The 144,179-nt window shown below is 40.1% G+C and overlaps 2 protein-coding genes across 7 annotated transcripts; one reads left to right on the forward strand and one right to left on the reverse strand.

The window, feature by feature from the left end:
* Window positions 1-36,100: 36,100 nt before the first annotated feature.
* On the reverse strand, window positions 36,101-92,790 carry LOC124284696. Of its 4 annotated transcripts, XM_046720800.1 has the most exons (4): window positions 67,343-67,353; window positions 65,080-65,084; window positions 49,916-50,545; window positions 36,101-37,359 (listed from the first exon to the last, which is right to left on the reverse strand). In XM_046720800.1, exon 4 carries the CDS (start codon window positions 37,317-37,319, stop codon window positions 36,291-36,293), a length of 1,029 nt encoding a protein of 342 aa, XP_046576756.1. In that variant the 5' UTR covers window positions 37,320-37,359; window positions 49,916-50,545; window positions 65,080-65,084; window positions 67,343-67,353; the 3' UTR covers window positions 36,101-36,290. The 4 variants fall into 4 exon arrangements, with proteins under 4 accessions (XP_046576756.1, XP_046576755.1, XP_046576757.1 ...); XM_046720799.1 differs by lacking the exons at window positions 65,080-65,084; window positions 67,343-67,353 and adding an exon at window positions 92,686-92,790; XM_046720801.1 differs by lacking the exons at window positions 49,916-50,545; window positions 65,080-65,084; window positions 67,343-67,353 and adding an exon at window positions 92,686-92,790.
* On the forward strand, window positions 68,732-70,983 carry LOC124284697. 3 transcript variants are annotated; one of them, XM_046720803.1, is made up of 3 exons: window positions 68,732-69,310; window positions 69,998-70,136; window positions 70,578-70,983. In XM_046720803.1, the coding sequence occupies exons 1-3, from the start codon at window positions 69,019-69,021 to the stop codon at window positions 70,771-70,773; spliced, it is 627 nt and encodes a 208-aa protein (XP_046576759.1). In that variant the 5' UTR covers window positions 68,732-69,018; the 3' UTR covers window positions 70,774-70,983. The 3 variants fall into 3 exon arrangements, with proteins under 3 accessions (XP_046576759.1, XP_046576760.1, XP_046576761.1); XM_046720804.1 differs by having other exon boundaries at window positions 70,001-70,136; XM_046720805.1 differs by lacking the exon at window positions 69,998-70,136.
* Window positions 92,791-144,179: the final 51,389 nt, after the last annotated feature.

The raw sequence follows: 144,179 nt of genomic DNA on the forward strand, positions 1-144,179 counted from the left end.
GAAAGGCGGACATTATGCAATTAGTTGCCAGGTGTGCTATCTTGGGTGACCAATGAGACTATACACCAGTACCTGAAAAGATTTATCACTTTTTCGTATATTAAACTGTTAAAAGACACATCATTTGGAACAGTTTTGTGGATATTGATGGATACATTCCTCGAACAAGGTAATGGCCTGATATTGTTCCTATAACTTTAATCTGTTTTAATTTTAATATTTGCATTTTGTTTATATTCATTTGTCGTAGCATTCAACAGAATCATTGTTTTCGCCGTGAAGTGTAATGAGACAGACAACATGCACTAGGGTGTGTGTGCGAATTATGATTCACATTGGCAAACTATAAAATGTCTAGATATTACAGTTCTGTTATAAATTCACTATAAGTATCAGCAGATCGTCTGCTTTTTATTTAGTTTCAAAATGCATACAAGTATGATAATAAACTAATTAGGATTATAAGACCAAATATAAAGACGCACATTGACTAATATCTACATACTGGTGAGTGGACATTAACCATGTGAATGTAGCAAGAAATTTATCGCGCAGTATTGTGACTTCGACCCCCACCTCGCTTCCATGGAAGAAATCGTTATGTTATAAGGTGTGTCATGCAAAATCCGTTTGGTTATGATTCCAATACATAGTTAACTACGAGTAAAAAGTAGTCTTGATTTTCTAACTTGATGAAAACTAACTATAATCTCATTAATTCTAACAGACTTTACGATTTTCAAAAATGGCGGCGCCCTGTCGGGAACAACCGCCAGTCTGAGGATAAATGGTATTTAGGTTTGTTTTCACCGAGTTACAAAATCAAAACTACTTTCTACTGGTAGTAAAATATGTATTTTATTGATGGTCAATAGGATTTTGCATGACATAGCATATAACATAACAATTTCTCTCCTGGCAGCGAGGTGGGTGTCAATATAATACTACTTACAATATTATTGTTACTTCGACCACAACCTCACTTCCGAGGAAGAAATCGTTATGTTACAAGTTGTGTCGTGGAAAATCTTTATGGTCATCAATCATATACATATTTTACTACAACTAGTAAGTAGTTTTGATTCTTTAACTTCCGTGAAGCCATCTGAACACAAGTAAGATATGTTTCAGGCTTCCACAACGCTCGCTTGGCACTCACAAACATAACCCATTTAGCACGAACTGCGGGATCCTGTGGAAATCTGTGCATGGTGACACCATCGCCCGACCCCTAGGAGCAATTGACGACAAAGCAACGATTCGGCATGTCGTCGTTGATGTCGAGAAATCATCAAAATGATGAGCGTGCTACACACTTTCTATACAACTAACTGAAAATCGTTCCTCATATGACGTCACTGCAGTGCTCTGGCGACAGAGTTACGTAACCTGTCTGTGGTTTCGTTGGCGGGCGAGAGGGAAGCAGGCGACTTTTTGGCCACTTTTAATCACTCGGTATTAATTAACCACAAGTTTTTAAAGAATAATTTTGGTGTTCCGCATAAGACTAACCACAAATCTTTCATATGTAATGGTTAAAAGAGTAACAAAAAACAAAGTTTATTGGTTCTTTAACACAATCTGGTACACCTCACAAATTCCTACTTCGTGGAAACAAGCACTTGTCATTCCAATAAGGAAACCAAAGAAACCACCACAGCACCCAGACTCATACAGACCCATATCACTCACATCAAACATATGCAAAATCATGGAAACAATCATCAAAAAAAGACTTCAACATTACATAAACACAAACAATCTCATACATGCAGACCAGAGCGGGTTCACGCCAAACCCAAACAGAGCAACCCTAGATCACATCATCCGAATAGAGCACGCCATCAGAGTAGCCCAAGCAAACAAACACTACCTTCTGGCCATATTTATCGACTTTTCAAAAGCCTTTGACATGATTTGGAATGGCGGGCTAATAACAAAATTGATGCATAAAAATATAAACGGACTAATATATATGCTAAACTTTATACACAGCTTAATTCCTGAACAATCGCACCATAACTGTAAAAGTAAACAATGCACTCTCAGATCCGCACCACATCCAAAATGGCACACCCCAAGGTAGTGTCTTATCTCCAACACTCTTTAATCTTATGATCAACGACATATTTACTGACATCCGCTCAACAATCAAAACAGCCAAATTTGCAGACGACGCATCCCTTTGGACATCACATAAAACACTAGGCACAGCCCAGGAACACATCCAACAAGCACTAAATCATATCGACAAATGGGCAAATACTTGGTGTTTCAAATCAACACTGACAAAACAGTAGCTTTACTCTTCAAAACACCCTATATGCAAAACTATTCACTATCCCTTATGTTAAACAACATCCAAATTAACTACAGCACACAAACAAAATGCCTCGGCCTCATACTAGATCAACACCTAACATACACACCCCATATCAAGCACATCATCACCAAATGCAACCAAGATCTCAACCTAATGCGAAGCATACGAGGTACAAGCTGGGGAGAAGACCAACTCACGCTTCTCACTGTCTATACATGGAAAGCAATGGCCTTTTACATGATAATCAAAACGGGTTTAGAAAGGGCAGATCTACCATAGATCATGTATATAGTGTTACATCTATTATAGAAACAAGAAAAAGTATGAAAAAATCCACGTTTGCTGCTTTTATAGATTTTAGAAAAGCATATGATTGTATTGATCGGAATATTTTATGGGGAAAACTCTCACAAAATGTTAGGGGTAGGATTTTTAATGCAATTATGTCAATCTATGATAACGTCAAATGTTGTATCCGTTTGAATGGTTTTAATACCCCATGGTTTGATGTTAATTGCGGTCTTAAACAAGGATGTTTACTTTCACCATTGTTATTCAATATGTATATTAATGATCTGTTGTTAGTTTTAGATAATATGAATATAGGTGTGAATGTTGATGGTTTAAAGGTAGGTGTTTTAGCATATGCTGATGATCTTATTTTATTAGCGGAGAGTGAAACAGATCTTAATATTTTATTGGATTGTCTGAACACATGGTGTGATACGAACAAAATGTCTGTCAATGATAGTAAATCAAAAGTTATACATTTTAGGAATCAGTCCGTTGACAGAACCAGCTGTACATTTACTTGTGGAAATCTAAATCTTGAAGTTGTTGATTCTTATTGTTATTTGGGCCTGTTACTTAATGAACATCTAGATTATTCTAGAATGGCAAAGGCCTCGGCAAGTTCAGCCAGCAGAGCCCTAGGTTTGTTAATCTCCAAGTTTAAGCTCATTGGTGGTATGGAGTACCGATTGTTTACCAAACTTTATGATTCCATGGTGTGGTCTGTTTTAGATTATGGCGCATGTATATGGGGAACACAAAACATGTCATGTGTGAACGCTGTGCAAAACCGTGCATTTGGGTGTGAAAAAGTTTGCACCCAACGCAGCTGTGAGCGGTGACATGGGTTGGACTCCCCTATCGTGCGCCAGTGGAGCAGTGTTGTCAGATTTTATAAACGTCTTTGTAACCTGGATCAATATCGACTAACGAGCAAAATTTTTCCTTGGGGTAACCTCTGGGCTTTTAGAAGAAAAAGAAACCTTAATTTTAAAATTCATAAAAAGTTAGCCAATGTTGATCTTGAGCACTTTATTTCCCCCACTAATAGTTTTAACTCCAGGTTTATTGTACAAAGTGTTATGCAGAAATTATTTGATACTTATAGACATACAAAAAAATGCTTTTATCCTGTCCAATAGCAATATCTGTTTTATAGCTGCCAAAACCTGCCATGTTGTTTTAAAAAGGAGAAAATCCGTATTATATAACTTTTAATTATTGTTATTCATAATACATGTACATGCAAATTTTAAAGAATTTTAGTCTCTCATAATTCCGTATGGAATGGCCCTATGTAAATATATGTTTAATTAGTTTGTATATATGTATAACAGGGGTGAGACTTTAATAAATAATCTGTCTGTCTGTCTATAAAACACTTATACGACCCAAGCTGGAATACACTGCACCTGCATACGACGCACTGACACAAAAAGACTCCAAGCAGCTAGACTCAATACAATACAAGGCACTAACAATCTCACTAGGCACAGCATCAGGTACTGCACTTTCGACTCTCTTAAAGTTATCTGGAGAAATAGCCCTTCCCTTAAACGCCAACACATTACACTCAACTATTGGGCTAACGCATGCACAAACCCATTACTTAACAATCTCATAACCACAACTGAAAATCTACCACCAAGACAGAAAGTCAAGCTGATTAAAAAAAGACGAAGACTCCCATACACTATTCGACTAAACAACCTTCTGAAAGCATATAAGCTTAGAAACATAAAACTCACCCCAGTCATACATGACTACACTTATCACCTCCCACCTCCTCACACGGACACTGCTCTAACAAACGTCACAAAAATATCAACAAACAAAAATCAACAAAAAATACTGGTAATGGATTACATACAACAACACTGGCCAGACTGGACACACATCTACACAGACGGATCACACAACCCGTATAACCACACAGTAGCATTCGCAATACACACAACACAACCAGACATAACTACAACATCAGCACGCATCCCAAACAATCTTTCTATATATACCGCAGAAAAAACGGCAATATATCTAGCCTTCAAAATGGCAGAAACAACTAATCACAACAAACTCCTAATCATCACAGACATCAGTGCAATACAATCTATTAGAAATAGAAATTACACAAACAGACCAAATCTACTACATCGAATACTGCACTCAACCAGCACACTAACAAATCAAAATGAAGAAATCAATATAGTATGGGTACCCTCACACATTGGGATCACGAGCAACGAAAACGCAGACAAAGCAGCCAAACAAGCAACAAAAAACTCAAGCATCAAATACCCACTAACATACAGCAAACAAGAGTATAGATCCATTGTGAAAAAAACTAATAATACGGGAAAACTTCAAACAACTACATACTTCCCCTGCCACGTGGACATATAAAACAATCGGCAAACACATCTCCTCAGTTAATCTCTTCAGCAACTCACATCAGATACAGTCTACACTAAATACACTATATGTAGGCATCACAAAATTAAACTATCGCCACTCCAATGGGCTCTGCACCACATGTAAAGTCCCCACAAACGATACAACACCTATTCTTCACATGCGCACTCTACGTACCATATAGAATTCAGTACATCAACACACTCGACACAAAATACACAAAAACATCCACAGTCTCCTATCCCCCCACAACCCCCCACAAATACAAAAAGCAATCAGAAATTATATCACAAAAACAAACCTTATAAAACTACTCTAACCCACCCTAATCAGCAACACATGCATTTTCCCAAACGTCCAAAACCTACCCACAGCAATCGCCCCCACCCTCTCCAGGCAACAGCTCAAATTGCTAACCTATTTTCAAAGCCGCTTTAATCTCTAACTATCCTGATTCCCTCTCAGCTCTACCAACAAAGTGCAAAAAGCAAAACGGCCTAAGGGCAGCAGCAACACCAACCCCATAGCCCCATGCTAGCAAACAACCTTATCCCACTTCTTCCTCCTGCCCCATAAAACCTTACCATTTTTTTGGGTCGTTATCCTTTAACCACCCCTATATGACTATGTCTCTTTTTTTTTCAAACTATATCTACTAGCATGGAGCGACCCCGACCCCGAAATTAGCTCTGCTAGAAGGGGTCGTAAAAAACCAAGATACCGACCGACCCAACAACTACTGTCTCCTCCGAGGTCTGCGCGCCTCCAAATCACCAACCATAACAAACTCCACGGTCAAGGCCGCCCATAGCCCCCCATTCAAGGCCACTCAACCAAGCTTACTACTGCCTCTCAATTACTGCACTCGCTCAGCCTGCCTTGCCCCCCTCAATGCTCCCATACCACCCCCTCACCCCACCCCCGTTTAACCCCTTTTTCTTTCTTTACCCATTATTTAATTATAAACAGCTTAACTGTTTCCAAAACAAGCTCCCCCCACTATGCTATACAAATCAACCTCCCCAACACACACACACCACCCCTAACCAGCCCCACTCTATATCTATCAGTTTAATTCTATTTCTCATCTCTTCTCATCTAATTAAATCAGACTACATTATTTTTTATTTTCCCTTCATAATCACGGCTTTTTATTAATTTATTATCATGTTTGTAGCGGTTTTCATTCCAAATTCACTTAAGTTAACACCCCATCATTTACATTATGGGGGTATGGTGGTTTATCCCTAATTATAAACATATTAATTATTACTCTAGCTCCACCTACCCCGTTGGGGTACATGTCATACCATCTAATTCATTTTAGATATCATCTGTTCTTGTCATGATACTGTTTCATTATCTATGTATACTGGAGCGGTCTTCATATAAGTTCTTTTAAGCTTGTTGACCAATCCAGTTCATGACAATTCTGTCGTTGCTTTTTCATGAAATAAATATGTTTAAACCACCTACCCCGTCGGCGACATTGGCTACAGCCAGAAGCCCACGTTAAACTCATAATCATCATCATAATTATGTAGTCACTAGGCACTTAAAACATTAGAAGCAATGCCTTGGAACAAGTTACCTAACTACAGTATGACGTGATATTGTATAGTAGATGATTTGAGAATACAGAAGCACTGAAAAAGCATCGTTTTTTACCACCAAGGGCATAACACTGGTGACCCAGTTCAGGATCGAGTGATGACTGAAAATGTCAAAAAATGCCGCTTCGCAACAATCTGCGAATGATCCAGAGTACTACCTTGTGTTGGAAACTGTATCTGACATACTGCTTCAATGATACATTGAGTCATGAAACAGAACAGAAATCACAGCAAGATAAGCCTCAGTACAGGAGCTTATTTATTAATTTATTAACGTACAACATGCGAAATGTGGCTCGTCAGTGGTATGCGTGTTCGCACAGATAATATCAAAACATACACGTCGGAACAGTCAAAATTAAGAAATTGTTAAATATGAAATATTACTTTCTAATTCTTGTAACATAAACAGAATTGTGAGAGCTTTAACGGTATTGAAATATGTCTTGTCAATCCTATTGACATTCGCCAATAACCACTTCCAAATAAAATAAATAGTCTATGCTGCTTCAGAACAAATAAAGGTTAATTAGGGAGCCCCAAATGGGTAATTAAGGAAAGAAGTCAATACACTGTCACTTCCTGCCCATGACGACACACGTGGTGTCGTCCCACGAGGCCTAAAGTTATTCAATTAGGTAGGTACAGTTCATTAGGCTATGTGGGACTTCATGCCTCACTGGTTTTATTGGATTAAGGTGGATTATTGCTGAACTGGTCCATTATTGAACACAGAAGGGGTGAATCATTAGAAACAACACAAATCAAATATGATAGTGAAATATTTATTTTAACAGTGATTTATCACATCTGTATCACTGGTTTATTGGATAAGGGTGGACTGACCACAGGAGTCATAACGCGCAGCCAAATATCGCACATTCTAAGGAAATCTCGAATTGATTGTTTTAGAAGGTGTCGAGCTGACCAATTGGAATTCTGTTTGGGGTTACTCACTCTATCAGGACCAAGATTTTTGTTATGTGTATAAACTTCCTTTGTCATGTGAAATTAGGGTGTAAATATATTGTTGTTTACATTGGTGATGGTGGTTAGGTGCTTTGGAGGTCGTCTTCGCTTGTTGGCATTTTGGCAGTGATGCATTGCAAAACCTTATATACCAAGATATGCACATGAATAATCTTGAATTTCAACCTTTTGTTAAATTCTCTTTTGTGCATTCACTTATTTGTCATGCAAAATTTGTGTGTATATACGTGTGATTGAACAACCCTGTTTACTGAGATAGGAATAGGAACTTTGACCTTTCTCAAGACGTGCACATATTAGTCTGTAAAAGACACTGACATTTATGTGTATATGCTCTTGAAAACCTTGTTTGGCAAGATGTGCCTTTCAATTTAGCTATTGTGTGCATGTTCATATTGTATTTCAGTTTTGACAAGTACAAGTAGTTGGATTGACAAATTGAATGTATCTATACAACATCCCTCTGTATGTCTTGGGTGGCGATAGGGAATGTTCATAGCTGTTGACACATTTCTGGACGTGAAATCTGTGTTACACAATCAGAAGTATCGGAATTTATTTATTTCAGTTGATATTCAGGCCAACGGCCCATTACAACATAGAATGCATATACAATATAATAGCCTAATGCGCATGCGTAAAATATGCATATTAATATGTGTAGTAACATATTGGTACAATGATTCATATCTGTGGGGATAATATAGAAGTTCTCAAATTCATTGCATGATGTAAATACATTGATACATTTCTAATAATGCTTTCATTTTTATTTGACATTAGGTAAATAAACTGATCTATAGAAATCGTCCCGACATCGATATATTGTTTTCTAATGTGTGAAAGTGATCGGCAACCCAAAAGAAAATGGTATTCATCCTCTATATCTCCCGATTTACATAATTTACACAATCTGTTTTTCGCTCGATACCGTTCATCCTACCAATTTCTATTTCTAGTGGGAGTGTACCGCAACGAAAGTTTGCCAAAATACTCCTGAATTTATTTATTTGTATTGAATTGATATACTCTTCAGTTTCAAATTATACTTAAACAATTTGTATCTATGTAGTTTAGATGTACCATTTATTGAATTAAACCACTCTGATATGAATACATCTTTCATTCTTTGTTTGAATTTCTGGAGAAATAAGTTTATGTTTTGCACCCCTTGATTTACCCATACATACATAAATCCATTAGAGCATAAAATGTTTCTTACCTTGGTAACCCAGTTTACTTTTCCGTTAGTATCATAAAGAAGTGACATTCTGTAACATTTTTTGGCATATCTATGGTCAGGCATCCTGTTTATTTTAAGCCAGTATTTAATGACTCTTACTAAAGTGTTAACAAATAGAGGGAAGCGGCCACATTCACCAAGGACAGCATAATTTGGCGTCTTAACTGCCAGTTGTAAATATCTCTTACAAGCTGTTAACTGAATTCTTTCTAGTTCATCGTATTGCTTATATCCCCAAATTTCACATCCGTATGTTAGGATTGGTAATATTTTGGTATCAAAAATATGGAAGAATATCTTGCTATTTATAGTGCAGTTCATATTCAATGTCTGTAGAACACTATTTAAAGCTCGCTTCCCTTCCTGGGCTCTTCTACTAATAGCATATTTCCATGATAACTGAGGAGGAAAATATATACCAAGGTATTTATAATTATTCACAACTTTTAACTCGACTCCTTCAAAGTTCCATTTCTCATTTGTACCTAACACACCTCCCTTTCTGAATACCATTATATTTGATTTTGCCATATTAACTTTCAATCCAAATTCGATCGAAAATGAAGAAAGAATGTTTAACTGTTTTTGGAGGTCCTTACCCACATTAGAAAACAGCACAATGTCGTCAGCAAAAAGAAGTAAATATATATGTACAAGATCAGGCATAAGTTGTAGCCCATAGCAGTCTGAACATTCAATACTAGTTGCTAATTCGTTTATGTTATTGAAAATATCAAAGGGCTCATAATGCATCGCTGTTTTAAACCGACATGACATTTGAAGAATTCTGAATACGTGCTGTTATTTCTTACACAAGCAGAGACATCATTATACAGATTATGTATTATTTGAAATAACTTGCCTTTTATTCCGATGCGATTGAATAATTTCCACAGTTTTGGTCTCCTTACCGTATCAAAGGCCTTCTTAAAGTCTACGAATGCTGCATATAATTTCCCTCTTTTCTTCGTTATTTGTTTCTCTATCAATGCAATCAAAATACATATGTTCTCAATAGTAGAATACTCATGTCTAAATCCACCAATTTCAGAAGTATCAATACAAACAGTTTGCGCCAAGTCTACTGAGTGTTGTAACTGTGTCGTGTCGATTCAGAGCTATATTTCTTAAGAATACTAAAAGCATTTGTTCCTTACATGAGCATAACAGCTCACATATTTGTGTTGTCGTAAGTTTATGATGTACTGAATATAAACATTGAGTCATGCAGGTGGAATGTTGCTTGACGGGTGCAGTCAAGAGTGCACAATGTTAAATGCGGTGAAATCTTTAGTTATCGAGTAAAAAAATGTTAAATGACTGCGCAATATTTCATTTTATGCGAGAGAAAGTCTCATGTTTTAAACTTCAACAGATAAATATTGTGGTCGCCCATGTACGTAAAACGGGGTCTGAAACGTTCTGAGTTTTAGTGCGGTTGACTGCATCGGTTACTAAATATACTGGACAACAATAGTTAGGGATAAATGTAAATTTTGAAATTATGAATAACGATCTATATATTCATTGACACACTGATAAAATATCAATCATAAAAATACCAATATCCCTAACTTATTTTGTCCAGTATATTTCAAGCATAAATCCCATCCGAGTTCCACAAACTTCTCAAGAAGATGCTTAACTGAATGAATGTAACTGGTGTAGAATGTCTCTCCCAGGATTTGTACCAATGTCCGTTTGTTTGTTGCTGTTGTTTTGTTTGATTTGGTTTGGGTGTGTGTTTTGTTTTTGTTTTTTGGGTTTTTTTGGGGGATTATATAGATATAAATGCATACAGAGGTTGTTTTACTAGTAAATGGTCTGGTATATATTTCTGCCTTAATTCCTGATAACAGTGTAAAATGAATTTCATTTTCTATTCCAACGTTACATAAAGGACAATAAAGGTTTTTCTACCCTCATCAATCATTAAAAATAACAAACCTGAACCATGTGTAGAATACATACAATTTATACTTTCGTATTTGTGCTCTTCCTTTCTTGAGTTACATGTTAATATAAATGAGTCATTTATGTTTTTAATTTTGCAGCAAAAGTATATTTCATGTTTGGGTGCAGCTCAGCATGACAACACGTCGGAGCGTAAAGTATGCTTTCATATAGATATAATGCTTTAAACAACGTTGAAAAATCTGTCTGTCTACTCTACACAAAACAGGTCAGGAACAAAAATAGATAATCCACGTTCTCCGTGGGAAAGCAATTCTGTTTAACCACGTTAAAAATGTGTTTTGTCAAGAATTGCATGCAATACAGCACACATCTAAATACTGATAACCTCTGCTGAAGTATATTTAAAAGACACCATTTATTACATAACATCAATATTGTATTTCAGATTTCCGCGCAATACTATGATAACGTTTGACTAAACAATATGACACAGAGAAGTAAGAGCTTTTGAATTTTATGCAAAAAGTACAATGTCACAATCAAGTACATATTAAATGCTGTAACCGAATGCAAGAGTGAGTGAGTCTCTCTCTCTCTCTCTCTCTCTCTCTCTCTCTCTCTCTCTGAGCGTGTGCGAGAGAGTGTGTGTGTGTGACTGAGAGAGTTTCCGTGTCGTCGTGTGTGTGTGCGTGCGTGCGTGCGTGCGTGCGTGCGTGCGTGCGTGCGTGCCTATCTCCGTGTCACATGTTTACCCTGAACACCACATTAACAGTGTAACCTATGTACAGAAATACCAGTTGACAAGATAAGGCCATTCAATCGACATTAAATCACCTCATTGTGGCCTGAAAGGAAAGGCGCATAAAGATATTGTGGGAGGGTTGAGGTTTATACGAGATAAGAGATAAGACAGCACAAGAGGTTGCCAATGTGAAACCGATATTCTCCAGCCGTGTCATGCGTCAAACTTGGAAATGCCGTATTGTATTTCAATTTTGAACATATGGTTTAAACATATTTATATTCTCAGAGAACCTGGTTTGGTAAACAAGCAAAACATTGCTTTTATTAATACTTCACCAGTACATATGTAATATAACAGAATACACAAGAACTGGATACACGTAAACGTCAAATTAATTCCTATCATAAGTAGTAGCAAACTGTCGCTACCCTTCGGCTAGGTGGATACACCGGGACGCAAAAATCCCCGTACACCCCGCATCACAATAGTAAACAGAATTTATCTTAACGAATGTTTAAAGAAAGACAGACAGACAGACAGACAGACAGACATAGTTTATTAAAGTGACCCATGTATGCAAACAAGATATAAAATACATATAAAATAAACACATAATGTTTTACATACATCCAACCTTAACAGGCTTATGAGACACTGTTATCTAGAGGGTCAAAATATACACCATAGAAAGATTTTTATAAAACTACATAAATACATAACCTTAGGTAAAAATATCTTAAATCTCTCTTCATGTAAATATAGCATCAAAACAAGCTGAAATTCAGTCATATATTTCACTAACATGGTACTGACTAGTCGATTTGAACCACTGCTTCACGGTTCACTGACTGCCGTGGATGCATGTTTTTTTTCCATGGGGCGGGGTATAAATGATATATTCTGCCTGATGATTTGTACTACTGTTGCAGCCATGAAATAGTGGTGCTCTGGTAATAACCACAGGCTACGGGTTGTGAGGTCAATATCGTTTATTCCGTCGTGGAAGAAGTTGTAGGAGTAGACACTCCTGTGGGTGACACGGGAGTGTTCTTAAGCACCCAGCAGCCGGGCAGCCAACACGTGCAATAATCCTTAGATCAAAACTCAATCTTTAGAACAGTCCTCATGTAGAGACAGTGTGGTGCAAAACTGATTAGTAACATGGCGGTGAGAAGTATATTTGAACTTACACCAATCAACTGAGAAGCTGAGCCTGGGCTATTGTTAAAACAACTAAAGACAATGACATAAAAGTAGATCGACCCAGATACCCTTAAATACACAATGAACCAGCCCTGTAACACAGAACTGAACAGTTAAGGCCAAGACAAGATGCGACTGGATTGACAACATATAATATATCTATACTGTATAGAGAAGTCGTCTGTCGGATCACCTGAAATAAGAATAAAATGAAAATGATTAATTATAAATGTATGTACACAATATACAATCCCTGGATTTATCCCTGTTACAGGCTGCAACACTACACCACCCAAGCAGTGTACGACCGTGCACCCGGCATACATGGTAATTTGTTCAAGGTAGCGTGAATCAATCAGAGATAGACATTACATGAGGTGAATAAATGTGCATTGTACGAGCTTAGGAACCATGAACTTGCAGTTACATTATTTGTGTACAGATATTGGGCTAGAATAATTTATCAATTCGTTTAGTCTTGAAGATGTATTGATGCAGGGACACCATTATGTTCTTGTGTCAACCAAGCCAGCGAGCCCGACCACCCGATCCCGTTAGTCGCCTCTTACGATGAGTATGGGTTACTGAAGACCAATTCTAACCCGGATCTTCACGGGTTTCACAGTTTTGTCTTCTTGAGAGGGTACGTAAGTCTCAAAACATTTGAAGTAAATTTAGATATACCAGGTTTATAATAGTAGGATACTTGTGTTTTTAAGTGATGGCTAAATTTGTGCACAATCGCCAACGTATGAAGGGACCATGTAAGTCCTTCTAGGGTTCTCGCAGGTAGCTAAAGTCGAAATGTTGATCTAAATTCAGTTGCTGGCTGTCTATAACCTGTTTTCATTTTGTGTATTGTCCAAATAGTGCTATTATATAAATATTAAATGCCAGGTTTAAATCTGATTGATATTCTGGATATTTCACTGTCCCTTGACGACAGGTTATATACTATACATTTATTCCTCATCAATGTTTAATTGGTTCAAGTCAAAATATGGCTGAAATATTGCCGATGTGACGATATACTGGAGTATATTAACTCACTCACACTCAAATCGTTTTCATCAGTGATATGTCTTTATTACATTTGTGTTCAAACAACCCTGATCAAAAGGATAAAATGAAGCAATTCGCATTCTGTTTTCATAAATAGTAGAAATAATTTTGTTATGAAACGCCACCATGTTTTTGTACCCACCGTGGAATTTATCCTATCATCAATTTTGGAATCACATTTTCTTTTGGAAACGCGTATTAAGTTGACAACTTTGTTTCTGACTAATCGAAAATTAGCCCAGTCGGAACGACGGTTTCGATTTTTAGCTTTTTTATGAAAACGATTTCGCTTCCGTATTGCAGAACGGATTTCGCTATTCATCCATATGGGATCTTTAGCTCTAACATTGACCAGTCTGTTTGGTGTACTGATGTTTAATATGTACTTTATCTTTTCCGTTAGGATTTCTACTGCAGTGTCAATGTTACCAGAGGAAAATATTTCTTTTTGATCAATTTCGTTAAGATGTCTTTGAACACACTCTTTATCCATAGATTTAAAATCGTACACAAGACTTTTAATAACAACATCAGTTTTGGACATTTTATCTTTTACCGTTACGAAAATTGGACAATGATCACTGCATATAGGATCGAGTACGCCTGAGCTAAGCACGCTATTTTCATGGGTAACAAAAATCAAATCAATTAAAGTGCTAGAGCTATGCGTAATTCGTGTTGGTGCATTTATGATCTGGTTTATCCCACACAAACGTTTTAGCGTTTCAATTTTAATGTTGCTTTCATTTTGAATATCTATATTAAAGTCACCGGCAATAACAGTGAACATGTTTAAATCAATCGCCATATCAATTGATTGAACAATCAAATCCCAGTATTGTTCACTTTTGTCCGCGCGGTAAAATGTACCAATGAGATAATTTCTAGCTTTGCATTTAATTTTTACCCATAACGCTTCAAGACCCGCAATGTCTAAAGCTTCCATACTCTCTACACATAAGTATTCTTTGACATAAATGGCCACGCCGCCGCCGCCTCGTGTTAAACGGTCTTTTCTAAATGGAATGTGAAAACCTGGAATTAGTATATCATTGCTATTAATATTATCATTCAGCCAGGTTTCTGTTAAACATATCACATCAAAGTCTAAAAATTCTGCATGAATGATGTCAATTTTATCTTTAAGACTTCTGACATTGAGATGTAGTATCTCTAGGTTTCTATCATTATTTGGTCCCAGAAGTAGATCGCCGCACAAATCTTACAAGGCATATTTTAACATCTTATCAAGACGAAATGAAATAAAAATAATTTGATGATTTCTTTATACATCGTTTATTCACACTCTGTATTACATGAGTTTCATTGCGCTAAGTTGCAGTCATTTCATCTCTGACATGAGTCCCGTTGATGATGATGATTTGGAGTTTTACGTCGGCTTTTAGCTGTAGCCAATGTCGCCGACGGGGTAGGTGGTGGGTAAGATAATAATAAATAGGTTTGAATAAGGAGTAAACCACCGTACCCAAAAAAATATAAATAATGGGGCATTAACCTAGGCGTGATTTTGAAATGAAAAACGTTAAAAACATGGGGAAAATAAATAAATAAAAAGCCGGTATTAGGAATGGAAAGGGGGAGAGAAAGAAAAAACAGTACAATTGAATTTATAGGGATAAGAGGTAGAGTAATAGCTGAATAGTAGTAGTGAAAATGTTGGACCTATGGTGTTTGGTAGGGGTAGTGGAGGGGGGGGGGGAGATGATAAGGGAGTATAGCATAGTGGGGCATGAATATGAATGCAGGTGAGCTGCATAATTAATATATGGGGATTTAATAAAGAAAGAAAAATGGATTAAATTGGTAGGGGTGGGGAATGGGGTGAGGGAGCGAAGAAGGCTGTGGGTAAGGGCCGTGGCTATAAGTGAAGGTTGGAGGTGAGCTGGCTTGGGTGAATGGCATTGACCTTACGTAAGAGAGGTTGGGCTGGTTTGTTTACATTTTAGTGGACTGTGATTGGCTAGGGGATGGGCGCGGACCTCGCAGCGGATTTAGGGCACTATTGATGAATGAAATTTACTCCCGGGTCTAAATGTGTAGGCATGTGCTGGTGATAATATGGGTAAATTGAATTTTGACGCCTGATCTGAATATATAGGCTAGAAGTGAGTGGTAATGAGAGGGTTTGTTTGGGAGGTTCTAAATTTTTTGAAGTAAGTTGGAGTTTTCAAGGAAGGTGGCTATGGCTTGGAATATATTGGGCGGGTTGTGGGGGTTGAGAAGGAGATGAATGTTGTTGTGGTATTTGGTGGGAATGTTGTTGTGTAATTGCTTAATGTTTGTTTGTTGCAGCTGGCAGTGTGTGAATATGTGGTTTATGTCTTCATGGGTGTTGCAGTGAGTGCATAATCCGTCCGGGTGTCTGTTTTGTTTGTACAGTGTGTAGTTTAAGTTAGTGATGCCTGTAGTTAATCTGGTAATTGCCCTGTCGATGATTTTGATGTTAGAATATGTGGGAATTTTTCTTATTGGGGATTTGATAATGGATGTGACCCAGGTTGATTTGTTTGTGTTGATGTTGTGTTGAAAGTTGGTATTTGATATGTTTGTTTTAATGAGTTTTTTAATTTCTGATTTGGATGTGTGGAAGTTGAGGTTTGGTGATGTGTGGGATGTGGCGAGTTTGGCTGCTGTGTCGGCGGTGACATTTCCTGTGATGTTTGAGTGACTGGGTATCCATGTGAATGTGATGTTTTTGTTTGAGCGTGTGAGTGAGTCTGTTTGAATAATTATATTGTGAATTAGGTCTGGGCGCGATTTAGAATGCATGTTGTGAAGTTGTTTGATAGAATTGAGTGAATCGGATAGTATAAGGAAGTTTGTTTGGGGAAGGGAGGGTATTAGGTGTAATGCAGTGAGAATGGCAGTGAGTTCGGCAGTGTTTATTGTGGTATAGTTGGTATAGTGAAAATTTGTTGTGATGGGAGGGGTTTGTTGAACGTGAATGCCTAGGCCTGTGGGTTTGTTAGAGCTGACTGATGCATCTGTATATATGTGTGTATGATTGGGGTAGGTTGTATTTAAGTAGTTGTTTGTGATATTAGTTATGGTGGATTGACGGGTGTTTTTAGGTAGTTGTTTGAGGATTGTGTCAAGGGACATGTCTGTGATGGGAGGGGGTTTGTCGTGAATGTAGCTTGTAATGGGAGGTGTGTGTTGTAAGGTGTTTAGCTGTTGTGCGTGTAGCAGACTGTATAGGTGGGTAAGGCATGATGCTTTAAGTGGGTTTGATTTGAATTTTTTAAGTGTAGATTTTTAATGTTATTATATTTGTTTGTGATTAATTTAAATGTGGGGTGTGTGTTGGGCCCCAGCCCAGTAAGTGAGTGTGGTTTGGTTTATTCTTTGTGTGATTGAAGAGGTGCCTGTGAGAAGAAGTAGTGTGTTAAGAGAGGTACCACTCCTCGCGCCGAGGGCTAGTTTAAGGGCTTTGAATTGGATGGAATTAAGTTTTTGAAGATTATGGGAGGGGAGGTAGTGGAGAACCGGTGCGGCGTAGTCCAATCTCGATAATATGAGAGTTTTGTATATATTAATGAGGGTATGTTTGTCGGCACCCCAATTTGTGCCGCTGATGGCTCGCATTAAGTTGAGATCTTTTTGACATGAATTGACCAAGTTATTAATATGGGGTGTCCATGTCATGTGGTGGTCGAAAGTTACTCCTAGAAATTTCGCTTCTTTTTTGAATTCGATTTCTTGGTTGTTTAAGTGTAGTTTGGGGGTATAATTTTGCATATGCTGTCGTTTGAATAATATGCCCACGGTTTTTAACGTTGATGTGGAACCCCATTTTGGGCCCAATTTTGAATGGAATTTAGCATTTTTGAATTTTGAGTGATGCCTGTTTAACTGAGGTTGAGGAAGTCCAAAATGAAATATCGTCTGCGAATTTGGCTGTAGTGATTTCAGGCCATTTATCTGGGAAAATGTCGTTAATCATAAAGTTGAATAAAGTTGGGGATAATATGCTCCCCTGTGGGGTTCCATTTTCTAGAGGATATATGGGTCCGAGATGGTGTTGTGAGATTTGATTGTTATTTGTCTATCGTTTAAAAAAGAGTGAATGAAATTTAGTATTCGACCGTGTAAGGCATGTTTTGAAGTTTTTGTAGAAGGCCGTTATGCCAAACCATGTCGAATGCCTTGCTGAAGTCAATGAAAATGGCCATAGTGTATTGTTTCTGAGCTTGTGCTACTTTAACATCTTGTTCTAAATGTAAAATGTGGTCTAAAGTTTGTCGATTTGGAGTAAAGCCGCTCTGGTCCTCCTTAAGTAAGTTGTTGGTTAGAATAAGGTGTTTGAGCCTGTTGTTTATAATTGTTTCAAGGGTTTTACAGAGGTGGGAGGTAAGTGAGATGGGTCGGTATGAATCAGGCTCGTTCTTGGGTTTCCCTGGTTTGAGGATTGGTACCACTCTGGCTGTTTTCCAGCTGTTGGGGATAGTTCCTGAGGTCCAGATATGGTTGAAGAGGGTGAGTGTGAGGTTAAGCATGTTGGGAGGTAGTTTATTTAGTATTGTGTATGTGATGGTATCTGGACCTGGGGCTGAGGCTGATTGTTTGTTTTTGAGTGCAGATTTGAGTTCATGTATGTTGATTATTTTATTTATGGGTTTGTCTGTGTGGGGGGGTTGTGGGGTGTAGGGGTGGTGGTTTTTAATAGTGTTTTGGAAGGAGGGTGGGTAGTTGGTGGAGCTGCTTGTAGCCGAGAAGTGGGCAGCAAATGTATTTGCTTTGTCTTTGTTTGTGGGTTGGTCCGGAAAGTTAGGTGAAATGGTTTTTGGAAATGCCCTTTATGGCTTTAAATTTATTCCACAAGGTCCGTGGTCTCGATGAGATTGCCTGAGGGTGGAACAGAAATTTCTCCAATGGGTGATTTTGCTGCCTTGATAATTTGTTTGGTTTTATTACGTAGTTGTTTAGCTAAATGTAATTTTGAGCGGTCCCTTTGATTGATTTAGGGCCTTTTTCTAGCCTTTCTGGCGTTTATAATTTCATGGCTCCACCACGGGACTGTTTTTGTGCGGGTTGGGCCGAAAAGTAGGGATGCATTTGTCTGTGATATTTAGAATTATGTTTGTAAGATTGCTGTTAAATGTGTTTATGTCGGGGCTGTAGATGGTTGAGGTATTAACTTGCTTGCATAATGTTTTGAATTTTTCCCAGTCTGCTTTGTTGATGTTGTATCTGGTTTCTGTGGGTATGGGTGGGGAGTGGTGGCTGCACGGGTGGGAATGTGTGAGGTAATGGTGATTTTGATGGGGCAGTGGTCGCTGCCCCAGGTGTCGGTGTGTACCTCCCAGATACAAGCTTGTGTTAGGTTGGGGTGGTGAATGTGAGGTCTATGGCTGTGGGTGTTTGAAGGTGGGAGAGGGGTAACGGGTGGGTTGATTGTCATTTAGGCAAGTTAGGGAATGTTGGTCTAGCCAGTCGGTGAGGCGGGTACCGTTAATATCAGTGTGGGTCTTGTGCCCCACAGTGGGTGATGTGCGTTAAAGTCTCCGAGTAAAATGGTGCTGGGAGCTATGAATTTAGACAATGTTTCCAAATCTTGGGGGTGATTTTGATAGTAGGGCTTCTGTAGACGTTAATAATTGTGGTTTCTTTGTTATTTAGTTTAGTGTTGATAGCCAGGACTCTAGATTGGTTACGGAATTTGCAAAATGGTATAATTTAACTTCTCTGCGATGTAAATGCCCACCGCCCGGGGCCTGGGTGATTATGTGGCCGAGGTCTATCTTCCGAATGAAATTGTAGCCTGGTATTTTGAAGGCGTTTTTGGTGATAATCTAGTTTCTTGCAGAGCCATAATGTCGGGGCAACTTTGTTATGGGCGATGAGTGCCTTGAGCTCATGCCCATGCGCTCGGAGACTGTTGCAATTCCACCGTATAAGTGCCATGGTTACTGTAATTTGAAATAAGAGTGTACTAAATGCCATGGCGTGGGGCATGAATTTGGAAGAAAAGTAGATTTGGTGCTTTAGTGGTTTAGTGATTGGTGTTTAAAAAGGGTTTTGATGGCTATGAGAAGACTGGCTAGACTTTTTGCGGTATAGTTTGGATTTGTGTGCTAGTGTATGTAGTTTTTGCTGTGGGTTTGTCCATGAGTGTGGCCATGATGATAAATTCCACTAGCTTGTTTAGGGTTATGGCTGAGTTTTTGTGGCGTGAGTGTTAGGGTGGGATTATGGGCTGGTGATGTGTTTTATTAAGCGGGGGTTGTGTTTTGTTTGTGGGAAGTGGGATTGGTGGCTTGTGTTGGGAGGGGGTTGGGGTGGGGAGGGCTGGTGGGTTTGGATGGGGGCAGTTTTGGGGCGTGTTTGTTTGGGTGGGGCAGTTGGGATGGGTGTGGGGAGGAGGGGTTGTTTGGGCGGAGGGGGTTTAGGGCGGGATTGGGGTGGGTGTGGTTTGGGTGGGTTGGTGGAGCGTGGAGGTTTGGTGGTTGGCTGGGGGCGGTGTTTGCTGGGTTTAGGTGAAGGTGGGGTGAGTAGAGCGATGAGTTGGGGTAGAGGAGGTGTAGGGGAAGATGAGGTAGCTGAGAGGAGGGAGTGGTATGCGAGTAGTGGGCGCAGGTTTGGGCAGGTCGGTGTTTTAATGTGTTTGTTTAGCCTGAGTATGTGTTTTGTTTAATGGGACATGTGTTTTGTGTAGCGGTGTGGCCGGTTGTGTTGCAATGTATGCAATATTTTGTTGGCGACATTCGTCTATTGTATGAGTGTCCGACCCGCATTTGGGACATAGCATGGGGAGTTTACAAGCGTCGGATATGTGTGTGTATGAAAAGCAGTATTTACATTGTTGTGGGTTTTTACGTGTAGGGTGAACTTTGTAGGTGAGGGCGCCAAATGTAATGTGGGTTGGGAGAGTGGTAGTGTCGAACGTGAGAAAGGTTGTTTGTGTGTTAGGATTGTAGGTGGTGGGTTGTCTGTTATTGATGGCTCTGAAGTTTGTGATTTTAGGTTGATTGGGGATGGTGTTAGCGATGTCGATGTAATGTTTGATGTCTGTTTCAGTTTCTCTTGTGTCAATGTATATTACTCCTTGTATAGATGTCTGCCAGCGTGGGTATTGCCAATTTATCTGTTTGCCGTCAATGAGGGTGTGATTAAGGGTGTGTTTTAATGATTGTTGGTCAGTGAATGTGATTTTAAAGCCTCGTCCGCAATTGTTTATGTATTTGTATTTAATTTTGTGTTGTTGGAGGCAAAGGGCGAATTTGTTAATGGAGTATGTGTGATTGAGCGGCGTGTGAGTGTTGGTGGCGAAGGCTAATAGTATGAGCTTGGGTTCTTGGGCTTGGGGTGGGGTGGCTTGGTCGCATGGTTTTTTGTTAGATTGTGTGTTTTCAGAGGGAGAGATGTGTGGGCGTTTAGTGGATTTGGTTTTGGTGCTTGGGGTTGTGGCGCTGGGGTGGTGGTTTGATGGTTGTTGAGTTTGAGTAGGGAATCAATATCGATACCGAAATTGATGGGGATGGGGTCGATTTGGTTTGGGGAGGTGAGGGGTGGGAAGTCTTTGGTGGGAGTAGAGAATAGCGAGGCCGAGGGGCTGGGGAGGCCATGGTGTGATGAGGGGGGCGGGGAGGGAGAGTGGGCTGGGGTAGAATATACAATACACAAATGATAATACAAACAAATTTAAGAAAGAGAGCATATATACAAATGAAATGAAAGAAAAAGTATGATATAGTAGCGAGCTACAGTTCGAATGATTTGTTTTTTTGAGTCAATGATGGTAGCACAAGTAACACTTGCGTGTATTCCAGACCCCGGGGGGCCACGGTGCGGCGACCAGCAGGGAGAGTTGGGTTGATTTGTGGTCAGTGGCTGGTGTCGGTAGAGAGGAGGAGGATAGATAGGGCGAAGCCAGCTTTGTGGTGTGAGTTTGGGATGGCGATCGGTGCGAGGCGTCAGATAAGTCCAGCTCCAAGCGCAGATGTCATGGTATGGTTTATGTATCTCTATTGTTTGTAGAGTCAGTCGAACTGTACAATGGAACATTAAATTGTATATGGCAGATGTGTAATCTTGAAACCACAATGAAGCTGTTTTTCAAACAGTCTTGCAATAATCGAATCAGGATTAGGTGTCTTCCCCTTAAGACGACATTTGGTATTAAAGTGAAAATCCTTTGATGTTTCGCCGAGGTAGACTCGTGTTGTTTTAATGGATTAGTGAGGTGAGTTATACTATAAACTGAACTGCATAACGAAATCGGTGTTCATTTTCATGATATCAACTCACATTGTAATATGAACATGATATCAACTCACTGGTTGTTGATTTCCATTGGTATCAACTCACTGCTTATTGACTGACATTGATTGATTTCAGCTCACTGCTTATTGACTGACATTGATTGATTTCAACTCACGACTAACTGATTGCCTTTGACACTGATTTTAAATCACTAATGATTTGTTTGCTTATTGATTGACATTGATTTATTTCAACTCACTACTACTGATTGCCTTTGACACTGATTTCAATTCACTATATTATTTGTTGATATTTACTCACTAGTTATTATTGGTATATATCCTGCTTATCCGCAATCCAATGCATCACTTTCGAAATGGCAAATCAGCAGTTAGAGTGCAAGTTCATTCCAACTTCACGTGGAGGAAGGTGTCTCTGTATAGATAGGATACATGTTTAGAGTGAGCCGCAAACACAATGCTGCATCGCGGATATCATGGATGTGCCTAGATAAGAACTGCACTTAAACTGTTTCTACAGTTGAATGATGACATTCAAATGTATATAAATTATTTGTTATCGATAAACTTGTCACGGATAAAAATGTCATATGTATTTTAAGGTGTAAATAATGGTTCGTGGGAGTATTTCATTTATTTACCGGTTAACAATTTAGTATCATCCATCTGCTTAAAATCACACAGAACCTCCGTGTTCTCCAGAGGCAGTCGACTTGAAAATCCTTGCATGCTTCACTGATTTGTTGTTTTAAACATCACAGTTGTCGTCTTCCCGGAATGAACTAACAGAACGAATCTTCCATAGGTAGTAGGTGAGTGTTTAGGTCAAGGGTTCTGATTACAGTATTATAATGTTGTGAACTGAGACAGGAATGTATGTATATACATATTGTATAAAACTTGAAATGTTTCACTTCTTCAAATCCTGCATTATGTTGTGTAATAACGTAATGCGGGTAGAAAACATGTGTTTTAGACAGCAGTAATAAACGATCCCGACAAATACCATCCTGTGTAAATACTCGTAATGGCTAATTATTTGGGAGAGTGTGTATTTGACCGTCCTTTCACCTGTATCAGATAATTTATGAGACACCTGCGTGTGGGCCACTTCTTGTTTATTCTAGGTAATTAGCAATCAGTGTGATCAACTGATCTGGATCTGATCTTGTTGGGTTTGGGGTATTTGCATCAGAATGACAATAACTGATTCATGATCAGGAAACTAAAACTATATACACTTCTGTTATTACCTCAAAGACCGGTTTGAGGAATTTAAGCAATTCATATCATCATGACATTAGATGTTTTGGTTCAGTTCTGTGTTGGACCTATTCGATACACTATGTTTCAGGTGTACGAGGTCAGATAAAGTAGGTTGTATATATATATACAAATTATACAACAACGTCATGAACAGCAATTATGATTGTATGTTTCATTGGCATTCTAGCATGCGGCTTCTTAATAGCAACTTCTTGTTCTTTGCATAAAGCAACGTGTGACGAGTAGTGACTGACGAAGGGTACTACATACCATAGCCTACGAAGAGCTGACCAAGCTATAGACTTCAATCAGCACCCGTTTTTATGACTGTTTTACAACTTAATCCGTCCTGCTTATCGGCTTCATGGCTGTGCTATTTATTGTTCTTACTTCCCACCTGGCCTCGTCCAATTATCTACCCCTTTGTTATTCAAGTACACGATGTTTGTCACAGCATTCGATCATTCTAATCACTTGGTTTTGTCACCGTTAGCTTGAACATGGTGTGAGAACCTACAAAGAAACGTTGCTCTATGCAATTAACAAGAAGTTGCTATCAAAAGACCGTATGCTTTTATTAGCAATTTTGCTGTCGCATTCCTGGGAAATTAGAGACAATTGTGAATGTCGAGTCACCACTGATTTTTAAATGATGTTAGTCACCCAGGATTCCTACAAAAATATCGTGTTAAATTGTTTGAAAATATACCACTCTTAATGATTCATTCATCCACATCTCTTGTTTACCTAACACTGCCGTTGCAATAAACAACCTATACATTGGATCAGTAAAGAGCAAAACTTGCTTATGAAAATATCTCTTCAGGTAATGTGTTGAAACGGCTGGTTTGTGCACATAGATAGTGCTAAACATAATGTACCATTGCACAATTGAAATGCATAAAGTCGGTATTTTGAAGTCAGTGGTCCAACAAACTATAATGTCTACGTTCTATCGAAAAGGTATCAAAATTTTCTTAGATAAAATGGTGAATGAAACTTGATGAATACGTTTGGAAAGAGCTACGATATATACCTGCAAAACGCAGAGGTTGTTCGAGATTTATGCAGTATTGTGATTTAAACAGTATTTTTAAAATTTCCATTAATGTTTACATTTTCATAATACACGACATGACATGACAAAATGGAAATAGGATTAGCAAACAGGCCATATGGCCTATGTCAATGCTTCTCCGCATATAGTTCGTTATTATCTTGACTTAATTCTATGGAGCAGACATTAGGACATTAATGAATGAATCAAAACAAAAGAAAATAAAGAAAAGAAAATAAAGAACAAGACACCAAGTGCATTTTATGTTTATAGGTTGTTACTTGAATTCCGTAAAGCGGTTAGTTTCAGTTATATAATTCTGAACGGATTTTATAAGGTTTTCATTGTCTAAAGGAGATAAATCGTCATTGCCGTGAAGTATAGTATATAAGCTGAGGTGGTTAAGGACAAAGTATCTCCTCGATGAATTTTCACATTGTTTTGTCACTGAACAACACGCTCCATGCTGTTGCTACCGAGATCATAATATATAGATCTTATCTATTTTATGATTTGTGTTGTAATACGAGTGTGAAAGGAAACGATTATTCATACAATAATATCATGAGAAAATATACCAATCACGAATTAAACGCATATGATTTGCACACCGACATATGATTTTAGAGCCTCACGTTAGTGACTTAAATTCATATCGTTCTTTCAACACATTTTCGCTTCATGGATGACAACGTCTATATTATATAGGATGCGGCGTTTCAGTATAGATTATTGTACCGTTGTCAAGCGAGACTGAGGTGCTGTAGCAGACTTATATATACATCAACATGGATTAAGCAGTTCAAATCCGCGGACACAAGCCCTCCATCAACAGAGATGAAGGATATCTCATCCCATCTGCATACAATGAACTGATAGTAACAACTTAGCAGAGCATTCCAGCCATGTATATTTTCTACTTCTTGGACATTTGACTTCCTCCTGTTGTCACTGCTTTATTACCACTATCCTATAGTTGTTGCTGTTAATCCCTTTGATGCACGCCTACATGTTGTTTTACTTATTCCCTGTAAAGTCTGATCTGTGCAAAGAGGGCACCTGCTCCTTTGATAATTATGATTACCCCTCTCTAATAGAGTTTTGTCATTTGCAATGAATTATAGTAACCCTTATCGTAGATTACCCAGCAACATATGTTTGCTTGGACACTGAGCCGTTGCCTACCTTTTCCTGTACCACATAAAATCTGCATGGTATGCCGGTTGACATTGTTATTTGAAATCGGCAGACAATGCACACCTGTTGTTGCTGCAGGACAATGAATATTTCCGATACGACATTGTAAGTACTTGGGGGTGCAGACATATGACTTAAATATGTTTGCGCATGCTGCTTAATAGCATATTTGTGTAATACCACAATATACATGGATAAACTATCAAACTATGCATCGTTTAGAAAAAAAGTATTTTGAATACATGAAAGAGAATATTTATAAAGTTATAACTTGTGAAATTTAATTGTGCGGACCAAATGTATGTTTCATTACAAAGTTCTCTGTTAATGTCTTCCTACAATCAACAAAATATCATCATCTGGTGTTTAACTGAACCGATAAAACCTACTGGATAGAACCCGACATTGTTTTGGTGTTTTCCCCTGAGTGGCCGCTCTCTGGATTACGCAATTGTTAATTGCTGTGGCCACCAGGGACAACCGAACCGGGACGGTGGCCGCTTGTAGGGACAGCCCCATAAACAACAAATTATCAGGTGTGAAAACAATTAGATTTTCTCGGGTATTGTCACTTTGAACAGTGATACATTGTCGCTTAGGTATTGTTTATCATCTCAGTTCGGTACGCTGGTTATGTTGAGCGTGTTGATGGAGGCATTTCTAGGAATATGTAAATGATCAAATATTGTTATTATGTATCTAGTATGTGTCCAAACATATTGAATGCATTTATATTTATAGGAAAAGACTGAGGGTTTTCATGTTGTTCAGAATATATGCTAATAATAAGCGTTCAATGATTTGAATACATGAATTCATTCACCTAAACTATATACAATGTATATATAGAGAGATGATATATATGCCAGGGTAGAGATTGCAAGCGGAGTCAGTACTGGTAGAAACTTATTATATAGAATAACCTATGCAATTGCAATCTCTACCAGTGGAAGCTCCATTCTGATCCTACATATGATTTTTTCATATGTGAAACCATAGTTTGTATCAACAAAATGGTCATGATTAGGACATTATCTATTAATGCAATTTGTATTAAAGCGAGATACATTGATATGGAATTATTTGAATTTCTTTACATTTTCACATATTAAAATAACATGCATAACAAATGAATATTATTGTTCAGCAAATAAAGTGCTGTTTGCCTACAGAACAATCAGGGTTTCTACCAGTTGAATTGGAAATTGTACTGGTAGAATCGGATCTGACAGGTAGGATCCGATTTCAATCTCTACTAGTAGGATACTGGTAAAGACTGCGAAGTCTCTACTGGTAGAATCTCCGATCAGATCGCAATCTCAACCCTGACAAATATTTATATATATATATAGGACACATATTTCTCCGAGAGGATCCATCTCTGAAACATTTGGCAACAGGGCTCATGTCTAACATGAAATGACTGTAACTTCGTCCAGTGAAACTCATGTTATACAGAACGTGAATAAAAGATGTATAAAAAAATCACCATATTATTTTTATTTTCATTTCGTCTTGATAAGATGTTAAAATATGCCTTGTAAGATTTGTGCGGCGATCTACTTCTGGGAACCATTATCCCCTCAAACTTGAAGTTGTTTACAGGAGAAAGTAACATCATTTAAATAAAGACCATATTGAATTATCCTAAAATGGTGTCTAATATTTTTCAATTAAGACAATTCTGGTAGTGAAATAAAAATTTCTGCCAGAAATTTCTGCGGGAAAAAAAAATTCTGCCAGAAATTTCTGCGGTAAAAAAAAAATCTGCCAGAAATTTCTGCGGAAAAAATTAATTCTGCCAGTAATTTCTGCAGAAATGCATTTTCAGAGCCCATTTGTGAGCTTATGAACACGTGCGCGCACTGGCACATGAACTTTTTGAGTTCATCTCCCCGACATCTTTCCAATGATATAAAATATGTCTTTGTAGCTCGCTTCCTTCTATGTGTCAAGTTAGGACTCGCTGGCCATTCCCAAGTTGTCCCACCCGGCCTTTATGGATTCATCTACATTGATGAGTTTAAGGAAAACATTCCATACTCACTGCTATTTATTCCCATATTGCTTTTAATTATACTCATGCCAATAATGGTTGTCACCCTCCCAACCCCACCCACACCCCTCTCAATTAAAAAAATTGAAGGGGGTGACAACCATTATTGGCATGAGTATATTTATGCATTTTGAAAATGTGAATTTATTAATGTGAACATTCCAAATATCATTTGTTTATCAGCAAATTGTTGAATGTAAATATATAATAAATAATATCATGAAGTCTGCAAAATGTTGATTCAGATAATTGGCTTAAATAGGTCACTTCCTCTTATGTTTGATTTTGTTTAAAACTTATATTATAATAAAACTTATATTCATGTGCTGCGAAAAGATTTGTTGGTATTCTATTACATCTTTACATTGAAGACCTTTTTTCCTACCCATTGAGTTTTTTTTGTCATGGGCTCATTTATCCTAGTGGTGTTTTTGTCTGGGGGCTTTATGTCCTTGTGGGTCTATTGTAATGCTAATAACAACTGGATTTCCAACTTGCAGCACCAGAGATGATACACTCCGGCAGAAAAACTAAAAGATTAATAATTCCGGATTGGCCCATGAGCCACCGCCTTCTGGGCAATCAACTCTATATATGCTGCTCCTCCTATAATCTCACATTTCGACGAACTATTTGCATAATGGGATACATGACAAAACAGGTGTTAAGAGTGTAAGGACCTAAATCTCGCTCGCTGATCGGATTTACATGAAGCCTGGTCGCAACTCATTTGTTTTGTCTATATGTGTGTCCTTTTCTCAAACACTTAGAACACATAAGCAACCTTGAATATCAGGACTATTGCATGTGAATTACATTGTAGGAAGTGAGAGTTTACATATTTACCCTCTATAAGCAAAACATGACGTATTTCAATTTTCTATAATTGGTATAAAGGCCAACGGCCAATGTACAACATAAGACAAAATAATCATTATAATGACAGATGGGAATTTCTGAGAAATAGAGCTTCCTTAATAAACTTTGCAACATCAAAGAAAATAAATTTATAAATAAAACATGACGTATGTTACATTATGATTATAAATGTTCATCGAATGGTAAGCCAGATGTATGTTTTCCAATGGCCGTGTGGCTGACTGATAAGATGACTACCAGTCTTTAAACGACCGTTAAATTGTATTTCTTAACTTAATGTTCCAACATACCCACCAGGACGCCCAGGACCTGTAATGATCCGGGATAGAATTGGCCTTCAGCAACCTATGCTTGTCGTAAGACGCGACTAACGGGATCGGGTGGTGAGGTTCGCTGACTTGGTTGACACATGTCATCGGTTCCCAATTGCGTAGATTGATGCTCATGCTGTTGATCACTAGATTGCCTGGTCGAAACTTGAATCATTACCGACCGGCGCCATATCGCTGGAATATTGTCCAGTGCGGTTTTAAACAACAAACCAACGAACCAACGAGCCGATGAACCAACGAAACAGGATGCTCAGGATTATACATTTCTTACTGGGTCATCTTTTAACAGATGACCAATGTATATTCAGGTCAAGACCATTAGGTTACTATACCAAACATAGGAGACTGTGGGGATCCTCTAGACCTATCTTCTGACCCATTTGGTATATATAAATGTAAATGATTAGAGTGTATTTGCTTGGGTGTAAGCCTTCAGATCTGATAGATTCTAAAGGATTGAGGGGGGGCGGTGGGGTAGGCTAATGGTTAAAGCGTCCGCTCGTCACGCTGAGGACCCGGGTTCAATTCCTCACATGGGTACCATGTGTGAAGCCCATTTCTGGTGTCCCCTGCCGTGATATTGCTGAAATATTGCTAAAGATGGGTAAAACTATACTCACTCACTCACTCACTAATGGATTGTGTGATTTGCATTTTGCAGCCAAAATGGCAAATATTGAGTAAGTCACACTGTCGACCATCCATGAACGAACGTACATGGTACTGATGAGCCGACCGATGTCATTTTGAATCATGCTGTTCTCATCGATCTGTCCGAGCCGCACCGAATTCACTGATAGTGGTGACGTTTCAGACGTGTTCATTGGGCCAAACTTCAGACTTCAGAGTGCTGACAATGGCATGGCAGAGAGGGTATACGTTTGTAGGAATTGGGTCGCTCGTACATTATCATCTTTAACAATTTAATGATGCCCGATGTTGTGTAAATGGAAACATGACTTATGCAACAATGCTGTCCCGATGGTGGTGGCATGTGACTGCCACAGACAATATTGAACGCAGATCGGTCTGCCATCCACCCTATACTAGTGTGTGACTGCCACAGACAATATTGAACGCAGATCGGTCTGCGAACCTCCCTATACTAGTATGAACCCGCCCCTAAAACGATCGTGCTGTATCACGTTACCGTTTTCAACAAGCGCATTAGGACAAACGTCAGGTGATCGATGCTGTCTCTTAAACGTGTGTTTGGTGCCATGGAATCAATATGCCTTTGTTCACATCAGCGTCTGAATTTCAATAGATACACTGGCATACAAACCCTTGCACGACGTACCTGTCCTAGGGCATACGCCCAATAACTGCCACAATGCTGTGTTTGCAGGCCTGATTTCTTCGAATCTGACCTGGCCATAGAAATCCCTTATATTTAGGTGAATGTGCATGTTGTTTCACCTCAATACGTTATATCCCCTACTCTTTTGCATCGTATGTTTATAGACAATATGCATTTATGCAGAAAATACATGCTTATTTAATTGCTACCCGTTGTTCTCCCGCCATATCTCACCCATGCAACAGCTACCCGTTGTTCTCCGGCCATATCTCACCCATGCAACAGCTACCCGTTGCTCTCCCCCATATCTCACCCATGCAACAGCTACTCGTTGTTCTCTCGCCATATCTCACCCGTGCAACCACTACTCGTTGTTCTCCCGCCATATCTCACCCATGCAACCACTACTCGTTCTCCCGCCATATCTCAGCCGTGCAACCACTACTCGTTGTTCTCTCGCCATATCTCACCCGTGCAACATCTACTCGTTGTTCTCTCGCCATATCTCACCCATGCAACAGCTACTCGTTCTCCCGCCATATCTCAGCCGTGCAACCGCTACTCGTTGTTCTCTCGCCATATCTCACCCGTGCAACAGCAACTCGTTGTTCTCTCGCCATATCTCACCCATGCAACAGCTACTCGTTCTCCCACCATATCTCACCCGTGCAACCACTACTCGTTGTTCTCCCGCCATATCTCACCCATGCAGCAGCTACTCGTTCTCCCGCCATATCTCACCCGTGCAACCACTACCCGTTGTTCTCCAGCCATATCTCACCCATGCAACAGCTACGCGTTGTTCTCTCGCCATATCTCACCCATGCAACCACTACTCGTTGTTCTCCCGCCATATCTCACCCATGCAACAGCTACTCGTTGTTCTCCCGCTATATCTCACCCATGCAACAGCTACCCGTTGTTCTCTCGCCATATCTCACCCATGCAACAGCTACGCGTTGTTCTCTCGCCATATCTCACCCATGCAACCACTACTCGTTGTTCTCTCGCCATATCTCACCCATTCAACAGCTACTCGTTCTCCCGCCATATCTCACCCGTGCAACCGCTACCCGTTGTTCTCTCGCCATATCTCACCCATGCAACCACTACTCGTTGTTCTCTCGCCATATCTCACCCATGCAACAGCTACTAGTTCTTCCGCCATATCTCACCCGTGCAACCGCTACCCGTTGTTCTCTCGCCATATCTCACCCATGCAACCACTTCTCGTTGTTTTCCCGCCATATCTCAGCCGGGCAACAGCTACTCGTTGTTCTCCCGCCATATCTCACCCATGCAACAGCTACTCGTTCTCCCGCCATATCTCACCCGTGCAACCGCTACCCGTTGTTCTCTCGCCATATCTCACCCACGCAACCACTACTCGTTGGTCTCCCGCCATATCTGAGCCGGGCAACAGCTACTCGTTGCTCTCCCGCTATATCTCACCCATGCAACAGCTACGCGTTGTTCTCTCGCCATATCTCACCCATGCAACCACTACTCGTTGTTCTCTCGCCATATCTCACCCATACAACAGCTACTCGTTGTTCTCTCGCCATATCTCACCCATGCAACAGCTACTCGTTGTTCTGCCACCATATCTCACCCATGCAACAGCTACTCGTTGTTGTCCCGCTATATTTCACCCATGCAACAGCTACTCGTTGTTCTCCCGCATTATCTCACCCATCCAACCACTACTCGTTGTTCTCTCGCCATATCTCACCCATGCAACAGCTACTCGTTGTTCTCCCGCCATATCTCAGCCGGGCAACCGCTACTCGTTGTTGTCCCGCCATATCTCACCCATGCAACAGCTACGCGTTCTCCCGCAATATCTCACCCGTGCAACCGCTACCCGTTGTTCTCCCGCCATATCTCACCCGTGCAACCACTACTCGTTGTTCTCTCGTCATATCTCACCCATGCAACAGCAACTCGTTGTTCTCTCGCCATATCTCACCCACGCAACAGCTACTCGTTGTCCCGCCATATCTCAGCCGTGCAACCACTACTCGTTATTCTCTCGCCATATCTCACCCATGCAACAGCTACTCGTTGTTCTCTCGCCATATCTCACCCGTGTAACAGCTACTCGTTGTTCTCTCGCCATATCTCACCCATGCAACAGCTACTCGTTCTCCCGCCATATCTAACCCGTGCAACCGCTACCCGTTGTTCTCTCGCCATATCTCAGCCGGGCAACAGCTACTCGTTGTTCTCCCGCTATATCTCACCCATGCAACAGCTACCCGTTGTTTTCTCGCCATATCTCACCCATGCAACCACTACTCGTTGTTCTCTCGCCATATCTCACCCATGCAACAGCTACTCGTTCTCCCACCATATCTCACCCGTGTAACAGCTACTCGTTGTTCTCTCGCCATATCTCACCCATGCAACAGCTACTCGTTCTCCCGCCATATCTCACCCGTGCAACCACTACCCGTTGTTCTCCCGCCATACCTCAGCCGTGCAACCACTACTCGTTCTCTCGCCATATCTCACCCGTGCAACAGCAACTCGTTGTTCTCTCGCCATATCTCACCCATGCAACAGCTACTCGTTCTCCCACCATATCTCACCCGTGCAACCACTACTCGTTGTTCTCCCGCCATATCTCACCCATGCAACAGCTACTCGTTCTCCCGCCATATCTCAGCCGTGAAACCGCTACCCGTTGTTCTCTCGCCATATCTCACCCATGCAACCACTACTCGTTGTTCTCCCGCCATATCTCAGCCGGGCAACAGCTACTCGTTGTTCTCCCGCCATATCTCACCCATGCAACAGCTACTCGTTGTTCTCCCGCTATATCTCACCCATGCAACAGCTACCCGTTGTTCTCTCGCCATATCTCACCCATGCAACAGCTACGCGTTGTTCTCTCGCCATATCTCACCCATGCAACCACTACTCGTTGTTCTCCCGCCATATCTCACCCATGCAACAGCTACTCGTTGTTCTCCCGCTATATCTCACCCATGCAACAGCTACCCGTTGTTCTCCCGCCACCATATCTCACCCATGCAACAGCTACGCGTTGTTCTCTCGCCATATCTCACCCATGCAACCACTAGTCGTTGTTCTCTCGCCATATCTCACCCATGCAACAGCTACTCGTTCTCCCGCCATATCTCACCCGTGCAACCGCTACCCGTTGTTCTCTCGCCATATCTCACCCATGCAACCACTACTCGTTGTTCTCCCGCCATATCTCAGCCGGGCAACAGCTACTCGTTGTTCTCCCGCCATATCTCACCCATGCAACAGCTACACGTTGTTCTCCCGCCATATCTCACCCATGCAACAGCTACCAGTTGTTCTCCCGCCATATCTCACCCATGCAACAGCTACGCGTTGTTCTCTCGCCATATCTCACCCATGCAACCACTACTCGTTGTTCTCCCCCCATGCCATATGTTCTCCCGCCATATCTCACCTGTGTAACAGCTACTCGTTGTTCTCTCGCCATATCTCACCCATGCAACAGCTACTCGTTCTCCCGCCATATCTCACCCGTGCAACCGCTACCCGTTGTTCTCTCGCCATATCTCAGCCGTGCAACCACTACTCCTTGTTCTCTCGCCATATCTCACCTGTGCAACAGCAACTCTTTGTTCTCTCTCCATATCTCACCCCTGCAACAGCTACTCGTTCTCCCGCCATACCTCACCCGTGCAACCACTACTCGTTGTTCTCCCGCCATATCTCACCCATGCAACAGCTACTCGTTCTCCCGCCATATCTCACCCGTGCAACCGCTACCCGTTGTTCTCTCGCCATATCTCACCCATGCAACCACTTCTCGTTGTTCTCCCGCCATATCTCAGCCGGGCAACAGCTACTCGTTGTTCTCCCGCCATATCTCACCCATGCAACAGCTACTCGTTCTCCCGCCATATCTCACCCGTGCAACCGCTACCCGTTGTTCTCCCGCATTATCTCATCCATGCAACCACTACTCGTTGTTCTCTCGCCATATCTCAGCCGGGCAACAGCTACTCGTTGTTCTCCCGCCATATCTCACCCATGCAACAGCTACTCGTTGCTCTCCCGCTATATCTCACCCATGCAACAGCTACCCGTTGTTCTCCCGCCATATCTCACCCATGCAACAGCTACGCGTTGTTCTCTCGCCATATCTCACCCATGCAACCACTACTCGTTGTTCTCTCGCCATATCTCACCCATACAACAGCTACTCGTTGTTCTCTCGCCATATCTCACCCATGCAACAGCTACTCGTTGTTCTGCCACCATATCTCACCCATGCAACAGCTACTCGTTGTTGTCCCGCTATATTTCACCCATGCAACAGCTACTCGTTGTTCTCCCGCATTATCTCACCCATGCAACCACTACTCGTTGTTCTCTCGCCATATCTCACCCATGCAACAGCTACTCGTTGTTCTCCCGCCATATCTCAGCCGGGCAACCGCTACTCGTTGTTGTCCCGCCATATCTCACCCATGCAACAGCTACTCGTTCTCCCGCCATATCTCACCCGTGCAACCGCTACCCGTTGTTCTCCCGCCATATCTCACCCGTGCAACCACTACTCGTTGTTCTCTCGCCATATCTCACCCATGCAACAGCACCTCGTTGTTCTCTCGCCATATCTCACCCACGCAACAGCTACTCGTTGTCCCGCCATATCTCAGCCGTGCAACCACTACTCGTTGTTCACCCATGCAACAGCACCTCATTGTTCTCTCGCCATATCTCACCCACGCAACAGCTACTCGTTGTCCCGCCATATCTCAGCCGTGCAACCACTACTCGTTGTTCTCGTGCCATATCTCACCCATGCAACAGCTACTCGTTTTTCTCTCGCCATATCTCACCCGTGCAACAGCTACTCGTTATTCTCTCGCCATATCTCACCCATGCAACAGCTACTCGTTGTTCTCTCGCCATATCTCACCCATGCAGCAGCTACTCGTTGTTCACTCGCCATATCTCAGATGTGCAGAGGCTACCCGTTGATCTTTCGCCACATCTCAGACGTGCACTGGCTGTCCGTTGTCCTCTCTCTGTCTCACATTACTACACACGCTCCCTGTTCTCATCCTATCTGACTGATCAGTACACCCTCCCACTGTTCTCATCCGATCTCATGTCAGTATACATTCTGCCAGTTTTATCGCTACTTCACCAGTACATCCGCTCCCTGTTCTCACCTTAACTCACATCAGTACATCCTCTCCCTGTTATCTCGCTATCTCACCGACAGTGCAATCAAACTATGTGAGTCACAGAGAAGAACGGAAGCACCTGAATTCATTTCTATATTTGAAAACGACGGATGTGACATGTATATAAATGTAAAAGCCTTTCTGATATGTGACGTAAAGCGTCTTTTCATTTCTATTTTCCTGTTTCAAACAGACTAGCATATTGACAAGAGACGAACATGTGACACAAACATGACTCAATCCGTAATCTAACAGAAAGCCGACAGTCGACAGCACCTCAGTTCTCTTATGCCATTATTGTCCGACCCATCTTGCTTTGGCATGCGTTAGGAAGGATGCAAACCATCAACCAAGAAATGTGAATCCAAACCAGAATGGGTGGTTTGTACGATCAGAATATTATATGTACACTTTGACCATGTACAAACATTCATTTTAATGGCAATTATTTTTTTGTTTTTGAAGATATTCATCTGGTTCTAACAAACGTTTTGGACGTATAAGATTAAGCATCATCACAAATGTTTGTTTATGTTGACAAAGGTTAAGAAAATGATTTTATTAAGACTGGTCTGTGGGCAACAGCAATCACATTATAGAACATGTATTGATATTAATCTCATCTCAATTAGCAATGCAGGTCTCTCGCTTAGTGAAAATCAGAATGTTTTTAAATCTGTACATATCTACATCCATAACACTTACACGATTTAAATAACTCTGTCTGTACATATCTATACCCTTTGTCTGTCTCTTGTTGAACTTTTTTGTAATATACACTTGTAACTATGTAGAGAGGGCTTATGTAAGTTGGATAACTTGGGCCCAATCCGTTTCTTAATTGAATAAAATATGTTTCAATCAATCAACACCACAGAGACAAAACGCAATCTCTGCTAAATTCCAGCAATTCCGTTACACCATCAGTATGTCAACAGCGTTGCAACGACATTGTTCCTATTTCTTCCATATCACATCATATGGCCAGGATTTGTACTGACTTGGGTCCAGTTTCGCGCCGCCAATACTTGGAGCGTATGCTGAGTACTTCATTCCCACTAAGAGTTTTACCAGTTTTTCACCATTAACGTCTGTTTTCATAAGTACCCACTCCATCAGAATTGCAGGAACCTCTATCTCTTGGAAAAACCTCTTTGCACCACTCAGAACATAATACTCAAACTCTTGGATGTCCATTTTTAAAACGGCTTTCTTGAATGGCAGGAAGGGTAATGTATCGTCAAGGGTTATTGTATACGAGTCAGCGGGTTCCTCGCACGGGGATTTAGTAGAAGACCCAGAAGATGCTACAACGCTTGTACCTCCAACGTTGCCAAATTCACGCTTGAAATTTACGAAGGAGTGATTGAATCCTAGTGGATTAAATATGATTGTCATCCTGTCAGTGAAACCACCTTTCTGAATGGACTTACACAGTCTCTTGACATTCTCTATGAGCGGATCCACAGATATCACCTTCCTCCCAAACTTGGCCACAGACAGAGAGAAGGCGCCAACGTGAGACCCTAAATCCATGAAGCCAAGTTCAGGATCCTTTTTTAATTCTGTCAAAATGAGATTGACGTTTACGGGCTCCCACGATCCCGTCACTTTAATGGTCTTAGAAACATACTTGTCAATCACGATGTCGTGTATATGGATCGGTGTCTCTCCAGATGTTGTCTTCAGAGAAACACAGTCAACGTGAACTGTCCATGTGCAGAACTCGTAAAGCTGCTGCATCTCACTTCCGTTGAATCTGTACACTAAAGTTTTACCAGGGCTGGGGGCGGATCTGAGCGACTTAGTCCCGCTGTTATCGTTTGCAACGTCTACTGGTGTTCCCTGAGACATTGAAGCGACGGAGCCGCTGTTTTCAACCACCTTGTATGAGAAGTAAGGCAGAACTATGTGTTCAAAAGAGAGCATGGTGAAAGCGCCAGCGACCACCAGCAGAAACACATAAGACTGACGGATTGATGCCATAGTGCCCTCTGATCACCTGCTGAATCTCTGCTGGTGAAAACTGAAATGTGACGAAAACGAATTAGTGTAAAATGCATAACCTTTAATAAGAGTAAACCAAATGTTATAAATATGAATGCAATGACAGAAACATACATGTTATCAGTGTATAAGTGTGTAAAAATAATACCGACAAAACCCATTAAAAATCCACATCTGGCAATAGTAGAGTGGAATGTACGATTTCGACTTCATCGTGAGCATGTGTTTAGGAATCACTATCAAATAGCGGGGATAATGTGTGTGCGAAAACGTCAGCGTATCCTGCCTTTAAGATGACCACTCTCGTAACCTAAAGAAGATCAGTTACTGTACTGATAAAACACGGTACAAACATATGGAGCAGTAAAATCAGAGAATTACATCGATTTAAATAGGGAACCTCTGAAATGGAATCACAGTTCTCCGATATTTGGTGTCTTGGTAGGTAAATTGGGGGAAGGGGATTGGCGTTGTGATGGTTATTCAACGATATAAGACCATTGATGTAGCTTGAGCTTAAGTTCAACTTCTTGGCCAAATTAGATTTTACAGCCCGAGCTGTAATTCCGATTCATATGCCTGGAGAAACAGAGGAGGGGAGCATAACTGGTGCCCATGGGGATGCCTATTTCTTGTCTACGAGATGTCATTCAGGAAGTTAGAGATTGTTTTCACAGTAAATTTTAGATTTCAGTTCTGACAAATTGTCCTGAACGTCTAAAGACAGACATGTACCCATATAAATGTTAAGAAATTTACGCACACAAACAATTGTTATAAATATTATATTTAGAATGTACTAGAGGTTGTAGTTGATTAGTGTTATCTGAAACAGTAAAGTTTTGTAAAGCCATAAGAAAACCTAAGTTCAATCAGGTGTTATTTAGGTAAACATAAGTCTCTAAAGCCAAATTATGTGCATGCCATTTTCTATCAGTCTGTTTACGCCACATACTATTTCCTACAATAACATTATTTTACTGATCGCGCACTATTTATCTTAGCAAAGCAGCGCCACAATCTGAAGTGCATTTTATGTCCAATGCATTTTACACTACTGAGTATGATCAATCTTTGCACCTACATGTATATAAGGCTGAAGTGCCTTTAAATATCATCTGCAGATATAGGATAACTACAAACATACCAAAAATACCACTCCTACCTATATTATTATTTCACTCACTCACTTTATAAATATATGCAAACCTCCACAAGGGACCTCTACAAGAGAAGAGTCGATTGCACGCTTACGAATACATCATGAACATGTGAATAGGGATCGCTATCAAATGGTCATGATACACGGTGTTAGTCATAAAAGAATTCAGAATCTGGCATGATGAAGAGAAACATGTTTTAGGGACTGGCGACTTCTTCATTGCAATAGATGCGACGTTCATTGTAGCTGCTGACACCGTTATCAAGCTTGTGCTGCACCACAATGAGTATATGTATACGACTGAGGAAGCTGATGTCCAGTGTGATGAACTAAACAATCCCCACCATAGCCAGTAGAGCAAAGAACATCAGCTCCATAACCCAAGCCCTTGAAACCTTCGTCATGTCTTCATAAAACGTTAATCAGTATCCAACCAACCTAGCCAACAAAACCACCAAGACCACCCTCAACGCAAGAGACAAACCACTGCGCCAGCAATCTGCACCATTCGTCATAATGGCTGAAATATTGCCGAGGCGACGTTAAATTTTAACTCACTCACTCACTGAGCACACCATACATCGATATACTCATCTTAAGACCGACTGACTGACTGAGTTTGGTTTTACGCCGCTTTTAAAAATATTCCAGCAACATCACGACGGGGGACACCGGAAATGGGCTTCACACATTGTACCCATGTGGGGATTCGAACCCGGGTCTCCGGTGTGACAAGCCAATGCTTTAACCACTAGGCTACCCCACCGCCCCTCATCTTAAGAAGCAAACCAATATAGACATTGTGTAAACATTCTACAAGCCACCTGTAAAATGACCGACAGTTTCGCTGTACTCAGCGGTGTGAAACAGGGCTGCGTTTTGTTACCGACACTGTTTTCGGTATTTATAAATGACCAGATACAAGAAGTCAATATGCTGAATGTGGTATTGATGTCTATAACACTATATGTAGTATTTTACTGTATGCCGATAATGCTGCTTCCTGGCACCTGATGAAATTTCACGTCAGTTGGTGTTAAACCGTGTTGCCAACTGGCAACAAGAAATGGCATTTACAAATTAATAGTAAAAAATCCAAAGATTGTCCATTACCGTAATCCCCCATCTGCACAGCCAACTTTTAATTTCACATGTGGGGATGAAAATGAAGAAATAGTACAGGCGTACAAATATTTTGGTCTTTGGTTAACAGGAACATTTAGATTTGAATTCTACAGCTACGGAAATCGCTATGTCGCCAGTAGGACCCTTGGGGTTAGTGTAAGTAAATTTAAACTTTTAGGGGGAATGAATTATGAGGTTTTTAATATTTTGCATGATAATCTGGTTCAGCCTATCATATGGTTCGCCGATTTGGGTACGAAAGAATTCAGTTGCATTTATGCCATACAAAACAAAGCGTGTCGTTTCTTTTTTGGAGTGGATAATAAAACACAAAATTTGGCAATAAGGGGTGAAATGGAATGGGTATCAAAGGTTACAAAACAAAGAATTGAAATTGTTCGTCTTTGGAAAAGGCCCTGTTCCAATCACGAAAATAGGCTAACTAAATTTGTACAAAGATGGTCATTTAAAGTTTCGAAATGTTTGGGACTGCACAATTGTAAAAATGTTTGGATAATTGCAGTTATCACTTCTAGACTTAGACAATACTCCGTCATTTAGTTTTCACTAGAGTGCATGTATGTAAAAAATAGACTTCTTTGTGTTGACAAAGAATCATGGCCCAGAAAGTAGCAGAGTAACGGAAATAAGTTAAAGACATATCGCTTGTTTAAACCTTCACTGAACGTGTCTGTAATATCAGAGACAGGACAAGACATAGCATTAATAATGATCTACGTAAAATTTCTGATGGGACTGACGAATGGCAAGTTACAATTAATCCTAATAAAACGGATTCTATACAATTTTCTCTTAAAGTACAGCCATGCCCAAAACTCAAATCAAATAATGAAGGATAGTAATATTAATGACAATAATAGTCATAAACATTTGGAACTTTGGAACTCTACAGCATGATTGTTCCTGGACTGACCATGTTATTTGTATCGCTGAAAAGGTTGCACCCATGGTAAACTGTCTTAGAGGTTTTAAATATCGTCTCTCACGTAAAACCCTACAAACAATGTACAATTTATGTTGCCTAATTTCGATTATTGTCGTCACAGTTGGGACAATTGTACCAAACAGCAAGCACTTACACTTGAAAAACTTAATCTTGATGCACTTAGAACTATTTGCGGTGCTGTTCGCGGTACGAGTCATAAACAAAATTAACTTCCAACCACTGTACATTCAAAGATACTAAAATATGTTAGATACACCCCAAAACGAATAAAGTTTTATAAAATGAATAACAGTTTAACTCAAAAATATTGAGTAATCTCGTGCCCCCCTAAGGTATCTGACACTACAAACTACAATTTCCGAGACTTCAAACTATCGATTGTAAAAGTACAAATTATGCCAAGTCATTTCTCCCAGATACAATAAAATTGTGGAAGTCTTTGGCTCCCGATCACAGAGAATCGACTTATTAGGGTAGTTTTAAGAAACAAATTAATGTGTCAAATAATAATATTCACAACTACTTAAATTTAAATTTTGGTTCAAGGCTTTGTCAGATTATCCATTCACGCCTCAGGCTCGGTTGCAACAATCTAAACGCACATGAATATAAACGATTTATATCTTCAAATCCCTCTTGTTCTTGTGGTTATTGCTATGAAGATATAATTCACTATTTCCTTCCATGCGTTAATTATACTGATAAAAGAAATAAAATGTACTTCTATGCTAAAGGATATGACATTAATTCATTACTCTACGGCCACTCTAATGGATCATCTTAAAATACTATAATTTATCCATTCTTTCATTGTATTGTCAGGCAGATTTGCGTTATAAATACATGTAGTTAAAACGAAATTGCACTGACTTTCCGACACTAATAGGTATAAAGTTATAAGAAGAAAACTATTGTTTGTTACATATTTTTCCTCATGATTGTTATATTTATACCGTATTTATATCCTTGTAAGCGGTATTCAGATTAGCAACATATGCATATTGCTTGTTTACCAATCCGGTTCCACTTTTGGAAATAAATATGTTTAAACCAGACGTAAGCATTTTTGCAGAATTTAGATGTGATACACTCCCCCTTGGAATCGAGATTGGCCGTTTCTCAAAACGTAAAACTCCTTTGGAAAGCCGCATTTGTAAACATCGTAAAGCTAACAGTATTTGATGGGAATTATGGAAGTCGATTTTGTCAAATTATTCATTGTAGGCTTCGTTTAGGCTGTAGTGATCTAAATTATCATAAATTTGAAAGATATATCTCAAACGATCCTTCCTGTTCGTGCGGCGTTTATCGTGAAGATACACAACACTATCTACTTGCCTGTCCAAACTACGCTATGTTAAGAAATGATGCGTTATATTACAAAAATGGGTACAGCTTAAAGACAATTGCATATGAAATTAGTGAAATATCTGATCTCGATAACCTAGCTATCTTAAAATCTGTTTACCTCTTCATCACTGCTACTTGTAGATTTGGTACCAAATATGGTTGAAGAATTATTAGCTTTAAGAAATATATCAGTAATGAAGTTGCTGTTGAAATATTAACTATCATCTGACTGTACATTAACCTTGTGGTTTCTCATGTGATTATCTTGTATGTTAATTTTGGTTTATTTACCTGTGTAAATGGTATTGGAGCGGCATTAATATAACCTTGTAGCTTGTTTGCCAATCCATTTGTTTTCACGAATACATATGTTTCAACCAATAGGCCCTTGTCGGCCGGGCGTTGTATAACTGTGTGATGCATGTGTCTTTATGGTTTAATGTTTACATCTAGACAAGCTAGTCACTCTGTTCTATTCTATGCGCTACAAGTAACATAAGAAGATGCCGCAGGGATTGTCTGCTACATCCAATGTGACACGTCCCGGCCCCTAACCATGCTAATCATGGAACAGTAGACCTTTGTGGAGAATAAACACTCAAATTCAGCCATTGCCGACCACACCCAAGCCCATTGTAATCATACCATCTTTTGAAACAACATCAACTTCATTGAAGCCAACCGGTTCGCCCACACGATAAGAACGTTCTTAGAGGCAATTAACATAAAACAACAATCAACGGAGATCAAGCTTAGGTTATTACATCCCTTCAGCTAACTATCATCTAATCAAGGTCAGTCCAGACTAACTCTCGCCTCCCCTTTGTCTATCTGGCTTCATAGCTATTGTCTAAAGCCACAACAACTATCAGCAATGCCATCACACTTTACATCAACTTCCTCAATTGTATAAACTCAATTATGCTTCATGTATATATTCTCCTTGTGCATCATGCAGTGTCACTTGCTTGATAACAGTGTTAGGATCTGCTACACCCTAACGTCGCAGATACTGCAATGAAACGATTGTTGATGCATACAAATTGACCCAATTCGGCTGGTCAGTCGTTCATCCGAAATAAATCAATAATGTCCTTCACATGTCTGCCATGACACAAAGCTTTATAGAGGCATTGTAACCTGTAACCATGGTTGCAAAGATGAGGCACAAACACCTACGAGATGAATGCCGAGGCACAAAAGCTTTCAGAGGTACTACCAGCGATCAACGAAACCCGACTTCACAGCTTATCCTTGTGTTCAACTTTAAATGCTGGTTTTATAACATGTCTGATGCTGATCAGTTGGCTTTTATTATGTCAAGCCCATATAATTGTAGAATTTCTGCCAAAACCTGCATGGATTTTTTAGATGTTAGAAAAACTCTTTATATACCTAATACCTTACAATGCTTTTATAACACATGTTTAGACTATATGCTTTTTACTAATGTATACATCTTTGTAAAGGATATTTTATGTTCATGTTTATAGTTTTTTTTATAGTCTCTCATAATCCCATAAGGGATGGCTCATCACATGTATTTTATTATTTGATTTGTATATATGTTTTAACTTGTATGAGGTGAGACTAAAATAAAATATCTGTCTGTATGTGTGTCTGTGAAGACACTCAGCCATCATCAGGAAAAATGGTTGCATTTTTTAGTCCTGCTTTACCGGTAGCAGTCGCCATTCACACAATGTGTCTAGACAAATCGTTTAGTTGCAGTCCGACGACGCCTAGCATTACTCCTGCCATGCTGGCCTGGAAATATACAAGACAATCAAATGATCGATGAACCAGAAAATCCTGTTGTTAATTTTTAATTAAGACAACTTTAGTATCTTTTGAAGATAACCTCCCAAACTTAGAAGAAGAAGAAGAAGAAATATTTTTTACCCGTGTGTCACATGTTATATATAAAACATACATAGACACTATAAAACACTCAATAAAATATAACATCCGGCCATATGACTTATGAGACACAAGACACTACATTATACCTAAAACAGATAGCAGTGAATGCAATATCACAGCTTTGTAAGCAACAGTGGAGTGTGGTATATTTAATTCCATGACTACAAATTGTGTTTACGTATAGTTACGGAGAAGAAAGAAGAAACTTTTTTGTGTGTGTGTCACATGTTTTTATACCACACACATAGACACTTTAAAACACACAATAAAAGATATAGCTTCAGGCCATATGGCCTATGAGACACAAACCACTACATTATACCTAAAACAGATAGTAGTGAATAAAATGTCACAGCTTTATAAGCAACAGTGAAGTGTGGTATATTTAATTACTAGGACTACAGAGTGCGTTTACGTGTATTAAACATTTTAGTAACCAATGCAGCTATGGGTTTCATTAATTTAACATTACCTAGAATAAATACGGCCTGGTCAGTAGGCGACAAGAGAAACAAAAGGGTTATTCAATACATTTTTCCACAAGTCATATCGTAAAGAAAGAAAGTGAACTTCGTCCTCAAAAGTATTGCCATCACATCATTTAAAAATTCTATCATCTAAAGGTGGTTTAGGGCGTGTAAATCTACCGACCTCTATTTCCAGAGGTAGGGTGCCACATCGTAACTTACTAAGTATACTGCGATGAGATCTAGACATTATTTCAGTGACATATGGCTCAGCTGTTAATAATTTAGACTTAGACACCCATCTCTTAGACACTTTAAAACAACTTTTCTGGCTGAGTACACAACTAATCCTCAAGCTAATACCTAGTCTTATAATGGATCAGTCCAGTAGAATCAATAAGAAAAGATTATATTTTGATTCAGCATATTTATTGAGTTCAACATGTATAATATATACTTTAGCGTAAGGAGTTGGTTATGCCTATTGCATGCAGCTGCAAATCAAAATATAAAACATACAAATGAGGTTTATTTGGTATATATGTTGTGGTGATATTCACAGGAGGTGCATACTTTTATTAATAAACGGCTGTAATGGGTTTAGGTTATTACTGTTAATTGATTTACTCAGTGAGTTATTACCGTATAATACTGTTTTAATATCGTATCCTTGAATATAAGAAAACATAGTTGTTCTTACGTTTTGATAACTTCGACATGAGAAAAGGTAGTGAACAGTGTCTTCGCTATCGTGACCAGATGAACATCTGGATTTTTCCGATATGTGTCGATTAGACATGCCACGTTTTAGGTCCGGTCTGAATCTTTTGACAAATCATTATTTATAATTGCGACTGCTGTAATATGATCACCTATTATAACATATATCGATGTATCGTCCACAAAAAGGCGCAGATGTTGCTATTTATACAATCAACAATATCATTAACATAGATGATGAACAGAAGAGGTCCTAAAACGGAACCTTGGGGCACGCCAGCTTCCACAGATTTAATATCTGAACAGTAGCCATGTACCTTCAAGTACAATGTGTGAAGCCCATTTCTGGTGTCTCCCGTGATATTGCTGGAATATTGCTAGAAGCGGCGTAAAATTAAACTCACTCACTTATGTACCTTCAAACTTAATCCTTCTTGTAGAGTTGATATCATTTGTTGATTAATACAAGCTAGGCCTAGGAAGCAGGGAGCACTAATTAGGACTGTTCCATTTCAGCCATGGGTGTTGTCTTAATTAATTTCCCTCATTAGTGCCTAAGATATGGGTGTCTAAGTTTTGGGAGATAACCCTTTTGGAAATAGATATGTTTTACAACATAGTGTCAGTCAGTTTTAATGACTCTGACCAAATGTTTCTCTTCTGGTTGACACAGTGCAGATACTAACTTATGTGTTTATAATGCAACTCGGGAACTTCACTCCAACAGCAGAACAAACCTGCACCTAATTCAAAAACCAAACATGTCTATAATGAAGTCACTGGAAAAACTGAATGATCAACAAATCCTGCCAACACGACATGTGTATATAATAGTGATTAGTTTCAGTTCATCAGCAAGTTCATTTACGCGTTAGTCCATTAAATGAATTTAATTCCTGCTTAGACATGTAAACATATTTTTGGGATCCATTGTTTCAATTGTATCGCATGGTGAAAACCACTGGATTGTCTGGTCCAGACTCGATTTGTTAACTTACAACGTCGTACAGCTGTAATACTGCTGAGACAAATATATTTTCGTGCCGTAGTCACAATTGTACAATCGACTCTGCTTTTAGCAGAGATTTCTTATGGGTGTGGAAAGGACTTTGCCGCTTCTATACACAAACCAGTTTAATACCCATTGGTTGTCCAGTCATTAACGGGGAGAGTTCTATGGATAGAATGCCTCTTCCGTGGAAGCCTCGGTAGCGGAGTGGGTCAGATCACTGAGTTTGTTTGCTGACGATTAGGAGCTTTGCGTTGAGAGTGTGGTTTCGAATCCCGGGTGGTACTCACCCCCCAATAAAGCACTAGCATCTGTTTTGCCCTTTACGCCCACTGGAAGCAATTTGGGAGTATTGTTGTGTGAAGTATAAGGAACTGACACATGCCTTTATTGGTAACTGTGGTTATCTGTATTATATGGTAGTGTCCTGGAACTGGCCGGTAATTCTTTAAGTACGGAGAAGATAAATAGTCCAACAGTATGTAAGGATACAAGGGTCCAGTCAATATACAGGCCCCTCCTATAGGGAAACCATCGCCCGGGTGTGAGTGATACAAAACTGATACACAGATGTAGTGGCTTCAACTGGAGGATAACTTATCAGTGCGCTGGCATTGACTCACATGGCAAACAACAAAATATATTTGTTCATTGTGTTTCATCTGAAAGACAATGGAGTGGTGTTTTCCTTGTTGTGTTTGTTTCATTTTCATGGAATATTTCTGCGAAAGTGTAATTTAGCTCCTAAACTTATGACTGACAGAGTTTGGTTTTACGCCGCTTTTAGCAATATTCCAGCAATATCACGGAGGGGGACACCAGAAATGGGCTTCACGCATTGTACCCATGTGGGGATTCGAACCCGGGTCTTTGGCGTGACGAGCCAACGCTTTAACCACTAGACTACCCCACCGCCCCCTTAAACTTATGATGTTGATTTTAAACCCTGACACGAGCAAACAGTTGTTGCTCGGCATGTCTACATGTCGTCATTTAAAATGAAGTCAGTGAGACATCTTTTAATTTGTTAATATATTGATGTTGGTAGGTGGGGGAATCCTGTATTATTTTAGAAACCGGAAGCATTATGCATATTCCCGCATATACGCTCGTTTAATTCCTTTGTCCAAGGTATTAGGAATGTGCTGCAACTGATATATTTTTGGAGAATCCAATCTGGTTTTTCTTTACACTCCACAACATTCACACCCGAGAAACATAGAACAGTCAATCCCTACGCTTCAACATGTGTAGTGTACCTCAAGGCCGCAATTACGTGGGAGTGTATTATTCAAGTCATTTTCAACAATTCTCTTTTCATGCTTTAGCGTCTAAAGTAATATGGACTTTTGAAACAGTTGATTGGTCATAGTTAAACCAAACTTCAAATAAAGCAACTAATATCTTGAAATCTAAACGATTTATTACATCTACCTGGAAAACATGGCAAAAAGACCACAATTAAATACAGCACATGAGGATGTGGTAATATCACACACTCCTAACGAATGGTAGACTATTTACAGTGAAGAGTACCAAACTTGTACACACGTAAGACAATCATCACTGAGTGACCACACTCGAAATTGCCCAGTAACGAGCACAGAGGTTGTTTAACTAAAGGTTTCAATGAAAATGGGTTCCTCCGAGCAAGTATTGTCCAGCGTGATGAAAAATGTAAACCTCAATGTAAACGCCACATCAGTGACTTTCTTCTATTGTGAATCGAGTTCAAGATGTTTACTAACAAACAATGTCGTGTTTGTATCACGCAGGTCAAGCCAGCTATGACATCGTACGTTCATGTTTCTGACGTTTCGTTATGTAAGGTCTTTGAATGGCATTTAGAAGTATTACACATATTTTGAATGCGTAGTTGTCAGATATCTCGCAACTGAAGGTGATGATTACTTTGTCCATACACTTGAGGTAACCTTATTGTCTACATAACGAAGGGGAAGAGAGTTTTTTATTGGTTGTCAACTTCTTTATCATGAGGGACACAACGTTTCGGAATAAATCCTTACTCCTTCATCAGGTGAATGAATGGTATCAGACCGAGAGCATAGATATGTATCTGTAAGAACTCATACCATTTATACTCCGAAACGTGAATGTGTTCCTCATAATAAAGAAGTTGACATCCATAAAAACTATCTTCCTTTTCGTTATGCTGACGTTAAAGTTACCTCAAGTGTATGGGCAAATTAATCATCACCTTCAGTTGCAAAATATATCTGAAAACTAACTTCTTGATATTCGAATGATGTATTCAATCTACTAAGTATTAAATATGGAGGCAAGGAAAGGTGATATCAATATATACACACACATGTTCAAACTCCCCATAGGTTATTTGCAACAAAATATGATTTTGACTGAAAAATGATGTTGAATAAGAACCCTCTGTTCGGGCACTCCCCAGTAGGACACCACTTGACCTACGGCGTTACTGTCCATGGCTGCCAACATATGTGTTCACGGTGTTAACAGAATGCATGAATCCAGAGGGCTACTCCAAATTAATAATTTACTGGTGGAGACCAGCCCCCTTGCTCAGCTACCAACTGAACCACCCTGAAGCTTGGCTGAATACTGCCCTTCTCAACCGCAAAAGAGAGGGCTTTGTGAGACACAATAGACTTCTGTGTTTTTTTACCAACTTTTGCGACACATCTATTAGTTCGTTTTACGTTTGTGCTGTGTGTGCAAAGATATAGGTGTAACATACCTTATTTGGATAATATATTACTAAGAAACGCGAATTCTTCAGTTCTACGGTAGAATACTCAATAACATCTATTTAGAAAATATCAGTATTACCTCATCTACCATGTAGGAGGAAATTGCCCGATAGACAGCATTGAGGTTGTTTGACTAACGTATGAGTGATCCCAACGTGTTTTCACTAAGAAAGTAATCTCCATAAGATAACGTCAAACAACACGTCAAATCTCTATAGCGATAAAACGAGGCTGATGTTTTCTAAACCGTTACATTAAAAATGTACATGTATTGCATTTTAAGATTTCATTAACCCTTGATATACCAGTCTATGTATCCAAGACTAAGAGGGTGCAAATATGGTCGCACATTCTGCCTTCTACACTCATTTGTAGAATCATTGGCGCCTTGAGATAATGGTTGAACTATGTATTTCGAAGATGGTTATATATGTACCCCTCATTCAAACTAGCACGTTTGAAATTCTTCTCTTTGAGAACTAAAACATACAAACAGGGACTCTTTCAGCACTCATCAACCTAAATGGTCGATGATACATCAATCAGGCATATGGCGAGATGGAATTGAGTATTTCAAACTATTTGTCTGACTCACTGCGTAAGGCATGTTGCACCGAAAGTTTACACTGCTTCTATTTTTTCCATATTACATCATATGGCCAGGATTTGTACTGACTTGGGTCCAGTTTCGCGCCGCCAATACTTGGAGCGTATGCTGAGTACTTCATTTCCACTAAGAGTTTTACCAGTTTTTCACCATTAACGTCTGTTTTCATAAGTACCCACTCCATCAGAATTGCAGGAACCTCTATCTCTTGGAAAAACCTCTTTGCACCACTCAGAACATAATACTCAAACTCTTGCATGTCCATTTTTAAAACGGCTTTCTTGAATGGCAGGAAGGGTAATGTATCGTCAAGGGTTATTGTATACGAGTCAGCGGGTTCCTCGCACGGGGATTTAGTAGAAGACCCAGAAGATGCTATAACGCTTGTCCCTCCAACGTTGCCAAATTCACGCTTGAAATTAACGAAGGAGTGATTGAATCCTAGTGGATTAAATATGATTGTCATCCTGTCAGTGAAACCACCTTTCTGAATGGACTTACACAGTCTCTTGACATTCTCTATGAGCGGATCCACAGATATCACCTTCCTCCCAAACTTGGCCACAGACAGAGAGAAGGCGCCAACGTGAGACCCTAAATCCATGAAGCCAAGTTCAGGATCCTTTTTTAATTCTGTCAAAATGAGATTGACGTTTACGGGCTCCCACGATCCCGTCTCTTTAATGGTCTTAGAAACATACTTATCAATCACGATGTCGTGTACATGGATCGGTGTCTCTCCAGATGTTGTCTTCAGAGTAACACAGTCAACGTGAACTGTCCATGTGCAGAACTCGTGAAGCTGCTGCATCTCTCTTCCGTTGAATCTGTACACTAAAGTTTTACCAGGACTAGAAGCGGATCTAGATGACGGTCTATCGATCGGACGTTTATCGGACTGAAACGGTATGTTAGGATCTACATTTACGTGTACTGGAGGTCCCTCAGCATTGATAGCAGACATTGAAACGACGGTCCTGCTGTCATCAACCACCCTGTATGAGAAATGAGGCAGGAAAACGTGTTCCACGACCAGCATGCAGAGAGCACCAGCACCCATGAGAAACACCATAGACGTTTGACGAAAGGATGGCATTGTGGTTTTGGATGACAGTTGGCGCCAGGGGAAATCTGAAATCGGGATGAATAAAAGAAAATTCAGTTTCGTAGCAGACTGTAATTTTTTTTCCAGAAATTTCCATTAATTTTTTTAAATGATCTGCAAAGATGACTTTAACCGTGTCAAAAGTCAGGATGAACCTGTTGACTCTCTTACAGATGCACAAACTGAAAATGAGGAAACAGGGCGGCACTGCTCCTTGAACAGTGTATGTCTATTGCTATCCTGTCAACAAGGCAACTAACCTCTGATTGCCCATTTTCCAGCCACAAGATATGACTTGTTCCTGGATTTAGTTATTCACCCATAACGCTGTAACATGTCCCAAGAAGTCTGCCAAATCCAACCGTCAGTGCCATCAACTTTTGATCCATATTTAGTTCCTCATTTCAACAGGAAAACAAAACTTCAAAAAATCCTTACCAAGAAATAGAAATTCTAGAAATGTTTACAAACCCCTATATCTTAAACATAATACTGAATACAATCATGGAAGGACTTTCTAAATATTCATTTTATTCGAATAAAGTGAAATGAGTACCATATTGATCTCATAAAAGAGCCAACTTCAATGTTGTCAAGATATCTGATTTTAAACTTAGTCCTTCATTTCCACACTGCAACCCAAACGAAATGACTACATGTTGAATGTAGATATACCGCTAGATTAATTTCTATCTCCAAAAATACAACCAAATGTCGGTTGAAATGTACGTCCTGTTCTGCATAATTGCCACCTTGAACTGCTTCGATATTGTATTTGGGTAAATACATGAACGTTCTGGAATATTCAGAATGGTTCGAACGTTTCCGTTATTTATGGGTATATGGGTGCTGGTTGTCTTCTTTACTATGTTTTGCACTTAAAGTTTGTTTGAGTAGCAACTACATGTAAAGAATAACCTCAGCTTTGTAAACAAAGTGATCATGGCCAAAGCTCTCAAAGGGAATGCTTAAATACAGGTATCAGTTCATTGTCAAAATCCAAACGTGTTAACAGTTGATAAAATGTAAACTTGTAGATCAGATTGTTAAGGTGCAATCACTATATCATATCATGAAGGCCTGAATTTATCTGCTTGTTAAAATGCTCATCCGTGGTATCAAATGTTTGTTGAAGAACACTCTCAACAGCCTTTGCCACCTCCTCATGGTGATGGGTACAATGTGTGAAGCCCATTTCTGGTGTCCCCCGCCGTGATGTTGCTAGAATATTGCTAAAAGCGGCGTAAACCCAAACTCAGTCAGTCAGTCAGTCCTCATGGTGATGGGTACAATGTGTGAAGCCCATTTCTGGTGTCCCCCGCCATGATGTTGCTGGAATATTGCTAAAAGCGGCGTAAACCCAAACTCAGTCAGTCAGTCAGTCCTCACGGTGAACCGCCATATAGCTGGAATATTGCTGAGTGCGGCGTAAAACTAAACTCACTCTCTCACTCCTCTTGGTGAAAATTTGCATGCGAGAAGATGTTCTAGTCCGAGGCCCAGGCGTTATCCTTCTTCAAGTATACAAACGGACGAAATACATGATTAGGTAAAGTCGAATGAGTAGACAGTCAATGCCAATTCTGACGACCCATCTTCTCCGAAAGCATGTATAAGACATAAGTGCAATAGAATTCCCAGTCTTGACAATTATAAGAAGCAAATAATGAATGTACGTATGTAAAAACCTGTGAAAATCATATGAACGGATCATTGGAAATCAGTGATGAAAAGCACCTTCTGCTCCTAATTTTCCCATATGTAAGTATTTACAGCCCGGCGGCAATTGACGTCCATAAACACCCTGTAGTATGCGAAATCCTCGACGATAAGTGATCCCTTCCTCCAACCGCACTAAGTATGAGACATTCTATTCAACGGTATCAGTCGCTTGGCAATACCCTCTTATGTCTGGGTGGACAATGTCAGTCAGCAAAGTGCTAATTATTTATGGACGTATTTTGTTAACGTGTAGTCTGGCAAACAACACGACGGGTATTTGGTGATGGCTATGAACACCCGGCCAGACTACAGTCCGTTTGATTTCATTTGAGACCGATGAATGCTCACTTACACAAAATCTAACAATTGCAACACAACCAAATTTTGCACAGTCACATGAAATCGACAGACCAACTTTAACGACTGTCGCATAATTTTGGACACCCGAATAAAAAAGTTGATAATCGTTTGTTAAACAACTTTTTTATTCGGGTGTCCAAAATTATGCAGTTGGTCTGTCGATTTCATATGACTGTGCAAAATTTGCGTTTGTTGCAAATGTTAGATTTTATGTTAGTGAGCAATTCATCGGTCTCAAATGAAATCAAACGGACTGTATGTGGACACTGACAGTATCCCGTCAAACAACATCAACGAAGCCATGGTCATCAATACTGTTCCATGAAGTATGCAGATAAAGTGTAACTCGGTCGCTCTTTGTCAACGACAAATTTATCTGGTGTACAAGTTGTATCATGTTTTCTTTCATCTTTACAACTTCTAAAATGCCTCTCAAAGAAGTTATCATGTTTCGCTGTAAGTTGTGACAGTTACAAATGGCGTTAACCCTCAAATTGTAGCATGTTGGCTATTACCATGTTTCGCTGTAAGACAGTTAAAAATGACGCAATCTTACCCACACACCTACTGAGGTCATATTCAATACACACTGTGATTCGGATATTTGAGTGTTTGATGATGCCGGTAGATCATGACATGCTTACTCATATATTTTACGTCCCATTCGAGTATTAAAAAAACATAAAACCAACATGTTCAACAAGGCTATCGGTTTGGTTTGTGTCTTATAACACATTACTTTTAGAGGGTATGCTAGTTTTGTTTATCGGGAGTACCTGTAACTTGCAATAAATGTCCTAAGACGATTAATACGGATATGCCCGATATACTCCCCAACCAGTATGGGTTACATTTTCTCAAGTTTGGGTTGGTTACATTTGTTTCTGATTATCAAGACTTCGGCATGCGTCCTGAGACCCAACCTCGGGGGTTGGTTTGGTGGTGATGGCGGCCTTTCCATATTTGACATACCAGGGACAACCACCATGTTGTCCCATACAAATCTCCTTTTGGGGTTGAACCAATGTCCACGTGGTTGTGTTACCCGGTATACGATTGTATTGACATTGATAAGTTTGTTCTTAGTCACGTAGGTTGGTGATTGCGAACTTCATTCCGGAGAGGTTGAAAGCGTGCAGTCTGTCAGATATCTGATATGGCTCTGTTATAGATAGGGCTCTGTCGCTTTAGTTACTGCACATTGCCTGAGATATTATCATGTGACACCATTGCCCTTTCAGGGCGAAACCATTAGACCTGTGCAAAGCCATGGAGGAGCATGAAACAGTGAAGTAATGTTGTTTACCGGTGTGGAACGCCATAAGGCCCTGGTGACTTTTTAAATGTGGAGTTTTTAATAACACATCTCAAGCACCTGTGATGAAGCAATTAAGGTACTCAATAGATAATGTTACTGTATCCCAATGCCAACAGTGAACATTTCACAGACATTGAAAACCAATCATCGTTACTGCAACATAAGCCGGGTATGTAGTAGAGGATAAGAGAATATCATATTCTGTGATTCACATGAATGAGACAAGAAAAGACCAGAATGTCAATGTACATGCGACAAGAACTTGAAAACTACAGATAAACATTACCCAGAAAACACGTGTGTGCCACAGCCAGCGGGGTGAATACAATGGCATAATTGTTTTGAATGGGATCCGAGTCTTAAGGTGGGTCGGGGGCAATTCTCATTTTGATCCAGCTAGAGGAATAGATTGAAACATCACTTATGATATTCTTATGGCGAGACACAGCTTACAAGTTGACTTTTAAGAGTATATTCTTCTTTTACGAATATATGGCCCCCCCCGGATATCGCCCGATTCTAATATAACGACAACAATAATATTTTATTACAACTAATTTGCTGTGGTGATGATGAACTGGGACAAGTGAAGCAACTGGTCAAGGTGTTTGATAGCTAGCTTCAGCATTGCTCCAATGCATTATGTAATAAGCATGAATCATAAATGTCTATAGCAACAATATCGGCTTTTCAGGAATAGTTAAACCCACTAGTAGTATGCTACTATACAATGGACATGGACACGCGATCATTAACAGTTAAACCCACTAGTTGTATGCTACTATACAATGGACATGTACATGGACACGCGATAACAAGTACAACAAGTACAACAAGTATCTCACTGTGTGATTTATTATATACCCAAGTAAACTTAGGATAATAATACAGGGTTGCAATACGGATGACGTGGTCAAATTCCGTATTGCACTCCAGATTCTGTATTGAATAATAATAATAATAATAATAATAATAGTTCATTTATAAAGCGCATATTTCCATGCACAATGCATGCTCAAAGCGCTGATGTCAGGACTAAAAGGCTTTTTGGAAAAGGTGGGTCTTTAGCGATGTTCGAAATGTTGAAAGTTCTGTCATTTCTCTCAAATGTTGTGGGAGATGATTCCATTCTGAGGCTGCAGCATAAGAGAAAGTTCTTTGACCAAATTTAACTGTTCTGACTTTAGGAATACACAGAAGATTATGTTTCTCGGAGCGGAGGGATCTTGTTGGTTTGTATGGAGAAAGGAGGTCGGACAGATATTGAGGTGCCGGTTCTACACTGCTACGCTATGATTTGTTTTATTAAGTAACATATTAATGCAAGATAACAGGGTATATAATAAACATACTAGTGCATTTGGATGTTTTGTATCAAAGGAGAAGATGTCATGGGAGCAGAGAAACAAAACAGTTTCGAACCAGTTGTTTCTCTGCTCCCATGACATCTTCTCGTTCAATACAAGACATCCAAATGCACTAGTATGACGTTCTATATATGTGTTTAACTGGATCAGCAGTAATATGTCATCTCCCATCTTTTCTGGTTGGTTTATCCATACATTCGACAGCTAATTATGAAATGTAGAGTGAATTCATACACAGGGGTCCAAATTCATCCTTCTGTTACAGCTGTTGCTCCTTGTGTCAGCTGGCGTTTGGTTTTATCATGTAACATGGACAGTGAATTGTTTAACTAAACAAGAACTTAGTCAGTGAGTGGTCCTTCGTAATCGCTGTTTACTCGCTATGTTGGAAGGTGTGCCGCAAAAAAATTATTTTTTTGTTTTGTGTCGCGTACAGTACAGTACAGTGTCGCACATATACAGTTAATCACCTATCTGGAGCTCGGATTGCAGATCGTACAGAGATAGACATGATATATGTCCCCACGACAGCAGAGTATGTATACTAATTTTCCCAGTTATACATCACGAAAGTATGTGAATAGAAAAGCAACACATTTTCTTTCGGATAAATACTTCTGCAATATAGGTAAACTTCATGGATAACAATCTCGTTATTTCGTGAGTGCGACGTTTCGATACAGATTCTTGTACCGATGTCAAGCAAGAGTGACAACGGTACAAGAATGTGTTTTGTACTATATTGCACTTCCCAGCGTCTAAAATGCAACTCAAAAAGTTGAATAGATATGACAAACTCTCTCAAAATAACACACCAGAACACGCAACCCCCTGTTTTTCTTAACCTAGGTAATGTTTATATCAATTTTAACTGGTTCTCTCAAAAAGAAACGCAACCCCTTTTTTGGTACATTTGGTTATTTTTTTTTAAAGATAATGCCATGAAATTTGACATGGTGAACCTTAGGTCAGCACGGTATAAGGTAACAGTTAATGCAGGTCAGTATCGAACTCTCAATTTACGCTAGGGGGCGTTGTCTTCAGTATCTCGTTGTAGAGCCACGAGCTCTAATCACAGCAGTGCACCTCCTCGGAACAGAACGAATCAGACGGCGGATGTTTTCCTGGGGATTGCTCTCCACTCTTCCTGGAGTGCTGCGGCCAGTTCAACCAACGTGTGCGGTTGTGGTGTACGTGCACGAACACGACGATCCAGCTGGTCCCACAGATGTTCGATAGGATTGATGTCTGGCGATCTGGAGGGCCACGGCATCACGTTGACGTTTGAATTCTGTAGGAATGCCACTGTTGCACGAGCTGTATGAGGGCGGGCATTGTCATGTTGAAACAACTCCCTCTGTTGGTCGATTATCGGCAGAAGATGTGGCTGTAAGACGTCATCAATGTACCGTTGTGCCGTCAAATTGCCACGAATGATGACCAAGTCTGACCGTTGGTTGTAAGACATGGCTCCCCATACCATGATGCTTCCTCCTCCAAATCTGTCGACCTGTCGAACGCAGTTCGGTGCAAAACGTTCATTTGCTCGTCTATAGACACGTTGTCTACCGTCACGTCGTTGAAGAAGAAAACGAGACTCGTCACTAAACCAGACTCTTCTCCAGTTTCTTAGGGTCCATCTCCTTACGTTAGTACACCACCTGAGACGTTGGCGTCGATGTTGGCGTTTCAAGACGGGCCCAACAACTGGTCTTCTTGCACGTAAATTTGCCTCATGTAAACGGTTCCTGATGGTTTGGGCCGATACTCTCCTCAAACCTGGCACCTGTGTTGCAGTGATGGTGGGTGTGGCATGCCGATTACGTAGGTGGCTGAGTCGAATAAAGCGATCCTGAGCCGGTGTGGTGATCCTAGGTCTACCGCTCCTGGGACGATCTTCAATTGCATGGAACTGTGTGTAACGATTCCAAAGTCGTGAGATTGTTGTTTTGTGTACGTTTAGATGACGGGCAACTGTTCCAAAGCTTTCCCCGGCCTCAATGCGACCAATGGCAATATTTCGATTTGCTGTACTCAAACGGGGCATTTTCGAACTTGATTTGCAGAGCAAATTATGAGAGGAAATTACAAACTACGCGTGCTTTTAAAACCCTCTACATGAACTGTGTTTTCAACGATTTGCACGTGCAACAGGCTTTTAGCATTTTGTACATGACAATTTCGCACTTTCTCAAATAACACGGATACAAAGGTCATCATGTGTGAAAATGGTTCCGTTTGGGAGCTTATACTGATCAGATGGGAACGTATTAACAGTATTTTGAAGAAAATTCTAATTTACATTCACCATCTTTATTCTAGAAATGATGTCAGATATTTAGATAGGGGTTGCGTTTCTTTTTTGAGAGAGTGTATATGACGCCTGTGGACTCGATGTTTGTAAAAAGAAGGCAACCGTGCACCTGGGATGCAATGTTGATGGGGTTTTTTCAGTGTGTTTTTGTTTTTCTCCTGATAACTGTGTTTGTTTATACACTGTAACTATTACTCAGTTACAGAGCAGTATCAAGTGACGTAAGTCGCCATAACTACGTACATACAAAGGCTTAATAACAACAAGGTTTGATCTGCTCAAATATTGATATATATGGAAATGTGCTCATATATCACTCGGGATGTTCATTTAGCTTTATTTACAATGACAACAAATCAGGTTGCTACAATAAAGCAACTGTCATTCATAAAGGATTTTCTTAAATTACCAAACTATAAATCATGGAACAAGCAGACCTAACAAACATATATATATTGTCTAAAGATGCATTTTTAGGTGTAAATCTGTGACAGGCATTTAGCATTAATTTTTTAAAGAACCCGAAAACTTGAAAGCAGTTTCCACGCTGCTACTTACCCTGTGACTGGTGAATGATGATATGAGAAAGTACTGTGTCTAACCGACGGAGTAGTGCTAGTGTCCTACAGAGACATACATACATACATACACACTCAATACAGCACATGTCAGTCGAGAATATTTGGCCAGCCTAGATTACCACAGTTTAGAAAATGAAGAAAGTCCCTGGCCTCCTTTTTATTGTTTTATGAACATAATTTAAGAACCGTTTTTCCGTAACGTATTGTTCATTTCAGAGACTTGATTTTAGTCTATGTTAGCGTTCCTCAGGTTATCAGGGTTGGTAAACAATCACTGGTCCGCTTGCCTTGGGTGGGGCGTTACTCTGCCCAAGGCGGCGCAACCGTTTGATAAGCGACTCTAGAAAGCCGGATAAAGTGAAAACATTTATTCGGTCATATATCATACTGGGCCATATTTCATGAGCAGTTATATCGATGAAAATGCAAACACGTCCTGGGATAAATAAGTCTGCTGGCAGGCACATGTTTGTTCACGTGTCAACATGTCCAGCCCTGAATCTAGATAAGCTGAACCACTTAATTTCCAAACAGCCATCCTCCTAAATGAATTATCCACTCACAGTGCAACACGACAAAACCACCATTATTTAACTCGAAAGGAACATTTGAATCCACACAGCGAATTCACCGTGCGATAAAGATCTCCTTGTCCAAGTGCGTCGACATAACGCAGTTGTGTGCGGGTATGCACTGTCAACAACAGTTGTTAATCTGTCACTTTCTAGCTCTACTTAACCCAAATACTTTATATATAATGCTAATTTATAAACGTTTTAGTCAAGGAAACGTATTTAGTGTAACGGCCAAATATACACACTGATAGTGGTTGTAGTTTTACATTCAGCCTATGTGATGCCCATTTCTGGTGTTCCCCGCTGTGATATTGCAAGAATATTGCTAAAAGCGGCGTAAAACCATACTCACTCACTCACATTCACCCTATCAATACACACTTGTGGTGGTAGTGTAACATTCACCCTAACAATACACTCTTGTGGTGGTAGTTTTACATTCACCCTAACAATACACACTGGTGGTGGTAGTTTTACATTCACCCTAACAATACACACTGGTGGTGGTAGCTTTACATTCACCCTAACAATACACAGTGGTTGTGGTAGTTTTACATTCACCCTATCAATACACACTAGTGGTGGTAGTTTTACATTCACCCTAACAATACACACTGGTGGTGGAGGTTTTACTTTCATTCTAACAGTACACACTTGGGGTGGTAGTTTTACATTCACCTAAACAGTACACACTGATGATGGTAGTTTTATAGTCACCCTATGTGAAGCCCATTTCTGGTATTCCCCGTTGTGATAGTGCAGGAATATTGCTCATTCACTCACATTCACCCTATCAATAAACACTTGTACTTGGGACGTGTGCGGACGTAGTGCAGTCGGGCATCAACTGCAATACGTTTGTACACAGTTTCCACCACATCCATCCCGGTCGCAGACAGACCTAACTCGACCGCATTACGTCCTTAGTTGCTACTCCGTGCAAATATGTTCAAAACTAAATTAATTGCTCTGAAGAACTTCGTAGTACGTTTCTACACGGTTCTAAAAGCTAGCAATGGGTTCTCATTATGTTCTACTTGTTCTCACGCAGTTCTTACTACGCCAACACGGCGTGCAGTACGATAGAACAAGATAGGGTATAAATACATGCGTTTTTAACACGTTCGTCATTAGGGGTACAGATTTCAACCTGTTTGCAGCTGTAAACATGTCTAATGCTGGTTTCCACAATTTTCATTGGAAGCAGAGTTACAATGAGTAGTTAGAGCAAGAAAGGAGGAAAAGAACGAGAACCTGTTGGATGAGGAACTGGCATAAACCTGAACAGGGGCGGATAGAGCGTTTTGAGAAAGGGTGTGTGTGAGTGTGTGTGTGTGTGTGTGTGAGTGTGTGTGTGTGTGTGTGTGTGTGTGTGTGTGTGTGTGTGTGTGTGTGTGTGTGTGTGTGTGCACTTCATTTTTACCCGTTTTCACGAGAGTTTCAATGGTCATTAAACTTTCAAGACAAAAGAGGGAGTGCTGGAATATTCTTCAAACGTATCGGAATATTTCGATTGCACTTGGAATACAGCTTGAATGTACATCGAACACACCTCGATTACAGTCAGAACAACCCAAATGCTCTTCAAATGAGCCCAGGCGTCATCAGAACACCGTCGAATTGCATAAAAACGTCAGTGATGCCCTTCACAACGGAAGACCTTGGCAGCATGGTGGTGAGGAGGATTTGCCAACTCTGAGACATGATTCCAAATGCATTTTCCACTACCCGTCGGCCCCTGCTGATCCTGTAGTTGTTGATTCCCTCGTCTCTCTCGAGAGAGTCCTATGACCATACGGTTTCATCAAGAAGGCCATTATTCCAAAGGCATCATCTCCCAGAATAAAGCACGGCATACGCTCGTCATCTTGGGGTAAGGGGAACGGATCAGAGAATCCCATGCTCCCGTCTTCAATGCAATCCTTGAGCTTGCACTCGTTGAAGATCTGAGCATAAGAAATACTTCTGTAAGCACCAACGTCCACCCACCCCATTCTTCTAGGGTGGTAGGGCAGATGATAACCTGATCCTTGTATTCCTCCACAATGACCTTACATATTTCTGGGATGATCAGGCTGATTGTGTTCCCTGCCACGCGGAAGCTGTACATGATGCTGGGGTACCTATCACCTGAAGCCAGGAACCTCAATGTGATGTCTAGCTTCAAGCCTGGAGGTAGCGCCTTTCTCATATATGCATCCTGCTTCTGTATTCTTGGTCCCACTTTCTGCACCAACTCATCAACCATGGCAGGCTCCATCCTATGGTAGTTGAAAAAGACTGCGTGTCCTCAACTCTGAGCTCCTCCATCAGTCTTGTGTAGTGTTCATACAGCCTCCTCCTTTCCTCTGTCAGGAATCTCCTGGATCTTCTCCTGGCCCGTGTTTCACAAAAGCCTCATAAATTTAGGAGGTCGTAGCCCATACGACCTTGTTTACGACCCTCTTCCGACCTCCTTTACGACCTTTTCACAAAGACGTCGTATCCATGTCGTACGACGCGTCCTAAATCCATGTCGTACATTGTATAAGGGGTACTTTGTTGCATAGCAACGCATAAAGCGAGACCGAACGGGCACCTGCTTATCTTGTTATTCCCAAAGTATTTCAAAAAGAAATACAGTTTGAATAACAATGCAAATGTTATGTTTTTAATTCAATGTACAGGTAATCTTATCGTAAAAAAATATCAATAAATGAATTATTTTGGATTCTCTCACTAAATTCCATTGAAAATAAATCATTTCCATTAATATTATCAGTTTTACTTCTAAGGTTTGAATTAAATCGCTGTCCATTAACTTGTTCATATGAAACTGCAATATTAGTCCCAATGTATTGAATATTGCACACTATGGGACCTAATGTCAATGTTGCAGTTATGGCTACGCTTGATCTAATAACACTTGTGTAAAGGTTTAAAATATGGTGTGATACTCTAAATGTGTCAATTTCTTTTGTAACTTTTATTCAAACAATCAAAAACTTCCAAAGAATAAAAATGTATACCCAATATCCACGTATGATATGATATTGAACAAGGCTAAATGTAGGTACTGAAATTGGTTTCATGAAAAAATAAATCTGAATGATACGCAAAATATACATCATAGTACTGAAAGTGTAATCAGAAGGATAGGACGATTGTGTTTACTTTTTTTTTCATCCGACCTTCACCTCAAAGATATTGCCTAATATGTATTACTACAACAATTTTGACGTGAGACATCACAACCGATGACCGATTTCTTACAAAATGGCGGCTTCGCTGACAAGGGTACACAGGATTTTGCGAGGACTCTTCCCTTGATTCAGGGATCGTTTGTACATAAATATGAAATGTAAGTAATCAGAGTGACTCTGACTATCTGTGTATTGTTATATGTTTTCTTTGTAAGTAAGAGAAGAAGCCAAAAATGCTGATAATTACCGTTGTCATTCTGCGTGATTTTGCGTCTGCTACGTATACGCAGTATTAATCGGAATTTGTCTTTGTTTACATTTCAGTAGCGCAGTCTTTCGAGCACAGCGTTTGTTTTCACACCCAATATCCAGTTGGTATTGGTAACAAAGATCAACTTTGATTTGATTTAAAAAATGTATGGGGAATTCAGTGATGCATTTGTCGCAGCTGACTTATGAAATATACGTGATTAGGCAACTCAATACCGGCCTTTGCGAGACGTGATTTTGTAAACACTATCCAATATGGCGGAAAGCGCACTTCGGCGTTCGTGTTAATATATTTTCGAAAACATCCAAACCGATTCTAGGTTCATCGGCAGCGTTTCAGATTATCATTAGTGATATCATGAAAAACTGATTTCCGTGATCATTAATATGTTATTTCTGAAATTCAGTACTCCCGGTAATTATCCGATTTTCACATTTGAAAACATACTGTCTACACTGTACAGCAAATACTGCTGTGAATCGTGACTTCGTATTGTGTATGAAATGGCGACATTTACGACGAAGCCTATTTTGAAAGGTTATTTAAGCACTTAAGCTTTGTCTGAGATTTTAGTGGATGGTATCAAGAAACAGGGAATTTCCCCGCAGAATACAAAATTGTGAAGTATATTTGTGTGCGTGACATATTATAGAATTTTATTGGACTTCAAAGTGAGGGTTGAAGAGGAAGGACATATGTCCCTGTGGCACCCAGGTTTTTTTAATCAAGTCTAGATACACGGCCAAAGCACTAGCGGTGTCGCGGAGTATTCTTGACACACTAGCTCGGGATACTCCATGGAGATCCCCGATTTCACTGAGGAAAACCCCTTTTGCCAAATACCTCTGTGTACACAACACTTGCAGGGAGGTCGGAATAGTATGTGAACGCCTTGTAGGTTTGTTCAGTTGGGGCTGTAACTTTCTGCACAGTTAGAAAACAACATGAGTGTCGAGCACGTTCGACCTGTCTAAAAATTTCTCAGGTCTTCTTTGTTAGCGCGTTTTAATCACTTGCAGTGCCATAATGGTTGACGCCATCTTTGTAGTGTTTACGACCTCCTAAAGCATTTACGACAGGTCAATCGGGGTCCTAAATTTTGGGCTGTTTACGGCACAGTGTAAATATACGAGGTCTTTGTGAAACAGGGTAAAAAAGTAAGAGGTGGTCTACGACCTGCTTTACGAGGTCGTACCGGTAAGAGGGCTTTGTGAAACGGGCCCCTGGTCTCCTCCACATCTCTTTCAATCAGGGTTTTCTGGAGGACAGCAATCTGGAGCAACGCAACATGGTCCAAGTGGTCCATACTCTATGGGAGTTGGGCAGTGACTGATGAATAGTCCAGATTCAACAGGTTTTTATACCCATCGTGGAACATTCCGGCAGCATTCTTGATGCATTTCGGACATTCGTGTTACATTCTAAGTGCATTTGATGGACATTTAAAATATTCGAGCTGTATTCTGTTTTAATTCTTTAACATTCGATCCATATTCAGGGGTCATTCCAAGTGGGTTCTGAAGGCATTCTATGTAAATTCGTACAGCATTCGAGGTACGTTCCAACTGAAATTCGAGTGCTGTTCACGCAGCAATCGAACCGGCCTCGGACGACAGTCGAAATTCATTTTAAGTATTATTTGTGCATTCTAACGGCATTCTAATTATTCCTACTGTATTCCGATTCATTCGAGCTGCATTCGTGATTGAATACATTTGGGATGAATAAGAATCATTCGAGGCGGGTTCGAAGTGCGTTCTAAGTATTCCAACAGCATTCTTACAAAGCTTGAAAAAAATGTTTACTTTGAGAATACGGTACGAATGTCACTGTCAGTTGAAAAGTATATCGGCCAGGCATTGAACTTGGGCGCCGTGTGAGACGTCAGTTGAATCCTCCCAAAACTGTAGCTGAGTTGACACAAGCTTTGCAGATTCACTGGAGAGCCGTTCCACAAGCTTTGATTCGGAGATTGTGCTTGACAATGCCTGGCCGACTCCGGGCTTTGTCATCACTACAAAGAGAGTGTCCAGACTACCATCAATCCGTTTCATTGTTTTAATGTGTTTGTACTATGTCTCCAACATTGCATATGGCATTGATGATTCTCCCGATGCAATGTGCACAGCTTTATTGTTTCAAAATAAAACTTAAGAATGTGCATTATTCATTCGGTTTAATGTTGATAATTGGAAATGCTATATGTTGTGATTTGCCCGATACCCCTTTTACCAGTACAAACTTTCTTTGTGGGATTCGGTTCTTGGTTACGAAATTACATTTACCCCATGACACGCTCTGTGGGCTGGAAACCATTAATCTTTGTAGTTAAAAATCGAAATTCGAGAAAACAAAACATGAGTGTTTTAAAGCAAAGGTATTGCATGTCTCGCCTATTGACAAAACTTTGTTCACGTGGCAAAGTAGAGACCAGAATGATTATTACCATGCAACCTGCAAATGTTCATTCAAACAACGTCACGCGTCTGGAAAATGGCCTTGGCTTGAAAAGTGTTTACATCACTGTATAGATGCTTTGTAAAGATTAATATATTTGAAATTATATGTAAAGGTGCCACTGGAGGGACAGACCTTCTGGAGGGCAAGACCTTTTATATGGGTGGGAATGGTTTAACGAGCTGGGAACAGTATTTCTGTTTTCTATATGTGAAAAGGAAGCCCGAAAGTGATGCCTGTTGTCAACTGAAGCATGACACTGTGGATCCAGCTGAGGTATGGGGTACTGCAGGATAACTAGACATCTGTCGCAAATGTCTGACCCTTAGGGTATAAATAGAGAATGTTTTGTGTCAGTTGGACAGTGGCTAGGCAGGTTGGCTGACGATCGCCTATTCATTGCTGTAATTCACTGTAGCTATACAGTAACACTCATTCCTCCGGTTTGGTTTTGCAACGTTTTCGCACCCCTATCTCTAACCCTGTGTTGGCCTGTCAGGGTTTATAGCAAATGTAACTTTGGCGTCTGACTTTGTGTGCTGGCGATTAGGTGCCTGACTCTGAGGGTGTGGGTTCGAATCCCGGTTGGGACTCAACCCCCCAAAAGCTACTAGAATCTGTACTTTACTGAGAAAGTGTAATCCCAAATATAACATATGTTACATTTGACCACTTTCTAAAATGGCATTGTGTATTTCATTGTGTACATTGCCTGATTAATTAACTCAATTATTGTACAGATTAACTGATTATTGAACAGGGATTATTGGGAAGACAAGATTAGCATGGGTTTCGTTCTGTGATCACTGAGGCTTCTTTAAATAAAGTAATGTTTATAGTTTAGATTAATCCAATTTCCCTTAAAGCAAAGTCTTCCCTAGAAATGATTCTTCCTTAGAGCACAGGCTTCCTTAGAAATGCTATAAAATGCAAGCATTTTCTTACTAGACTTGACATTCATTCTTGTTATCATCATGGAGTCTGCATTTCGTGAACATCTGAGGAGACGATAGTCCGTTTCAAAGTCAATGTTTGTTACTGTTCTAAAAGTGGGAAGCAGTGTGCCACACGTGTGTTACAAGTTGGGTTTATTGTGTAACAGCAGATGTTACTATTTCATGTATGTAATTTACATCAATATTGATTTGTATTTTTGTGTTACGTAGCTGATACAATTTCTTTTACATCAGAACATCATGTGTTTTAATGCTGTTTGAAATAAAGTTATTTGTGCTTCAATTAATGAATTTGTTAGATATTCGCCACTTATTCATTCAAACAGAACGAAACCCATGCTAATCTTGTCTTCTCAGTAATCCCTGTTCAACAATCGGTCAATCTGTACAATAATTGGGTTAATAAATCAGGAAATGTACACAATGCCTTGAAATTTTAGACAATGTACATAATGACTGAGTGAATCAGGCAATGTACACATTGACTGGTTATTTCAGTCATTGTACACATTACCTGTAACATTGCCTGTAACATATATATATATATATATTTGATTCTCTACATGTCAATACATTCTCCCAGTAACCTGCACTACTAAGCCGTGCATAGGACGCGGTGTATCGGGTAGATCACTTGCCCGGTCGGTAGATCGATCGAGTTGTGTACCTTTTAGTACCTCCGAATAACATTTCATAGAAACGACAGAATGATCACCGCTATCAAACATGCTGCAGATATGGCTAATAAAGCCTCAATGTCTTCATGAAAACGAGAGAGAAATTTACATTTACCTTTGGATTGTCTTATCTCTTCATTCGATAGGTTGTTCTTCCGGTCCTACTTTACACCGTTAAAACACTGTCCTTGTACATGTTATCCTCCCTGGTAGTCCTCATTTAGGACATAAAACCACTACTTGTCAACTCGAGGTGTGCGTAGGGCGGTACGGTATCGGCTGACACTATCTACCGATATAGGTATAGGTGTATGTAAGTGGATATCGATTCTTGAACGCAACTTCAATGTCGATTTAACCACACTGACAAAATGACTGTTGTAAAGATTAACGTGACGATATTTCATAAGTGCGTAACTCCGACTGATAATGACTCGTGTCATTCTGAGTTGTTCTTGGCCCTGATCTTAGATACCATGTCAGTCATATGTTCAATGTCTACAGAACTATTTGTCAGATCAGATAATAGATCGGACTGCTTTCACCATAAGTTTCGACTTCACTCACCAGAGAAGTATCAGATAAATAGATAAGTGCAAAGGCATTAGTAAAATTATGAAGAGCCTCCGTATCATCAAACCTCCCGAACTAATTGGCATATATAAACGATTTAGGGAGGAACGAGGGTGGTGGGCTCATGCTCAGGGCGGTAGGGTTGTCATCAGGTTCAGGTTTCCAAGCCCTGCTACACCGGGACGACGTACTTAAGTGAGTGGTGCAGTCCAGGGAATCTGTAGTCTCAGATTACCTTACCCATTGGGTATACCTCCGCGTCGAAACCCAGACCCAGGCAGTCAGTATACGTGACATGTTTCGAAACTGTGGTATATTTGTATGCTGTAGTTAGTATCCAATATAAAACATCGCCCTGTATATGACAAACCTTCATGTGACCACCACCATCCTCAATACATCAGACATGTAGAATGTTTTATTAGGGGTGTGGTTTTGGGGAGATGGGGCACTATTATTGCTAGGGTAACTGAAGTAATACATCATCTGGCAGCTTGACGACACCACAACACGGACGTCTCTTGTTTATCAGAAACTTTAATATAACTATTGCGTGAATGTTTAATAATCCATGTGTGTTTATGACAGGCACGGGCATAACTCACCGAGCACAAAGCACATGGGTGTCGCATGCAAGGCACATCTCCAGCCATCACGTGACCTGGATGCATATCCCACGTGCCCTGCATCACGTGTACTAATGGTGATAGAGTGTATATCTAAATCGTTGTTTTAGACATTAGTTTGGTTTTTGTAGATCTCACCACAGAAGTCTCGAATTTATGATGCCATGGGCACTGAGTGTTTGTCTCAGTATCTTGATGTCATCCTCAACCAGTTGATCATCAATGATCATAACATTCTCCTCTTTGGGGACTTCAACGCACGCATAAGTGACTTCTCGGAATTTATACCAGACAAAAATCGATACTTATGTTCCTGTGTTGTGTACACAGCTGATAAGTTCAATCTAACAACGAAGAACAGAGACAACTCGTTTATAACTCAAGCGGTGGAAAATTGGCAAACCTATGTCTATTAGTAAATCTAAGACATGGCTTTATATCGTTCTGGAAAATCCTTACCCGAGGAAGAAAAACAAAACATTATCTAGAACTACAGCACGGGAACAGGTGTATACATTTTGGAAAGATGTTCAACATGTTCAGCCTATTCTACACTGCGTGATAAATATCGAGACGTGCTTGCAAACACTGTAACATTAGACAGTGACTCATTTAAACTAACATACCTTTTGAAAGGATGAAATTTATTCAGGATAAAAACCACTAAAACAGGAAAATCCACCTGAACTTGAAGTTCTTACAAAGTAACTGTACAGCTACTACTGGCAATACCCGTGACCTTGATAACTATAGGCAAATATACCTGTCGTTTTTGTCTGGGACTTTGTGCTGCTTTGAATTAAAAGTTACAAAATGGCTCTGAACAAAACTGCATTATACCTGTAACTCAGGTTGGCTTCAGACAGAATTACTCTACTATAGATCAGATTTTCTGTCTGCAAGCGATAATACACAAATATATGTAACAGCTATTGTGCCTATACTTATAATGGGTCTGACATTTGGGGTACAAGGCATTGTAAATTTATGTTCAAACATATCTTTATAAATGTTTCTGAAATTTAGCAATAACATAGTTATGACACTTGGTGAGTGTGGGGGATGCCCAGTGTCAAGAACTGGTGTAGACTTGGTGAGTGTGGGGGATGCCCAGTGTCAAGAACTGGTGTAGACTTGGTGAGTGTGGGGGATGCCCAGTGTCAAGAACTGGTGTAGACTTGGTGAGTGTGGGGGATGCCCAGTGTCAAGAACTGGGGCCGTATTTATAAAATTCTCAGAAATTTCTTAAGAATACTCTTAAGTCGCTAAGAAAATTCTCAGCTAAGAGTTACACTTAAAAGTGTAGTTATAATGACTCTGAGCGTAACTCTTAGCTAAGAGGAAAAGGAAACTCTGAGCGTAACTCTTAGAGCTGACATTGGTCGTAACCAGGGGATTCCCTGTGCTATATTTAGAATTTAAAGCACTCTTCCGGTTTGGAGGCGAAAATTTATACCACGTGACAGTCACATGATGTAAACAAGCAGACGTGAATCTGACATCTGTCAAAACTTCGCGCGATGGATTCATCACACATTGTTTCGATGAAACGCAAGCCTAATTGGACATCTGACCAGTCATTGCTGTTGGTCCAACTTGTTGATGAGCGGAAATCAATCATCAAGGGCAAGTTTGGACCGGGAGTAACATCCAGAATGAAGAAGGAGGCATGGGGGGAGGTGGCAGCCAATATCAACGCTGCATTTCCTAACGTTGTTAGGTCAAGCGATGACTGCGAGAAAAGATGGTACAACATCCAGTCCAAGTCAAGGCAAGAAATATCTGCTTTCAAGAGACAGCTCAGTGGCACTGGTAAGTAATTACATTTCTAAGTATTTTGATCACAGATATCTTGGAATATAATAATATTATTCAATTTCAATTTTTTTTATGCACAGTGCTCAAACCTCAATTATTTGATGCAGTACACAAATTCCTTGTACACAAAGTTAGAGTTGGATACAAATATATAGGAGATGTGAACTCACATGTATAAACCTATATGACAAAGAGCAATGTTGATAAAATATAGTTATGTTGATACATTGGCCAGTGTATGAACTGAAAAACATTGCTTGATACATATGTTGTATTTCTACTTGAGAGATGTGTTCTCATTTATACAAAATATCTACATGGGTATATTCCTAGAAGATTAATAAAAAAAGGTGTGAAATTAAAAGAATAAAACATATTACTTTTAATGCATTTCAGTGTATCTTTTATCATAACTATCTTGTAAACTCAAACATGAAAAATATTAAGCTACATAATTGAGTAATATGAACCATAAGACAGTAGACATGAGCCACTAGTATAGAACCAGTGTTAAGAAGAATGTTCACATTTCACATGTTTCCTACACCTGACCAAAAGACAGACCAATGCAAAATTAATAAGAGAAAAAAACAACTTATTTCTTTATCCCCATTTATTGGGTCTTGGTTATTAAATGCATCAAGAAGTATATAAGCATTCAAAAGTTTGAAATGATTGCAGGAGGAGGACCTGGTCCAAGCAAGTTGAGTGCTGTTTCTGAAGCAGTATATGATGTTCTTGGCCAATCCAATGTCAGTATAAGTGGAATTGAGGGGAGCTTCGATTCAACCCTTTTGCAAGTCATGGACATATCAAACAGGTAAACATTTTTTTTCCATTCCGGCAAATCAGGTTACAAGCATGGTTGCATTCAAAGACAATGGTTAATAACTATACAGATAGAGCATATAGACGCAAAGTTTATGCATAAATAATCAAACCAAGAAATAGTGTTTTTGAAAAACATGAAGTCAAGTGACATCTTTATAAATATATGACAGAGGAACCATTTTTTCAAACGCAGCCCATTTATTATTCCTGTGGGCAATGCATTTTTCTATAGAATATATTTGTTTGAAGATTTTTATCACTCTATCAACTGAAACAGTTGTCCCTTTAAGACTGCTTAGTATATATGCTTTTTGCATAACAAGAGTAAGTGGTTAATTAACTGAAATTTGGCTGGGAAAAGGTAAACAATCTTTCCTTTTGTTTGATAAGACATTAAGTTTTACATTCAAAAATTGATATTTCTTTTCAGAAGTCAGGAAGCTGCTGTCGTTGAAGCTGAGGCCCACTTGCCCCTGGATGTGCTATCTTCACCCCAGCCCAGCTGTGCAGCATTCACCACTCCAGTTCTACCCTGCACAAGCAATGGACACCTCAGTGACAGAGAACTTTCAAGGAAAAAAAATTGTTACAGATTGATGTGCTTCAGCTCCAGAAAGAACTGTTAATGCTTAAATTGGAAAAGATGAAGACAGATCAATCTAATATGTAAATGCAAGAACCATGTCTGTACATGCTTACCAATATCATAATTGTTTTAATTTCTATAGGGTAAACATGGTTGCAGTAGAGATATTGAAGGTGCTGTTTCAAAATCATTATTGTATTGATTTGCATGCATTTTCTAAATAAATGTTGCTACATACTCTGAAAGTGAACATTTGTGAAGTGCTGTCTGTATCGCTGTCCATCAACGGTGGAAATTTGTTGTGGAGGAAGGCAACCATCAACACTATCTCCACCATCATCACTGTCCCCATCCTCATCACCCTCATCATCAGTGTCTTCATCAGGAGGTATATGAAGATTCCTCTGCTTGCATATGTTGTGCAGTATGGCACAAGCAATGATTATCCTACATGCTTTCTTTGGGCATACCCTCACTTCACCATGCAAAACATGAAACCTTCGCTTCAGCTGACCAATCCCCCTTTCTACAACAGATCTTGTGCGCTTGTGTGCTCTGAAATAAAATCAAAACAAAAAAAATAATTTTCTATTGACAGTATCTGTCCCTTAAAAGAAACATGAAATTTGAACATATGTCATTATCAAAGAGCAGTTGGAACTTACATTGTGCAGTGTCTTGTCATAAAATATTTTCCCAAACAAATATACATGACATATGTAACAATGGATATAAACTAGAAAGTCTTTTTTTACCTTAGAGCTATAAGCATCTTGTATATTTAGTAAATTATCTATTCATTAAATGCAGGTGTCATTTTTCTACAATATAATCAATATCATGAATCATTGCATCTATTAACTGTTTCTTTTCACAAATATCATACATACAGAATGTATTTAGAATCATATTTCATCTGCCATTAAAATAACTATGTAAAAACTGAAATAAGATTGGTAGGGACTATTTGCATAAAGTCTTCTCAATTGAATTTTTTTTCTAAAATATATTTATTTCAGATGAATGGCTTCAAAATATCTTTTTTTGCTAATTTGATGTCGGTGAAGTGATGTATTTTAAAAAAAATGTTCTGATAACTGGATCGCAGAGATGTGTATTTACAAAAATATCATTTTGTTTTAATTTGATGGGAGTAAAGGTATGTATTTAAAATTATACATATTGATAACTGGATTGTAGTGAAGTCATGTATACTTTTGTGATGATGCAGGGTAAAGTAATAACAGCTTGTGTTACAATGTGATTAATATCCAAGGAATAATGATCCTTTTTCTGGGATTGCCCTGCATGATTTTAGTGAAAACCCACAAGGAAAGGGAAATTACTCTAACCAAAAAAAAGTTAAAGGGGATGTTGCAGACCATGCCACTTTTATGACAGGCTGAACATGTGTGCATATCCGTCAGAACTCTCTGTGGGTAGGTAAAATGTAGTTTTTATGAATGCAAGTTCGTAATAATGTTTTTTTGAGCACACGTATCTATCGTTTATAGGTCACGAGGTAAACAAAACAAGGAAACATATCATACCTGTTGTAATCCGTCTGGGGGGCCGGGTAGAGGTCTCAAATATGGCGTTAGTAACCAGCGTTTGCAGGGGTAGCCACTGTCTCCGAGTAGATGGCAACTTGTGGGCATGTAGTTCCTCTCAAACAGCACTTTTAAACCACTCTCGTTTAGTATGCGAGCGTCATGGGTAGAACCAGGCCACTTCGCGATCACATCCAAAATGTAATAATCGGCATCGAATACAACCTGTGTGTTGATGCTGTGATAATGTTTTCGGTTCACGTATTCTGCCTCATGATCTCGCGGTGCAATAATGCGAACATGTGTACCGTCAATGACACCAATGACGCCTGGGAAACCTGCTATGTTCATGAACGCTGCTTGTTTTCTTTGTATTTCACGTACATGAACTGGGAATTTTATGAACTGCTTCACGATAGATGGCGATGTTAAAGCATTCAATGTATCATTGATGACACAGCTGACCGTGGACTGTGACGGTCCCAAGTCATCTCCATTGCACATTTGCATTTTACCTGTGGCTAAATAGCGTAAGGTGATGGCAATTTTCAGTTCAGGTGCGATAGAGTAATTTCTGTCCGTGGGTGATTGCAAAGATTCTCTCACCAAATCTGTCAAAAATATGATTCCCGCTCGATCAAAACGGAATCTTTGACTAATTCATTGTCATTGTAAAAGTTAAAACGTCCTTACGTTCTTGAAAATGTCTGAGGTGACGGCTGCGTTGTCTAGCGGCCGCCATTTTGTTGAGTTAAGAAAATTCTTAGGTCGACTTAGGAGTCCTCTGTGAGGACTCCTAACATTTCCTCACTCTAAGAGTACTCTTAAGAGTAAAGAGGCTTTATAAATAGGTCTTGAGAAAATTCTTAAAATTAAGAGTAACTCTCACAAAATTCTCAGTATTTTCTACACTTAGGAGTAACTTTTAATTCTTAGAATTTTTATAAATACCGCCCTGGTGTAGACTTGGTGAGTGTGGGGATGCCCAGTGTCAAGAACTGGTGTAGACTTGGTGAGTGTGGGGATGCCTAGTGTCAAGAACTGGTGTAGACTTGGTGAGTGTTGGGGATGCCCAGTGTCAAGAACTGGTGTAGACTTGGTGAGTGTTGGGGATGCCCAGTGTCAAGAACTGGTGTAGACTTGGTGAGTGTGGGGGATGCCCAGTGTCAAGAACTGATGTAGACTTGGTGAGTGTGGGGATGCCCAGTGTCAAGAACTGGTGTGTAGACTTGGTGAGTGTGGGGGGGGATGCCCAGTGTCAAGAACTGGTGTAGACTTGGTGAGTGTCGGGGATGCCCAGTGTCAAGAACTGGTGTAGAATGCTTCAGTTAGATACATGTTGGCTCATCAGTGATTTCAGACGCAATTTGATTTCCTCACAGCCGAATTGAATTTGTCACTGCTGATGTTCACGCCTATAGACGTCGATGGGACTGTTGTTTGTTTACGTCCACCATGTGACCAGTACCGTGACGCTATCTCCTACTGTTTTGCCCCGTCCGTTAAGGATGTCAACTTGTTCACATAACACAAACATAGTTTCTTAAACATCTGTTTCCAGCGGTGGATAAACAACCAGAGACATTGTTCGTTACAGGGTACTCCTTGCCATGAAGAGTATTCCCAATTGGTTTGCAGTCCACCTATCTCATTTGGAAACGGACTGTAGATTGCACGTTCAGAATTGATTTTGAATCCCTGGACCCAGAACAACTGCATCAATAATAGTTTGACGTCAGAATAAAAGTTTAATTCAAGTAAGATTTGTAACAGTTTTGGTAACCAAGCGTTGTGCAGAACGCCATAGCCGCGTTTATCACTTCATAATGCTTAACACTTCAACTGATCCGACATGTATAATTCCATGCGTGATGTAAGCAATGATTCATTGATGTCATTGGTGTTTCATACCTGTAAACAACCCGTAGATCATATCAAAGTTTTGTAGTCTACCAACTGATGGTACATCTGTGTAACGTGCCTGTAGACATTGCTGTAAGCTACATTTACATAATACAAAAACTTCGTAAACTACTTTATGACGACCACCCGATCTGCGCGATCTGTCTGTAATGACATTATAGTTTCTCTACAGTCACAACCTTTCTGTAATGACATTATACATTCTCTACTGTCACAACCTGTATGTCATGACGTTACACAGTCTCTACAGTCACCTGTCTGTCATGACATTACACAGCCACAAACTGTCTGTCATGACATTACACTATCTCTATAGTCACAACCTGTCTGTAATGGCATTACACAGTCTCTGCAGTGACAACCTTTCTGTAATGACATTACACAATCTCTACAGTCACATTTTGTATGTAATGACATTATACAATCTCTACAGTCACAATCTGTCTGTAATGACATTACACAGTCTCTACAGTCACAATTTGTATGTAATGACATTACACAATCTCTACAGTCAAAATCTGTCTGATGACATTACATATTCTCTACACATACGGACTGTCTGTAATGGCATTGCACAGTCTCTGCAGTCACAATTTGTCTGTAATGACATTACACAGTCTCTGCAGTCACAATCTGTCTGTAATGACATTACATATTCTCTACAGTCACAACCTGTCTCCAGAATGCTGTGATAATGTTTTCGGTTCACGTATTCTGCCTCATGATCTCGCGGTGCAATAATGCGAACATGTGTACCGTCAATGACACCAATGACGCCTGGGAAACCTGCTATGTTCATGAACGCTGCTTGTTTTCTTTGTATTTCACGTACATGAACTGGGAATTTTATGAACTGCTTCACGATAGATGGCGATGTTAAAGCATTCAATGTATCATTGATGACACAGCTGACCGTGGACTGTGACGGTCCCAAGTCATCTCCATTGCACATTTGCATTTTACCTGTGGCTAAATAGCGTAAGGTGATGGCAATTTTCAGTTCAGGTGCGATAGAGTAATTTCTGTCCGTGGGTGATTGCAAAGATTCTCTCACCAAATCTGTCAAAAATATGATTCCCGCTCGATCAAAACGGAATCTTTGACTAATTCATTGTCATTGTAAAAGTTAAAACGTCCTTACGTTCTTGAAAATGTCTGAGGTGACGGCTGCGTTGTCTCAGCGGCCGCCATTTTGTTGAGTTAAGAAAATTCTTAGGTCGACTTAGGAGTCCTCTGTGAGGACTCCTAACATTTCCTCACTCTAAGAGTACTCTTAAGAGTAAAGAGGCTTTATAAATAGGTCTTGAGAAAATTCTTAAAATTAAGAGTAACTCTCACAAAATTCTCTACAGCATTTTCTACACTTAGGAGTAACTTTTAATTCTTAGAATTTTTATAAATACCGCCCCTGGTGTAGACTTGGTGAGTGTGGGGATGCCCAGTGTCAAGAACTGGTGTAGACTTGGTGAGTGTGGGGATGCCTAGTGTCAAGAACTGGTGTAGACTTGGTGAGTGTGTGGGGGATGCCCAGTGTCAAGAACTGGTGTAGACTTGGTGAGTGTTGGGGATGCCCAGTGTCAAGAACTGGTGTAGACTTGGTGAGTGTGGGGGATGCCCAGTGTCAAGAACTGATGTAGACTTGGTGAGTGTGGGGGATGCCCAGTGTCAAGAACTGGTGTAGACTTGGTGAGTGTGGGGGATGCCCAGTGTCAAGAACTGGTGTAGACTTGGTGAGTGTTGGGGATGCCCAGTGTCAAGAACTGGTGTAGAATGCTTCAGTTAGATACATGTTGGCTCATCAGTGATTTCAGACGCAATTTGATTTCCTCACAGCCGAATTGAATTTGTCACTGCTGATGTTCACGCCTATAGACGTCGATGGGACTGTTGTTTGTTTACGTCCACCATGTGACCAGTACCGTGACGCTATCTCCTACTGTTTTGCCCCGTCCGTTAAGGATGTCAACTTGTTCACATAACACAAACATAGTTTCTTAAACATCTGTTTCCAGCGGTGGATAAACAACCAGAGACATTGTTCGTTACAGGGTACTCCTTGCCATGAAGAGTATTCCCAATTGGTTTGCAGTCCACCTATCTCATTTGGAAACGGACTGTAGATTGCACGTTCAGAATTGATTTTGAATCCCTGGACCCAGAACAACTGCATCAATAATAGTTTGACGTCAGAATAAAAGTTTAATTCAAGTAAGATTTGTAACAGTTTTGGTAACCAAGCGTTGTGCAGAACGCCATAGCCGCGTTTATCACTTCATAATGCTTAACACTTCAACTGATCCGACATGTATAATTCCATGCGTGATGTAAGCAATGATTCATTGATGTCATTGGTGTTTCATACCTGTAAACAACCCGTAGATCATATCAAAGTTTTGTAGTCTACCAATTGATGGTACATCTGTGTAACGTGCCTGTAGACATTGCTGTAAGCTACATTTACATAATACAAAAACTTCGTAAACTACTTTATGACGACCACCCGATCTGCGCGATCTGTCTGTAATGACATTATAGTTTCTCTACAGTCACAACCTTTCTGTAATGACATTATACATTCTCTACTGTCACAACCTGTATGTCATGACGTTACACAGTCTCTACAGTCACCTGTCTGTCATGACATTACACAGCCACAAACTGTCTGTCATGACATTACACTATCTCTATAGTCACAACCTGTCTGTAATGGCATTACACAGTCTCTGCAGTGACAACCTTTCTGTAATGACATTACACAATCTCTACAGTCACATTTTGTATGTAATGACATTATACAATCTCTACAGTCACAATCTGTCTGTAATGACATTACACAGTCTCTACAGTCACAATTTGTATGTAATGACATTACACAATCTCTACAGTCAAAATCTGTCTGATGACATTACATATTCTCTACACATACGGACTGTCTGTAATGGCATTGCACAGTCTCTGCAGTCACAATTTGTCTGTAATGACATTACACAGTCTCTGCAGTCACAATCTGTCTGTAATGACATTACATATTCTCTACAGTCACAACCTGTCTCCAGAATGCTGTGATAATGTTTTCGGTTCACGTATTCTGCCTCATGATCTCGCGGTGCAATAATGCGAACATGTGTACCGTCAATGACACCAATGACGCCTGGGAAACCTGCTATGTTCATGAACGCTGCTTGTTTTCTTTGTATTTCACGTACATGAACTGGGAATTTTATGAACTGCTTCACGATAGATGGCGATGTTAAAGCATTCAATGTATCATTGATGACACAGCTGACCGTGGACTGTGACGGTCCCAAGTCATCTCCATTGCACATTTGCATTTTACCTGTGGCTAAATAGCGTAAGGTGATGGCAATTTTCAGTTCAGGTGCGATAGAGTAATTTCTGTCCGTGGGTGATTGCAAAGATTCTCTCACCAAATCTGTCAAAAATATGATTCCCGCTCGATCAAAACGGAATCTTTTGACTAATTCATTGTCATTGTAAAAAGTTAAAACGTCCTTACGTTCTTGAAAATGTCTGAGGTGACGGCTGCGTTGTCTAGCGGCCGCCATTTTGTTGAGTTAAGAAAATTCTTAGGTCGACTTAGGAGTCCTCTGTGAGGACTCCTAACATTTCCTCACTCTAAGAGTACTCTTAAGAGTAAAGAGGCTTTATAAATAGGTCTTGAGAAAATTCTTAAAATTAAGAGTAACTCTCACAAAATTCTCAGTATTTTCTACACTTAGGAGTAACTTTTAATTCTTAGAATTTTTATAAATACCGCCCCTGGTGTAGACTTGGTGAGTGTGGGGGATGCCCAGTGTCAAGAACTGGTGTAGACTTGGTGAGTGTGGGGGATGCCTAGTGTCAAGAACTGGTGTAGACTTGGTGAGTGTGGGGATGCCCAGTGTCAAGAACTGGTGTAGACTTGGTGAGTGTTGGGGATGCCCAGTGTCAAGAACTGGTGTAGACTTGGTGAGTGTGGGGGATGCCCAGTGTCAAGAACTGATGTAGACTTGGTGGTGAGTGGGGATGCCCAGTGTCAAGAACTGGTGTAGACTTGGTGAGTGTGGGGGATGCCCAGTGTCAAGAACTGGTGTAGACTTGGTGAGTGTGGGGGATGCCCAGTGTCAAGAACTGGTGTAGAATGCTTCAGTTAGATACATGTTGGCTCATCAGTGATTTCAGACGCAATTTGATTTCCTCACAGCCGAATTGAATTTGTCACTGCTGATGTTCACGCCTATAGACGTCGATGGGACTGTTGTTTGTTTACGTCCACCATGTGACCAGTACCGTGACGCTATCTCCTACTGTTTTGCCCCGTCCGTTAAGGATGTCAACTTGTTCACATAACACAAACATAGTTTCTTAAACATCTGTTTCCAGCGGTGGATAAACAACCAGAGACATTGTTCGTTACAGGGTACTCCTTGCCATGAAGAGTATTCCCAATTGGTTTGCAGTCCACCTATCTCATTTGGAAACGGACTGTAGATTGCACGTTCAGAATTGATTTTGAATCCCTGGACCCAGAACAACTGCATCAATAATAGTTTGACGTCAGAATAAAAGTTTAATTCAAGTAAGATTTGTAACAGTTTTGGTAACCAAGCGTTGTGCAGAACGCCATAGCCGCGTTTATCACTTCATAATGCTTAACACTTCAACTGATCCGACATGTATAATTCCATGCGTGATGTAAGCAATGATTCATTGATGTCATTGGTGTTTCATACCTGTAAACAACCCGTAGATCATATCAAAGTTTTGTAGTCTACCAATTGATGGTACATCTGTGTAACGTGCCTGTAGACATTGCTGTAAGCTACATTTACATAATACAAAAACTTCGTAAACTACTTTATGACGACCACCCGATCTGCGCGATCTGTCTGTAATGACATTATAGTTTCTCTACAGTCACAACCTTCTGTAATGACATTATACATTCTCTACTGTCACAACCTGTATGTCATGACGTTACACAGTCTCTACAGTCACCTGTCTGTCATGACATTACACAGCCACAAACTGTCTGTCATGACATTACACTATCTCTATAGTCACAACCTGTCTGTAATGGCATTACACAGTCTCTGCAGTGACAACCTTTCTGTAATGACATTACACAATCTCTACAGTCACATTTTGTATGTAATGACATTATACAATCTCTACAGTCACAATCTGTCTGTAATGACATTACACAGTCTCTACAGTCACAATTTGTATGTAATGACATTACACAATCTCTACAGTCAAAATCTGTCTGATGACATTACATATTCTCTACACATACGGACTGTCTGTAATGGCATTGCACAGTCTCTGCAGTCACAATTTGTCTGTAATGACATTACACAGTCTCTGCAGTCACAATCTGTCTGTAATGACATTACATATTCTCTACAGTCACAACCTGTCTCCAGAATGCTGTGATAATGTTTTCGGTTCACGTATTCTGCCTCATGATCTCGCGGTGCAATAATGCGAACATGTGTACCGTCAATGACACCAATGACGCCTGGGAAACCTGCTATGTTCATGAACGCTGCTTGTTTTCTTTGTATTTCACGTACATGAACTGGGAATTTTATGAACTGCTTCACGATAGATGGCGATGTTAAAGCATTCAATGTATCATTGATGACACAGCTGACCGTGGACTGTGACGGTCCCAAGTCATCTCCATTGCACATTTGCATTTTACCTGTGGCTAAATAGCGTAAGGTGATGGCAATTTTCAGTTCAGGTGCGATAGAGTAATTTCTGTCCGTGGGTGATTGCAAAGATTCTCTCACCAAATCTGTCAAAATATGATTCCCGCTCGATCAAAACGGAATCTTTTGACTAATTCATTGTCATTGTAAAAGTTAAAACGTCCTTACGTTCTTGAAAATGTCTGAGGTGACGGCTGCGTTGTCTAGCGGCCGCCATTTTGTTGAGTTAAGAAAATTTTAGGTCGACTTAGGAGTCCTCTGTGAGGACTCCTAACATTTCCTCACTCTAAGAGTACTCTTAAGAGTAAAGAGGCTTTATAAATAGGTCTTGAGAAAATTCTTAAAATTAAGAGTAACTCTCACAAAATTCTCAGTATTTTCTACACTTAGGAGTAACTTTTAATTCTTAGAATTTTATAAATACCGCCCTGGTGTAGACTTGGTGAGTGTGGGGATGCCCAGTGTCAAGAACTGGTGTAGACTTGGTGAGTGTGGGGGATGCCTAGTGTCAAGAACTGGTGTAGACTTGGTGAGTGTGGGGGATGCCCAGTGTCAAGAACTGGTGTAGACTTGGTGAGTGTTGGGGATGCCCAGTGTCAAGAACTGGTGTAGACTTGGTGAGTGTGGGGGATGCCCAGTGTCAAGAACTGATGTAGACTTGGTGAGTGTGGGGGATGCCCAGTGTCAAGAACTGGTGTAGACTTGGTGAGTGTGGGGGATGCCCAGTGTCAAGAACTGGTGTAGACTTGGTGAGTGTGGGGATGCCCAGTGTCAAGAACTGGTGTAGAATGCTTCAGTTAGATACATGTTGGCTCATCAGTGATTTCAGACGCAATTTGATTTCCTCACAGCCGAATTGAATTTGTCACTGCTGATGTTCACGCCTATAGACGTCGATGGGACTGTTGTTTGTTTACGTCCACCATGTGACCAGTACCGTGACGCTATCTCCTACTGTTTTGCCCCGTCCGTTAAGGATGTCAACTTGTTCACATAACACAAACATAGTTTCTTAAACATCTGTTTCCAGCGGTGGATAAACAACCAGAGACATTGTTCGTTACAGGGTACTCCTTGCCATGAAGAGTATTCCCAATTGGTTTGCAGTCCACCTATCTCATTTGGAAACGGACTGTAGATTGCACGTTCAGAATTGATTTTGAATCCCTGGACCCAGAACAACTGCATCAATAATAGTTTGACGTCAGAATAAAAGTTTAATTCAAGTAAGATTTGTAACAGTTTTGGTAACCAAGCGTTGTGCAGAACGCCATAGCCGCGTTTATCACTTCATAATGCTTAACACTTCAACTGATCCGACATGTATAATTCCATGCGTGATGTAAGCAATGATTCATTGATGTCATTGGTGTTTCATACCTGTAAACAACCCGTAGATCATATCAAAGTTTTGTAGTCTACCAATTGATGGTACATCTGTGTAACGTGCCTGTAGACATTGCTGTAAGCTACATTTACATAATACAAAACTTCGTAAACTACTTTATGACGACCACCCGATCTGCGCGATCTGTCTGTAATGACATTATAGTTTCTCTACAGTCACAACCTTTCTGTAATGACATTATACATTCTCTACTGTCACAACCTGTATGTCATGACGTTACACAGTCTCTACAGTCACCTGTCTGTCATGACATTACACAGCCACAAACTGTCTGTCATGACATTACACTATCTCTATAGTCACAACCTGTCTGTAATGGCATTACACAGTCTCTGCAGTGACAACCTTTCTGTAATGACATTACACAATCTCTACAGTCACATTTTGTATGTAATGACATTATACAATCTCTACAGTCACAATCTGTCTGTAATGACATTACACAGTCTCTACAGTCACAATTTGTATGTAATGACATTACACAATCTCTACAGTCAAAATCTGTCTGATGACATTACATATTCTCTACACATACGGACTGTCTGTAATGGCATTGCACAGTCTCTGCAGTCACAATTTGTCTGTAATGACATTACACAGTCTCTGCAGTCACAATCTGTCTGTAATGACATTACATATTCTCTACAGTCACAACCTGTCTCCAGAATGCTGTGATAATGTTTTCGGTTCACGTATTCTGCCTCATGATCTCGCGGTGCAATAATGCGAACATGTGTACCGTCAATGACACCAATGACGCCTGGGAAACCTGCTATGTTCATGAACGCTGCTTGTTTTCTTTGTATTTCACGTACATGAACTGGGAATTTTATGAACTGCTTCACGATAGATGGCGATGTTAAAGCATTCAATGTATCATTGATGACACAGCTGACCGTGGACTGTGACGGTCCCAAGTCATCTCCATTGCACATTTGCATTTTACCTGTGGCTAAATAGCGTAAGGTGATGGCAATTTTCAGTTCAGGTGCGATAGAGTAATTTCTGTCCGTGGGTGATTGCAAAGATTCTCTCACCAAATCTGTCAAAAATATGATTCCCGCTCGATCAAAACGGAATCTTTTGACTAATTCATTGTCATTGTAAAAAGTTAAAACGTCCTTACGTTCTTGAAAATGTCTGAGGTGACGGCTGCGTTGTCTAGCGGCCGCCATTTTGTTGAGTTAAGAAAATTCTTAGGTCGACTTAGGAGTCCTCTGTGAGGACTCCTAACATTTCCTCACTCTAAGAGTACTCTTAAGAGTAAAGAGGCTTTATAAATAGGTCTTGAGAAAATTCTTAAAATTAAGAGTAACTCTCACAAAATTCTCAGTATTTTCTACACTTAGGAGTAACTTTTAATTCTTAGAATTTTTATAAATACCGCCCCTGGTGTAGACTTGGTGAGTGTGGGGGATGCCCAGTGTCAAGAACTGGTGTAGACTTGGTGAGTGTGGGGGATGCCTAGTGTCAAGAACTGGTGTAGACTTGGTGAGTGTGGGGATGCCCAGTGTCAAGAACTGGTGTAGACTTGGTGAGTGTTGGGGATGCCCAGTGTCAAGAACTGGTGTAGACTTGGTGAGTGTGGGGATGCCCAGTGTCAAGAACTGATGTAGACTTGGTGAGTGTGGGGGATGCCCAGTGTCAAGAACTGGTGTAGACTTGGTGAGTGTGGGGGATGCCCAGTGTCAAGAACTGGTGTAGACTTGGTGAGTGTGGGGGATGCCCAGTGTCAAGAACTGGTGTAGAATGCTTCAGTTAGATACATGTTGGCTCATCAGTGATTTCAGACGCAATTTGATTTCCTCACAGCCGAATTGAATTTGTCACTGCTGATGTTCACGCCTATAGACGTCGATGGGACTGTTGTTTGTTTACGTCCACCATGTGACCAGTACCGTGACGCTATCTCCTACTGTTTTGCCCCGTCCGTTAAGGATGTCAACTTGTTCACATAACACAAACATAGTTTCTTAAACATCTGTTTCCAGCGGTGGATAAACAACCAGAGACATTGTTCGTTACAGGGTACTCCTTGCCATGAAGAGTATTCCCAATTGGTTTGCAGTCCACCTATCTCATTTGGAAACGGACTGTAGATTGCACGTTCAGAATTGATTTTGAATCCCTGGACCCAGAACAACTGCATCAATAATAGTTTGACGTCAGAATAAAAGTTTAATTCAAGTAAGATTTGTAACAGTTTTGGTAACCAAGCGTTGTGCAGAACGCCATAGCCGCGTTTATCACTTCATAATGCTTAACACTTCAACTGATCCGACATGTATAATTCCATGCGTGATGTAAGCAATGATTCATTGATGTCATTGGTGTTTCATACCTGTAAACAACCCGTAGATCATATCAAAGTTTTGTAGTCTACCAATTGATGGTACATCTGTGTAACGTGCCTGTAGACATTGCTGTAAGCTACATTTACATAATACAAAACTTCGTAAACTACTTTATGACGACCACCCGATCTGCGCGATCTGTCTGTAATGACATTATAGTTTCTCTACAGTCACAACCTTTCTGTAATGACATTATACATTCTCTACTGTCACAACCTGTATGTCATGACGTTACACAGTCTCTACAGTCACCTGTCTGTCATGACATTACACAGCCACAAACTGTCTGTCATGACATTACACTATCTCTATAGTCACAACCTGTCTGTAATGGCATTACACAGTCTCTGCAGTGACAACCTTTCTGTAATGACATTACACAATCTCTACAGTCACATTTTGTATGTAATGACATTATACAATCTCTACAGTCACAATCTGTCTGTAATGACATTACACAGTCTCTACAGTCACAATTTGTATGTAATGACATTACACAATCTCTACAGTCAAAATCTGTCTGATGACATTACATATTCTCTACACATACGGACTGTCTGTAATGGCATTGCACAGTCTCTGCAGTCACAATTTGTCTGTAATGACATTACACAGTCTCTGCAGTCACAATCTGTCTGTAATGACATTACATATTCTCTACAGTCACAACCTGTCTCCAGAATGCTGTGATAATGTTTTCGGTTCACGTATTCTGCCTCATGATCTCGCGGTGCAATAATGCGAACATGTGTACCGTCAATGACACCAATGACGCCTGGGAAACCTGCTATGTTCATGAACGCTGCTTGTTTTCTTTGTATTTCACGTACATGAACTGGGAATTTTATGAACTGCTTCACGATAGATGGCGATGTTAAAGCATTCAATGTATCATTGATGACACAGCTGACCGTGGACTGTGACGGTCCCAAGTCATCTCCATTGCACATTTGCATTTTACCTGTGGCTAAATAGCGTAAGGTGATGGCAATTTTCAGTTCAGGTGCGATAGAGTAATTTCTGTCCGTGGGTGATTGCAAAGATTCTCTCACCAAATCTGTCAAAATATTATTCCCGCTCGATCAAAACGGAATCTTTTGACTAATTCATTGTCATTGTAAAAAGTTAAAACGTCCTTACGTTCTTGAAAATGTCTGAGGTGACGGCTGCGTTGTCTAGCGGCCGCCATTTTGTTGAGTTAAGAAAATTCTTAGGTCGACTTAGGAGTCCTCTGTGAGGACTCCTAACATTTCCTCACTCTAAGAGTACTCTTAAGAGTAAAGAGGCTTTATAAATAGGTCTTGAGAAAATTCTTAAAATTAAGAGTAACTCTCACAAAATTCTCAGTATTTTCTACACTTAGGAGTAACTTTTAATTCTTAGAATTTTTATAAATACCGCCCCTGGTGTAGACTTGGTGAGTGTGGGGATGCCCAGTGTCAAGAACTGGTGTAGACTTGGTGAGTGTGGGGATGCCTAGTGTCAAGAACTGGTGTAGACTTGGTGAGTGTGGGGATGCCCAGTGTCAAGAACTGGTGTAGACTTGGTGAGTGTTGGGATGCCCAGTGTCAAGAACTGGTGTAGACTTGGTGAGTGTGGGGATGCCCAGTGTCAAGAACTGATGTAGACTTGGTGAGTGTGGGGATGCCCAGTGTCAAGAACTGGTGTAGACTTGGTGAGTGTGGGGATGCCCAGTGTCAAGAACTGGTGTAGACTTGGTGAGTGTGGGGATGCCCAGTGTCAAGAACTGGTGTAGAATGCTTCAGTTAGATACATGTTGGCTCATCAGTGATTTCAGACGCAATTTGATTTCCTCACAGCCGAATTGAATTTGTCACTGCTGATGTTCACGCCTATAGACGTCGATGGGACTGTTGTTTGTTTACGTCCACCATGTGACCAGTACCGTGACGCTATCTCCTACTGTTTTGCCCCGTCCGTTAAGGATGTCAACTTGTTCACATAACACAAACATAGTTTCTTAAACATCTGTTTCCAGCGGTGGATAAACAACCAGAGACATTGTTCGTTACAGGGTACTCCTTGCCATGAAGAGTATTCCCAATTGGTTTGCAGTCCACCTATCTCATTTGGAAACGGACTGTAGATTGCACGTTCAGAATTGATTTTGAATCCCTGGACCCAGAACAACTGCATCAATAATAGTTTGACGTCAGAATAAAAGTTTAATTCAAGTAAGATTTGTAACAGTTTTGGTAACCAAGCGTTGTGCAGAACGCCATAGCCGCGTTTATCACTTCATAATGCTTAACACTTCAACTGATCCGACATGTATAATTCCATGCGTGATGTAAGCAATGATTCATTGATGTCATTGGTGTTTCATACCTGTAAACAACCCGTAGATCATATCAAAGTTTTGTAGTCTACCAATTGATGGTACATCTGTGTAACGTGCCTGTAGACATTGCTGTAAGCTACATTTACATAATACAAAAACTTCGTAAACTACTTTATGACGACCACCCGATCTGCGCGATCTGTCTGTAATGACATTATAGTTTCTCTACAGTCACAACCTTTCTGTAATGACATTATACATTCTCTACTGTCACAACCTGTATGTCATGACGTTACACAGTCTCTACAGTCACCTGTCTGTCATGACATTACACAGCCACAAACTGTCTGTCATGACATTACACTATCTCTATAGTCACAACCTGTCTGTAATGGCATTACACAGTCTCTGCAGTGACAACCTTTCTGTAATGACATTACACAATCTCTACAGTCACATTTTGTATGTAATGACATTATACAATCTCTACAGTCACAATCTGTCTGTAATGACATTACACAGTCTCTACAGTCACAATTTGTATGTAATGACATTACACAATCTCTACAGTCAAAATCTGTCTGATGACATTACATATTCTCTACACATACGGACTGTCTGTAATGGCATTGCACAGTCTCTGCAGTCACAATTTGTCTGTAATGACATTACACAGTCTCTGCAGTCACAATCTGTCTGTAATGACATTACATATTCTCTACAGTCACAACCTGTCTCCAGAATGCTGTGATAATGTTTTCGGTTCACGTATTCTGCCTCATGATCTCGCGGTGCAATAATGCGAACATGTGTACCGTCAATGACACCAATGACGCCTGGGAAACCTGCTATGTTCATGAACGCTGCTTGTTTTCTTTGTATTTCACGTACATGAACTGGGAATTTTATGAACTGCTTCACGATAGATGGCGATGTTAAAGCATTCAATGTATCATTGATGACACAGCTGACCGTGGACTGTGACGGTCCCAAGTCATCTCCATTGCACATTTGCATTTTACCTGTGGCTAAATAGCGTAAGGTGATGGCAATTTTCAGTTCAGGTGCGATAGAGTAATTTCTGTCCGTGGGTGATTGCAAAGATTCTCTCACCAAATCTGTCAAAAATATGATTCCCGCTCGATCAAAACGGAATCTTTGACTAATTCATTGTCATTGTAAAAAGTTAAAACGTCCTTACGTTCTTGAAAATGTCTGAGGTGACGGCTGCGTTGTCTAGCGGCCGCCATTTTGTTGAGTTAAGAAAATTCTTAGGTCGACTTAGGAGTCCTCTGTGAGGACTCCTAACATTTCCTCACTCTAAGAGTACTCTTAAGAGTAAAGAGGCTTTATAAATAGGTCTTGAGAAAATTCTTAAAATTAAGAGTAACTCTCACAAAATTCTCAGTATTTTCTACACTTAGGAGTAACTTTTAATTCTTAGAATTTTTATAAATACCGCCCCTGGTGTAGACTTGGTGAGTGTGGGGGATGCCCAGTGTCAAGAACTGGTGTAGACTTGGTGAGTGTGGGGGATGCCTAGTGTCAAGAACTGGTGTAGACTTGGTGAGTGTGGGGGATGCCCAGTGTCAAGAACTGGTGTAGACTTGGTGAGTGTTGGGGATGCCCAGTGTCAAGAACTGGTGTAGACTTGGTGAGTGTGGGGGATGCCCAGTGTCAAGAACTGATGTAGACTTGGTGAGTGTGGGGGATGCCCAGTGTCAAGAACTGGTGTAGACTTGGTGAGTGTGGGGATGCCCAGTGTCAAGAACTGGTGTAGACTTGGTGAGTGTGGGGATGCCCAGTGTCAAGAACTGGTGTAGAATGCTTCAGTTAGATACATGTTGGCTCATCAGTGATTTCAGACGCAATTTGATTTCCTCACAGCCGAATTGAATTTGTCACTGCTGATGTTCACGCCTATAGACGTCGATGGGACTGTTGTTTGTTTACGTCCACCATGTGACCAGTACCGTGACGCTATCTCCTACTGTTTTGCCCCGTCCGTTAAGGATGTCAACTTGTTCACATAACACAAACATAGTTTCTTAAACATCTGTTTCCAGCGGTGGATAAACAACCAGAGACATTGTTCGTTACAGGGTACTCCTTGCCATGAAGAGTATTCCCAATTGGTTTGCAGTCCACCTATCTCATTTGGAAACGGACTGTAGATTGCACGTTCAGAATTGATTTTGAATCCCTGACCCAGAACAACTGCATCAATAATAGTTTGACGTCAGAATAAAAGTTTAATTCAAGTAAGATTTGTAACAGTTTTGGTAACCAAGCGTTGTGCAGAACGCCATAGCCGCGTTTATCACTTCATAATGCTTAACACTTCAACTGATCCGACATGTATAATTCCATGCGTGATGTAAGCAATGATTCATTGATGTCATTGGTGTTTCATACCTGTAAACAACCCGTAGATCATATCAAAGTTTTGTAGTCTACCAATTGATGGTACATCTGTGTAACGTGCCTGTAGACATTGCTGTAAGCTACATTTACATAATACAAAAACTTCGTAAACTACTTTATGACGACCACCCGATCTGCGCGATCTGTCTGTAATGACATTATAGTTTCTCTACAGTCACAACCTTTCTGTAATGACATTATACATTCTCTACTGTCACAACCTGTATGTCATGACGTTACACAGTCTCTACAGTCACCTGTCTGTCATGACATTACACAGCCACAAACTGTCTGTCATGACATTACACTATCTCTATAGTCACAACCTGTCTGTAATGGCATTACACAGTCTCTGCAGTGACAACCTTTCTGTAATGACATTACACAATCTCTACAGTCACATTTTGTATGTAATGACATTATACAATCTCTACAGTCACAATCTGTCTGTAATGACATTACACAGTCTCTACAGTCACAATTTGTATGTAATGACATTACACAATCTCTACAGTCAAAATCTGTCTGATGACATTACATATTCTCTACACATACGGACTGTCTGTAATGGCATTGCACAGTCTCTGCAGTCACAATTTGTCTGTAATGACATTACACAGTCTCTGCAGTCACAATCTGTCTGTAATGACATTACATATTCTCTACAGTCACAACCTGTCTCCAATGAGATTACATATTCTCTACACATACGGACTGTCTGTAATGGCATTACACAATCTCTACAGTCACAACCTGTATCTGATGACTTTACACATTTTCTACAGTCACAACCTGTATGTAATGACATTACACAGTCACAACCTGTCTGTAATGACACTGCAGAATCCAAATTCCGAAAACGGCATATCTAAATATTCAGTTAAGTATATCTTGTAAACGTGGCGTCGTTTAGATGAGCGACGATAGTCCTGTCGATATGCTGAAAACTGTGGATGTGTCCTTTCTAAACAGGAAAAATCCTCACAGAGGACTGAAACGTCTTCAGTGGAAAATCTCTTTGATTCAAAGACATATGGAGGAATTACTCTGAATCCGCCGCCTACACGTCACACAATGGCCTGTTCAATCACAGGTGCAGTAATCCTGTACAATAGAATGGTCTAATATGCGAGGCTCGGTACGGCTTGTTAGACATCATTAATCGACGGTCGTGTGGACAGATGATATGACTGTATCGACAAGTCAATGCAGTGTACGAGACTCAGGATCATGGGAATGGGGGGATGTTTCCATTGACGTTAATTGATATATGAGCACAAACGGCAGATTTACGGCGTAGTTCGATGTACACTGTGAGGTCCTTTTTCTTCCGCTCTATTGTGTTTTGCTACTGTAACTACTTTGCAGTAATTTCAATTTCATTATGAAGTTAGTTAATTTTAAATGCACAAAGCATGGCAGATGTCCTTGGTTTTAATTGTGTCCACTATCTTTTCTTCATGTTAGTATGCTCGGTAAAAGTTCAACAACGAGTTTTCTCAGTTCGTTTTCATATGTGTAAATATTAACTCAGTCAGATGTTATTTTCATAATCTCATTTTCCTTTCCTACTGAATATTCTAACTGCGGGAACTCAAATAAAACATTCACACAGCTCTCCTATATTATGATTGTACCTGCAACTGTAACCACAACCAGCCATCTAGTTTACCCTTAAAACGGAACAGACACAAATTTAATCTCTTACAGAATTAATTAATTAATTAATTTATAAATTAAATGTGTCTGTCTATTAATACAATAGTGACGATCAATACGTCATCACAAAATGTAATGCAGCAGAGTCAAGTAATCACTGAGGAGAAATTATCGTCGTTACTGAAAGTACCATTTCTTCACATTGCATATGCATACTGGACACAGGTTAGACACAAGGAAGACATAAGGTAAAGTGAGTGAGCATTGTTTTACGCCACTTTTAACAATATCCCGGTCATATCTCGAAACGAAAACAACGCAAAAAACTATCTCGTGAACTTGAAATTTCTTCAGAAACTGATATTAATACCTTCTTTAAATCTGTGCGTAAGCTGAGACGCCCGCGGTCAACAGTTGACCAATTAGTGTTTAACAATACCCACGCGGACACACGAGAGGCCATATGTAACCTGTGGGGTGCTTACTATGCTAACCTCGCCATACCACATCATGCTGAAACTTTTGATGATGAATTTAAAGCATCTGTGGATATCAAACTAGCAGATATAATTTCACAACCTGATGATTCTACTGCTGCTGACGCTGTACTTTATGCCGATATCCAGCCATCAGAGTTAAAACAACATCTGGTTAATCTGAAGCGTAACAAATCCCCTGGACCAGATCACGTAAACAATGAACATCTTATCTATGGACAGACAGACAGATAATTTATTTGAGTCTTAACATCATACATATGTACATAGAAGGGAATAATAAAACGTTGAGCCAATCTTTACAGACTTATGAGAGACTATATCATATAAAATACAAAACCAAAAGAATATAGGATATATTATTTATATTTACAGTACGAAGTTAAGAATATGAAAGGGCATGACGACGCCGAATGATAAGAAAGCAGGTTTTGGCTGTATTAAAAGACACCTGTGGATTGGACAGTAAAAATCGGATCTTATCAAAGTCACTTAAAGACAACAAGCTCACAATAAGCTGCTCACATTTACTAAAAAGGACACCTCTTTCAAAAGAATAAAGTGGACAGTGCAGTAAAACATGACATTCATCTTCAATAAAATCATTACAGTAAAAACATGTTCTTTCCTTTAGGAGTACAATTATAACGTCCAGTTTCAACTCTTAGAGGAGCAATACCACATCTTAAAAGTGCTAAAGCACGTCTATAAGAGCGAGGCATGTGGCTAAATAAATAAAATTCAGGATGATATTCATCCTTAAAGGTAGCATATGGAGGTGACGTGCTGGTCGATAAGCTCTGCGTCTTATATAAGGCAACTATGAAAGCTGTGTACTTTCCCAATATCTTTAGACTGGGTATGATTGTTCCACTTTATAAAGGAAAAGGTGCAAAATGTGATCCAAAAAACTAAAGAGGTATCATCCTAACCTCCTGTATAGGGAAACTATTTGAAAAACTATTACTGTCACGTCTACAATGTTATATAAGCCATATCAATCCTCACTTTCCAGACCCTCTACAGTTTGGATTTAGAAAAGAACATGGTGCAATTATGTCGACGTTTATGCTCAATGAAGGCGTAACATTTTATGTTGAGCGTGGCTCCAAAGTCTTCTCAGCTTTTCTCGATAATAAGAAAGCTTTTGATCGCATCTGGCATGGCGGTATATTCTTAAAACTCCACAATTTGGGTATAACGGGTAAAATGTGGAATCTGCTATATCGCAGCTACACCTGCAGCTCTTCTTTTGTAATGTACAACGGAAATAGCTCAGACACATTTGAAGTAAAACAAGGTGTAGGGCAAGGTAGAGTCTTGTCTGCACGGTTCTTCCTTGTCTTCATAAACGATTTACTAACTGAATTAAGACTTAGTAACAATGGTACTTGACCTACTGGACGTAGAATTATATGTATTAATTGAAATGCTTCATGATGAACTCAAATAAAACATTCACACAGCTCTCCTATATTGTGATTGTACCTGCAACTGTAACCACAACCAGCCATCTAGTTTACCCTTAAAACGGAACAGACACAAATTTAATCTCTTACAGAATTAATTAATTTATAAATTAAATGTGTCTGTCTATTAATACAATAGTGACGATCAATACGTCATCACAAAATGTAATGCAGCAGAGTCAAGTAATCACTGAGGAGAAATTATCGTCGTTACTGAAAGTATCATTTCTTCACATTGCATATGCATACTGGACACAGGTTAGACACAAGGAAGACATAAGGTAAAGTGAGTGAGCATTGTTTTACGCCACTTTTCACAATATCCCGGTCATATCTCGGCGCGGGACACCAGAAATGGGCTTCACACATTGTACCCATTTCACGAAAGCTTTAGTGATTTAATCCCAAGGCTGATCTCGCCGCCCCGACCGAAGGTAAACTAATTTGAAAACACATAGTAGGACAGGCAAATGGCAGATACGAGGTAGTAGGGCAAGCATTTGTAGACAAAGGGTAGCAGGTTGGTAACCCTAACACGTCAAACATTAAAGCAAGCTAGATCGGCAGCCTGAACTTACTAGCGCTATAACAGATATATAAAGTACATTCTGTTCACTAGTTATTTACCAGAAATTGTAAAAGTACTTACGGTAGTGAAATAATACTACATCCGCGGGTTACGTGCGTTTTGTGCAGGACGAACTGTTGAGATCCAGATAACAATGTGTATAATACTCACGTGACCGGGTGGCAGCTTACCGTTCGTCCAATCATAGAGGCCGCTTTATTGGCAAGAGAAGATATTTACATTTCAATAGTTCCCTTGCCTCGGCTGTGAGAGTAAATGTCGAAGTATATCCGCACTGAAAGGGTATTTCTGAATACATGCAGGGGCGTAGCTACCATTATAAAAACAAAGCCCGGGTTAACACATGCTTGTTGCTGAAAAGGTTGGACAAGCCCTCAATGCTATCCAAAAATAAAGCTTTTCAACATATCGGGTTTACACGGAACAAACTGGCTCGCTACGCGCCTGACTGTATTGATAAAAAGAGGCAACGCTGAGGGGTAACAGTCAGACGCGGGGAGGGGTTATTCAGGGTGTTATTTGAGCAGGTGTACCAACAAAAGCCTGTGACAGTAGTTGGGGGTGCATGTGGCCATCTTGGGTCTTGGCTTCGACACCGTCACCCATACCACCCTCATAGCTGTACCCATTTCTGGTGTCCCCCGCCGTGATATTGCTGGAATATTGCTAAAAGCGGCGTAAAACTAAACTCAGTCAGTCAGTCAGTCATAGCTGTAGCTACGTACATAAATACCTATATTATTAATGTAACAGGGATGGCAACTGGATGTAATAAACTCCAGGACAATGGTTACAGTGGTGAGAATGTAGAGTGGTTTATTCCATGTGCAATAAGAACACACCCTGAAGCAATACATTATTCAGTTAATACACAGTCATACTGTTTATATATAGTATCAGATTTAAAATAAGTCATTACATCTTTCACATGAAATACTATAGTCATACAGATTCTAGACAAATTAACTACTGCTGTACTCATTGTGTGTCAATATACACATTTACCTCACCACACCTGTCCAATTGCCAAGAGACCGCTTATGTGGTGTAGTGGTTAGAGCGTCCGCCCCGAGAGCGGAAGGTCGCGGGTTCGATCCCCGACCGCGTCATACCAAAAGACGTTAAAATATGGTACTTGTTGGTCCCTGCCTGGCGCTCGGCATTAATGGGTACAACAAGGACTGGTCAGCTCGGAGTCAGTATAATGTGCCTGAGTGGGGTATTCATGCTTCACTATGGCATGGTATCTCAGTGGGCTAGCACTATAAAACCAGCTTCAGTCTGGGCTAGTACAAGCAGCCGCACATACACATACACACGCATGCACATCGTCATATGAGAGAAATATTCTCAAGCACGACGTTAAACCCAATTTCACCTCACCTCACCTCCAATTGCCAAGTCATTCCGTAACTGCTTGAAGAATTCTCAAGAAGATTTTACGACCGCTTCAACAGGTAGGCGGCAGTATATACTAGTAGTCTCTCTATCATGTTTCAGAGATGATGACAGGGTGGACCGTCACGGTAGAAGATGTTACAAGTATGATGGAAGAGATACTATTACATTGTCCTGTCTGACAATAAGGCTTCATGTGCGCTGATACCTGGATATCAGTACAATGAATGACACAGATTAACATCTAGTCATTATGCTTGAGCACCCGATAGATATGCCCAGCGTTATGGAACGTTTGAGTAACAGAAGTCTAGTTTCAAAGGTTCCCAGGAACAGAAGAAGAAGAAATATAGTTTATTAACGTGTCACTTGCTGCAGTTCATTACAAAAGACATTATATTATTACCAGGATTTAAAAACAGCATCCGGCCGTATGGCCTATAAGACACAGATATCACAGTTGTATAAAAACATTGGTAATAAAATCACACCCACACATGAACACACGCAAGCCCAAACATGTGCACAAACACAAACACATGCACACACGCACACACGCACACACGCACACACACATTCACCTTCTTACGCTAAAAAGCATAAATTATGTAAATAGCAGACATGTTGAGTGAATGCTGACCTTATTAACAAAATAGATTAGACTATTCAACGGAAATATTTCGGCGCCTAAACATAGTATGGAGGAGTGCGGCAAGGGGCTTTACGAACTGGTTATTTGTAAGTAAAAGTACCATTTTGTCTACCGCTGACATAGATGGGAATAAATGATGGACACTGGTTATTTCTTTCCAAAGGTTATATCTGAGATCTGAATAATAACCACAGTTAACCAGAAAATGTAATTCGTCTTCAACAGCTTTGCTACTACAGCGAGTACAAACTCTTTCATGAAGAGGAGACTTCGGACGAGAATATCTACCCAGTTCTACCTCTAATGGCAAAGTGCCACAACATATTTTACTCAAGATACTACGATGTGATCTAGGTAGAATTATTTCAACATAATGTTCAACCTGTAATAAATCTATAAAAAGACGATAAGTACGGAATTTATTTCCATTCTCCTGCCCTTTATCATTCCAAGCCCGGAAAACCAGTCAAACGGTCTAACGTCTTAAGGTGTTCTCATGTGAAATACTAAACAGGTCATTTATAGGTAAATGAAACTAAATATAAAAAAAACTAATAATTTATGAGTTCCAATATACCAAGATCTCCTCCAATTAAGTGGCCATCTCTTAAAAACACTAGGTATTCCACTGAGTTCAAGTAAATGAAGTTTACGCCAAAAACGAAGAACCTCAATTTTGTGTTTAGTATACTGAGAAACCCAGCCCATTTCGCCACGAACTGCTAAATTTGGAGTTTTGCTAGCGACGGCTAAGAAGAATCTGGCCGCCCGATGTTGAACTGCATTAATACAACTATACTGTCGTGTTCCCCAAACAGCGGCTCCATATGAAACAATGGGCTGAAGATTATCATATAACTTATTATAAACTTTATAATCCATATCACCAACTGCCTTAAACTTACAGAAAATCACACCCAAGTCTCTATTAGCAGACTTAACTATTTCCTTAGCAGTAAAATTTAAATCAAGATTCTCGTGCAGCCACAGGCCCAAGTATTTGTAAGCACAACAGTAAGTAATGACCTCACTACCCAATGAAAATACAAACTCTGACGATTTAACAGAACAAGGACGGTAATGTGCAACTTTAGTCTTATAAATATTAACCAAGATCCGCCGACGTGAACACAATCCAGCAGCATCATCAGCGTAAAACAATGAACTCAACATATCTCCATCAATATTTATACCACAATGTAAACTGTCTATTTCATTGGCTAGATCATTAATATAAAGTGAAAAAAGTGACGGCGACAAAACGCAACCTTGTCGTACACGGGTAACACCTGAGTTTACATCAAACACATCAGTGAAGCTATCATTAATGCGAACTCGTGACAACGTTCCCTCGTACATCGACTGGACTGCATGGAGAAACTTACCATTAATACCCAGCTTCAACAATTCATACCATAAACAATTGCGATTAACCTTATCAAAAGCTTTCATGGCATCAATAAAACAATCAAACGTAGATTGCTTAGATAACTTTCTGTTATTAACAATGGAGAAGAGGCGATATAAATGTTCATGTGTACAGGTTAAAATACAACAATACATATTCAGATGGTCATACCCCACTTTGCCGGACAGCTGATGTGATGGTAACGAATTAAAAGTAACGGTCCGCTAGTTTGCCGGCTATAGTCTGTTTTCAGTGATTAGTTGTCACCAATAGTCATTTGGGGGACATGAGCCTTTGGCAGACTGAGTTCGAAATCATTAATTACAAGGCACCAATTTGTTTTGAGTGAACTCGATTTCTAGTAACTGATTTTAGTTAAATCGAATTACATTAGCTGAATTGAGTGAAGCTTATTCCAATGATTATTTTTGAAGTTTTGCCTGTATATAATGAATGTAGACATGGTTCGTTCATTGCAAAATGGCAAACGCTCAAGTTAACATTCCAAATTCGAGGGGGGGTAGGTTGACACTTAATCTATCTTCGTCACAAGGTTAGGGTTAAGAGCACAAAAAGGGACCGAGTTCATTTGAAATGTTGTAAGACAGGTTGTCCTGCAACCGCCAACACCGTCAGTGATGTTCTCAGCAGTTCTAGGAACACACACAACCGGCCTCAGACCACAGTTACCCCCCTTAACTTTTACCATGACCCGGAAGTAAAATATGAGAATATAGTGCCTTGTTTAAATGGGCTGTTCTGCTTGTGCTGATTTTTTCAGGGTGACTTGTGATAGCTTAAATGAAAGGTAAGACATTGTACTTTATTGCAAAATTTTTTGGTCCACAATCTACTCATGGTATTGACACCAGCCTTCCTTGATTTGACCCCAAGTTCAAGGCTGTCTGGTGTGTTTCGGCTCGTAACTTCCGGTGACCATTGTTTACAGTGGATACAGCAAAATCGACATGGTCGATCCAGGCTCATATTTTGCCGATTAAGTGACAAGTGGCAGGTTGGTGAGCATGCAACAGGAGAACAGCCTACGACCGATATTAATTATGGTGCACTGGCATGTCACTGTAGATAGCAAAGAAGGAAAATAATTGTGGTCTGAGGCCTGATATGGTGAAGGTAGTGCAAGTGTTTAATTTGCTATATGTCTGTTATTTTTCAAAATATTCACTTGAAACTTTGCATATTTACTGCCAGGAGCATTTGAAATATGTATACATGTGTTTTCAACTGAAAATATTTTTTTTACATTTTTATGAATTTATTTCAGTTTTCTGATTGCATATTGTTTTAGTGAGTGAGCGGACGCATCATATTTAGACATATTGGTTCAATTATGGTGAATGTATGTATCACTACACCGCACGTGCCTTATAGATGCATGTGATACCTAAAATGGCTAATATTCAAGCCTTTTTCCAAAGATATAGAGCCAAGTTTGTGAAGAATTCAGTCCTCAGTGTGGAAAATGGCATATGTCATATGTGGACTGGAGCATGCAAGCACAGTGGGTATGGGGTGTTGCGGTATTTTTGCCCCATAGCCTACCAGTGGCGTACTACTCATGCTCACAGGCTGAGTTTTATAGTACACAGGGAAAACTTCGACATAGGTGATTACGACATCAGCCATTTGTGCCACAACAGTAAATGCACCTATGTCGAACACCTGTCTGCTGAACCACACAGCATAAATGCAGACAGAGTGGCCTGTGTAAACAGGGGTGTGTGTAAAGGCCATGCACCTTTCCCAGATTGCCTTTTGGCATTGAAGTCATAGGAGAACAGAAAAACAAAGGCAAAGTATATGAAAAATACTATATCAAATAATATAGTAAAATTTTATTCATATTTCCTGATTTTCACCACAGTCACAGTTAGTTGTGACATAGCATTTATTCACAACACATAGCTTTAGAGACATTATGATGTATTTAAACTTAAAGTTACACAGTATCTGTCTTTAGGAAGTAATTAGCACATACAGTTCTGCAGCATCACTGCACATTTTCAATATTTTGAATAAGAATGTTCATGGTTTTTGCTGAAACACGGTACAGGGTCTAACTGACCCTTTCTGTAGTCCCCACTCTGCTTGTCAGTCTGTTTAGACTTCAAATGTTCACAGATCTTGCTTCCATGCTGTGTAAGTTTCCTTTTCACAACACTGGGGCTTTTCTGATAGTCTTTGTGATAGGTAGCCTCCTTGTCCATTTGTTCAAGTGACCGCACAGCTCGGCTTGAAAGTTTCACCCCAGAATGGTCGCACTTGTCGATTGCTGATGTCCCAGGGCCATTGTTGAGCCTGTGAATTGTGGAAGAAGCCCTCCCAATCATGTTCCTTGAAAAGTTTACATTCTTTGGCAAAGAAATACTCAGTGATCGATTGGCAGCTTCACATTTCTGTGTGTCTGTGTACAGTTTCATTTGTTCCACCACTTCTACACTTAACTTCATTTTGAGAATTTCATTAAGCAAGTGTTTATCATTGTCATCCATATTGAAATGAGTGATACTGTTGCAGCCGAGGAACATGGATCGCTGCCACCAGCTGTTTGTTACACCTCCTCTACACACAACTGAGTACCGGGCACACCTGGAGCAGTCGCCGCTGTAGCACTTGAGGGTTGCTTCGAGCACTCTTGGTAAGATACTACGAAGTGTTTTCATGTCACCTGCATGATCTTTCATGAGTTCTTTTAGTATCAGGCTGCACCGTGCTTTGACATCCTGGCTCAGCACCTTCTTTGCTTCCATTTTATGTGTACGAGTAGTGCCGGGGAACATATCTGGGTTAAAATCAGCTCTGTAACATTGTCGGAACTGTCCTTGAGCCAAGTGGGTTGGGTCAGCTAGCCTTTGCACCTTCCACATTGGGTCCAACACTTTGAGAGCTTTGTCTACTCCATCTGCAGACTTCGAATCCCCATCGGTTGTGGCATACTTTATGAGTACACCCTGTAGTGCGAGCTGATTACCAATGTCCTCTCCCATTTTGAACTCAGAGAATGGAGTGAAGGCCGACATGTTCGCAGTACAGTCTGGGTGCCCCCCCTGGACATTTCACATCCATGCCTTTTCCTTTCAGCCAGGCACCAGTCCAGCAGAGCTTATTCTGGAATGACGCACTGACGATGAACTTCTTGTCAGTAACAGTTTCGCAGGCGATGCCGATTGCTTGTGATGCATTCTGCCCTGGCTTCTTCCTGCTTGCTATTGTTGTCGAGTTGTATCGGCCATCCATAGCAATGTTCATCTCACACGGCTCAGTACCCCTCTTTCGATTAACTTCCTTCACTAACTCCACCTTTTCTGCCATATCCTTAGTGTTAAGTTCAGTTACAGCCTTAGCCACCTTGTTGGAGGTCCTCTGCATACTGCTCCTGCATGGGGGGTGGAATGTCCATGTTGGCCATCAGTAACCTCGCTCTCGTATTTCCTATAGGTGTGTCCTGTAGACCCAAGGCAAGTCCCACGTTGGGTGCTGCTGGGTTTGGCCCAGGTTTACCCGTCTCGATTTCTTTGTATAACTTCATTTCAGGTGCTACAAAGTCACATGTGACACATTTCAGTGTTATTTTCCAGCATGCTCCCCATTTTCTCTCCTTGGCTATCTGCAGCTGAGGGTCGTCACAGTCACTGGATGTTGACCGATGCAGTCGCAGAGCTGTGTTCCATGCTTCGGCCACCTTTTCATTGTCGACTAGTCGCATACCCTCCAAGTCATCTTTGCTTGACTCTTGTTTCAGGTCATGCTTGCTCGTTGAAGTGGGACGCAGCAGCCTCACTGAAGTAGAGATGCCATCGCAGTCAGGTGTTGACAGCCCAGTGCCATCCAGCCTTGACTTGGTGACCAGGGAGAAGTCTTCTGCACTCAACCTAGTGACTGTCCTGGGTATCTGGGGTGGAGAGGCACTTTCCGACTCTTCCGATTCAAGGGTGAGACCTTTGTTCCAGGGAGTATGGCCTTTGCTGAACTGTGACTTGATTCTCTTGCGGTCGCCTTTCATCGTGATTGTGTCGAATAGAACTAATGAGCTCTGAGCACAGCATGTACTTATATATCCCATCTCTGTGTGTTGTCACTGGCACTGACAAGCAGGTATATGTATTAGAAAATGTATTGGAAACTCAAGACATACACATGTCTTGCGCCACTGGTGTAAATCGCAGTTGAGCCATACACACCTACTGACACTTTGTCGCGTATTGGCCAGGTGTCAGGTGAGAGTGGACATGCTTGGTGACTCGCTGCACTTGATTGGCTGTACTCAGCTACTTGTGCAGCCAATCAATTTAACGAGGAAAGATAGGGCTTTCTAATGAATACAAATTTAACAGTTTCAATTTTCATTTTTGTTGAAAAATATGAACTTTAATGGAATTATTTTAGTATAAAATGCATGTATGTATATAAAAATAGAGAAAAAAATGAAAAAAATGCTTTAATGGACTGAAATCATTGTCCTTTGATAGCACATGCAATAACAAAAGAGGAACACTTGATGTTTTTGTCAATTTCCACCTGGTTATGGAGTTATAGACAAATTAGAATTGTGTTTGAAATTAATTCATGCCCAAAATTAACACTCAAATGCCAGAGATACAGCATGGAGTAAAAGCAGTATAAGTCAAGTTGTGTATGAGTTAGGGCTTTCAAATTTTCTGTGAGCCTTACATAGTGTCTGGGCTTAGTATTGATTAAGTTTTATTTAATTTGCAGACTTTTTGGTGTCCTGATAGGCCTCAGACCACAGTTACCCCCCTTAACTTTTACCATGACCCGGAAGTAAAATATGAGAATATAGTGCCTTGTTTAAATGGGCTGTTCTGCTTGTGCTGATTTTTTCAGGGTGACTTGTGATAGCTTAAATGAAAGGTAAGACATTGTACTTTATTGCAAAAGTTTTTTGGTCCACAATCTACTCATGGTATTGACACCAGCCTTCCTTGATTTGACCCCAAGTTCAAGGCTGTCTGGTGTGTTTCGGCTCGTAACTTCCGGTGACCATTGTTTACAGTGGATACAGCAAAATCGACATGGTCGATCCAGGCTCATATTTTGCCGATTAAGTGACAAGTGGCAGGTTGGTGAGCATGCAACAGGAGAACAGCCTACGACCGATATTAATTATGGTGCACTGGCATGTCACTGTAGATAGCAAAGAAGGAAAATAATTGTGGTCTGAGGCCTGATATGGTGAAGGTAGTGCAAGTGTTTAATTTGCTATATGTCTGTTATTTTTCAAAATATTCACTTGAAACTTTGCATATTTACTGCCAGGAGCATTTGAAATATGTATACATGTGTTTTCAACTGAAAATATTTTTTTTTACATTTTTTATGAATTTATTTCAGTTTTCTGATTGCATATTGTTTTAGTGAGTGAGCGGACGCATCATATTTAGACATATTGGTTCAATTATGGTGAATGTATGTATCACTACACCGCACGTGCCTTATAGATGCATGTGATACCTAAAATGGCTAATATTCAAGCCTTTTTTCCAAAGATATAGAGCCAAGTTTGTGAAGAATTCAGTCCTCAGTGTGGAAAATGGCATATGTCATATGTGGACTGGAGCATGCAAGCACAGTGGGTATGGGGTGTTGCGGTATTTTTGCCCCATAGCCTACCAGTGGCGTACTACTCATGCTCACAGGCTGAGTTTTATAGTACACAGGGAAAACTTCGACATAGGTGATTACGACATCAGCCATTTGTGCCACAACAGTAAATGCACCTATGTCGAACACCTGTCTGCTGAACCATACAGCATAAATGCAGACAGAGTGGCCTGTGTAAACAGGGGTGTGTGTAAAGGCCATGCACCTTTCCCAGATTGCCTTTTGGCATTGAAGTCATAGGAGAACAGAAAAACAAAGGCAAAGTATATGAAAAATACTATATCAAATAATATAGTAAAATTTTATTCATATTTCCTGATTTTCACCACAGTCACAGTTAGTTGTGACATAGCATTTATTCACAACACATAGCTTTAGAGACATTATGATGTATTTAAACTTAAAGTTACACAGTATCTGTCTTTAGGAAGTAATTAGCACATACAGTTCTGCAGCATCACTGCACATTTTCAATATTTTGAATAAGAATGTTCATGGTTTTTGCTGAAACACGGTACAGGGTCTAACTGACCCTTTCTGTAGTCCCCACTCTGCTTGTCAGTCTGTTTAGACTTCAAATGTTCACAGATCTTGCTTCCATGCTGTGTAAGTTTCCTTTTCACAACACTGGGGCTTTTCTGATAGTCTTTGTGATAGGTAGCCTCCTTGTCCATTTGTTCAAGTGACCGCACAGCTCGGCTTGAAAGTTTCACCCCAGAATGGTCGCACTTGTCGATTGCTGATGTCCCAGGGCCATTGTTGAGCCTGTGAATTGTGGAAGAAGCCCTCCCAATCATGTTCCTTGAAAAGTTTACATTCTTTGGCAAAGAAATACTCAGTGATCGATTGGCCGCTTCACATTTCTGTGTGTCTGTGTACAGTTTCATTTGTTCCACCACTTCTACACTTAACTTCATTTTGAGAATTTCATTAAGCAAGTGTTTATCATTGTCATCCATATTGAAATGAGTGATACTGTTGCAGCCGAGGAACATGGATCGCTGCCACCAGCTGTTTGTTACACCTCCTCTACACACAACTGAGTACCGGGCACACCTGGAGCAGTCGCCGCTGTAGCACTTGAGGGTTGCTTCGAGCACTCTTGGTAAGATACTACGAAGTGTTTTCATGTCACCTGCATGATCTTTCATGAGTTCTTTTAGTATCAGGCTGCACCGTGCTTTGACATCCTGGCTCAGCACCTTCTTTGCTTCCATTTTATGTGTACGAGTAGTGCCGGGGAACATATCTGGGTTAAAATCAGCTCTGTAACATTGTCGGAACTGTCCTTGAGCCAAGTGGGTTGGGTCAGCTAGCCTTTGCACCTTCCACATTGGGTCCAACACTTTGAGAGCTTTGTCTACTCCATCTGCAGACTTCGAATCCCCATCGGTTGTGGCATACTTTATGAGTACACCCTGTAGTGCGAGCTGATTACCAATGTCCTCTCCCATTTTGAACTCAGAGAATGGAGTGAAGGCCGACATGTTCGCAGTACAGTCTGGGTGCCCCCCCTGGACATTTCACATCCATGCCTTTTCCTTTCAGCCAGGCACCAGTCCAGCAGAGCTTATTCTGGAATGACGCACTGACGATGAACTTCTTGTCAGTAACAGTTTCGCAGGCGATGCCGATTGCTTGTGATGCATTCTGCCCTGGCTTCTTCCTGCTTGCTATTGTTGTCGAGTTGTATCGGCCATCCATAGCAATGTTCATCTCACACGGCTCAGTACCCCTCTTTCGATTAACTTCCTTCACTAACTCCACCTTTTCTGCCATATCCTTAGTGTTAAGTTCAGTTACAGCCTTAGCCACCTTGTTGGAGGTCCTCTGCATACTGCTCCTGCATGGGGGGTGGAATGTCCATGTTGGCCATCAGTAACCTCGCTCTCGTATTTCCTATAGGTGTGTCCTGTAGACCCAAGGCAAGTCCCACGTTGGGTGCTGCTGGGTTTGGCCCAGGTTTACCCGTCTCGATTTCTTTGTATAACTTCATTTCAGGTGCTACAAAGTCACATGTGACACATTTCAGTGTTATTTTCCAGCATGCTCCCCATTTTCTCTCCTTGGCTATCTGCAGCTGAGGGTCGTCACAGTCACTGGATGTTGACCGATGCAGTCGCAGAGCTGTGTTCCATGCTTCGGCCACCTTTTCATTGTCGACTAGTCGCATACCCTCCAAGTCATCTTTGCTTGACTCTTGTTTCAGGTCATGCTTGCTCGTTGAAGTGGGACGCAGCAGCCTCACTGAAGTAGAGATGCCATCGCAGTCAGGTGTTGACAGCCCAGTGCCATCCAGCCTTGACTTGGTGACCAGGGAGAAGTCTTCTGCACTCAACCTAGTGACTGTCCTGGGTATCTGGGGTGGAGAGGCACTTTCCGACTCTTCCGATTCAAGGGTGAGACCTTTGTTCCAGGGAGTATGGCCTTTGCTGAACTGTGACTTGATTCTCTTGCGGTCGCCTTTCATCGTGATTGTGTCGAATAGAACTAATGAGCTCTGAGCACAGCATGTACTTATATATCCCATCTCTGTGTGTTGTCACTGGCACTGACAAGCAGGTATATGTATTAGAAAATGTATTGGAAACTCAAGACATACACATGTCTTGCGCCACTGGTGTAAATCGCAGTTGAGCCATACACACCTACTGACACTTTGTCGCGTATTGGCCAGGTGTCAGGTGAGAGTGGACATGCTTGGTGACTCGCTGCACTTGATTGGCTGTACTCAGCTACTTGTGCAGCCAATCAATTTAACGAGGAAAGATAGGGCTTTCTAATGAATACAAATTTAACAGTTTCAATTTTCATTTTTGTTGAAAAATATGAACTTTAATGGAATTATTTTAGTATAAAATGCATGTATGTATATAAAAATAGAGAAAAAAAATGAAAAAAATGCTTTAATGGACTGAAATCATTGTCCTTTGATAGCACATGCAATAACAAAAGAGGAACACTTGATGTTTTTGTCAATTTCCACCTGGTTATGGAGTTATAGACAAATTAGAATTGTGTTTGAAATTAATTCATGCCCAAAATTAACACTCAAATGCCAGAGATACAGCATGGAGTAAAAGCAGTATAAGTCAAGTTGTGTATGAGTTAGGGCTTTCAAATTTTCTGTGAGCCTTACATAGTGTCTGGGCTTAGTATTGATTAAGTTTTATTTAATTTGCAGACTTTTTGGTGTCCTGATAGGCCTCAGACCACAGTTACCCCCCCTTAACTTTTACCATGACCCGGAAGTAAAATATGAGAATATAGTGCCTTGTTTAAATGGGCTGTTCTGCTTGTGCTGATTTTTTCAGGGTGACTTGTGATAGCTTAAATGAAAGGTAAGACATTGTACTTTATTGCAAAAGTTTTTTGGTCCACAATCTACTCATGGTATTGACACCAGCCTTCCTTGATTTGACCCCAAGTTCAAGGCTGTCTGGTGTGTTTCGGCTCGTAACTTCCGGTGACCATTGTTTACAGTGGATACAGCAAAATCGACATGGTCGATCCAGGCTCATATTTTGCCGATTAAGTGACAAGTGGCAGGTTGGTGAGCATGCAACAGGAGAACAGCCTACGACCGATATTAATTATGGTGCACTGGCATGTCACTGTAGATAGCAAAGAAGGAAAATAATTGTGGTCTGAGGCCTGATATGGTGAAGGTAGTGCAAGTGTTTAATTTGCTATATGTCTGTTATTTTTCAAAATATTCACTTGAAACTTTGCATATTTACTGCCAGGAGCATTTGAAATATGTATACATGTGTTTTCAACTGAAAATATTTTTTTTTACATTTTTTATGAATTTATTTCAGTTTTCTGATTGCATATTGTTTTAGTGAGTGAGCGGACGCATCATATTTAGACATATTGGTTCAATTATGGTGAATGTATGTATCACTACACCGCACGTGCCTTATAGATGCATGTGATACCTAAAATGGCTAATATTCAAGCCTTTTTCCAAAGATATAGAGCCAAGTTTGTGAAGAATTCAGTCCTCAGTGTGGAAAATGGCATATGTCATATGTGGACTGGAGCATGCAAGCACAGTGGGTATGGGGTGTTGCGGTATTTTTGCCCCATAGCCTACCAGTGGCGTACTACTCATGCTCACAGGCTGAGTTTTATAGTACACAGGGAAAACTTCGACATAGGTGATTACGACATCAGCCATTTGTGCCACAACAGTAAATGCACCTATGTCGAACACCTGTCTGCTGAACCACACAGCATAAATGCAGACAGAGTGGCCTGTGTAAACAGGGGTGTGTGTAAAGGCCATGCACCTTTCCCAGATTGCCTTTTGGCATTGAAGTCATAGGAGAACAGAAAAACAAAGGCAAAGTATATGAAAAATACTATATCAAATAATATAGTAAAATTTTATTCATATTTCCTGATTTTCACCACAGTCACAGTTAGTTGTGACATAGCATTTATTCACAACACATAGCTTTAGAGACATTATGATGTATTTAAACTTAAAGTTACACAGTATCTGTCTTTAGGAAGTAATTAGCACATACAGTTCTGCAGCATCACTGCACATTTTCAATATTTTGAATAAGAATGTTCATGGTTTTTGCTGAAACACGGTACAGGGTCTAACTGACCCTTTCTGTAGTCCCCACTCTGCTTGTCAGTCTGTTTAGACTTCAAATGTTCACAGATCTTGCTTCCATGCTGTGTAAGTTTCCTTTTCACAACACTGGGGCTTTTCTGATAGTCTTTGTGATAGGTAGCCTCCTTGTCCATTTGTTCAAGTGACCGCACAGCTCGGCTTGAAAGTTTCACCCCAGAATGGTCGCACTTGTCGATTGCTGATGTCCCAGGGCCATTGTTGAGCCTGTGAATTGTGGAAGAAGCCCTCCCAATCATGTTCCTTGAAAAGTTTACATTCTTTGGCAAAGAAATACTCAGTGATCGATTGGCAGCTTCACATTTCTGTGTGTCTGTGTACAGTTTCATTTGTTCCACCACTTCTACACTTAACTTCATTTTGAGAATTTCATTAAGCAAGTGTTTATCATTGTCATCCATATTGAAATGAGTGATACTGTTGCAGCCGAGGAACATGGATCGCTGCCACCAGCTGTTTGTTACACCTCCTCTACACACAACTGAGTACCGGGCACACCTGGAGCAGTCGCCGCTGTAGCACTTGAGGGTTGCTTCGAGCACTCTTGGTAAGATACTACGAAGTGTTTTCATGTCACCTGCATGATCTTTCATGAGTTCTTTTAGTATCAGGCTGCACCGTGCTTTGACATCCTGGCTCAGCACCTTCTTTGCTTCCATTTTATGTGTACGAGTAGTGCCGGGGAACATATCTGGGTTAAAATCAGCTCTGTAACATTGTCGGAACTGTCCTTGAGCCAAGTGGGTTGGGTCAGCTAGCCTTTGCACCTTCCACATTGGGTCCAACACTTTGAGAGCTTTGTCTACTCCATCTGCAGACTTCGAATCCCCATCGGTTGTGGCATACTTTATGAGTACACCCTGTAGTGCGAGCTGATTACCAATGTCCTCTCCCATTTTGAACTCAGAGAATGGAGTGAAGGCCGACATGTTCGCAGTACAGTCTGGGTGCCCCCCTGGACATTTCACATCCATGCCTTTTCCTTTCAGCCAGGCACCAGTCCAGCAGAGCTTATTCTGGAATGACGCACTGACGATGAACTTCTTGTCAGTAACAGTTTCGCAGGCGATGCCGATTGCTTGTGATGCATTCTGCCCTGGCTTCTTCCTGCTTGCTATTGTTGTCGAGTTGTATCGGCCATCCATAGCAATGTTCATCTCACACGGCTCAGTACCCCTCTTTCGATTAACTTCCTTCACTAACTCCACCTTTTCTGCCATATCCTTAGTGTTAAGTTCAGTTACAGCCTTAGCCACCTTGTTGGAGGTCCTCTGCATACTGCTCCTGCATGGGGGGTGGAATGTCCATGTTGGCCATCAGTAACCTCGCTCTCGTATTTCCTATAGGTGTGTCCTGTAGACCCAAGGCAAGTCCCACGTTGGGTGCTGCTGGGTTTGGCCCAGGTTTACCCGTCTCGATTTCTTTGTATAACTTCATTTCAGGTGCTACAAAGTCACATGTGACACATTTCAGTGTTATTTTCCAGCATGCTCCCCATTTTCTCTCCTTGGCTATCTGCAGCTGAGGGTCGTCACAGTCACTGGATGTTGACCGATGCAGTCGCAGAGCTGTGTTCCATGCTTCGGCCACCTTTTCATTGTCGACTAGTCGCATACCCTCCAAGTCATCTTTGCTTGACTCTTGTTTCAGGTCATGCTTGCTCGTTGAAGTGGGACGCAGCAGCCTCACTGAAGTAGAGATGCCATCGCAGTCAGGTGTTGACAGCCCAGTGCCATCCAGCCTTGACTTGGTGACCAGGGAGAAGTCTTCTGCACTCAACCTAGTGACTGTCCTGGGTATCTGGGGTGGAGAGGCACTTTCCGACTCTTCCGATTCAAGGGTGAGACCTTTGTTCCAGGGAGTATGGCCTTTGCTGAACTGTGACTTGATTCTCTTGCGGTCGCCTTTCATCGTGATTGTGTCGAATAGAACTAATGAGCTCTGAGCACAGCATGTACTTATATATCCCATCTCTGTGTGTTGTCACTGGCACTGACAAGCAGGTATATGTATTAGAAAATGTATTGGAAACTCAAGACATACACATGTCTTGCGCCACTGGTGTAAATCGCAGTTGAGCCATACACACCTACTGACACTTTGTCGCGTATTGGCCAGGTGTCAGGTGAGAGTGGACATGCTTGGTGACTCGCTGCACTTGATTGGCTGTACTCAGCTACTTGTGCAGCCAATCAATTTAACGAGGAAAGATAGGGCTTTCTAATGAATACAAATTTAACAGTTTCAATTTTCATTTTTGTTGAAAAATATGAACTTTAATGGAATTATTTTAGTATAAAATGCATGTATGTATATAAAAATAGAGAAAAAAAAAAAAAAAAAATGCTTTAATGGACTGAAACCATTGTCCTTTGATAGCACATGCAATAACAAAAGAGGAACACTTGATGTTTTTGTCAATTTCCACCTGGTTATGGAGTTATAGACAAATTAGAATTGTGTTTGAAATTAATTCATGCCCAAAATTAACACTCAAATGCCAGAGATACAGCATGGAGTAAAAGCAGTATAAGTCAAGTTGTGTATGAGTTAGGGCTTTCAAATTTTCTGTGAGCCTTACATAGTGTCTGGGCTTAGTATTGATTAAGTTTTATTTAATTTGCAGACTTTTTGGTGTCCTGATAGGCCTCAGACCACAGTTACCCCCCTTAACTTTTACCATGACCCGGAAGTAAAATATGAGAATATAGTGCCTTGTTTAAATGGGCTGTTCTGCTTGTGCTGATTTTTTCAGGGTGACTTGTGATAGCTTAAATGAAAGGTAAGACATTGTACTTTATTGCAAAATTTTTTTGGTCCACAATCTACTCATGGTATTGACACCAGCCTTCCTTGATTTGACCCCAAGTTCAAGGCTGTCTGGTGTGTTTCGCTCGTAACTTCCGGTGACCATTGTTTACAGTGGATACAGCAAAATCGACATGGTCGATCCAGGCTCATATTTTGCCGATTAAGTGACAAGTGGCAGGTTGGTGAGCATGCAACAGGAGAACAGCCTACGACCGATATTAATTATGGTGCACTGGCATGTCACTGTAGATAGCAAAGAAGGAAAATAATTGTGGTCTGAGGCCTGATATGGTGAAGGTAGTGCAAGTGTTTAATTTGCTATATGTCTGTTATTTTTCAAAATATTCACTTGAAACTTTGCATATTTACTGCCAGGAGCATTTGAAATATGTATACATGTGTTTTCAACTGAAAATATTTTTTTTTACATTTTTTATGAATTTATTTCAGTTTTCTGATTGCATATTGTTTTAGTGAGAGTGAGCGGACGCATCATATTTAGACATATTGGTTCAATTATGGTGAATGTATGTATCACTACACCGCACGTGCCTTATAGATGCATGTGATACCTAAAATGGCTAATATTCAAGCCTTTTTCCAAAGATATAGAGCCAAGTTTGTGAAGAATTCAGTCCTCAGTGTGGAAAATGGCATATGTCATATGTGGACTGGAGCATGCAAGCACAGTGGGTATGGGGTGTTGCGGTATTTTTTTGCCCCATAGCCTACCAGTGGCGTACTACTCATGCTCACAGGCTGAGTTTTATAGTACACAGGGAAAACTTCGACATAGGTGATTACGACATCAGCCATTTGTGCCACAACAGTAAATGCACCTATGTCGAACACCTGTCTGCTGAACCACACAGCATAAATGCAGACAGAGTGGCCTGTGTAAACAGGGGTGTGTGTAAAGGCCATGCACCTTTCCCAGATTGCCTTTTGGCATTGAAGTCATAGGAGAACAGAAAAACAAAGGCAAAGTATATGAAAAATACTATATCAAATAATATAGTAAAATTTTATTCATATTTCCTGATTTTCACCACAGTCACAGTTAGTTGTGACATAGCATTTATTCACAACACATAGCTTTAGAGACATTATGATGTATTTAAACTTAAAGTTACACAGTATCTGTCTTTAGGAAGTAATTAGCACATACAGTTCTGCAGCATCACTGCACATTTTCAATATTTTGAATAAGAATGTTCATGGTTTTTGCTGAAACACGGTACAGGGTCTAACTGACCCTTTCTGTAGTCCCCACTCTGCTTGTCAGTCTGTTTAGACTTCAAATGTTCACAGATCTTGCTTCCATGCTGTGTAAGTTTCCTTTTCACAACACTGGGGCTTTTCTGATAGTCTTTGTGATAGGTAGCCTCCTTGTCCATTTGTTCAAGTGACCGCACAGCTCGGCTTGAAAGTTTCACCCCAGAATGGTCGCACTTGTCGATTGCTGATGTCCCAGGGCCATTGTTGAGCCTGTGAATTGTGGAAGAAGCCCTCCCAATCATGTTCCTTGAAAAGTTTACATTCTTTGGCAAAGAAATACTCAGTGATCGATTGGCAGCTTCACATTTCTGTGTGTCTGTGTACAGTTTCATTTGTTCCACCACTTCTACACTTAACTTCATTTTGAGAATTTCATTAAGCAAGTGTTTATCATTGTCATCCATATTGAAATGAGTGATACTGTTGCAGCCGAGGAACATGGATCGCTGCCACCAGCTGTTTGTTACACCTCCTCTACACACAACTGAGTACCGGGCACACCTGGAGCAGTCGCCGCTGTAGCACTTGAGGGTTGCTTCGAGCACTCTTGGTAAGATACTACGAAGTGTTTTCATGTCACCTGCATGATCTTTCATGAGTTCTTTTAGTATCAGGCTGCACCGTGCTTTGACATCCTGGCTCAGCACCTTCTTTGCTTCCATTTTATGTGTACGAGTAGTGCCGGGGAACATATCTGGGTTAAAATCAGCTCTGTAACATTGTCGGAACTGTCCTTGAGCCAAGTGGGTTGGGTCAGCTAGCCTTTGCACCTTCCACATTGGGTCCAACACTTTGAGAGCTTTGTCTACTCCATCTGCAGACTTCGAATCCCCATCGGTTGTGGCATACTTTATGAGTACACCCTGTAGTGCGAGCTGATTACCAATGTCCTCTCCCATTTTGAACTCAGAGAATGGAGTGAAGGCCGACATGTTCGCAGTACAGTCTGGGTGCCCCCCCTGGACATTTCACATCCATGCCTTTTCCTTTCAGCCAGGCACCAGTCCAGCAGAGCTTATTCTGGAATGACGCACTGACGATGAACTTCTTGTCAGTAACAGTTTCGCAGGCGATGCCGATTGCTTGTGATGCATTCTGCCCTGGCTTCTTCCTGCTTGCTATTGTTGTCGAGTTGTATCGGCCATCCATAGCAATGTTCATCTCACACGGCTCAGTACCCCTCTTTCGATTAACTTCCTTCACTAACTCCACCTTTTCTGCCATATCCTTAGTGTTAAGTTCAGTTACAGCCTTAGCCACCTTGTTGGAGGTCCTCTGCATACTGCTCCTGCATGGGGGGTGGAATGTCCATGTTGGCCATCAGTAACCTCGCTCTCGTATTTCCTATAGGTGTGTCCTGTAGACCCAAGGCAAGTCCCACGTTGGGTGCTGCTGGGTTTGGCCCAGGTTTACCCGTCTCGATTTCTTTGTATAACTTCATTTCAGGTGCTACAAAGTCACATGTGACACATTTCAGTGTTATTTTCCAGCATGCTCCCCATTTTCTCTCCTTGGCTATCTGCAGCTGAGGGTCGTCACAGTCACTGGATGTTGACCGATGCAGTCGCAGAGCTGTGTTCCATGCTTCGGCCACCTTTTCATTGTCGACTAGTCGCATACCCTCCAAGTCATCTTTGCTTGACTCTTGTTTCAGGTCATGCTTGCTCGTTGAAGTGGGACGCAGCAGCCTCACTGAAGTAGAGATGCCATCGCAGTCAGGTGTTGACAGCCCAGTGCCATCCAGCCTTGACTTGGTGACCAGGGAGAAGTCTTCTGCACTCAACCTAGTGACTGTCCTGGGTATCTGGGGTGGAGAGGCACTTTCCGACTCTTCCGATTCAAGGGTGAGACCTTTGTTCCAGGGAGTATGGCCTTTGCTGAACTGTGACTTGATTCTCTTGCGGTCGCCTTTCATCGTGATTGTGTCGAATAGAACTAATGAGCTCTGAGCACAGCATGTACTTATATATCCCATCTCTGTGTGTTGTCACTGGCACTGACAAGCAGGTATATGTATTAGAAAATGTATTGGAAACTCAAGACATACACATGTCTTGCGCCACTGGTGTAAATCGCAGTTGAGCCATACACACCTACTGACACTTTGTCGCGTATTGGCCAGGTGTCAGGTGAGAGTGGACATGCTTGGTGACTCGCTGCACTTGATTGGCTGTACTCAGCTACTTGTGCAGCCAATCAATTTAACGAGGAAAGATAGGGCTTTCTAATGAATACAAATTTAACAGTTTCAATTTTCATTTTTGTTGAAAAATATGAACTTTAATGGAATTATTTTAGTATAAAATGCATGTATGTATATAAAAATAGAGAAAAAAATGAAAAAAATGCTTTAATGGACTGAAATCATTGTCCTTTGATAGCACATGCAATAACAAAAGAGGAACACTTGATGTTTTTGTCAATTTCCACCTGGTTATGGAGTTATAGACAAATTAGAATTGTGTTTGAAATTAATTCATGCCCAAAATTAACACTCAAATGCCAGAGATACAGCATGGAGTAAAAGCAGTATAAGTCAAGTTGTGTATGAGTTAGGGCTTTCAAATTTTCTGTGAGCCTTACATAGTGTCTGGGCTTAGTATTGATTAAGTTTTATTTAATTTGCAGACTTTTTGGTGTCCTGATAGGCCTCAGACCACAGTTACCCCCCCCTTAACTTTTACCATGACCCGGAAGTAAAATATGAGAATATAGTGCCTTGTTTAAATGGGCTGTTCTGCTTGTGCTGATTTTTTCAGGGTGACTTGTGATAGCTTAAATGAAAGGTAAGACATTGTACTTTATTGCAAAATTTTTTTGGTCCACAATCTACTCATGGTATTGACACCAGCCTTCCTTGATTTGACCCCAAGTTCAAGGCTGTCTGGTGTGTTTCGGCTCGTAACTTCCGGTGACCATTGTTTACAGTGGATACAGCAAAATCGACATGGTCGATCCAGGCTCATATTTTGCCGATTAAGTGACAAGTGGCAGGTTGGTGAGCATGCAACAGGAGAACAGCCTACGACCGATATTAATTATGGTGCACTGGCATGTCACTGTAGATAGCAAAGAAGGAAAATAATTGTGGTCTGAGGCCAGAACATATTTCAACGTTAACATTGAAGCGATCACTTCACGATAATCATAATTATCCATTATGGTTTTTTTTGCATCTGCATTGAGCAAATCTAAACCATCGGTTGTAGTAGCTAGTGCCATTACATTTCTCTGACAGTCAGTATTCAGTCATTTCGGGCTGAATGTTGATAAAATAATGAAACGGGCGTCTGCACCTGTCCATGTACTGCCTAACGACAACACCCCTGTGGATCTTCAGTAACAGCGCGACTACGTTTGGAGGGGTTGGGCGGGCTCTGTGGAACTATTATAGTTCAAATATAGACATGCAAACATGAAATAGACATAGTTTCATCCCCATTATGTTATATTTTGGTTTGTTCGTTTGCTTGTTGCTTCACTCTGCAGTATATGGCAGTTTATAGTTTCAGAAAGAAATGGTCATCAATAACATCCCGGTGACCTCAGACGCTTAGTTGTCAGAAACCTCGTATCAGGATTTGTTAAGGTTGGTTAGTCAAGCAAAACAGTCACCCGAAGCAGACCTGTTTGGTTCGGTTTGCTCCCACTTTTGGAAATGAGCAGTGTTAAACCTACAGAGGGATAAGGGTATAGTCTGTATCAGGTTAGTGCGCAGTGGTATAGTCTACTTAACTCTTAAAGGGCCACTCACTGATCCAGAGCGATTAATGTTTCTCGCCAACAGTCTAATTACGAAACCAAGCTGCAGGCTGGTCGGTACCTCCTCACTCGACCGTGACGGACACGGGGACTGGGCTACTAGCACGGGGACACCTCACATTCCCCACATATATTGTTTAGAGTCTGGGTCCACCAGGCCATAACCAGTTAGTTAACAAAGGGTGATTAAGACCTAGTCTGTAGCAAGAAACAAGGTAACACTTGGTAAGACATTTAATAGTATAAATATTTATATACAGTTTGATAGTAAGGTGATACTCATAACACTAAACATACAGTAAAACAACTTGCAGTCCAACAAAATCCAATACATAGTATAAATATGTATATGAAGTTTGATAGTACTTATAGCACTAAACAAACCTACAGTATGACAATTTACAGTCCAACGAAATTCATCACAGTATTGAAGTATTCGATGGGTGTCTTGACACCAGTGATGAGCAAGTTCTTCTATTCTGTGATTCTCTCATCAAGGCGGAGGTACTTTCTTCTCTTGGGGGCAAGTCTGATCCCAGATTCGAGCTGTCTGTTGGTGAGTTCTTCTTGTTCATTCTTGATCAAGTCAAGGAACTTAAATATGTTTGGATGGCCCGGACCAAGCTTCTTCAGTTTGCAGCGCCAGCCCTCCAGATGATTGGTTGTTCTTTGCCCCACAGTGGCGAAATGGTTCCATATTTCTCTGTCACCATTGATCCACTGCTCTGTCACATAGTCTGCAAACTGGTTAATTCGGGGATCTTCTGACTCAGATTGGTCTATGGCATGAAACCAGGTATCTGCTAAGTCACATGGTCGAACCAGGGCAAGGACACAGGCACGCTTGATGAGGAGGGTGACAGATGGGTCGGTGTTAAACAAAGTCTGGAGGTGTTGAAGAAGGTAAGGTAGGTGGACTGCTTCTTGTCAGGGAGTAGGCCGTAGACAAGGGGACACATCTTGTCGTTGATAAAGGCATGGATAGTGTAGAGCTGGTAAAACAGACCAGGGTTGGTGTGGAGGGTGCCATCACAGAAGTAGATGTCAGCTCTTGAAAGGTGGTACAGGTTGTCTGGTGTGGCAAAAATTAGCATCTTCTCGTGTTGGGCCAGGAGGAACTGTTGTTCGGAAGATGTCAAGGTGTAGGCTGGTGGGAGGTTGATTTCTGAAGGTCTCAGCGGAAGAGGTGGGACGTTCTTGGCACGGGAGCGGTACAGACTGGCCTGTAAGCTGTAGAATGTGGGGACGGTTGCCGCCATATAATGTCCTTCGCGGTTGTTGAAGGCTGAAACAACGAAAAGGAATATATTAAAATCTTCTGATCTGATGATTTGTCTTATTTATAGATGTAGGCACAATGAAAGAAACTAATTGTGTTAATAGATTCTCAATGAAAGGATACAATCTTGACGGTGTGCGGACAAAAAACCCTGTGGACAAAACCCCTAGGACAAAAGCCCCTAGGACAAACACCCCCCTCCATGTAGGACAAAAAAAAAGCCCCAAATGAATAATGAAGATTGTTTATCGGTCAAATGTTTATTCAGCCGACATCACATACATTATGAGCACTAGCACAAACTGGGTCCATCACAATCTGAGCACTAATTTGCCTCTCAACACCGACACCGATCAGAAAGTCTTCAATGGAGATCTTGGCATGTGTACATATTTAAATACTAAGTTGATTAATTAAGCTTTTAATACTCTTTAATAATCCTAATCAATAAAGAAGCTTCATCCTCAATAATGTTTACAAACGAAAGTTAATTAATGAAGCCTGTTAATCCCTATCCCTGATAATCTCTAGTACTGATTCAATAAAAACATGTCACTTAAGCCAATCACTCAGTAGTTAAAACATGTTTGGGGGTTTTGTCCAAAGGTCTTCATTTGGGTTTTTTGTCCTTATGGGTTTTTGTCCTAGGGGGCTTTGGTTGAAGGGGTTTTTGTCCCAGGGGGCTTTTGTCCACAGGGGTTTTTGTCCTACAATCATCTTGACATATCTGTCTGATGATAAATTCTTTTATAAATGAAAGGCTATAATTTGCAAAGGGCCATACCTCGAAGCTCTTCTTTGTACAAAGAAGGTGCAGCTCTGCAGTCAGCTGTGACTCTGGCTTTCATCGGCTGCACGACCTCTTGGACTGATATCTTGTTCTCCTCTGAGGGTTGATTGTGTTGAGGAAGAGGTGACGCTAGAATACCATCGCTTATGGTAACTCTGGCTGTGCAGGCTTTTACTCTGAATTTAAAACCATCTAACACTAAATTCTGACCACCCTTAGTATTAGCAATGTATCTAAAGTTAACCTGAGCATTCGCCATTTTGGAATTCTGAGGAGCTATTTATGTCAAAACGATAAGCTATGATTACATCTCAATAGTTTATTTGATTTTATTTCAAATTCATTATTACATCAAGACCTATTAAAACAGTTCTCAATTTATAATTGGCCTTTGCTCCCTTCTACTGACCGTGAGAAGTGTTCACCAGTGACACTAATTAGAACAGACCATAGTCCCACACCCACAGTCCAGTGACTTCTAACCCCTTATCCAAACATTCAGATGTGGGGAAAGTGAGGTTAAACCACTTGACCTCCCCACCTTGGCAGAATTTCTTCAACCTAAACAGTGGGACATTAGGAAGGGTGGATGCCCGTTATTTGAAAATATCCCCGGTGGTTCTTGTCTGACTGTAATAAAGAATCCCAGCAGTGTTACAAACATTTTCAGATTTTATAATTCCTGGATGGTATAATGACTGATCCAATTTGATCCTAATTCTGTGGGTTTTTTACCTCGATATTCAATCATGTCATGTAAACATATGATGTTTATTACCTATGCTATGATATTAAAAATACACATTTGATGTATTTGAATGCGTAAACTAAACAACCTCACCACTGTTAAAAAAATTCTAAACATTTACTTAGGTAAATAGGTATATACAGCAAATGAGTATATGTATTTCTTACGCAGTAATGCAGTTCCGTTCGTATCCTCAAAACAGTGACGGTCAATAAGTTTTTGTCAGGCAATCAAAATTGCATGCAATACAGTGATTACTACTCCCTTTCTGAAACCCATGTTTGATGGTATAAACCAACACGTTATTTGTCATCATTCACTTGATGGTCAGTTACAGAATTTATAACAGGTATAATTAGTGGTAACACCACTCAGATTACCGGTACCTGACAAAGGTTCCCATTTGGCATTTCTCTGTCTGGAGTAAATACTCAACATTATATATTAGGTCTGATGTGGCAAATGTATAACATCTTATGTAATATGCGCATGGAAGTGCAGCAAGAGGGATTATCAGCTGAGTTACGAAAACAAACATCGATCAAAGGATTAACCGATAACACGCTGATTGATTAATTGCTTTTATATTCCACAGTAGATTTGTCAAAAGGTAGTGTTTATGTAGCCAATGTAGATTTACTAATCTATACCGAATACACCCTGTGTAAAAACAACGTCCTCCCTTCAAAGGATTAACCGCCAATACATTGATTGATTGCTCATTATTGGCTAACTAAATTACTTTTTTTTTAAGAATGGCGGACATCATGCAATTAGTTGCCAGGTGTGCTATCTTGGGCGACCAATGAGACTCTACACCAATGTGAAAAACCTGAAATGATATATCACTTTTTTTCATATTATACTGTTACAAGACATATGACATGGAGCAGGATTCGTTGTCAGCTGAAAGTGAATGGCATGTCGTTCCTTTATGTGGATATTGATGGATACATTACTCGAAGGTAGGATAGCCCAGAGCTACAGATAACGTTTTTGGTCATTGGGTTATGTACTCGCTTGTGTCCATCTCAATTGGGTATCCTAAGTTTTCTTTAAGTAACCGAATAAAGTGTACCCACCTTACTCAAACTCAATTGGGTATTTTGCCATTTCCCATTTACTGTTAAAATATAATAAAGTTCAAATGTTGGTTTACATGTTATTTATGTTTGATCTCTAATATGAGAAACGAGAAGAAAGACTGCAAGTTGCCAAGTTCATGTGCTGAAATAGAACCTCTCAATATACCTCAGTTATTTTATCTTTTGTTGTGTGTACGTATTTAAGATCACATTGATTGAGTAGTTACAAAAATTCAGGGAGAAAAACAATAACAAAAGCAACAACCAGTCCACAGAAATTGCTCTGGATCAGTTGACCTTTACGTCACAAACTACATGCTAAAAAAATTACTTAATTCATAAACTCGTATGTAACTGGCATTAGCACAGCAAGACATAAGTGTAATGAGTTTGCAATGATAATTTATTAACATAAAGTGATATAATTTCGTGCTTTGAAGTTTACACAGATTCCCGAACGTTGGTTGGCTGAGAGAGCGGTCATGTGATCTAAAATTCAAGGTTCATATCTCTTGAACCCTTCAAATCGTGCATACGTGTGTGAACGTTTTCCAGCCGATCTAGGTCATGTGAACTTTTACCGGAACTACTTTCCGGGTTTTCCCAGGATACTCTCTGTCCAGCTTCACGTAAACAATATAACAATTATTTGTATTCACACTCCTTTTAATTTCTACATATCACTTAGTTGTTCTTGTATATAACAAAGTTCATAAATCAAATAAAATGATATTTTTTATATTTCTTTATTAAAAAACAATGTTTTTCGCTCGTTTGTCGTCTGCTACTGCAAAGTCATGGCTGACAACATCGGCGTCGACTACGGCAATTTTTCTATTGGCACCGCAAATATTGTGGATATGGATTTTTTGCAAGATGTGAATCTTGAGCAACTATTTTCCGGAGATGACTGATGAGGGGACCTGTCCTACATCTGCGGATTCGATATTAAATGACCAGATCATAAAAATGGAAACGCCCGTGACCACTGATGACAAAATCGGTCCTCAAAAGGCCACATCCACATCAAGATTTGTAATTCAAAGCCTTGAACAACAACGCCACAGCCAGTCGACAATGAAAAATACAAGGTGGGGACTAAAAATGTTCAATGGTAAGTTGTTTTGTAGCCTTAAAAATCTAACCTCAGAGGTATAAACATACGGTATAAGGCCTATACACAGTAGACCTACATTGTGACTAAGTACAATAAACCCTTGTAACCCTACATCAATTGATTAGGCCTAAATTATAGATTAATTCTAAAATTTTGCAATGCTTACGTCAAACCTAAACTGAAAATACAACAATGAGAAAGTATACATCATACCTATATCCACAAATATGACACCCCAAATGACAACCCACAAGAAACAGCAATAACCACGTACCTTTTTTAAAACTTTTTACAGATTGGTCATTCCAAACGAGGAATATCCAGGTGAATTGGGAAACTATCCTTCCTACTGCATTGGCCGATCTCCTGAGGTGTTTTTACGCCGAGACACGCCCACAAGTATCCAATGGCAAGGCTAACACAGTTTCCTCGTCCGAGGATTACCATCGCAACACTTTGAAAAATCTGAGAGAAGCTTTGAACAGACACCTCCGACTGCTGGGTCGTCCAATTGACATTGTCAAAGACAGAGAATTCCAGAGAGCAAACGACTTGCTCAATGGAAAATTAAAAGCTTCTGTTCGCGAAGGAAAGTCAAAACCAACTAAACACAAGACGGTTATTGACAATGGTGATATGGTTAAAATTCAAGCTTATCTTGACCATGAATCTCCAACTTGTTCACTTTACAAATGTTGGTTTGATCTGTCAATCCATTTCGTATCCAGAGGTTTAGAATTTCACAGTCAACTAAAGCCGGATTCGTTTGAATTTCGTGTTGATGATGAGGGTAGGGAGTACGCGGCTATTACTCACGAGAACATTCAGAAAAATTCTCAGGGAGGGCTCCATGATCCGTTGAACAACACTCCTGATAAACGCATGTACGCGTCCGATACATCGCGATGCCCTGTTGCTAATCTGAAATTGTTGATTTCCAAATTGCCATTCCAAAATCAAATGCCACGCTTAATGACCCAGTTTGGTATTCGGGAAAACTTATGTCCGAGCGCCAACTGGGTCAAATAATCCGAACAGTGTCAAAGGAATGTGGCCTCAGTCGCGTATACACCCCACACTGTGTCCGAGCAACAGCCATCCAGGCACTTGCTGATGCAAACGTTGAATTGAGGCACATCATGTATTTATCTGGCCACAGGAACGAAGCCAGTATTCGTTCATACAATAGGTCCATTTCGAATGACAAAAAACACCAACTGAGCACAGTTTTGCAAAATCTCACTGACAACGCGTCCGACAAGTGCCCTAACTTTCAAAATTCCGCTTCGGTTTCAAGAACCCCAATGACCTTGCTGCAAGCGGTGATGCCAATTTCGCGACCGAACCTGTTTCAAGTCGCCCCAATTTTGGCAATGTCACTTCACTACCCAACGGATTTCCAATATCCGAAAATTGCTCGTTTTCACAAGAGTTCAATCTCGCGCAGTTTGCGGGTTCGTCTGGCGGTTTTCTGCCCCGTGGTGTGTTTAACAACTGCTCCATAAATTTCACGATAAACAATCACAAATAAATAGAATTCAACAACGAGATCTGCTTCCAATTCGCCACGCCGCACAACTTATTAAAGTAGTTTCAAACCTAATGACGAATTTGTTGTTAATATTTTAAGGAATACTTTGAGAACTATTTATTCAAGGGTTGGGATACATGTGTAAAATATCGCCAAGTATAGAAACATCGCTGTACATCACTGTAAACACTGATCACGTAGAAGAGGGTGAAAAACGTATGTGTAAACTTCAAAGTACGAAATTATAAGAATTGAATGTCAGTTTGTGAGTTTGCACTGAAAAATGAACGATGTCAAAGCGTTGTTCAAACTCTCGTGTGAACTCGCTCGTAAACTCGCTCGTTCACACGAGTTTGAACAACGCTTTGACATCGTTCATTTTTCAGTGCAAACTGCTCTAAACTGACATTCAATCGCTCCCAATACATCTTAAAACATCAGTATGAGGAACATCAGTGACATCACCAACATATATGTCCCATCACAATACAGGGTGTCTGCAGCAGCTTGATAACATATCACCAACATATATGTCCCATCACAATACAGGGTGTCTGCAGCAGCTTGATGACATATCACCAACATATATGTCCCATCACAATACAGGGTGTCTGCAGCAGCTTGATAACATATCACCAACATATATGTCCCATCACAATACAGGGTGTCTGCAGCAGCTTGATAACATATCACCAACATATATGTCCCATCACAATACAGGGTGTCTGCAGCAGCTTGATAACATATCACCAACATATATGTCCCATCACAATACAGGTGTCTGCAGCAGCTTGATAACATATCACCAACATATATGTCCCATCACAATACAGGGTGTCTGCAGCAGCTTGATAACATATCACCAACATATATGTCCCATCACAATACAGGGTGTCTGCAGCAGCTTGATAACATATCACCAACATATATGTCCCATCACAATACAGGGGGTGTCTGCAGGGAGCTTGATAACATATCACCAACATATATGTCCCATCACAATACAGGGTGTCTGCAGCAGCTTGATAACATATCACCAACATATATGTCCCATCACAATACAGGGTGTCTGCAGCAGCTTGATAACATATCACCAACATATATGTCCCATCACAATACAGGGTGCCTGCAGGAGCTTGATAACATATCACCAACATATATGTCCCATCACAATACAGGGTGTCTGCAGGAGCTTGATAACATATCACCAACATATATGTCCCATCACAATACAGGGTGTCTGCAGCAGCTTGATAACATATCACCAACATATATGTCCCATCACAATACAGGGTGTCTGCAGCAGCTTGATGGCGGAGGTTGTCACGTCAACTTGAGCATTAGTCATGATGATGAATGGTGAAGTGGGGGTTCGTTTTATCATATATACATGACTGGGACATTTGTAAGTGTGCACCATATTGTGCATATTGGTTTTCATGATTTCTGTGTAAATAGGGCACGTAAACATGGTATTTCTACAGAACGTAAAAGTGATTTGATCTGTTCTAATTGTAATACAGGCGCTATAGAGGATGAGTTCCATGTCAAGTTTGTATGCACCCAGTATCTAAGTTTGCGAAAAAAGTATATGCCATTTCTTTCACACACTGTAATAGATAAACATTCACTGTCAAATTTGTTAAATTCTAAGAATATTATGACTATTAAGTCTGTAGCAATGTATCTCAAACATGTTTTTACTGTGCGTAGCCATAAATGTAACCATGTATGAAACCATATGTTCACGTGACCTGCAAAGTATTCTGGAACAACAATAATTGTAATGTAGGCCTTAAGGCCAGAATTACTGAATAAACTGAACTGATATTGTTCTGAAATGTGCTCACCAATTTATTCAGACTTGTGGTCAAGGCGTCACCAGACGTACCTTGAAACAGACTATAACTAACTAACTCACACACACACACACACACACACACACACACACACACACACACACACACACACACACACACACACACACACACACACACACACACACACACACACACACACACACACACACACACACACACACACACACACCATGGTTCTACGGGTGACTGCATTTTGTTGTTTTAGGAAAAGTGGGCACAGTGGGGGTACACCTTTGGTCCAAGGTCTGTTTGTTGTTTCGGCTATAACAAATTATAGACATGCGTTGCGAGCAAGGACTTGTGCCTCGAGTTCAGTCCATTGCCTTTTATAACTGTAAACATAATCCTGTCTGTTTCGAGATAACTTTTTCATTGTTGTTTGGATATGTACTCCTAATGTATTTCGAAACGTACCGACCTCTAGGTTAAGCTAGAGTTATAGACTTAGCAATCAACTCTTAACTCAAATCATATCCCTTCCTTATCACTAGTTACTAACAAACAGGAAGGTACAATTCTTTGATCGAGAGGTTTCAGAACACACCAGTTTATAGAGGGGCGGGAGTAGGCGAGCAGGGGATATATGTCTTATCCAGTTGCCGAATGTGGATTCCCAATATCTTTAGACTGGGTATGATTGTTCCACTTTATAAAGGAAAAGGTGCAAAATGTGATCCAAAAACTAAAGAGGTATCATCCTAACCTCCTGTATAGGGAAACTATTTGAAAAACTATTACTGTCACGTCTACAATGTTATATAGAAGCCATATCAATCCTCACTTTCCAGACCCTCTACAGTTTGGATTTAGAAAGAACATGGTGCAATTATGTCGACGTTTATGCTCAATGAAGGCGTAACATTTTATGTTGAGCGTGGCTCCAAAGTCTTCTCAGCTTTTCTCGATAATAAGAAAGCTTTTGATCGCATCTGGCATGGCGGTATATTCTTAAAACTCCACAATTTGGGTATAACGGGTAAAATGTGGAATCTGCTATATCGCAGCTACACCTGCAGCTCTTCTTTTGTAATGTACAACGGAAATAGCTCAGACACATTTGAAGTAAAACAAGGTGTAGGGCAAGGTAGAGTCTTGTCTGCACGGTTCTTCCTTGTCTTCATAAACGATTTACTAACTGAATTAAGACTTAGTAACAATGGTACTTGACCTACTGGACGTAGAATTATATGTATTAATTGAAATGCTTCATGATGAACTCAAATAAAACATTCACACAGCTCTCCTATATTGTGATTGTACCTGCAACTGTAACCACAACCAGCCATCTAGTTTACCCTTAAAACGGAACAGACACAAATTTAATCTCTTACAGAATTAATTAATTTATAAATTAAATGTGTCTGTCTATTAATACAATAGTGATGATCAATACGTCATCACAAAATGTAATGCAGCAGAGTCAAGTAATCACTGAGGAGAAATTATCGTCGTTACTGAAAGTATCATTTCTTCACATTGCATATGCATACTGGACACAGGTTAGACACAAGGAAGACATAAGGTAAAGTGAGTGAGCATTGTTTTACGCCACTTTTCACAATATCCCGGTCATATCTCGGCGCGGGACACCAGAAATGGGCTTCACACATTGTACCCATTTCACGAAAGCTTTAGTGATTTAATCCCGCCCCGACCGAAGGTAAACTAATTTGAAAACACATAGTAGGACAGGCAAATGGCAGATACGAGGTAGTAGGGCAAGCATTTGTAGACAAAGGGTAGCAGGTTGGTAACCCTAACACGTCAAACATTAAAGCAAGCTAGATCGGCAGCCTGAACTTACTAGCGCTATAACAGATATATAAAGTACATTCTGTTCACTAGTTATTTACCAGAAATTGTAAAAGTACTTACGGTAGTGAAATAATACTACATCCGCGGGTTACGTGCGTTTTGTGCAGGACGAACTGTTGAGATCCAGATAACAATGTGTATAATACTCACGTGACCGGGTGGCAGCTTACCGTTCGTCAATCATAGAGGCCGCTTTATTGGCAAGAGAAGATATTTACATTTCAATAGTTCCCTTGCCTCGGCTGTGAGAGTAAATGTCGAAGTATATCCGCACTGAAAGGGTATTTCTGAATACATGCAGGGCGTAGCTACCATTATAAAACAAAGCCCGGGTTAACACATGCTTGTTGCTGAAAAGGTTGGACAAGCCCTCAATGCTATCCAAAATAAAGCTTTTCAACATATCGGGTTTACACGGAACAAACTGGCTCGCTACGCGCCTGACTGTATTGATAAAAAGAGGCAACGCTGAGGGGTAACAGTCAGACGCGGGGAGGGGTTATTCAGGGTGTTATTTGAGCAGGTGTACCAACAAAAGCCTGTGACAGTAGTTGGGGGTGCATGTGGCCATCTTGGGTCTTGGCTTCGACACCGTCACCCATACCACCCTCATAGCTGTACCCATTTCTGGTGTCCCCCGCCGTGATATTGCTGGAATATTGCTAAAAGCGGCGTAAAACTAAACTCAGTCAGTCAGTCAGTCATAGCTGTAGCTACGTACATAAATACCTATATTATTAATGTAACAGGGATGGCAACTGGATGTAATAAACTCCAGGACAATGGTTACAGTGGTGAGAATGTAGAGTGGTTTATTCCATGTGCAATAAGAACACACCCTGAAGCAATACATTATTCAGTTAATACACAGTCATACTGTTTATATATAGTATCAGATTTAAAATAAGTCATTACATCTTTCACATGAAATACTATAGTCATACAGATTCTAGACAAATTAACTACTGCTGTACTCATTGTGTGTCAATATACACATTTACCTCACCACACCTGTCCAATTGCCAAGAGACCGCTTATGTGGTGTAGTGGTTAGAGCGTCCGCCCCGAGAGCGGAAGGTCGCGGGTTCGATCCCCGACCGCGTCATACCAAAAGACGTTAAAATATGGTACTTGTTGGTCCCTGCCTGGCGCTCGGCATTAATGGGTACAACAAGGACTGGTCAGCTCGGAGTCAGTATAATGTGCCTGAGTGGGGTATTCATGCTTCACTATGGCATGGTATCTCAGTGGGCTAGCACTATAAAACCAGCTTCAGTCTGGGCTAGTACAAGCAGCCGCACATACACATACACACGCATGCACATCGTCATATGAGAGAAATATTCTCAAGCACGACGTTAAACCCAATTTCACCTCACCTCACCTCCAATTGCCAAGTCATTCCGTAACTGCTTGAAGAATTCTCAAGAAGATTTTACGACCGCTTCAACAGGTAGGCGGCAGTATATACTAGTAGTCTCTATCATGTTTCAGAGATGATGACAGGGTGGACCGTCACGGTAGAAGATGTTACAAGTATGATGGAAGAGATACTATTACATTGTCCTGTCTGACAATAAGGCTTCATGTGCGCTGATACCTGGATATCAGTACAATGAATGACACAGATTAACATCTAGTCATTATGCTTGAGCACCCGATAGATATGCCCAGCGTTATGGAACGTTTGAGTAACAGAAGTCTAGTTTCAAAGGTTCCCAGGAACAGAAGAAGAAGAAATATAGTTTATTAACGTGTCACTTGCTGCAGTTCATTACAAAAGACATTATATTATTACCAGGATTTAAAAACAGCATCCGGCCGTATGGCCTATAAGACACAGATATCACAGTTGTATAAAAACATTGGTAATAAAATCACACCCACACATGAACACACGCAAGCCCAAACATGTGCACAAACACAAACACATGCACACACGCACACACGCACACACACATTCACCTTCTTACGCTAAAAAGCATAAATTATGTAAATAGCAGACATGTTGAGTGAATGCTGACCTTATTAACAAAATAGATTAGACTATTCAACGGAAATATTTCGGCGCCTAAACATAGTATGGAGGAGTGCGGCAAGGGGCTTTACGAACTGGTTATTTGTAAGTAAAAGTACCATTTTGTCTACCGCTGACATAGATGGGAATAAATGATGGATACTGGTTATTTCTTTCCAAAGGTTATATCTGAGATCTGAATAATAACCACAGTTAACCAGAAAATGTAATTCGTCTTCAACAGCTTTGCTACTACAGCGAGTACAAACTCTTTCATGAAGAGGAGACTTCGGACGAGAATATCTACCCAGTTCTACCTCTAATGGCAAAGTGCCACAACATATTTTACTCAAGATACTACGATGTGATCTAGGTAGAATTATTTCAACATAATGTTCAACCTGTAATAAATCTATAAAAAGACGATAAGTACGGAATTTATTTCCATTCTCCTGCCCTTTATCATTCCAAGCCCGGAAAACCAGTCAAACGGTCTAACGTCTTAAGGTGTTCTTTAGCAACAACAAACTCCTCGTGTGAAATACTAAACAGGTCATTTATAGGTAAATGAAACTAAATATAAAAACTAATAATTTATGAGTATATCCTCGAGTCATCTGTTTTCGTTCAACATCTGTTTTCGGTCGCCTGTTTGCGTGTTTATTTCTCGCGGTTATTAGCGAGATATTACGTCACCAGACAGGTTATTTTTGGCAGGAGGTCGACTGCTTCAGCACTGACTAACAAAATGATTCGTGTGAAATTTAGGAAGGTACATGATTGCAAACACATGTAAATGTTACGTTTTAGAACCAAGTTTACTAATGCATAAATTTTCATGTAATCAAAATGCTATATCTAAAATATCGTCAGCTCCACCTTTTCAGTATAGCGTCGTCTGCTTGTTTATGGTATGATGTATCATTATCACATGACATATCACGTGGCGTTGCCGTCGTAAAAAATATATATGGAAACTGGATAGGGTCATCTCTTATTACGATTTTCCAAAATACTCATTTAATTTTCGAAACTCCAATGAATATTTCTGTGTCATGGGCCCAGTGTACTCATCCTGCATGATGTGTTTTGGGTCCACCTCAAGCTGTGCACCTCCGTACGTGTAGTGAGATCTTCTGATGAGTTTCGGTGCCCTTGTCAGCGCGAACCGGAGGAGTGAAACATGTCTGGACATGTGATGTAACTAGCAAAGTCTTATCATGATTAACTTTCACATGAAATTATTACGACCATAGTTTCTAATAATTATTATTGGAACTATTACAAATATTCTTTTTGGACTGGATGTTTATCAACTTTATATTATAAAAATATCAGCATAGCACGAATACTGCACTTAGATTTCTGTTTTACGGAGAACCAATGAAGTGAACGAAAACAGATGACGTCACTTCCGTATTCACGATCTGTGCGTAGCGAACTATGAGGCCTGCTGTGCGGGTGAAACACGAGGTTAATCCGTCAGATATTTGAATATCATAAATAAATAACAAACAAACGAGGTAGGTTTGTTTATTATCGATTTATTCATGCACTTTATGTTACGTTGGTCGGCAATCCTTACATGACCGAAAACCGAATACACAAGGATACTGATAACAATACATATTCAGATGGTCATACCCCACTTTGCCGGACAGCTGATGTGATGGTAACGAATTAAAAGTAACGGTCCGCTAGTTTGCCGGCTATAGTCTGTTTTCAGTGATTAGTTGTCACCAATAGTCATTTGGGGGACATGAGCCTTTGGCAGACTGAGTTCGAAATCATTAATTACAAGGCACCAATTTGTTTTGAGTGAACTCGATTTCTAGTAACTGATTTTAGTTAAATCGAATTATATTAGCTGAATTGAGTGAAGCTTATTCCAATGATTATTTCTGAAGTTTTGCCTGTATATAATGAATGTAGACATGGTTCGTTCATTGCAAAATGGCAAACGCTCAAGTTAACATTCCAAATTCGAGGGGGGGTAGGTTGACACTTAATCTATCTTCGTCACAAACTCGCTCGTTCACACGAGTTTGAACAACGCTTTGACATCGTTCATTTTTCAGTGCAAACTCACAAACTGACATTCAATTCTTAAATACATCTTAAGAAACATCAGAATGAGGAACATCAGTGACATCACCAACATATATGTCCCATCACAATACAGGGTGTCTGCAGCAGCTTGATAACATATCACCAACATATATGTCCCATCACAATACAGGGTGTCTGCAGCAGCTTGATAACATATCACCAACATATATGTCCCATCACAATACAGGGTGTCTGCAGCAGCTTGATAACATATCACCAACATATATGTCCCATCACAATACAGGGTGTCTGCAGCAGCTTGATAACATATCACCAACATATATGTCCCATCACAATACAGGGTGTCTGCAGCAGCTTGATAACATATCACCAACATATATGTCCCATCACAATACAGGGTGTCTGCAGGAGCTTGATAACATATCACCAACATATATGTCCCATCACAATACAGGGTGTCTGCAGCAGCTTGATAACATATCACCAACATATATGTCCCATCACAATACAGGGTGTCTGCAGCAGCTTGATAACATATCACCAACATATATGTCCCATCACAATACAGGGTGTCTGCAGCAGCTTGATGGCGGAGGTTGTCACGTCAACATATATGCATTAGTCATGATGATGAATGGTGAAGTGGGGGTTCGTTTTATCATATATACATATCTGGGACATTTGTAAACATATATGTGTGCATCATATTGTGCATATTGGTTTTCATGATTTCTTGATAAATAGGGCAACGTAAATATGGTATTTCTACAGAACGTAAAAGTGATTTGATCTGTTCTAATTGTAATACAGGCGCTATAGAGGATGAGTTCCATGTCAAGTTTGTATGCACCCAGTATCTAAGTTTGCGAAAAAGTATATGCCATTTCTTTCACACACTGTAATAGATAAACATTCACTGTCAAATTTGTTAAATTCTAAGAATATTATGACTATTAAGTCTGTAGCAATGTATCTCAAACATGTTTTTACTGTGCGTAGCCATAAATGTAACCATGTATGAAACCATATGTTCACGTGACCTGCAAAGTATTCTGGAACAACAATAATTGTAATGTAGGCCTTAAGGCCAGAATTACTGAATAAACTGAACTGATATTGTTCTGAAATGTGCTCACCAATTTATTCAGACTTGTGGTCAAGGCGTCACCAGACGTACCTTGAAACAGACTATAACTAACACACACACACACACACACACACACACACACACACACACACACACACACACACACACACACACACACACACACACACACACACACACACACCCATGGTTCTACGGGTGACTGCATTTTGTTGTTTTAAGAAAAGTGGGCACAGTGGGGGTACACCTTTGGTCCAAGGCCTGTTTGTTGTTTCGGCTATAACAAATTATAGACATGCGTTGCGAGCAAGGACTTGTGCCTCGAGTCCAGTCCATTGCCTTTTATAACTGTAAACATAATCCTGTCTGTTTCGAGATAACTTTTTCATTGTTGTTTGGATATGTACTCCTAATGTATTTCGAAACGTACCGACCTCTAGGTTAAGCTAGGAGTATAGACTTAGCAATCAACTCTTAACTCAAATCATATCCCCTTCCTTATCACTAGTTACTAACAAACAGGAAGGTACAATTCTTTGATCGAGAGGTTTCAGAATACACCAGTTTATAGAGGGGCGGGGTAGGCGAGCAGGGGACATATGTCTTATCCAGTTGCCGAATGTGGATTGCATAAATATTTGTGAATACCGAATTCAAGCCAAAAACCTAAACTATTATAGATCCAAGAACGGATTCAGGCCTGTTACAAAACATTTGGCCGGGACATGATTCGACGGATATCCGTTATTAAGCGATTACTCCTGTAAAATACATTTTTCGCACTTTTGAAAGAACATACACAGTTACAGATCATGAGTACAGTATATGATTTCCCCCTCAGGGTGTGTAACTCCACATTGTTTACGCAGGATATGACTTCCCATCATGCGTAAAGTGTATGGCTTTCATCATGTGTACAGTGTATGGCTTCCCATCATGTGTAAAGTGCATGGCTTTCATCATGTGTACAGTGTATGACTTCCCATCATGTGTACAGTGTATAACTTCCCATCATGCGTAAAGTGTATGGCTTTCATCATGTGTACAGTGTAAGACTTCCATCATGTGTACAGTGTATAACTTCCCATCATGTGTACAGTGTATGACTTCCCATCATGTGTACAGTGTATGACTTCCCATCATGTGTACAGTGTATGACTTCCCATCATGTGTAAAGTGTATGGCTTTCATCATGTGTACAGTGTAAGACTTCCATCATGTGTACAGTGTATAACTTCCCATCATGTGTACAGTGTATGACTTCCCATCATGTGTACAGTGTATGACTTTCATCATGTGTACAGTGTATGACTTCCCATCGTGTACAGTGTATGACTTCCAATCATGTGTACAGTGTATGACTTTCATCAAGTGTACAGTGTATGACTTACCATCATGATTACAGTGTATGACATCCCATCATGAGTACAGTATATGACTTCCATCATGTGTACAGTGTATGACTTCCCATCATGTGTACAGTGTATGACTTCCCATCATGAGTACAGTGTATGACTTACCATCATGTGTACAGTGTATGGCTTTCATCATGTGTACAGTGTATGGCTTTCATCATGTGTACAGTGTATGACTTCCCATCATGATTACAGTGTATGACATCATCAGTACAGTATGACTCCCATCATGTATTGTACAGTGTATGACATCCCATCATGAGTACAGTATATGACTCCCATCATGACAGTGTATGACTTATCATAGTATATGACTTCCCATCATGAGTACAGTGTATGACTTACATCATCATGTACAGTGTATGACTTCCCATCATGAGTACAGTGTATGACGTGTACAGTGTATGACTTCCCATCATGAGTACAGTGTATGACTTCCCATCATGTGTACAGTATATGACTCCCATCATGAGTACAGTGTATGACTTCCCATCATGTGTACAGTGTATGACATCCCATCATGAGTACAGTATATGACTCCCATCATGTGTACAGTATATGACTTACCATCATGTGTACAGTGTATGACATCCCATCATGACAGTATATGACTCCATCATGTGTATGACAGTACAGTATGACTTCCCATCATGAGTACAGTGTATGACTCCCATCATGTGTACAGTATATGACTTACCATCATGAGTACAGTGTATGACTTCCCATCATGTGTACAGTATATGACTTACCATCATGTGTACAGTGTATGGCATCCCATCATGAGTACAGTATATGACTTCCCATCATGAGTACAGTGTACAGTGTATGACATCCCATCATGTGTACAGTATATGTGTATGACAGTATATGACATCCCATCATGTGTACAGTGTATGACATCCCATCATGACTACAGTGTATGACATCCCACCATGTGTACAGTGTATGACATCCCATCATGAGTACAGTATATGACTCCCATCATGTGTACAGTATATGACTTACCATCATGTGTACAGTGTATGGCATCCCATCATGAGTACAGTATATGACATGACATCATGTGTACAGTGTATGACATCCGATCATGAGTACAGTATATGACTCCCATCATGTGTACAGTGTATTACTTCCCATCATGTGTACAGTGTATGACTTACCATCATGTGTACAGCGTATGGCTTTCATCATGTGTACAGTGTATGACTTCCCATTATGAGCACAGTGTATGACATCCCATCATTAGTACAGTATATGACATCCCATCATGAGTACAGTATATGACATCCCATCATGTGTACAGTATATGACTTCCCATCATGTGTACAGTGTATGACTTACTCATCATATATATGACATGTAGTACAGTGTATGACATCCCATCATGTGTACAGTGTATGACTTCCCATCATGAGTACAGTGTATGACATCCCATCATGAGTACAGTGTATGACATCCCATCATGTGTAGTGACTTACCATCATGTGTACAGTATATGACATCCCATCATGAGTACAGTATATGACATCCCATCATGAGTACAGTATATGACTTACCATCATGTGTATGACATCCCATCATGAGTACAGTATATGACTCCCATCATGTGTACAGTATATGACTTACCATCATGAGTACAGTGTATGACATCCCATCATGTATGTGTACATCATGTGTATATGACTTACCATCATGTGTACAGTGTATGACATCCCATCATGAGTACAGTGTATGACATCCCATCATGTGTACAGTATATGACTTACCATCATGTTGTACAGTGTATGACTTCCATCATGATGTGTACAGTGTATGACTTCCCATCATGTGTACAGTGTATGACTTCCCATCATGAGTACAGTGTATGACTCCCATCATGTGTACAGTGTATGACATCCCATCATGAGTACAGTGTATGACTTCCCATCATGAGTACAGTGTATGACATCCCATCATGAGTACAGTATATGACTCCCATCATGTATGTATTACTTCCCATCATGTGTACAGTATGGCTTTCATCATGTGTACAGTGTATGACATCCCATCATGAGTACAGTCTATGACTTACCATCATATCATACAGTACATGACTTACCATCATCGTGTACAGTATCATGTGTACAGTGTATGACATCCATCATGAGTACAGTGTATGACATCCCATCATGTACAGTGTATGACATCCCATCATGTATGACATCATGTGTACAGTGTATGACTTCCCATCATGAGTACAGTGTATGACATCCCATCATGTGTACAGTATATGACTTACCATCATGTGTACAGTGTATGACATCCCATCATGAGTACAGTGTATGACATCCCATCATGTGTACAGTATATGACTTACCATCATGTGTACAGTGTATGACATCCCATCATGAGTACAGTGTATGACATCCCATCATGAGTACAGTATATGACTTACCATCATGTGTACAGTGTATGACATCCCATCATGAGTACAGTGTATGACATCCCATCATGAGTACAGTATATGACTTACCATCATGTGTACAGTGTATGACATCCCATCATGAGTACAGTGTATGACTTCCCATCATGTGTACAGTATATGACTTACCATCATGTGTACAGTGTATGACATCCCATCATGAGTACAGTGTATGACATCCCATCATGAGTACAGTATATGACTTACCATCATGTGTACAGTGTATGACATCCCATCATGAGTACAGTGTATGACATCCCATCATGTGTACAGTGTATGACTTACCATCATGTGTACAGTGTATGACTCCCCATCATGAGTACAGTGTATGACATCCCATCATGTGTACAGTGTATGACTTCCCATCATGTGTACAGTGTATGACATCCCATCATGTGTACAGTGTATGACTCCCATCATGTGTACAGTGTATGACTTCCCATCATGTGTACAGCGTATGGCTTTCATCATGTGTACAGTGTATGACATCCCATCATGAGTACAGTGTATGACATCCCATCATGAGTACAGTCTATGACTTACCATCATGTGTACAGTGTATGACATCCCATCATGAGTACAGTGTATGACATCCCATCATGAGTACAGTGTATGACATCCCATCATGTGTACAGTGTATGACATCCCATCATGAGTACAGTATATGACATCCCATCATGAGTACAGTCTATGACTTACCATCATGTGTACAGTGTATGACATCCCATCATGAGTACAGTGTATGACATCCCATCATGTGTACAGTGTATGACATCCCATCATGAGTACAGTGTATGACATCCCATCATGAGTACAGTCTATGACTTACCATCATGTGTACAGTGTATGACATCCCATCATGAGTACAGTGTATGACATCCCATCATGTGTACAGTATATGACTTACCATCATGTGTACAGTGTATGACATCCCATCATGAGTACAGTGTATGACATCCCATCATGAGTACAGTATATGACATCCCATCATGTGTACAGTGTATGACATCCCATCATCAGTACAGTATATGACTCCCATCATGTGTACAGTATATGACTTACCATCATGTGTACAGTGTATGACATCCCGTCATGAGTACAGTGTATGACATCCCATCATGTGTACAGTATATGACTTACCATCATGAGTACAGTGTTTGACTTCCCATCATGAGTACAGTGTATGACTTCCCATTATGAGTACAGTGTATGACTTCCCATCATGTGTACAGTGTATGACATCCCATCATGAGTACAGTATATGACTCCCATCATGTGTACAGTATATGACTTACCATCATGTGTACAGTGTATGACATCCCGTCATGAGTACAGTGTATGACATCCCATCATGTGTACAGTATATGACTTACCATCATGAGTACAGTGTTTGACTTCCCATCATGAGTACAGTGTATGACTTCCCATTATGAGTACAGTACGCAATCTCCTGTAGCTTCCGTTTGTACCATTGCTTCATTAACAGTTACTAATATCAACATAAAACCCTAATGATATATTAAATCCTTAATGCACCAGTATTTAATGGCATCATTAAAATCGGTTGTATCAAACACTTGTTATCATTGTCTAATTATGTCCTATCTTAATGTTTTCATTAAATTCGGGGATTCCCCTAAATATTTCCCACAACTCCCTGACGTCGACAAGTACGCGTTACTTCCGGTCGTCTGTCAAAATGGCATCGTTACCACCTGAATCTCGAAACAGAAACAAAACTTTCGACAGCTGCTAAGTTCAATTGCTGACGGAGCTGGTAGAGAAACACATCTCAATACTAAATAGCAAGCTGTGCAGCACAGTTACCAAGGAAATGGAAAATGCAATCAGGGCAGATATCACATATAAAATATTACCGCCGTCGGAGTCTGCCAGAGAATAACGAACATAAACAAAACAATGCACAAACATGCACCAGACGGCTAAAACAGAGAATACAGTTCAAGACAGCTCGACATAAGACCAGAGGAGGACCGTGTACTGTCTCACTATCAGCGACGGGTGAGAACATTTGGACATTTGTAACAAGGATTGTCACAGTTTCACTGGACTCACGGACATCGAATCAAACGATCTAGTGACGCCGATGGGTATGTCGCCTGCATTGAATAAAGTATCGTTATATATTCTGTTGTAAGTGTTAACACTACCTTTCGTCATACAGTGAATATAAATACTTGCCGTGTAGAGCCTGACTATCGGCAATGGGATACTGCACGTATTTGATGCTCATTTATCAAGAGAGGTTAAATCAGGGGTGGAAATAACTTTACAATTGATAGTGTACTCCGGTATAGTGGCACCTGTAAAGTCACTTGCCCTGATATTTATTCCAGTATACCGACCGTTTTCTTGCTGATTTTTTAAAATAAACAACATAATTAACATTGGAATATCAACTGGACACCTGTACAGTGTGATATACAAATTTGCTTGCCCGACAGAAAAAAACACTGGACTCGGACGTCGGGCAAGGGGTTATTTCCACCCCTGTTAAAAACCAAACACCAAAAAACAACCGACCTTCTGTTACTCCACATTCAGTGAAACTGCCTCTTGTGATAAAATTGCACTGTTCCAATTTAAATCATTCATCATCCATTCTCCGAACGGCAGCCATTGTGAAACGAAAAGGGGGACTTTGATTTGATTTGATTTAAACATATTTATTCAAGAGAATGGATTGGGTACAAGTTATGCCAACTTAGTGAAACCCTCTCCTAAAATGTCACGTGACATCCCCCGACCCCGCTATTAAAATTTAAGAGAAAAACAAACTTTATTTTCTATTAATTTGAATTATTGTTTACTTTCCATGAAAATATTTTGGGAAATCCAAGATCTTCCTGAAAATGCCGTTCGGAAAAACAAGGAAATGGACGTGATCGGATATGAGCATGCGCTATAACGAGGAAGCGGCGATAACTCCTCTAGGTTGGGATCCAACAGGCAAAGGTATTCACTTCAGTGTGCACGAATTATTTACTTAAACTCTTTAAAGTAACTCTCCTTTATTACATTGATCACGGCTGCCTGAAAGCGTATCCTTTCTGATCCATGTATTTACGAATCCAGGACAAAATCCACACGGACAAAATCCACCCCAAAATTGCAACCTAGGACAAAATCCACCCGGACAAAATCCACCCCTAATATATTCCACCCGAAGAAAAAAACAACTAATGACATGTTTAGTCACAGAAATGAATTTTATTCATATCAGTCATTAAAAATTATGTTCTATCAAAACATGAGTATAAAGGGCTCCAATCAGGCTTGCAAGAACATCTTAATTCTTTAAGGGGATTACGTAATGATCAAAGTGTGAGACTACTTAATGATACATGAAAGAGGATTAAGTAGTGATCAAAATATGACAAATGGAGAAACCTTTAATGTTTGAAACAACATGCTAACACGTAAATGCTATCAAAAAATGCTTGCAATGCTTCAGAAAAACAACTTGATCAAATATCAGGACACACTAAAACTTTTAACAATAGCAATTTGAGAAGGGTGGATTTTGTCCATTTTTTTGTTAAGAAGAGGTGGATTTTGTCCGGGGTGGCAATTTTGGGGTGGATTTTGTCCGGATGGATTTTGTCCGGTCACCGTATTTTCACAAGTTCCAGTTGTGAATTATATTTACAAGGTTAGTATCATTATACTGGGCAATGTGTTATGGCTATGACAGATGTAGTAGTTGGCCATTAGTGAGTCATCATTGGTGAAATTCCCATAGACTTGCCTGTTAATTAACTCTTGCAAGAATAATTTTCATAAATTTAGTTTCCGTCGAATTGCTTTGAAATTATCTACCAGCTGGGAAATCATCTCAGCTACATACACATAATATATTTCAATTCAATTTTCCGATGATTATTGAGAAAACTGCAACTATTTAAACAACATATATTAGACATACCAATCAGGTTTAACATGGCTGTCTATGGGATAGATTAAAAGTTGTACTTATATATGGTGCTTAATCAGATGTCATTCGATAACTAATCAAGGGAAAGATGAAATAAATTGTACACGTAGCTGAACATGATTTCCAAGATGTTTGCAAAATATCAAAATAAGATGACATCTACTCAATTACAATACTAAAGGAGAAATTTATTTTTTTAAAAATGGCGTTATGATGTTTTCAAACAATACATATTATAATTTTGCGATGTTAGTAACGACGTAATAATTATCGAACATTCACCTGTAGTTCGACGCTCAGTGCGTGAGATCTTGCAGATTGTGTCTGTAAATTCATCTCTAACGAGATTGCAGATACATCGGATGCTCAGTTTCCCAAAACGATAGCATGCGCGAACTTCCTCATCGGATGAGTTCGTCGTCTGATAACACGTACTTTGCTTTTGCGTCCTAAGCGTTCAAACAATATGTTGCGATGCGGCCAGGGTTTGAGGAAGTAGGGACGTGTTTAAGGAAGTAGGGACGTGTTTAAGGAAATTGGGACGTGTTTAAATGTTTGACGAAGTAGGGACGTGTTTTAATGTTAGAGGAAGTAGGGACGTGTTTAAGGTTTGAGGAAGTAGAGATGTGGCAAAGTTTTGAGGAAGTAGGGACGTGTTTGAGGTTTGAGGAAGTAGGGACGTGTTTACGGTTTGAGGAAGCAGAGACGTGGCTAAGATTTGAGGAAGTAGTGACGTGTTTTAATGTTTGAGGAAGTAGGGGTGTACATACATACATGCTTGCTTGCTTGCTTGCTTGCTTGCTTGCTTACTAATCCCTCTATTGTTCTACGGGTGACTGCAAGTCCAAGTGGGTACAGTGGGGGTACACCCTTAGCTATACGCGTTCGGCTTCAAATGAAATTTAGAGACTATCAATTCGGTCTAACATTCATCTAATTTCCAAACACAGTACATTTATCTCCTAAATATTAGAATCTACGTGGTGCTTTGGTTGATATGTGTTTTGTTTGTTTGTTTGTTTTGTTTTTGTATGGGTTTTTTTAGATCATATGGTTTGGCCGGTGTTCAAGTTGTTTTATGCTGGCACAAGTTGGTTATGTGGGATTATATGCGACCAAGAAGGACATTTTAAATTTCTTGGGTGTTTAGCATTGTCTAGTTTATAATTTGAATTGTGGTATTTGCGTTTCCACTGTGCAATGATTCTTTGTTTTGATAGGCTCTTGATTTCCTGTTAGGCAATGGTATGTTTAAGTTAACTTCTGGGATTTGTTAGAGCGGCATTCTAGAAGTTTCTGGTATTACAGATGGCAAAACGTTATGGATGATCAACTTCTTTATTTCCACAATAGTTTCGGTATGTATTCTTATACCGTTTTCAAGTATGCTAGAAAGAATCTATACCGAAACGTCGCTATTGTGAAAATAAGAAGGTGATCATCGATAAAGCTTTGTCATATCTAACTTCTGTAGTTTTTTGGAGCATGTTGGAGGAAAATGATTGAACTGATTGTTTTGTGTTTGACTCGGCTGTGTTCGGAACGTGGCGAAACACCCGAGAGCCCATGCACGTGCAGCAGTCAAGCGAGACCCGATCTGACCCAGCAGCATTAGTCTCTCACCGGCCGGCGGGACAGCGAGTACTGCTACTTGCCAGAGTGACATCTATTTATACCCATGAAAAGGTTGAATAAATCTGGAGAACTTCTCAACGAAAGAAAACTAAGAGGACACGACACTGTGTAGTAAGAATTTGAGAGGATGAATGCTTTTCCCCGTCATCTGTGTAATTTATATGTCTCGGTGACATTACCCAAGCTGGCTGCGTGAGTACTGCTACCTGCCAGAGTGACACTCCCAGATTGGTACACAGCGCGTCACTCAACAAGAATCACACGGTCACAGCGGGCTGTTGTCAACACTGACCATCTGACCGCTGGAGGTGGAAACACTCGCCTGTGTACACTACCACTGATCACTAGAGGAGGACTTTCCTCTGTCTAGACAATCACGAAAGGATGCTTACGATTACCCGTGCGGGAGTCTGTGCTTTGCACGGAGGGCGTGGTCCCAAACAAAACGCGTTGCATTTGACCAGATTCTCTATGGCATTGTGTATTATGTATTATAGAGCTTTAAAAATGATTTATATCTTAAATTAAATCATACAATGTACTCTAGGCCTCCTGGTCCCGAAATACAATAAACTTCTCTTTTCTATTGATTACTCTATCCTCAAAATTTAAGTCTGTATATGCTTGAAACAATATTTATTCTTGTACTTAATGTACAGTGGGATTGACAAACAGGGTTTCTCCTATATTTATAAGTCTGTATATCAGCCCGTTTGTATGTTTAATGGTGCAATACCACATCTGAAGTTTGCAAACGGTAACTTCAGGGCATAAAAGTGCTGACATAACTTCCAAAACATTAAAAAATATTTGATACATCTTTAGGCACGGTGCTTACTTCTACTAGTAATCCACTATAATCACAATAACTATCAGTTATGTCAACACACTGTAAATCAACCTTTTTAATTGTATAAATTCAAATATCCTCCTTTTTATATGTCCCAACTATGATGCTATAAGAAACGATTTGTTTTATTTCAAACATGGATATAACATAAATGACGCTCTGTATGATAACTTAGAATTACCTAGATCTATAAATCATGATATTATTAAATTTGTACATAACTTTATTACCACTTGAAGAAGATTTAATCAATCTGAAGTTGTTATCTGACCCTTTGCAGAACAGAAGTATTTTGGCTGTATGGATGTTCCATATTCATGTATATTGTATGCTTAATGTTATTTATGATATCATGTACTTTTGGAATACTGTTATGAAATGTAAGTCGCATAAATGTTATTTTGTCTGGTGAGGCATTAATATAAGCGTTTTGCTTGTGCCGATCCAGTTTCTGAACAATGTATCAGAAATGAATACGTTTAAACCAAATATCCTTCATGTATATATTCTACTTGTCCATTATGTTGCCACTTGCTTGATAACGGCGTTAGCATCTAACACCGAAACGTCGTATCTATTTCATAGATACCGTTGTCTATCTATTAAAATGGTTCCTCTTCATCATACCAGCTTCTAAATGCCACATAAAGATAAAGAAGTTCTACTGGTAGTATCATTATCTTTCAATGAACGTTCTTGCCAATACGTGTATGTAGGATAGTTGTTCGTTGGGGAATCTTGCTTCTTTTTTACAGATAAATTTAGCATTTTAACGAGTTGTGATGTTTAAACTATGCTGCATATTTAGATCTGCCAATTGTGACGAAAAACATGTATATTTAAACGATCGAGCATATTTCTAAAACGACACGACTGTCTAACCATACATAATTATATAACCATTGTCGGACAATAGGAGGGACTCACCCTGTGTCCCTATTGATAGCAATATTCGGTGCATAGTTACTCACTCCGAGAAAAAGCCTAATAGCTCTGATGAACAATCATGATTACCCCATACAGATGCACCGCAGCTGATCGCAGACCATACCATAGTGCCTTATAACTTTGTTTTGAGTGTGTTTTTTGGTAATTTTCTAATATCACATTGATTAAGTGATAGTTATTATGCGTCACAGTGTTTAAAGTTTTTAGTGTGGGCAATAGTATTTGCGGTACGCCTTTTTGTTAGAGCTTCAGAGTTGCCTCCCTTGGCAATATTGTTTATTTACGACTTTCGTCATGCCGTGGAGTTTTCCACCGATTACGTGAATGTTCTGAGTGGATAATGATACAGCCTATCTTTATTACAATGCTCAAGAACTGTGTAAGAGCTACAGTGTATATGCAAGATGGTTGTTGCGTTGTGCGGCGGGACTAACACACGGCCTCATTACATGAGTTGAGTTATACACATATCTGTCTGGCGTCATCGAGCTGATACATCTGCCTACCATCGTCAAGTCTGTCTGTAAACATTTCAAGACCTTGTTTGACTATTCAACTACTGTCATTGTACACAACCTTCAATCTGTATATCTGTTCTCACCTTGAATGTCAAGACTCTGGTGAGTTAATATTTTATATTTGTGACCCAATATTTTAGATTTGTGACTCAGTTGCATTGTAGTAGATATCTGTATCGTCATTCAGCTTGCTCATTGTTTGTTCAATATATTATTGAATATTTTAGACTAGTCTGTGTTCTATTTTGCTGGTTCAAAGGGGACTCTCAAACCTATTGTCACGGCAAATTATTAACCGTAACAACTTAGACGCAACTACATAATTGAATATTTGCAATAAATTTACAATTTAATACAACTTGTTGCTCAACCTACACGCGAAACAGATACTACTCGTTCCTTGCTTGATCTTATCTTTACTTCTGTTTACAGCATTGTACATGAATCAGGTGATCTCCCTCCAAAATGCAGTGATCATAGTCCAGTATTTGTGTCCCTAAACTTTTCAAAGCCACGTAAGGAATCATACAAGCGAATTATATACCATTATATCCATGCAAATTATGATGGCTTAAGTGATTGCATTGCTGCTATTGATTGGGGAAATACTACTGACCACACTGACATTGACATGTCTATTTCACTATTTACTTCAAAAATATTACATTTGATAGATCAGTACATACCCCATAAAGAGGTTATTATTAGACCAGGAGATGGCTCTTGGATGAATGGCCACTTGCGTAAGCTGATGAGAAAAAGATATCGTATGCATAAAGCTGCTAAAAAATGAATTTATAGGTAAATTGGGAGCGCTTCAAAGTAGCACGAAACAAAGTCAACTCTGAAGTTAGGAAAGCTAAACGCGGGTATGATTTGAGAGTTGATGACAGTATTAATTCTGAATGTGGTGCTAAATCATAGTAGCGCTTAGTGAAAAAATAATGCAGCGCAATACAAACTCAAATATACAACCTCCTCCTATCTTGACTAATGGGAACATACTCGACCATCCCAGCGATGTTGATGATACATTTAATGACTTCTTTACCCAACAAGCCCAAGTTGAAGAACCCAAGAAGGAAACTAGCTGCTTACATAAGCCTGTAAAATAAACTTAATGATTTTGCATGATATGTTATTAAATCTAAATACTTCAAAAGATAATATTGGTAATAAGCTTCTAAAAAAATTAGTTGTATCTCTGTGCGCTCCTCCCATTACCAAGTTGTTCAATTTATCACTACGTGTTTCCTGTTTGTTTTCATTGTCAATGGAAACATTCTGTTGTTGTTCCAATCCATAAAAAAGTAGCGTTTGTGATTGCAATAATTATAATTTTTCTTAGATAATGATATCATAACCACCTCAAAATCGGGATTCAAACCTGGAGATTCAACTGTAATCAGTTAACTGAGGCTGAAGGGATAGTGTAAATCCAGCTAGGGTCGATGCAGGTAGCAAAGGTACTGTAAGTCCCCATGGACCCTAGTATGGTGACCTACTTTCAGTTGTTGGTGATCTATAGCCTATTTTTATATTGTGTTGTCCCCTATGGTTAAAATGTTTTAGACTCTATTACTAGTTTTACATGTATATCTGTGATATTCTAGTTGTTTTACTGCCCTTCGTCGGCAGATTTTTATAATTTACCTATATTTCATTCCAATATCAAATGTTCTCGTCACGATATGGCTGAAATATTGCCGATGTGACGTTAAATATTAACTCACTCACTCACTCAGTTAAATGAATTATATCATGTGATCTCCAAGGATAATCGAAAGGAAGTTCGCGCTAAATTCTGTGATATGAGCAAGGCGTTTGATCGTGTTTGGCATGATGGTTTACTGCTGAAATGAAAGTCAACAGGGATAAGCGGTAATCTTTTGGATTGGTTGGAGAGTTACCTTTGTAATAGGAAACAAGCTGCAGTAATTAATGGCTATATGTCAAATTATACACCTGTTCCAGCCGGAGTTCCTCAGGGCTCGGTTTTAAGACCTCTGTTATTTCTTGTTTATTTTAATGTTGTGACTCATTGGATAACGAGTAATGTTAAACTGTTTGCTGATGATACATCCTTATATCTAATTATTGAAGACCCTGAATCCACAACCGCTCTACTGGATAGTGACTTAGAACGTATATCAGACTGGGCAGGTAAATGGCAAGTGAAATTTAGCGGAAGCCATGCTATCTTCGACTAAAATTTATTCTAGTAATAAATTACCTCTTCGAATGAATGGTGTTTTTATACCTGAAGTAAGTGATCATAAACACGTAGGACTTGTGTTTCAGGAAGATGGAAAATGGCACAAACATATTGATTATCTTGTCCTTAAAGTGAGTCCATTAATTAATTGTTTACGTAGTCTAAAATACAACTTAAATCGAAGAATGCTTGAAATGAAGACAAATCTGTTATATTACCCATATTTGACTACTGCGATAACCTTTGGGATAATTGTAACAATGAACAAGTAAACATATATTAGAATATTTACACTTAGATTCTCTTGCAACAATATGTGGAGCAGTATGAGGAGTTGAGTTGAGTTGGGCTTTGCGTCACATCGGCATTATTCCAGCCATATAGTGACGAGAACAAGTTTCATTAATAAACATTGTAGGTACATACTCGGAATGAGTTTTATTTCAAAAACATATATTCATTACATTGTCATTTAAAAGCAGAAAAAGTCATAGCATCAAATTTAAAGGCAGGCAATTTG

Source organism: Haliotis rubra, unplaced genomic scaffold (genome assembly GCF_003918875.1).
Source record: "Haliotis rubra isolate DU_JTF1 unplaced genomic scaffold, ASM391887v1 Scf342, whole genome shotgun sequence".
Taxonomy (NCBI): domain Eukaryota; kingdom Metazoa; phylum Mollusca; class Gastropoda; order Lepetellida; family Haliotidae; genus Haliotis; species Haliotis rubra.

What these genes read in the sequence shown, in the direction of transcription:
- LOC124284696 (XM_046720801.1), bottom strand. Translation starts at nt 37,319, where the DNA reads ATGGCATCAATCCGTCAGTCTTATGTGTTTCTGCTGGTGGTCGCTGGC.
- LOC124284697 (XM_046720803.1), top strand. Translation starts at nt 69,019, where the DNA reads ATGGATTCATCACACATTGTTTCGATGAAACGCAAGCCTAATTGGACA. An exon ending in GAGACAGCTCAGTGGCACTG is followed by an intron (nt 69,311 to 69,997) that starts GTAAGTAATTAC and finishes AAATGATTGCAG; the next exon opens with GAGGAGGACCTGGTCCAAGC. An exon ending in GTCATGGACATATCAAACAG is followed by an intron (nt 70,137 to 70,577) that starts GTAAACATTTTT and finishes ATTTCTTTTCAG; the next exon opens with AAGTCAGGAAGCTGCTGTCG.